General features: G+C 38.0%; 1 pseudogene; it reads left to right on the top strand.

The window, feature by feature from the left end:
- Positions 1 to 134084: 134084 nt before the first annotated feature.
- On the top strand, positions 134085 to 134629 carry LOC100764172 (annotated as a pseudogene).
- The last annotated feature ends 9550 nt before the right edge of the window (positions 134630 to 144179 follow it).

Below are 144179 nucleotides of genomic sequence, written 5' to 3'. Positions count from 1 at the left end.
TGGCCTTACAGAAGCTTCTCAGCCTCCGGAAGTCCCATTTATTAATTGTTGATCTCAGTCTCTGTGCTGCTGGTGTTATGTTCAGGAAGCAGTCTCCTGTACCAATTCCTTGAAGGGTACCTTCCTCTTTCTCTTCTGAGAGGTTCAGTGTGCTTGGAATTATATTGATATCTTTGATGCAGTCTGACATAAGTTTGTGAATGGTGATAGATAAAAATCTATCTGCATTTATTGTATGAATTATCAATAATGACCATCCATCATATTAAATATTCCATTTAAGAAATTATCCCATTATTTTTTTAATTCCGCTGTAGTAAATTTCCAGGGCATAGGCAAAATAAGAAAGATTTTAGAGCCAAAGTATCACACAAATGACCTCTTGCTTAGTTTTTTATTCAGTCTATTTCTGACTGAAATCCGATTACCTCAATCTCTACATTTTTCTATTATTCGTATAATTCCCATCTTAGTACTGCTTTCCTCTTAGTAGTGCTTTCAAAGTGTCCCACAAGTTTGTGTATGTTGTTTCTTCATTGCCATTGAATTCTAGGAAGTCTTTAATTTCATTTTTTATTTTTTCCTTGATCCAGGAAGGGTGCAATTGTGCATTGTTCAATTTAGTGAGTTTGTGGGTTTTCTGCAATTTTTGTTGTTTTTGAATTATAACTTTAAACCATGGTGATCTGATAGGATACAGGGGGTTGTTCCATTTTTTTTTAATCTGTTGGGGTTTTCTATGTTTCTGAGTATGTAGTCGATTTTAGAGAAGGTTCTTCATGATGCTGAGAAGAAGCTATATTCATTCTTTTGTGTTTGCATGGAATGTTCTATAGGTGTCTGTAAATCCCAATTGGGTCATAACTTCCGTTAGTGCCTTTGTTTCTTTGTTTAGTTTCTGTCTGGTGGTCCTGTATAGTGGTGAGAGTGTGCGGTTTTTGTCTCTCACTATTAGTGTGTGGTGTTTGATGTATGATTTGTATTTTAGTAATATTTCCTTTACGAATGTGAGTGCCTTTGTATTTGGTGCATAGAAGTTCCTAATTGAGACTTCATCTTAATGGATATTTCCTGTGATGACTATAAAATGCACTTCTTCTTCAACTCTTGTTATTGATGTTAGTTTGAAGTTTAATTTGTTAGATATTAAGATAGGTATACCAGCTTTCTTCTTAGTGCCATTTGATTAGAAAATCTTTTCCCAATCCTTGACTCTGAGGTAAGGTCTGTCTTTGAAAGTGAGGTGTGCTTCTTGTATGCAGCAGAAGGAAAGATTCAATCTTTATAGCCATTCTATTAGCCTGTGTCATTTTATAAGTGTGTTAAGACCATAAATATTGAGGGATATTAATGATCATTAATTATTATTTCCTGTTAGTTTTGGATTTGTTTTTGGTGGTGGTATTGTGTGTGAGTATTTCCTCTATGTCTGGCTTTTGGTAAAGTGAGATTATCTATTACCTATGCTTTTCTGAATGTAGTTGACTTCTTTGGGCTGGAGTTTTCCTTCCAGAACTTTCTGTATTGATGGATTTTTGGATATGTATAATGTAAATCTGGTTTTGTCATGGAATATCTTATGTTCTATATCTATTGTGATTGAGAGTTTTGCTTGGTAGTCTGGACTGGATCTGTGGTCTCCTAATGTTTTAGAGCATCTATCCAGGACCTCCTGGCTTTCAGAGTTTCCTTGGAAAAGTTGTGTGTAATTCTAATAGGTCTGTTTATATGTTACTTGGCCTTTTCCCTTTCCTGCTCTTAATATTCTTTCTTTATTCTGTATGTTTGTTGTTTTGATTATTAAGTGGTAAGGGGACTTTTTTTTGGTCCAGTCTATTTGGTGTTCAGTAAACTTCTTGCACTTTCATAGATAACTCCTTCTTCAGGTTAGGAAAGTTTTCTTCTATGATTTTGTTGAGTATGTTTTCTGTATGTTTGAGCTGGGCTTCCTAGCTTTCTTCTATACCTATTATTCTTAGGTTTGGTCCTTTCATGGTGTCCCACATTTTCTGGATATTTTGGGTTATGGATTTGTTGGATTTAAGATTTTCTTTAGTTGATCGATCTATTTCCTCTAGTTTATCTTCAATACCTGAGATTTCTGTTTTCTACTTCTTGTATTCTGCTGGTTATGCTTGCATCTGTAGTCCTGATCACTTACCCAGCTTTTATATTTCCAGCTTTCCCTCATTTTGTGTTTTCTTTATTGTCTCTATTTCAGTTTCCAAGTCTTGAATTGTTTCCTTCATCTATTTAACTGTTTTTTTCTTGGCTTTCCTTGCTTTCTTTAAGAAATTTCTTGCATTTTGGGGAGTTGTTTTCCCTTCCATTTCTTTAAGGGATTTTCTCATATCCTCTTTGATGGCCTCTATCATTTTCATGAAGCTGCTTTTATGCCCATTCTCTTCTTTTTCATCTGCATTGGGATGGTCAGTTCTTGATGATATAGAGTCCCTAGACTCTGGTGGTGTCACATAAGTCTTTCTGTTGTTTGATGTGTTCTTATAGTGTCATCTTCCCATCTCTTCCTCCAGTGCATATATATGGGGTCTCTCCCCCTTCTGGTGGGTATGGATTTAAAGGTCTATTCTCTATTGTCAATCCTTCTCTCTACTAGAGGGTGGAGGGGGAAGGCAGTGATGGCAGCTTATGTTAGCTGCTTTGGACTGCCTCCAGGTGCCACTGTGGGATATGGTGGCAGAAAGGGTCTGGTGGCCTCTGCAGGTCAGTAGACTCACAGAGGGAGAGGTTGGGTGGAGGAGTCCCTGGCTCTCACTACTCTACCAGAGTGTGGAGGGGGGAGGCAGTGATGGAAGCTGGTGCTGACTGCTTTGGACTGCCTCAAGGTCCCTCTCCAGGAATGATATTTTTAGTTTAAATTTTCTTTATCATTCTGTTTTATAACTCTGTGGGTATTTGAGTAAGAATGATCCCACATGCTCATTTATTTGAATGGTTTCTCACTAGGGAGGGGCACTACTTATTAGGGATTAAGAATAGTGGCCTTGTCAGACTGGATATATCCTTGTTAGAAGAAGGATGTCACTGGGTACGGGTTCTGGGTTTTCCAGAGCCCAAGCTAGCCTGAATGTCTCACTCTGCCTGATACCTGCAGATTCAGGGGCAGGAATCTATGCTTCTTCTCCAACAACATGTATGCCTGCATGCTGCCATGTTTCTTGCCACCATGATAATGGACTAAGTCTCTCAAACTGTAAGAAGACCTCAATTAATTTTTTTTATTTTAAAATAAGTGTTCCATAGTTATAGTGCCCCTTCAGAGCAATACATCACTGACAAAAAAAACCACAATTTTGAGAAGTTTTTCATTTGTTTTTTATACAGTTCTGTCTCTCACTGTTGCATATGTTCTTCAATATTCATTTGTATTACTTTACAGAGACTAAAGTCATAATTACACCAGTTAGTTTACTAATACATTTACAAAATTGGTCATTTCATTACTTGTGATCCACCAAAGCTTTAATCTTGGTAATTCTTCTTAAATTAGAATATTTAAATATCTAGTGTTCACTAAAGCATGTGTCTTCTTATTGCATTACATACAGGCAGAAGAGATAATGGACGAAAAGAAAAAGTTGCTTCCATAATGAATCATTCACAGCAAATTACACATGCATTTTAAGGTAGAATAATTTAAAGGTTATTTCAACAATTTCAATTGTATTTTAAATGCACAATGACCCATTAAATGGACTTTCCTCTTTAATGTTCTCACATATTAATGTAACTATAATTATCAGTTTATAGAAGTCAATATATTTATATATATATATATATATATATATATATATCCATCCTTTATTTTGAAATTATGACTTCCACAAATATCCAAATATCTTCCTCAAATTTACATTTAAAAGAAGTCTCAAATTTTGTTTAGGCAGAACAATATTCTAAAAAAATATATACATATCCATATGAAAGAACAATAATTATTCCTCAATGTCATGCTAGCCAATTGTGTTGATATTGAGGACATGTTCAATAGCAATTATCTTTAATTTTAATGGGAAAGAACATAAAACTTAAAAACAGACTGAACTTCAATGACCCCTAGATTTCTCACTAATCACTCTTCTCTCATTCTTTGTGAATCAAAAAGAGACTGTGCAAGGAGACCACTACATAAAAGCACAGCCAAATGCAGTGCAGTGTTGTGGGCCCCAATCTTAACTGATATACCTACAAACAACACTTAAGGCTCAGAGAACATAATGGAAGAGGGATTGAGAAAGATTGTCAAAAGCCAGAGGATCTGGGAGTTTGCTATGAGATTATATCGCCTAGTAATATCAGAAACATACCCAGAAAGTTTCAGCAATGTGCATCCACAATTATCTGTGCAAATATCATAACAAGAATGCAGAATGGATAGGGAAAAGACTATGAAGCCTCAATTCAACATAAAAAAATCTACAGACAACAGAGGAATCCGGGAACTGGACTGGTAGCTTTACCCACAGAGGAGCCCAGCAATTGGGTATCCAGTGTCAAATAGTCAATACTGAAAATAAAATAGCATTTCATGTACCAAACACGGTATATTTAGGAATATAAACTTATATACATATCTATATATGCACACAATAGCAGTTTGTGAAAAAGGAGGGCATGAATTTGAAGACGAGTAGGAAAGGATATATGAGAGACTTGGAAGGAAGGAAAAGGAAGGGGGAATGTTATAACTATATTATATATCTCAATGATAAAATAAAAATAAAACATCTGGAAGGCAGATGTATGTCTATCTTATTGTGCACAAGTTCTGGTGTTAAATATCTAGGATACACACACATGCACAATCAAAAATCCCTCATTTACAAAATACATAATTTAAAGAATAAAACTTAGAGGTGAATCTTTATAACATTATTTGACTACTGATTTTAGAAATTAAGTCTTGACTATTACACAAAACATGGGCATAAAATTAATAATAGATAAAAAGTAATATATTGCTTCCTTCCCCCTCCACTTCCCTTACCTCTCCTGAGCCCTAGTCCTCCCCAAGTTTCCCATCAGCCCAGGATCTCTCTGGGCCTACAGCTGCAAAGAGTGGTCCTGCCTGCATAGAATGTACCTGCCCAGACAGGATGGAACCCTGAGTCTGAAAACACCTCACACTTCCTTCCCCCTCTGCCTCCTTGACCTCTCCTGAGCCCTACTCCTCCCCAAGGTCCCCATCATCCCATGACCTCTCTGGGCCTGTTGCTGCAGAGAGTCATCCAGCCTGCATAGAGTGCACCCACCTAGACAGGAAGGACCTCCGTGAGTCAGGAAATACCTCACTCTTCCTTCGCCCCTCTGCCACCCCAAACTCTCCTTAGTGAGGAGACTACCAGGAGAGACAAGAACATCCATATCTGCAGACATTGAAGTCTTGGCCCACACAAACCACTGGGTGACAAGAGGAGATAGATAGACCCCACCTGCACCCACGGGAAGAAGAGATGGGAAGAAGGCAGAATAAGAACACACTCAACAGAAAGACCAATGTGATACCACTAGAATCTAGGGACTCCATACCAGCAAGATCTGAAAAGCACAACACAGAGGAAGAAGAGACAGACCTAAAAATCTACTTCATGAAGATGTTCAAGACCCTTAAAGAGGAAACAAAAACATCTCTTAAATAAATGGAAGAAAAAACAAACAAAAATTCAAGAAATAAGTAATTTTCTTAAAGAATATAAACAAAAACCAACCAAACAAGTGAAGGAAGCACTGGAAACAGTTCAAGGCATGAAAGCTGAAATAGAAACAATAAAGAAAACACAGAATGAGGAGATGCTGGAAATACAAAGACTGGATAAATGATCAGGATATAAGGATGTGAGTATAACTAATAGAATATAAGAGATGGAAGAGAGAATCTCAGTTGTTGAAGACTTTCTAAAGGATATACAGTCACCAACCAAGGAAAATCTCAAGTACAAAAAAATCTCTAATAAAATACCCAGGAAATGTGGGTCACCGTGAAAAGGCCAAATCTAAGAATAATAGGTATAGAAGAAGGTGAAGAAATGCAGGTCAAAGGTATCAAAAACAATTCAACAGAAGTGTAGAAGAAAACTTCCCCAACCTACAGAAGGATATGTCTACAAAAGTACAAGAAGCTTGCAGAACACCAAATAGACTGGACCACAAAAAGAACTCCCCTTGCCACATAATAATCAAAACACAAAATGTACAAAATAAAGAGAAAATATTAAGAGTAGCAAAGGAAAAATGTCAAGTAACAAATTAAAGAAGACCTATCAGATTCACAACTGACTTCTCAATGGAAACTTCGAAAGCCAGAATGTCCTGGAAAGATGTCCTACAAACACTAAGGGAAAATGGGTGACAACAGAAAACTCTACCCTGCAAAGGTTTCAATCACTATAGATGGAGAAAACAAGATATTCCATGACAAAACCAGATTTAAACATATCCACAAATCCAGCACTACAGAAAGTTCTAGAAGGAAACCTCCAACCCAACAAAGATAACTACACTCACAAAAATACAGGCAATAGATAATCCAGTTCTACCAAACACAAAAAGAAACAGGAGGGCAAAATCTACACACAATTACACCACCAACAATAAATCCAAAACAAACAAGAACAAACAATCAATGGACATTAATGTCCCTCAATGTCAATGGTCTTAATCTGCCTATATAAAGACACAGGTTAACAGAATGGACATGAAGACAGAATCCAACCTTCTACTCTATAAAAGAAACACACCTAAACTTCAGAGACAGGTATTACCTCAGAGTAAAGGGTTGGGAAAAGATTTTCCAATCAAATGGACCCAAGAAACAAGCTTGTGTAGCAATCCTAATATCTAAAAAATTATACTTTAAACTAAAATCAATCAAAAGAGATGAAGAAGGGCATTTCATATTCATCACAGGAAAAGTCCATCAAGATGAAGGCTCAATCCTAATCATCTATACTCCAAATACTCAGGCACCCACATTTGTAAAAGAAACTTTATTAAAGCTCAAACCACACATAAAAACACACACAATTATTGCAATTGGGTTACCTCACTCAAATGGTTTCTTCTAGATCCATCCATTTTCCTGCAAATTTTAAGATTTCATTGTTTTTTCTGCTGAGTAGTACTCCATTGTGTAAATGTACCACATTTTCTCTATCCAGGGATCGGTTGAGGGGCATCTAGGCTACTTCCAGTTTCTGGCTATTACAAATAGAGCTGCTATGAACAACGTTGAACAATGTGCTTCTTTTGGGTATATGCCTAAGAGTCGAAAGACAAACACGGTATGTACTCACTCATATTTTAGACATAGAGTAAGGATTCCCAGCCTACAATCCACACTGCCAAAGAAGCTAATAAACAAGGAGGTCCCTATGAGAGACATACATGGTCCCCTGGAGAAGGGGAAAGGTTCAAGATATGCCAAGCAAATTGGGAGCATGGGAAGAGGGGTGGAGGGAGCTAGGAGAATGAGAAGGGAAAAAGAGGAGGATTGCAGTGGACATGAGGGAGCAGAAAGTTTGAGTCAGGGGAAGAATACATGATAACAAGAATGGAGATATCATAATAGAGGGAACATTTTTGGTTTACAGAGAAATCAGGCACTAGGGACATGTCTGGAGATCTACAAAGACAACACCAGCTAACTATCTCAGCAAAGGAGGAGAGGCTACCTTAAATGCCCTCCCCTGATTATGAGATTGATGACTAACTCATATGCCTTCAATCAGCAGCTGGTAGAAGTAGAAGCAGACACCCATAACTAATCACCGATCTGAACTGGAACTCAGATGTAGAGAAAGACCAGTGAAGAGCACAGGGTCCAGACAAGGCTGGTGAAACCCACAGAAACAGGTGACCTGAACATCGGGGAATTCTTGCTCCCCATTCTGATAGCGGGAATACCAGCATGGGACTGATCCAGACCCCAGGAACATGGGTTTCTGTGAGGAAACCTCAGAAATCTATGGGACCTCCTGTAGAAGACCAGTATTTATTCCTAGCATAGGTGTAGAGTTTGGGAGCCCATTCCATAAAGAGGAATACACCCTGAGCCAAGAAACACGGGGGTGGCCCTAGGCACTATCCCAAAGAATACAAAAGATTCTGATGGCACCCTATGGAAGGCCTCACCATCCAGGGGGAGCAGAAAAGATATGTGACAAATAGGTTTTAGTTGGGGGTACTAGGGGAGGATGGGTGGGAGAAGGGAACTGGGATTGTCATGTAAAACAATCCTGTTTCTAGTTCAAATAAAAAAAAGTTGGAAAAAACCACACCCACTTATAGTAGAAGACTTCAACACCCCTCTTTTATCACAAGACAGGAGCACCAGACAGAGACTTAACAAAGAAATTAGGATCTGACAGAATTTATGACACAATTGGAATTAACAGACATCAATAGAACATTCCATCCAAAAACAAAAGAATATACCTTCTTCTCAGTGCCACATGGCACGTTCTCTAAAATTGACCACATAGTTGGCAACAAAGCAAACCTCCACAGATACAAAAGAATTGAAATACCCCCTGTGTCTTATCAGATCACCATGATTTAAAGCTTTAATTCAACAGCAATACAAATTGCAGAAAACCTACAAACTCATCGAAATTGAATAACACACAATTGCACCATTCCTGGGTTGAGGAAGAAATAAAACTGGAGAAAAGTCACACTAGAGAATTCACAGAATGACTGAAAGATTTAGAGCAAAAAGAAGCAAACTCACCACTGACGAGTAGACGACAAGAAATAATCATAGTGAGGGCTGAAATCAATGAAGTAGAAACTAGGAAAACATTACAAAGAATCAATGAAACAAAGAGTTGGTTCTTTGAGAAGAACAACAAGATTGATAAACCTCTATCCAAAATAACCAAAAGGCAGAGAGAGAGCATGCTAATTAACAAAATCAGAAAGGAAAAAGGGGATATAATCACAGACACTGAGGAAATCCAGAGAATCATCAGGTCATACTTTGAAAATCTGTACTCCACAAAATTCAAAATCTATAGGAAATGGACAATTTTCTGTATAGATATCACTTACCAAAATTAAACCAAGAAAAGATAAGCAGTTTAAATAGACCTATAACCCCTAATTAAATAGAAGCAGTCACCAAAAGCATCCCAACAACAACATAAAAAAGCCTAGGGCCAGATGGCTTCACTGCAGAATTCTACCAGAAATTAAATAAGAGATAATACCAGTACTCCTCAAATTGTTCCACACAATAGAAGCAGAAAGGATATTGCCAAACTCTTTACGAGGCCACAATCACTTTGATACCCACTCCACACAAAGATACAAATAAAAAAGAGAACTACAGACCAATATCCCTCATGAACATCGATGCAAAGATAATCAACAATATATTGGCAAATCGAATCCAAGAACACCTCTGAAAACTCTTCCACTATGATCAGGTAGGCATCATCCAAGGGATGCAAGGATGGTTCAACATATGAAAATCCATCTATATAATCCACCATATAAACAAACTGAAAAAAAACCCACATGATCATCTCACTAGAGCCTGAAAATGCCTTTGACAAAGTCCAACATCCCTTCATTATAAAGATCTTGGAGAGAACAGGAATAACAGGAACATATCTAAACATGATAAAAGCAATGTACAGCAAGCCAATAGCCAACATCAAACTAAATGGAGAGAAACTCAAAGAGATTCCTCTAAAATCAGGAACAAGATAAGGCTGTCTACTCTCTCCCTGTCTCTTCAATATTGTACTTGAAGTTCTAGCTAGAGCAATAAGACAAGAAAAGGAGATCAAAGGGATACAAATTGGGAAGGAAGTCAAATATTCACTATATGGAGATGACATGATTGTCTACATAAGTGACCCAAAAAAATCTACCAGGGAACTCCTACAACTGATGAACACCTTCAGCAAAGCAGTAGGATATAAAATTAACTCCAAAAAAATCAGTATCCCTACTATATACAGATGATAAATGCAATGAGAAAGAATTCAGAGAAACATCACCCTTCACAATATCCACAAGCAACATAAAATATCTTGGGGTAACACTAACCAAAAAAGTGAAAGACCTGTACAGTAAGAACTTTGCGTCTTTAAAGAAAAAAATTAAAGATGTCAGAAAATGCAAAGATCTCCCATGCTCTTCGATAGGTAGTATCAACATAGTAAAAATGGCAATCTCGCCAAAAGTAATCTACAGATTCAACTCAATCCCCCTCAAAATACCAACACAGCTCTTCACAGACCTTTAAAGAACAATAATCAACTTTATATGGAAAAACAAAAAATCCAGGATAGATAAAACAATTCTGTACAATAAAGGATCTTCTGGTGGCATCACCACCCCTGACTTCAAGCTCTATTATAGAGCCATAGTTTGGAAAAGAGCTTGGTATTGGCCAAAAAATAGACAGATAGACCAATGGAATTGAATCAAAAACCCACACATCTACAAACATTGTATTTTTGACAAAGATGCTAAATCTATACAATGGAAAAAAGATAGCATCTTCAACAAATGGTACTGGCAAAACTGGATTCGGACATGCAGAAGATTGCAGATAGATCCATATCTATCGCCGTTCACAAAACTTAAGTCCAAATGGACCAAAGACCTCAACATAAACCCAGCCACACTGAATCTTCCAGAAGAGAAAATGGGAGATACCTTCAACGAATTGGCACAGATTTCTTACTGAACATTTCACCAGTAGCACAGACATTGAGATCTGCAATTAATAAATGGGAACTCCTGTAACTGAGAAGCTTCTGTAAGGCAAAGACACAGTAAGTACAACAAAACAGCATCCCACAGAATGGGAAAAGATCTTCAACAACCCCAGATCTGACAGAGGGTTGATTTCCAAAATATAAAAGGAACTCAAGAAGCCAGGCACCAAAACACCAAATTAAATTAAAATTAAATGAAATTAAAAAGTGAGGTGCAGAACTAAATAGAGAATTCTCAACAGAGGAATCCCAAAATGGCTGAAAGACACTTAAGAAGTTTTCAAACTCCTTGGCCGTCAGAGAAATGCAACTCAAAACAACTCTGAGATACCATCTTACACTGGCCAGAATGGTTAAAATAAAAAACACCAATGACAATCTATGCTGGAGAGGTTGTGGAGAAAAGGAACACTCCTCCATTGCTAGTGGGAATGCAAACTTGTAAGACCACTTTGGAAATCAGTAGGGCAGTTGCTCAGAAAAATGGGAACCAGTCTACTTCAAGATCCAGCAATTCCTCTCTTAGGCATATACCCAAATAATGCACGTTCGTACAACAAGGACATATGTTCAACCATGTTCATAGCAGCATTGTTCATAATAGCCAGAACCTAGAATCAACCTAGATGCCCTTCAACTGAAGAAATGATAGAGAAAATGTGGTACATTTATACAATGGCATACTATTCAGCAGAAAAAGAAAAACAGAATCCTGAGATTCTCAGGCAAATGGATGGAACTAGAAGAAAACATCCTGAGTGAGGTAACCCTGTCACAAAAAGACAAACATGGTATGTATTCACTCATACATGAATTTTAGACGTAGGGCAAAGGATTACCTGCAATCCTCTTCACCAAAGAAACTAGGAAACAAGAAAACTCTAAGAGAAAAATGCATAAACCCCCGAGAATGGGAAGGGACAGGATCTCATGAGCTAATTGGGAGCATGAGGGTAGGGGACAGGGAGCTGCCAGAATGAGAGGAGGACAAGAGGAGGTGAAAGGAGGAAATGGAGGACCAGAAATTATGAGTTGGGGGAAGAATAAAGTAGATCAGGATGAGAGATAACATATCAGAGGGAACCATTATAGGTCCGAGGAGAGATCTGGCACTAGGGAGATTTCCAGAGACCTACAAGGATGACACGAACTGACAATCTAGGCAATGGTGGAGAGGATAATCTAAATTCCCTTCCCCCATAATGAGACTGATGACTATTTTTTATGCCATTCATAGCCCTCATCCAGTGGCTGATGGAAGCAGAGGCAAACTTCCACAGATATACACTGAACTGAACTCTGGAGCCTAGTTGCAGAGAGGGAGGAATGAAGGTCAAGAGGTTAGTACCAGGCTGGTGAAACCCACAGAATCAGCTGGCCTGAACAAGGGGGAGCACATGGACCCCAGACTGCTGTCTGGGAGGCCAGTACAGGACTGATCCAGACCCTTGAACATGGATGCCAATGAGGAGGCCTCTACACTCTAGGAGCCCCTGGTATTGCAATAGTATTTTTCCCTGATATAAGAAGGGATGTTGAGAGCCCATCCCATGTGAAGGGATGCACTCTTGGCCTGGACACATGGGGGAGGACCTAGACGCGGCCCAGGATGATGTGGTGGACTTTGGGGAGCCCTACCCTGCTTGGGGAGTTGAGTGTGGATTGGGGGGGGTAGGTGAGGGGGTGGGGGAGGGGAGGGAGAGGGAATTGACGTATGATGCAAGCTTGTTCCGAATTTGAACCAATAAAAAATGTTTTTTTAATTTTTAAAAAAGTAATATATCTAATTTTTTCAGTAATAGATGCAAATCTTAATGTGAGAAGACTCTAATTTTTATAGAAATATATGTATTAAATATTTATGAGTATATATATATATACATATATGTATATATATATATACACATATATATGTGTTAACATTTACAGTTCAACAACAATACTCAAACAATACACTTTGATATTTGGCAGAATTTTGAATAGGTATTTTTGTAAACATAATCGGAACTACCTACAAATTTTATACAATCAATATGAAAGCATGAATTCAAATGAAGGAGATATTATCTTTATTATGGACTAGGATGGTGACTACAAAACAAAACAAATATATATGACAAAATGTAGATACAAAACTTGGAATATTTTAACTCTCATTCACAGCTAGTTATAGTATGATAAATGGTCCAACCACTATAGGAAACACATAATAAATAGTCCAAAATTCCTACCAAACATTGCAACAAAACTATATCTCTGCACAGACCAAAAAATGAAAACCAGTATTACCAATACACTGTTAAAACCACATCAGCATGAGTACCTAAAAGTAGAAAAAATTCTTTATCTGTGGTAAGTTGGAAAACACTGGCCCCTACAAGGTCATATATTTGAATGCTTCTTCAGCAGGAACTAAGTAGTACTACTTGAGGGATTAAGATTTGTGTCATTTTTGGAGTAGGAGTGGCTTTGTTGGAGGAATTGATTCACTGGGAGTAGGCTTTCGTGTTTCAAATGGCCAAACCAGTCCAATGTGTCTCTCTGCCTGCTGCCAGAAATCCAAGTGAAGAATTCTCAGCTTCTTCTCCAGCACCATATCTGTCTACATGCTTCCATGCTTCTTGCAATGCTGATAGTGGACAAAATCTCTGAAATTGTTAGCAAATTTCATTTAAATGCTATCACTTGTATTTTGTTATAGCTGTAGTGTCTCAACACAGTAAAAGAATACTGACTAAGGCATAAGTTGTTAGCAGCAACTGAAATATTGCTGTGACACCCCTGGTAGAATATGGACTTTGAAACTTCTGATTTGGAAAGCAGTTAAATGCCTTAAGTGAGGCTTAATGTGACATTCCAGTAGGAATATGGAAGTCAGTGAGGCAAAGAAAAATGTATTTTATGTTGGACTGGCTCCAGGTATCTTAGAGGAGAAGAATATTAATAAGTAGCTTAAATATCTTTCTTGTGAAATTTTGGCAAAAAAAAAAAATCTGGCTGCTTTTTTGCCCTTTCCCAAAAAATCTGCCTGAGGTTAAATTGAAGAGTTTTCAATTAATGACATTGGCAGAGTACAGGGAATTTCAAAGCAGCCTTTTATTGACTGTGTCATATGGCAGTCTTATGTAGATCTATAGTGAAAAGCAAGTTGAGTTACAATAAATACAAACTATCCAAGTTGAAAGAGAAAGGAGGCACAAGGAAGGGTGCTCAAAGAAATCAAAAGTCTAAAAAAAGCCTGATACAATATCAAATAATGGGAACGGGACCTCAGAGCAAGATACTACCCAGGTAAGCTCCCAATTTGTGACAAGAAACGCTTAAGCAGTAAAGAAAACCATCAATAACAGAAAGTTGGTGAAAATGTATTTGAATGAGGAGCACATTTTCCAGGCCCAGCAAGAGACAGAACTTGGCAGCTTCATCCACATGGTTCTGACCTTAGAGTCAAGTATATAAAAAATGGGTTATGGAACCTACCTCTGCAACTAAGAAAAGCTGCTGAGGACAAAATTGATTCAGGAGTGTTGCTGCATGGAGTCTCAGAATCCACTACATGAAGCTGTAATGTCCAGATTGTCTTGGTGACTCCAAGATGTTGGAGATGTATGGGTTGTGGGATATGTCCAGTAAAAGCTGCACACTTGGTGTGGAACCAACCCAAAGAGAAAGAAGAGTGCTACAGTCAACAAAGATGGGAGGAATTGAAGATATGAAGAGTGTTTTGACATCAGACATGGAAATGCAGATTTTGGAGTTTGCACAGCTAGATTTTGGACTTGCTTTGGTCCAGTATTTCCTCACTATGCTCCCTTCCTCTCTTTTGGAAGGGTAATATAAATTCTGTGCCATTGTTTCTTTGAAGTATGTAAGCTACTATTTAATATTGGTTTTACAGGGCATTAGTTAAGATATTGTCATGAAGATCAGAGTTTTTGGATTTTTGGATGTTTAAGCAGTGTTTAGACTGTTATCCACTATGGGACTTTTAAAGTTAGACTGAATGCATTTTCAAGGTACAATATGGCTACAAGCCTATGAATGTGGTAGTTTGAATAAGAATAGTCTCATATTTGAATGCTTGGTTATCAAGAAGTAATACTACTTGAGGGATTAACAGTTGTGTCCTTCTCGGAGTAGATGTGTCCTTATGGGAGGAAATGTGTAACTAGAATGGGTTTTGGGCTTTCAACAGCCAAAGTTAAGCCAGTCCCAGCACCCCCCTCTCTCTCTCTCTCTCTTTCTCTCTCTCTCTCTCTCTCTCTCTCTCTCTCTCTCTCTCTCTCTCTCACACACACACACACACACACACACACACACACACACTGCCTACTTCCTGCAGATCTGGATATAGAACTCTTGACTTCTCAGCACCATACCCGCTTATGTGCCACCATGATTCATACTGCAAGCAGCCATGTCAAAAGAACAGCAGGAGGCAATAGACTTCAGAAGTTTGGTCCACCAGAAAGCAAGGTACTGATGGGTGAAACTTGGATGGGAAAGGCACTGAGAGCTTTACTCTGGACTGTCTCTTGCTACTGCTGTGCCTTTATAAGTTTGCTACTGTCATTTTTCTCTGATATCTGGCGTGGTGTGAATGGGTATAGAGGGATGCCCATCACCTTTAATGCAACATGATTATTTATGGAAATACCTATTCTACTGGGCATTTTTACCTGTGGATTATTATGAAGATGATTTCCTCTTAAGGCATAATGTTTAACTGAGCAATTACTTTATACAATAATAGTGTTAGTTTAATTAGAATTTTGATGGTTATAAATTTTTAACAAATATAATAATGGATTATTATAGATGAGAGTTTATTGGGATAATTAATATAGGTAAAGGTAGGTGCTGTAGAGGATAGAAAATTAGAATAAGAAAATGTCACACAGCTAGGACTTAAGGCTTTCTTTTGAGGAGCCACATAGACTGTGATTTATGCTAATGCTTAAGGAAAACAATTGAGTCCCAGAAGCTAGGCTACCTCAAGTTCTTTTAATCTTAATGTTGGGAGATTGGTTCACAGGTTTCTGTATGCATCATGGCAAAAAATAAAAAGCTTTAAATAATGACTTAAGGTTAGGTTAAGATGTTTCTGTTAATGGATTTGAGGTAGAAAATCTTGGGGTACAATTTCAAGTTTAGAAAGACACACTTTTAATACTTGAGGGAGGGACACATTGAGGTCAGAGCACAAAAGCAATGGCAGACTGGCTATTGACTGCTGACATACATTTCTTGTACCCATTTCTGCACTCATCTTCCTGTTATAAAAAAACTATGATGAAATGGTATATACCCTAAAGATTTAAAATAAAACTAAATGATTGTTTTTCATATATGAAAGTTTAGATTTGTGAAAGATCTGGCTGAGAAAAATACCTCGCTAGCTTATACTCTTGAATCTATAACAAGTTGCTTGAACATGAGTGTATGTACATTCTTGGGGATGATTTGATTTTAATCTGTAATACATAAAATGTTTAATCTTTTAAGGGATATGGAAAACATGCTGTGTTTTACTTGTATTCATTGTAATCATTCAATTGAAAAATGGAATTTAACCACATTGTAATTTTTATATTGCTTGAAAGTCAATGCTGGAGTATATATAGAGTATATATGATGAAAGAGAACAAAATAAAGAAGGGAGAAGGAAGTCATCATGAAGTAGAGAGAAGAAAGTAACCAGAAAAAAAAAGAAGGGAAACATTAGGGTAGAAGAACAAAACAGAAAAAGAATACCTCTAGCTCTCTCTACCCCTCTCTCTCTCTCTCTTTCTCTCTCTTCATATCAGCCTGCTATATGCTCCCATTCCCTCTACCCTTTCTCCCTTCCCTTCCTCCACTCTCCCCCTTCCTCCAATAAAATTTCCCAAGGAAAAAAGAACAGATTAGAAAAAGCAACAGAAAGAATAATAAAATGAAGAACTAAGCTTTGGTCCTCCGAAAAGTCCTTGTGTGTCTGTTTGTCTGTTCAGTAGTTTGCCTACTCTGCATCTCGTCTTCAGTTTCTCTGACCTGCTGAAGGCTTGCCACCCATAAGCATCCATCCAAGGTGAGATCCTGATATGTTGGGTCTGTGTGTGTGTGTGTGTGTGTGTGTGTGTGTGTGTGTGTGTGTTTGTGTGTGTGTGTGTTTGTGTGTGTGTGTGTGTGTGTATGTGTGTGTGTATGTGTATCTTTTCCGTTTTTTTCACTGACTCCTAAAGAATTATGTTTTGTCCTGATTACCAGCTTTTCAGCATTTAGAGAATTAAGTTTTATTCTCTCAGATATATAAATCAATTGGGGAATTAACCTGCAGACTCCATGGCTCCTTTTCAATTCCTGAATAGCCAAGGGCTGGTCCTTACAACAGAATCATACCATCGTGATAATGGACTAAACCTCTGAAACTGTAAGCAAGTTCCATTTCTTTTATAAGAGTTGCTGTGGCCATAGTGTCTCCTCATGGTAATAGAACACTAGCTAAAACAATAGCTTTCCTGAAATAATTAACAAAATATTCATGGAGTTATTTCATATTTTGTTCCAATTCTCCCATAAATACTCATATTTTTTAACTCAAGTCCTTTTTTATAATTAATTTTATTATTTGCTATATTGTCCTGACAAAAGCAACTTAAAAACATTGTCCTGGCTAACTTTATGGTAGGGAAACCACCCAGAATAAGGATTTTGAGACATTTAGACACAGTACATCCACAGCCACCCAGCAAGTAGTAAATGAGCTCTTGTGTTCAGCTTGATTTTTCTTCATATTTACTCTTGAACCAGAGTCAAAATTTCAAAGATGTCTTCTCAATTCCACTCATCTCATCTACATCATGCTTTCTAGATTATTCCAGAAGTTTATCTTAGCATTTTTCTAGATCCTGTAACTTTGACAATATTATCCACTATGCATATATAATCTCAAATACTGCAAATCATATTAAAGTTTCTTATACTAACTAACACAAAGCAAGTGCTAGGTAATTTGAGGTTGCATTATATTGGGGAATAATGATAAGACTAGATGCGAGTTTTAAAGAGTATTTTTTTTAACATTTTAAAGGACTTTTTAAAGTATTTTCTGTTAAAGCTTCCATAGTGAATTCATGCATAGTCAATAGAGAATTGTGCAGTGAGTGCAGAACTTCAATTTTGTGAAATGAAATTTTTCTGGAAGTCTGTCATTCAGCAATTAATGCAAATGTACTTAACACTAAAAAACTGTAAACTTAAAGTGTTTAAGTTTATTTTATAGTTTGTATTAAAACTACAATACTAATGTAGTTTTAAAAATAAAAAACCTGCACTACAGTGTTTTTGTTAGAAATATTTGTTCTCTGTATTCCCATTTTTTTTTTAAACCTTCCCATAGCATTTACCTACTGGCTATACTAAGAACCAGATAGCCTTTCTTCATCATGCTCCATTATAACCTTTATAATTTATTTTCCTATTGGACATTATCATTACTTGAATTTTTGTGTTACAATATCTTCTGGATGTATCTCTAACAATAAAATGAATTTGTATTTTTATATGTTGCGAGATCACCATTACATAGAACTTTGTTTGAATGATACAATGATCTCAGTGAATATTTGTAAATACAGAAATAGAATACTTTACGGATATTTGTACAATGCATTGATTGCAAAAAAAATCTAAAAAGAAAATGGTATATACCTACTTGAGCAAGATATATAAGCTTAGCCTGTTACTGAATTGGTTTTATAAACAAATGGATTAAATCTTTGAATAATGTGGTCAAAGAAGAGTAAAACATAGTAAGTAGAAAGAGAAAAATAAATAAAGCATTCAATATACACACATAAATGATCCAGTAAAATGAAAAAACAACACACTAGACAATTAGTTGAGATAGCTTGAAATTACATTTAAATTGACTAATTTGTCATGACTGTGAAAAGCAACAGGGAACAAAGCAAAATAGGTGAGAACTGGAACAGATATTGAGAGTAAAGGATAGAATACAGAATCAAGACTTAATGGAATTAAGTCTCAAATATGGAACTGACAAACAAGAAGAAGCATGCTTTTGTTGCATGTGCACCTGAACTACAGTGATCAAAGGGATCCAGCTTTGACTTCCTTCAACTATGTGAAATACCCAAACCTTATACCCATTGGGTAATGAGAAGGAAATGTAAGTAATTTTTAATCGTATTTCCATTTCTAAAGCGGCCTGAGAAGTTCCAGTACTCATCATACAAGCATAAAGACAAAACAATGAATCTCCAGATTTTCACTCAAACTAAAATGAGAAAAAGAAAAAAAATACTACTATATAAGCTAGTGTGTGTGTGTGTGTGTGTGTAGAGGGAGAGAGAGTTTCAATGGAGTTACCCTACATGGGTAGAAAGCTTCAATACTGAATGCCATAATGATGAAATGAAAATATTAATGCTAGATGTGAGATACATCATATAAGCTGTTGGGCAGCCAGGCTGAAAATGCCCCTCAACCTCTTGAGCAATTATGACAGATCTTGATGGCTTTCCATGAGTATTAGATGATAAGACCCTACAAATGTTTGAGAGGACAACAATCCATGTATACTTGACCACACAAACTCTACATATCCATATATTTCATCTGGAGAGGTTTCTCAGCAGTTAAGACAACTTGATGCTATAGCAGGGGACTCAAATTTCATTACCCCTGGACACAGCTCTAGGGTTCAAATGCCAGGGCCTCTGCAGAGACTAGCAAACACAAGATGCCAACCCTGAGTCCAGTACTGATCATGGTATCTCTCTTGAGACCTCTCTCTGCATCCTCTCACCAGAATTATTCTCATCTCATATCCTTGCCTATCCCACCTGACTGGCTACTATTCATCAACCAATAAGTTTTGACTACTACAGCTGACTATCTATAAACTGTTTTTAATTATACATCACATTTTAAAAAGACCTGTATAAACACAATATCTAAACAAGAGTAGAAATATTCATATAACAAAATGACGTAAGATTTCTATCAATGAACCAAAATCCATACCAATGCATAGTAAATTTTTTATATCATACCCCCCCTTATTTTTTGCTTTAGAAAGAGATTGGCAGTGATCTCCAGCCATTTATAACCAAACACATTTAAATGAAAACAAACATTTATAAACAATTTGGGAATATGGGCATAGTTCTATCCAATCTGCTTCCTGCTGTTTGGGGGTGTTGTCAATCCCATTGGGATCCTGAGAAAACCCAGAAATTTGGGCAAATCCTCACTATAGTAGTCTGAAACTGCATTGTGTCAACTGTTTTGGATGTTGGATCACCTGGACTGTTGCTTCAGGGGGTCTTTCTTGGTCAAACCACATTAGTCTGGAAAAAATCCACAGATTTTCATTTTCTGTGAAAACAAAAACAGAACTTCTTTTACAAAGTAACATGTTCATGGATATAAATTTTAAAGTCAAGGCATTTTCAAAATATATATAAATATATATTGCATTAATCTAGCAGCATTTATGATCAAATGTATTTTAGCAGTTGTTGCTGCATGCTCAGCAGTCAATGAATTTAAAGACAATCTACACACAGTATCCAGATTCTCTTTATATTGTCCATCTTTATGTGGCATTTTTATTACTTTATTTCTTTTACTTTTATTTCTTTTTTGTTATTGTTTTTTGACACAGGATTTCTCTGTGTGTTTTTGCCTGTCCTGGAATTCACTCTGTAAAACAGGCTGGCCCTGAAGTCACAGAGATCTGCATCTGCCTCTGGAATGCTGAGGATAAAAGCCTGTGCTACCACATCCAGCTACTCTATTTTTTAATTTGAATTAGAAACAAGATTGTTTTACATGACAATACCAGTTCCCTCAACCTCCCCTCATCCCCTGCTAACAACTAATACTCTACCTATCACATACCCTTTCTGCTCCCCAGGAAGGGTGAGGCCTTCCATGATGGGCAGGTGTTCTTCAGAGTCTGTCATATCCTTTGGGATAGGGCCTAGGCCCTCTCCCATGTGTCTAAGCTGAAAGAGTATCCCTCTATGTCGAATGGGCTCCCAAAGTCCATTCCTATGCTAGGGATAAGTACTGATCTACTGCAAGAGGCCCCATAGATTTCCATGCCCTCCTCACTGACACCCATGTTCATAGGTCTGAATCAGTCCCATGTTGGTTTCCAGCTATCAGTCTGGGATCCATAAGCTCTCCCTTGTTCACATCAGCTGTTTGTGTGGGCTTCACCAGCCTGGTCTGGACCACTTTGCACATCACTCCTCCCTCTCTGAAACTGGATTCCAGTTCAGTTCAGTTTTTAGCTGTGGGTATCTTCTTCCACTTTCACCAGGTGCTGGTGAAGTCTATAGGATGACAAATAAGTTAGTCATCAATCTCATCATCAGGGGAGGGCATTTAAGGTAGCCTCTCCACTGTTGCTTAGATTGTTAGTTTGTGTCATCCTTGTAGAAGGCTGGACATCTCCCTAGTGCCTGATTTCTCTTTAAACCTATAATGGCTCCCTCTATTATGGTATCTCTTATCTTGCTGTCCTCTATTTTTCCCCAAATCAACCTCCCTGCTCCCTCATATCCTCCTCACTCCTCCTCTTCTTCCCTTCTCATTCTCTTGCTCCCTCTCCCCTCCTCCCGTACTCCCAATTTATTTCAGGAGATCTTGTCCCTTTCCCCTTCTCCAGGAAACCATTTACATCTCTCTTAGGATCTTCCTTGTTTCCAAAGGGAAAGAGCTGTATAGCAAAACTCAATTTTGAGTCTTTAAAGAAAGAAATTAAAGAAGATATCAGAAAATGGAAAGATCACCCTTGCTCTTGGATACGTAGAATCAACATAGTAAAAATGCCAAGCTTGATAAAAGTAATCTACAGATTCAATGCAATCCCCATCAAAATACTGGCACAAGTCTTCACCGACCTTGCAAGAACAATATTCAACTTTATGTGGAGAAAATAAAGACCCAGGATAGCCAAAACAACACTGTACAAGAAAATAACATCCTGAGACATCACCATCCCTGACTTCAAGCTCTATTATAGAGCTATAGTCCTGAAAACAGGATCGCATTGGCACAAGAATAGGAAGGTCAACCAAGGGAGTCAAATTGAAAACCTTGACATTAGCCCACATAACTATGAACACCTGACTTTGACAAAGAAGCTAAAATTATACAATAGGAAAAAAGAAAGCATCTTCAACAAGTGGTGCTAACATAACTTGATGCTGGCATGGGGAAGACTGGAGATAGATGCATGTCTATTTCCATGCACAAAACTTAGGTCCAAATGGATCAAAGACCTCAACATAAATAAAGACATACTGAAACTCTCAGAAGAGAAAGTGGGAATTACCCTTGAAGGAATTGGTACAGGAGACTTCTTCCTTAACATAACACCAGTAGCGCAGGCACTGAGATCAACAATTAATAAATGGAACCTCCTGAAACTGAGAAGCTTCTGTAAGGCAAAGGACATAGTCAACAAGACAAAATGGCAGTCCACAGAATGGGAAAATATTCATCAACACCACTTCACACAGAGAGCTGATCTCTATGATTTACAAAGAACTCAAGAAGCTGATTTCCAAAACACCAAATAATCCAATAAAAAGTGGGGTAAAGAACTAAATAGAGAATTCTCAATAGAGTATTCTAAAATGGCTGAAAGACACATAAGAAAGTGTTCAACATCCTTAAGCCATCAGGGAATTGCAAATATTCTTTTCCTAATAGATTTTTCCTTACTAATCTTGATGGTACTGATGGATAAAAGTCAATTAAGCTTTCTCCTTAAGCAGCTGGCAGGCGATGTATTGGAGTGAAATTACTATAAACACTGCTTCACATTAGTTCTTAAAACCAAGAAAAATTCCTTCTTATTTGAAATTTTTATAGCCAAAGAAGGAAAAAATTTTTTGATGAAAACAGATATAGCAGAATAAACTTATGGTAATCAAAACCTATCCACTGTCTTTCCAATTACACTTCTCATAGTGCAAAGCAAGTATTAGTTGCTATTTTCTTGGTATTTTTAAGTGACTTTGTCACCTTCAAATTCATAAGCTGAAATCCAAATACCCAGGAAGTAGCAGCTTCGGAAGATAATTAGAATCCCAGTATGAAAAAAGAATCATTAGTAGGAATTAGAACCATCTGAACCAGACACAGGAAACATAACTACAGTGCTCACTCTGTGAGTGTGCACTCCATAGGTATTAGAACTATGATCTCATATCAGAGTCAGGCATTCTTCTAAACAAACATCTCTTTAAACTATAAATTGTGATGGTTTTAGTACACAAAGCTTATGACATTTGGTTATCCTGATGCTAACAATTTGAAAACACTAATGTATTCGATTTATGCTTACACATTGAATGCAAGAATGATAAAAGAACATCTGAATACAGGAACACAAAGGAAAATATTTGAACTACTTGAAAGGTTCAGGCATTAAGCTGGTCTGCCCCTGTTACCTGGTTGAACAGGCAGTACCCTGGTCAGCCCAAGGTTCCATGGGAACTAAGTCTGCACGAAAGTGCAGAGGACCTCTTTAAAAGATAGGCCCCTGTCCATTTACGCTCTCTGTCCCATTCTCTGTTCCCCTTTCTCTGTTTCCCCACTCTGTCTCTCTATGGCGACCGGCCGTGGTGGTCGGCCATTTACCCTGTTCCTCTTAGTCTCCCCATTCTGCCGGGCCTTATAATAAACTTATAGTCTCATGTCTCAGCATTCCTCTTTTCTTCTTTTTAAACAAAAGAATAACATTTTAGCGCCCAACTTGGTTTAGGCTCTCTCTGTAGACCCTCTCCCAAAGCTAGCTGGTGGGATAGTCTTTCTTTGTAACTTTTCCTGCCAGGAGCACAGGAAATCTCAGAGGTCCTAAAATCTGAACTCATAGCCCACTTCCATCTTCGCTTTTCCTGGTACTCCTTCCTGCCTGCAGCAGCCTGAGATGCTGGAATTCAACTTGCCGCTTTTCCAACTAAGTATTTCTGGAACTCACTGATCTGCCTATTCGCTACAATCTGGTAAGAATACCCAGAACCATTCTCATGGGACAGACCTAGCACTGTTCACTCTGGGTCCATTTTTCGGTTTCAAGCCGGGTGCTCTCAGACAGGGCAATTTGTGCCATTTTTGGCCTTGCCCACGGGAAATACATTTTTACGGGATCTTTCGGTTACTGGCAGCGAGTAGGTAAATGAGCAGAGTTCTGCCTCCCAGTGGGAAATCTCTTTCACCTGGGAATGTCCCTCATTGTTCTGTTTGCTCTATCTCTGACTGTGCTTCTTCTTGGTTGGCAATGTCTGCTTGAGACGCTCTAAGAGTTTTCTGTTTGTTTGCTGGTTTTCATTTTTCCACATGAATGAGGTTTGAAACTTTTCTGGCAATTGAGAATGTGCTTACAGGGGTCGCCATCTCAACCACGTGTGCTAACCTGGGGGCCGCCATCTTGGTCATAACCAGGTGACCTAACTTAGGCCTGCCCACTCACTTCAATAACTTACACAGGCAAGCACTGCCACCTGACATCTTGCTTTTTATTTCTTCTTTCACTTGTTGGGTGCATTTCCTGAAGGTCAGGCGTGGGATCCCGCTCCAGGAGCAGTGCTTTTTGGCTTTTTCAGTTCGGACCGCTGGGTCCTTTTTCGGTTTTGGGACAGCTGTGTACCCTTCGGGGCCAGGCCCCTGGCAACTCCCATGGGCAGACGTGCATCTGGAGAGGAGCTTTTTGCCGGTTTTCTACTTGCCTCACCCATGGGAAATGCATAGAGGAACCTTTCTGGTTTCATCCAACAAGCAGGTAAACAGACAAAAGTGGCTTACGGTTGCCGCCGTTTTGGTCATGTGACCTAACTGTAGGCACGCACAGCTCCAGTGGCCTATGCCAGCAAACCTGTCTGCTGGATTTTTTATTTCTGCCAGATCTCTTTGCTTTTTATTTTATTTTTTTGTCTGCGATTTCTTCTTTCACTGGCTCTGTTGTTCATGGCTTGTTTACTAAATACTGTGCCTTTCCAGGGCCCTCTGTTTAAATCTACTCTCTCCCTTTAAATCTCCTGTCCATTTGCTACAATGTACGGATCAGAGATTACATTCTGGTTCCCCCTTTACTGTTATCCAGTCCTACTTGTCTCTGTACCTGTAATTTAACTTTATATTTATCTAGCTCCATATGCAACTTAAATTAGACTGTTAAGTCTCATATTTCTAAATTGCTATATATATTTAAATGATGGTAAACATTTAAAGTCATAAAGGTCTAATTTAACTATACTTAAAATATAAGCTAAGTCTATACAACTTAAATTTAACTTATGTATCTTTAAATGATAATGAAAATTTAAAATCATAAAGATCTATTTCAAATTAACAAAATATTTATACCATTCAGTCTATCCTATAGGCCATTTACAAAGGTACAGCTTTTATTACAAAAAGGGATTTTTCTCTTAACTAAAGGCAAACTTTTAACTGCTGAGATACTAAACAGAAGACAGCCCTCAAATGCTCAGAGATCTAGAGAATATGGCATTTAAAATGTTTTGTTAAAAAGCTTTTTATAACAGAGAGATAGGCCAGCTGCTGGCCCCACCCCATTTCCTCCGAGAAGACTGATGGGCACTGAAGAAACTTCATCTCGAGTCAGTGACAACGCTGGTCACTGAGCAACCCTGTCCTTCACCTCAATTACTACAAAGTATTCCAGACCTTGGACAAGAGGACAATGGAATCGACTTTCCCGGTGTTGCTTGGGCCAATGGTAGGCAAGTCTTCCCAAAGTCTGTAATCCACAGGTCACAAGTTATCAGCAAGAAGGCAGGTGTCCTGCAGCCCACTACTATGGATGGAGGACCTTGGGGGTGGCTGTCCATGCAGCATGCTGGCAAGTCTCTGTTATTCTTTAATCATTGATTCAGGTAAAATCTTATCCTTCTCAAGAACTCTGATGCTTTTGATGACTGGTAGTCTTGCCAGCTTAAAGCAAAACAGATTCCAGTAACAGGTATTTTAGGGTTTATCTATGTGAAGATAGGAAAGTTTAAGATGTATAAAAGTCTGAGAATATAGTTATGAAGGCCTGAGAATAAAAAGGCTTAAATGATGATAAAATGAGTTGAGACATTAAAAAGAATGAAATATGTTCCTGATTTCTCTATTTCTCATGCTACTGTTTATAATAAAGTTTACCAATACCACTATAGGATCATAATTACAAAGTCAAGATTAAGATGCTTTTCATTGTCCTAAAAAAAAAATCTATTTTTAAATGGTAATACTTTCAGCCAAGTTGCTTCTAACATGAATATGCTTCTAACATATCTGATACTTATGTTTCCACAAACTCTAAGGATTCTTGTAAGTTCCAGGGAGCCGAATCAGATCCAAACAGGTCAGGTTCACTCCAGGTAATATACAACCTTTCCCCGGTCCCAAATTCCCTTCCCTCATGTTAGGACTCCTCGGGAACCCCTCCCTCATCTTACAATCTTCCCCTCAAGTGACAGGACCTAGGAAAATTTTTTTTTCTAAACTTAACCTTGTCCTCTGCTCTGTCAACATCTTGCCAGGTCTAAAAGGCGCCAGGGAGTTCCATACAGCCTGGACTGCAATGAGACAACCAGCTACCCCAGGACGTGGCAGCACCCCAACCTTCTCAGGTCCCCAAAGATGGTCAATGACCCCCACGTCAGCAGGAAGCAGTCTTGAGAATTCGAGGCCCTAATTCCTTAACCTGCCATGTCTAAACGCCCCACCTTTTTTTTAATAATAAGTAGAGGTGGGAATGAAAGGTTCAGGCATTATGCTGGCCTGCCCCTGTTACCTGGTTGAACAGGCAGTACCCTGGTCAGCCCAAGGTTCCATGGGAACTAAGTATGTATGCAGGTGCAGAGGACCACTTTAAAAGATAGGCCCCTGCCCATTTACGCTCTCTGTCCCGCTCTCTGTTTCCCTCTCTCTGTTTCCCCACTCTGTCTCTCTATGGTGACCGGCCGTGGCGGTCAGCCATTTACCCTGTTCCTCTTCTTAATCTCCCCATTCTTCCGGGCCTTATAATAAACTTATAGTCTTATGTCTGTCTCAGCATTTCTCTTTTCTTCTTTTTAAACAAAATAATAACACTACTTCCTTTATCCAGTTTTCAGTGTATAATTAGATAAACTTTGAATGAGAAATCACTGCTCATTTCATTTGCCATATTAGGAGATCTTGATGTCTATTCTGTTTTCAAAGTGCTAGACTTGGAGGATTTCCTTTACATGTGCATGCAGAACCAAGAATTTATGGAACGCTAATTTTATTTTGGATCCATATTTAACTTATTTTTGAATTTGAAAGCACAACAAATTTGAAAGCAGTTTGATCTTATAGAACATATACAATATTCAAATTAGTATGTAGTGCCAATTTTACTGGAAGAATGTTTTGATATCTTAATATAGTTTCATGATATTTTGCATAGGTATCATGCCATCTGCTTGTAGGTTAACCCCTAAATTAATGACTCTTATTACTCCCAAATCTTATAAATTTGGAAATCACAATTTGAAAGTTACCAAAGATTGGTAAGAGGTGCCTTAGATTTGAAACCCATTTTCAGAATGTATTGTAATTCATGTTATAGTCAATTACATACTATATCTGTTTGTTTCTCTAATATGTGGGGTATTGTCACTTTTACTTTTATAATTAAATTTATTATTTTGTTTATTTAAAACAATAGCAAAGGGAGATTCCAACATAGTAAACATTTAGATGATTCAAAGCACTCAACTTCAGGAAAAGGGTATTCCCTAGGGTAGGTAAAGATAAGCCTTTAAATATGGATTATGTTTTCTATTAAGGGTCCCTGGAGAATGATTCTTATAAAAAGTGATGGATATCCAAGTGTCTAATTACACAGGACACAATAAAAATTAAAATGACTCAGCAGACATGAATACTTATTTTCCCACCATTGCCTGATTAAGAGCATTTTTTATTTCTTAATATATTCAATTGTTAAAGCAATACTTCAAACACGTTATGGTAAATTTTCTCTTAGTTTAAGTTGTCTGCTCTACAAGGATAAAACAAAACACTGTTAACTGCTTCTTGGTGGTGGCATGGACCTAGAAACTCTGCATTGTTGGGCCAAAAAATCATGGCTCCCAGCAGTACTCCACTATGAATCTAGACAACCAGAAAGCTAAGGAATATAACAGGGACAACTGCAGCTTTAATTTTAGCATGCTGTTTAGCAGATAAGACTCGGTTGGTCAAAAAAGATTGAGATATACAGCAAAGACTGATTCAGATGAAGAAAAACCTCTGAAGGGTTTACAGTGTGTTTAAAAATACACATAGGCTTGGTAGAGAAAAGAAAGGGGATAAAATCCTTTAAAAAATATAGAGTATCCTAGCCTCTCTGGCAGTATGGATTGTAGGCTGGTAATACAAATACTTTGCTCTATATCTAAAATCCATATGTGAGTGAGTACATACAACATTTGTCTTTTTTGTGACTGGGTTACCTCTCTCAGAATGGTTTCTTCTAGCTCCATCCATTTGCTCCATCAAATTTCAAGATTCCATTGGTTTTTGTTTTTTGTTTTTTCCTGTTGGGGACTATAGAAAAGTTCCATTATGTAATGTCTTATGTTTGAGTCTCTGGCTTCAGTAAACAGGAGCTCTGTTTACTGAGAGAGAACTGAGAGAACTGAAAGCTCTGGCCCACTATTGTATTGCTAATGCTAGCAGGTCTACTATTGTTTACCATGGCCTAAGGGTAGAATGCCTCCTAGTTTGCATCTCTATGGGACTAAGCATCTGAATAGGCCTGCACCTGGGCAGAGGAGCTAGGAGTATAAATAATGTGAGGACAGAGAGTTAGGAGCCATCTAGCAGAGAGGAGTCAACAGAAGGACAGAAATGGCCTCTTCATGCAATGGAAGCATGATTATGGAACAGCCAAGAAGATGCTGAAAGACCGCTCCGTCCCAAGGTCAGCCATCTGGACCGGCAAAAGATAAAGGCCATTTCGCCTGACTATTACGGTGCCTTTTTCCCCTATAAAAGGACTCCCCTTCCGGGGGCTCGGGGCTTAGCCTAACAAAAAGCTAAGTCCCCGGGTGCCCGGCGCCATCAATAAATCCTCTTGTTCTTGCATCCAGAGTTCGTGGTTTCGATGATTCCTGGGTGTGGGTCTTCTTCTTCTACGAAAGTATCTCTTCTGAGGTCTTTCAATGCTAAATAAACAAGAGACTCGAGTTTTACTGCATGGAACTGAGAGCTCTCTAAAGATGACAAGATGCCTGTGTTTGGTCTTTATGGTCGTTGTGTTGCTAGGATTTTCCAAGCCCATGCTCCCCCATTCAGGCTGAAGCTCATGGCTGTTGTGTCTTGGAGCCGAGACTGGCTGGGCTCTGACATTTTCCATTGAGTAGTACTCCATTGTGTAAATGTACCACATTTTCTGTATCCATTATTCAGTTGAGGGGCATCTAGGTTGCTTCCTGGTTCTGGCTATTACAAATAATGCTTCTATGAACATCGATGAACAGATGTCCTTGTTGTATGAATGTGCATCCTTTTGAAGGACTTAAAAAATTCATAAAGAAATAAAATATGGAGGCTTAGAAAAACTTGCCACACTAAAAGCAGGGTGGCCTGACTTAGAAATCTAACCTGAAAGAACCTGGAACCTCAGGACCCCAGGATCTTTTCCCAGGACCACTGCCACCCCAATCACCTTTGTAGGGAGTCACCCTAGTCCCGCACAATAGTCCTGGGGCAGGTACCAGGTGGACCTGGGTGAAAGGCCCGCTGCCTCTCTGTCTTCCCCCCGCCTATGCTGATGTTGGATGTTCTCTCTGGAGCAGCCGGGAGGCTGGAGAGTGCAGCGCGGGCGAGCTGCCGCAGAGCCGCCCTGCCCCCGCAGAGCCGCCCTGCCCCCGCCGGCCTCCACTTCCCCCGGCTGCCGTTTTCCCTCCCAAGCCGGTTCACCCAGGCGGGGCTGCCCTGGCACCGCGCCGGGGCTGGGGCCGAGCACCCCTCGCCCCCACGCCCCCCCCCGTTGAGAAACACTCCGTCCCAAGGTCTCCGCCCCCAAGGTCAGCCACCTGGGCGCGGAGGGAGGAATCAAGTCTGTTGTACCAGACACCAGACCTTGAGAATATGCTGATCTGGAATGGCTCTGTGCCTCATTTGAACCATCAAATAGAATCCCTGCTCCTAGCTTGCGCCTTTTTCCCTATATAAGGACGCCTTTCCCTTGGGGCGGGCGCGCTTAGCCACACAGAAGCTAAGTCGCCCCAGGTACCTGCGTCTCCAATAAAGCCTCTTGTTTTTTACATCCAGTTCGTGGCCTCGCTGGTTCCTGGGTGTGTGGGTCTCCCTCTACGAAAGTATCCCTTCGGGGTCTTTCATTTGGGGGCTCGTTCCGGGATCGAGACCCGCCCAGGGACCACCGACCCACGTCTGGGAGGTAAGTGTTGTGCGGATCCGCTGTTTTGTCTTGTCTGGTCTGAGTCTGTCTTGTGAATTGCGCTTGCGTTTGTAGTATACAGCTGTGTACATTTGTAGGCGGATCCGAGGAGGGACTGACGGGTCCGAACTCCCGACCGCGGCTCCAGGAGACGTCCTGGTAGCGTTTGAAGCCCTCTGTGTGAGGCATTTGTATTTTGAACTTGGGAAGCCCTCAATATGAGGGATTTGTACTTTGAAAACTGCGCTGCGAAAACCTGTTCTGTGTTCTGTGTTGTTTGGCCTTTGTTTTATAATTGATGTGCATAAACGCAAATGAATTACTCTTTGTTCCTCAGCTTGAGCGTATAAACTTATCTGGCCTGATCCGGACATCTAAACGGCCTTAAAGTTATTAAGAACTGTAAAAAGGACTTTGATAAAATTTTGATGTTAACTGAGAAATAAAAAAATATATAGGAGACTTAAATAATAAAGAGGGAAAGAAAAAAAAAAAAGGAAACTTGTCTAAGAATGTCTAAGAGAGTCAGAGAAATAAACTAAAAGGTTATAGAAAATTAAAGCAAGCAAGTTGTTGAAGGTCACAGAAAGTTACAGAGGGTTAAAGCAAGTTGTTGGAGGTCACAGAAAGTTATGGAGGGTCAAAGCAAGTTGTAAAAGGTCAGAGGAAAATTGTTAAAAATCAGAAAAAAGGTTATTATAAGTCAGAGAAAAATATAAACTGTGCTATGGTTTCTCATGTCTAAAATTTTAACCATATTAAGCTAATTCTGTTTTATATATACTTGTTTTAAAATGTTCATATGACTTGACTGGTCGCCATTTTGCTAAAATTAAAAAAAAGAATACTTAAACCGCCATCTTGACTAAAGATGACCGCATGGAAATTAGAGGTACCATCTTAGAAACAAGTTTTTCAATTGAGATTTACAATGTTAATGCTTCTATATATTACAGAAAGACCTTAAGGGAATTTAAATTTCTTTTTAAAACCAGTTTTTTTTATGTTTGTTTTTATTAATGTTTGTACTTAAAGAGCTTCAATTTAAAATTATTTTTGAGCAAAGCCTGACAATGTAAAGTTTTTGTTTTATGAAAGATGCTGATCTATTATAAGGTATTACAGTTTATATTTTAGAAATAAATTTAGGATGTTGATAACACACACCTTTAAGCTCAGGATGTTGGTAGCACACGCCTTAAGTTTAGAACATTGGGGATACACGCCTTTAATCCCACCACTCGGGAGTAAGAGGCAGATGGATCTTTATGAGTTCAAGGCCTGTCTGGTCCGGCAGATCGAATTCCAGGACAGGCTCCAAAGTCACAGAAAAACCCTGCCTAAGAAAGAAGTTAAGCTACTGTTTAAGGAATATAAGGTAGCTCTATGCAGTTTTAAGTTCAGCTGTGCTGTTTCAAACATCTTACTAAGTTAAAACCAGTTACAGTCAGACTAAAAATTATTTACAGAAATAAGACCTTACCTAGCCACCTGTATACTTAATGTGTGCTTAAGGCAAGTAATTAAAACAGACAAACAGACCTCTAATGCTTCAGAGATCTTCAGAATATGGCATTTAAATTGTTATCTTTAAAGTTTATAATGTCAGACAGACTGCCAGATCCTGACAATGACCCGAAGATTACAGGCACCTCAGTTCCTGCACCTGGACCAATGAGCAGATGCTCAGATATGAAACCTGCCGCCTGCCAGAACCTGGCCGAGACTGTGGACAAAGCTGCTGGACGCTGGAAAATTGATTGTACCCCTTTGCCTAGACAAAACAAGGTCAGTCTTTTCCATGTCCCTCTTCCACAGAGAGAAAATAAAACCTCTCACAGATAGGCCTGGCGAAGATTGTTGTTCTTTGAGACAGCTGCCTCCAACGGTAATGGAGAAACTTGGGTTTGGCTAACTGTATATGGACCTACTTCTAACTGGCTTCTGTCACTTTTTAGTAGATTCAGATAAAATATACCCTTCTCAGATCTCTGAAATATTACTGGTTGTCAGCTTGACAGCATCAGACAGTTAGATCCACTATAGACTAGTCAGTATGTTAGCTGATAAAATAATGACTATCTACTGTTCAGGCACAAGCTCAAGGTTTTTAAGTTTATTTTGGTTGTCATCTAAGTACAAACTTAAAGGGCTTTTCATCAGGCCAAAGGCACCCCTGTCCAATCCATACCTAGCTCTCTGGACAGAAGAAAAATGTACATGCTTATAGCCCAAATCTGTAGTTTTTGCTAGGACTCAAAGTTATAAATGTGTTCTTGCTGTTTGAACAGATATCCAGATATCTGCTTTTTCTGCACTGTGGGCTTCTATAAATAAGTTTTAACCTCTGTTCCTAGTTTAAATATGTCTTAAACAGGTTTCTGCTTCTGACAGACATCTGAGTACCAGTTGCTGACTTCAGACTGTTCTAAGTAGACTGCGAACCCTAGACTTGCTATGGATGTGAACTAGTCTGCTGATATGGACACCCCCTATCTCTGCAACAGTGTCTGCTAACCAGAAGCCCCTGATGGATTCCCCGTTGCCTAAATTCCTTTTTGCTTTTGACTAGCATTTCAACCTTCTGGGGTCCCTAACTTCGTCCCAAAGTCAGCAGGAAGCAGTTTGGAAAAGAATTTCGCCGTCCATTCTCCCTGGTTGAAATGCTAAGTCAAAGGGAACTTCCTTGCGAGGGGATGCCAGTACCTATCACTCCCTGATGGGGACACTAGAGACTGGGTCCTCCTACTCCCCCTAGCATACCCCTAGGCCATATGGGCTCACACCTTTAAAAAAAAAAAAAAAACTTATAAAGACCAGAGGGACCATCCTACCATTCCCCATTCCTACCAGATCGGGGACACTGTCTGGGTCCGGCGTCACCAGACCTCAGCGCCTACCAGTTGTAAAACTGCCATGCAGCACAAGCTCACATTGTCTGAGGTCTCAGGAAAGGGGCTATGCATAGGCAGTACTGGTTTGACCCCCTGCGTCTCTACCACTGTTCTCAACACCACCATTGACTTTCGTATATTGACAGAACTTTGGCCCAGAGTCACGTATCACCAACCTGAATGTGTTTATAGGGTACTAGAGAAGTCAACCCGACATCAGAGGGAGCCAATGTCCTTAACCGTGGCCCTATTATTCGGGGGAATAACTATGGGAGGTATAGCAGCTGGCATAGGAACTGGTACGGTTGCCTTACAGGAAACTAGTCATTTCAAACTTCTACAGCAAGCCATGCATACCGATATCCAGGCCCTAGAAGAGTCAATAAGCGCACTTGAGAAATCCTTAACATCACTCTCTGAGGTAGTCCTGCAGAACAGACGAGGGTTAGATTTATTATTTTTAATAGTTAGAGACAGCATGGCCAAGCTTAGAGAAAGACCTAACCAGAGACCTTTGAATGAAAGATTTCATTCAGTCACAAGAGAAATGGGGGAATGAAAGGCCCGCTGCCTCTCTGTCTTCCCCCCGCCTATGCTGATGCTGGATGTTCTCTCTGGAGCAGCCGGGAGGGGCTGGAGAGTGCAGCGCGGGCGAGCTGCCGCAGAGCCGCCCTGCCCTGCCCCCGCCGGCCTCCACTTCCCCCGGCTGCCGTTTTCCCTCCCAAGCCGGTTCACCCAGGCGGGGCTGCCCTGGCACCGCGCCGGGGCTGGGGCCGAGCACCCCTCGCCCCCACGCCCCCCCCCGTTGAGAAACACTCCGTCCCAAGGTCTCCGCCCCCAAGGTCAGCCACCTGGGCGCGGAGGGAGGAATCAAGTCTGTTGTACCAGACACCAGACCTTGAGAATATGCTGATCTGGAATGGCTCTGTGCCTCATTTGAACCATCAAATAGAATCCCTGCTCCTAGCTTGCGCCTTTTTCCCTATATAAGGACGCCTTTCCCTTGGGGCGGGCGCGCTTAGCCACACAGAAGCTAAGTCGCCCCAGGTACCTGCGTCTCCAATAAAGCCTCTTGTTTTTTACATCCAGTTCGTGGCCTCGCTGGTTCCTGGGTGTGTGGGTCTCCCTCTACGAAAGTATCCCTTCGGGGTCTTTCATGGGGACTCGCCCAGAGGGGCGTGGTGAAGGAAAGCCGGGGTGACATAAGGGAGCTTCTTAAGGGGCTGCACGTGGGGACGCGGGCCCCTTTTTTTGTTCTGGCCGCGCTGGCTGGGTTCTTAACCTAGCTCTGGCCTGTGTTTCACCCTGCTGTCCTCTGAAATAAAGAGACCTTAATCCAATATCTGGCGCCCAACGGTAAATGAACCTGAAGAGCCAACGAGCACCCAGATAATCCAGTGAGTTTCACCCGTGCGTGGGCGTATTCCCCCCCCCCCGCCCTCTCTTCCCCGGGCCCGGTGCAGCACTCGCGGCTCACGCCGCTGGGACTCCTGACTCCCGCCGCGGGGTCCGCGGATTCCTCCTCTTCCCGCGGGCACTGTTGCAGGCCGCGGCTCAGCTGGGAACAGAAGCGCCCGCGCATAACCACCGCTGCCGGGACTTCTGACTCCCGCGGCGGTATTTCCAGCGCCCCATCCACCTGCCGGATTCCTCCGCTTCCCGAGGAGTGCCGGTGCATGCCGCAGCTCAGCGGTGAACAATAAGGCTCTTGCCTAATCGCGCCACTGGGACTTCTGACCCGCCGCCAATACACCATGCAGAGGCAGAAACTTGATGCAAACAGCAAGAGGCTTTAATGAAAAGTAAATGTTAGTGCAAACGGGCCTCCTCAGCCCGAAGACTAGGGAGCAGCCCTGTCCCCCAGGCACAGGCATTTTTTAAAGGCAAAAACCACAGCTTAGGGAGGGGCCACGACTCTCTGTCCATTGAGTACTGACCAGAGTCATGGGTTCCGAGGAGGCCCTTTGTCTTGGGGGAGGGCTGGGAATCAGATGGCCTCCTGACCCACCAGTTGTAAAACTGCAGACCTTAGGATGTGCTAACTAATCTTGCCTGAGCAAATAGTAGCTATCTCTTTGCTTCATAGGGACACTTAATTGTTAATTGTTGACACATTGGCCAGTGGAGCAATCTGTTTCCTTCATGAGTACCTCGGGGGAGGGTGGCTATCTGGGAATTCTTGGTACCCAGTGCCCAGTTATCTTATGGCTGGGCTATATTTCTTTGCTAATTTTTAAGTCTTTCAACCAAGGCCACAATGACTAGAGTCCCTGGAATTTCCTACCTGGCTGCAATAACTCCCTTACAAGGCCACAAGATAGCCTAACTAAATACCAAGAATTTCCAGAGGGCCACCCTGCCCTGGGGTCATGAAGATAAGAACAGGCTATCCCACTGTTTAATGTAGCAACAGTTGACAAAAGAAACTTTTTGGTTTCCTTGAGAAACCAAAGAGATAGCTGCAATTACTGGTTGCTCAGGCAAGAACCATCAGCACATTCTATGGGCTATTGACCCAACTGCTGAGTCAGGAAACGATCTGGCCCCAAAGATAAGAGACCTCCAAAGGACCTGTGACTCTGGTCACATACCTGAACCCCATCCCCTCCCTAAAAGCTTGTGGTTTCTTCCTATGAAAGAGGCCTGCTTTTGAAGAACAGGGCTTCTTTTGTCCTGTGGACTGGGAGGACCATTTGTGCAACTGTCCTGCAATAAACTTACCTCTTATCTTTACATCAACTGGACTGGACATTGAGTTTTTTGGGGGGGAACCATCTGATTTGTGGAGGCTCCTCTCTCTGAGGGTCTTTCACTTTGGGTATATGCCTAAGAGTTGAATTGCTGGATCATGTGGTAGACTGATGACCATTTTCCTGAGGAATAGTCATACTGATTTCCAAAGTAGTTGTACATGTTGGCACTCCCACCAGCAGTGGAGGAGTGTTCCCCTTTCTTCACACCCTCTCCAGCATAAACTGTCATTGGTGTTTTTGATTTTAGCCATTCTGACAGGAGTAAGATGGTATCTAAGAGTTGTTTTTGATTGTATTTCCCTGATGGCTAAGGATGTTGAACACTTTCTTATGTGTCTTTCAGCCATTTTAGAATACTCTATTGAGAATTCTCTATTTAGTTCTGTACCCCACTTTCTATTGGATTATTTGGTGTTTTGGCCACAACATAGAATTTAACATGTTTTAAGAAAAATCTGTCAAGGGGAGTGAGAGGGAACATGTGTAACAATCTTGTTTCTAATTTAAATGAAAAAATGGAAAAAAAATTTCATGTAGCAAAAAGAAAGGAAAAGGAAAAATCTATCCTACTCAAATTCTTTCTTTTTTTAATACTTTATTTTTTTATTTGAATTAGAAACAAGATTGTTTTACATGTCAATCCCAGTTCCCACTCCCTCCCCTCCTCCCCTACCACCCCACCTTCAACTAATACCCTACTTTCATATATCCTTTCTGATCCTCAGGGAGGGTGAGGCCCTTCATAGGGGGTCATCAGAGTATATCATATTCTTTGAGATAGAGCCCAGGCCCATTCCTGTGTGTCTTGGCTCAGGGAGTATCCCTCTATGTAGAATGCTCTCCCGAAGTCCACACCTATGTTAGGGATAACTACTGAACTACTACAGAAGGTCCCATAGGTTTTTGAGGTTTCCTCACTGAAACCCACATTCCTGGGATCTGGATCAGTCCCATACTCCCTGTTGTTCAGGTCAGCTCTTTCTGTGGGTTTCACCAGCCTGGTCTGGAACCCTGTTCACATCACTCATCCTTCTCTGCAACAGGATATCAGGTGAGTAAAGTTATTACTTGTGGGTGCCTGCTTCTACTTCCACCAGCTGCTGGATGAAGGCTATAGGATGGCATATATATTAGTCATCAATCTCATTATCAGGGGAGGGTACTTAAGGTAGCCTCTCCTTTGTTGCTTGGATTGTTAGCTGCTATCATATTTGTGGATTTCCCTGACACTTCCCTGCTGCTTGATTTCTCTGTAAACCTAAAATGTCTCCCTCTATTATGGTATCTCCTTTCTTGTTTTCTTCTATTCTTCCCCTGACTCAACTTTCTGCTCCTTCATGTCCTCCTCACCCCATCTCTTCTCCCATTCTCATTCTCCTAGCTCCCCCCTCTGTCCTCCCATGCTTCCAAATTGCACAGGAGATCTTGTCCCTTTCCCCTTCTCCTGGGGACCATGTATGTCTCTCTTAGGTTCCTCCTTGATTACTAGTTTCTCTGGCAGTGTGGATTATAGGCTGGTAATGATTTACTCTATGTCTAAAATCCATGTATGAGTGAGTACATACCATGTTTGTCTTTTTGTGATTGGGTTACCTCACTCACAATGGTTTCTTCTAGTTCCATCCATTTACCTACAAACTTCAAGATTCCATTGTTTTTTTTTTTTTTTTTTTCTGCTGAGAATGTACCAAATTGTCTCTATCCATGCTTCATTTGAGGGACATCTAGTTTGCTTTCAGGTGCTGCTATGAACAACATTGAATAGATGTCCTTGTATGAATGTGCAAATTTGGGGTATATGCCTTGGAGTAGAATTGCTGGATCTTGTGGTAGACTGGCTCCTATTTTCCTGAGGAATCACCATACTGATTTCCAAAGTGGCTGTAGGAGTTGGCACTCCCACCAGCAGTGGAGGAGTTCCCCTGTCTCCACATCCTCTCCAGCATAAGGTATCATTTTTTTTTTTTAATTTTAGCCATTCTAACAGGAGTAAAATGGTATCTCAGAGTAGTTTTAATTTGCATTTCCCTGATGGCTAAGGACATGGAACACTTTCTTATGTGCCTCTCAGCGATTTTAGATTCCTTTACTGAGAATTGTCTATTTAGTTCTGTTCCCCACTTTTTAATTGGATTGTTTGGTGTTTTGGAGCTTTACTTCTTGAGTTATTTGTATATTTTGCCTATCAGCCCTCTGTCAGATGTGGGGTTGGTGAATATCTTTTCCCAGTCTTTTCTTACTGAGTGTGTCCTTAGCCTTACAGAAGATTCTTAGTTTCTAGAGGTCCCATTTATCAATTGTTTATCTCAGTGTCTGTGCTACTGGTGTAAAGTTCAGGAAGTGGTCTCCTGTACCAATTAAGTCAAGGGTATTTACCACTTTGTCTTCTAATAGGTTCAGTGTGGCTGTATTTATGTTAAAATCTTTGATCCATTTTGACTTATGTCTTGTGCATGGAAATAGACATGGATCTATGTGAAAACTTCTACATTCCAGCATCCAGTTATGCCAGCACCATTTGTTGAAGATGCTTTCTTTGATCTATCATATAAATTTAGCTTCTTTGTCAAAAATCAAGTGTTCGTAGGTGTGTGGATTAACATCAGTGTTTTCAACTCTACTGCATTAGTCTATCTGCCTATTTTTGTGCCAATACCAAGCTGTTTTCAGGATTATAGCGCTATAATAGAGCTTGAAGTCAGCGATGGTGATTCTTCTGGAAGTACCCCTATTGTTCAGGGTTATTTTAGCTATCCTGGGTCTTTTGCTTCTCCATATAAAGTTGAGAATTTTTCTTTCAAGGTCTGTGAAGAATTGTGCTAGGATTTTGATGGTGATAACATTGAATCTGTAGATTGCTTTTGGCAAGATTGCCATCTTTACTATGTTGATCCTACCTATCCAAGAACATGGGAGATCCTTCCATATTCTAGTATCTTCTTTATTTTCTTTCCTTAGAGACTTAAAATTCTTATGGTATAGGTCTTTCATTTTTTTGCTTAGTGTTACCCCAAGGTATTTTATGTTGTTTATGGCAATTGTAAAGTGTGATGTTTCTCCAATTTCTTTCTCCACGAATGTATCATCTATATATAGTAAGGCTATCGATTTTTTTGAGTTAATCTTATATCCTGCCACTTTGCTGAAGGTGTTTATCGGCTGTGGGAGTTCCCTGGTAGAGTTTTTTGGTTCACTTATGTAGACCATTATATCATCTGCAAATAGTGAAATTTTTACTTCTTCCTTTCTGATTTGTATCCCCTGATCTCCTTTCATTTTCTTATTTCTCTAGCTAGAACTTCAAGGACAATATTGAAGAGTTATGGAGAGTGTGGACAGCCTTGTCTTGTCCCTGATTTTAGAGGAATTTCTCGAGGCTGGTCCTGACCATTTTGCTCATGACTTCTCCCTCTCTACAACTGGATTCCAGAGTTCAGCTCATTGTTTAGCTGTAGGTATCTGCCTCTGCTTCCATCAGCTACTAGATGAAGGCTCTAGGATGGCATCTAAGGTACTCATTAATTTCATTATAAAGGAAGGGCATTTAAGGTGGCCTTTCAACCACTACTTAGATTGTTAGTTGGGGTCAAACTCGTAGCTCTCTGGACATTTCCCTAGTGCCAAAGTTGTCTTTAAACCTATAATGGCTCCCCCTACTGTTGTATCTCTTTTCTTGCTGTCCTCAATTCTTCCCCTGACTAAATCTTCCTGATCTCTCATGTACTCCTCTCTCCTTCTCTTCTCCCTCTCCCATTCTTCTATCTCCCTGTCCCCTCCCACATGCTCCCAATTAGCTCAGGTATCTTGCCCCTTTCCCTTTCCCTTTCTCCAGGGGACCATGCATGTCCCTCTTGGGGTCCTCCTTGTTTCCTAGTTTCTCTAGTGTTATGGATTTTTAGCTGGTACTATTTGCTCTATGTCTAAAATCCATGTATGAGAGAATACATACCATTTTTATCTTTTTTGTGACTGGGTTACCTCACTCAAAATGGTTTCTTCTAGTTTCATCAATTTGCTTGTAAATTTCAAGAATCCATTGTTGTTTCCCCTGAGTCATACACCATTGTGTAAATGCCCATATTTTCTCTATCCATTCTTCAGTTGAGGGGCATCTAGATTGCTTCCAGGTTCTGGCTATTACAAATAATGCTGCTATGAACATGGTTGAACATAAAACATGTCCTTGTTTTATGAATGTGCACCATTTGGATATATTCCTCAGAGTTGAATTGCTGGATCTTCTGGTAGATTGATTCCAATTTTCCTGAGGAATCATCATACTGATTTTAAAGGGGCTGTAGGAGTTGGCACTCCCACCAGCCCTGGCCTGTGGGGCTCCAGTAATTCATGATTGCGAGGTGGATCATGCCTGCAAATAATGGGCGAGAAAGAAAGAGCGGGACCAAGCAGATTCCATTGTCAAGGCCCACTTTATTGAAACCAAGGGGATTTTAAAGAGAAGGGAGGAAGCAGAGAAAAAGGAGGTGGGGGGAGGGATGAGTTAATTGTTCTCAGGCAGTTATGTGGAATCTCCTGTGTTTATCTCAAACACTAACTAAGGAAATGGGGGAAGGGATAGGTGTTAGTTGCTTCTCAGGCAGGTATCCAGAATCTCCTGTGATAAGGGAGTGGGGGACTAGACTGGTTAGCAGCTAGCTAAGCATGGGGGGTCGCCAAGGCTGGCTTCTGACATTGTGGGATGCCAGACTATCTGGCAACTAGCTAGGCATGGGGGGTCGCCAAGTCTGGCCTCTGACACCCACCAGCAGTGGAGGAGTGTTCCCCTTTCTCCACATACTCTCCAGCATAAGCTATCAGTGGTGTTTTTTATTTTATCCATTCTGACAGGAGTAAGATGGTATTTCACAGTTGTTTGATTTACATTTCCCTGATGGCTAAGGATGTTGAACACGTTCTTATGTGTCTTTCAGCCATTTTAGATTCCTCTATTGATAATTCTCTATTTAATTCTGTACCCCACTTTTAGATTGGATTAGTAGGTGTTTGGTTGACTAGTTTCTTTATTAGTAGTAGTAGTGTTTGGACAGCATGTATTGCATCAGATAATCTCATACTGTGTGTCATAATCTCTTTGTGCCAAAGGACCTTTTCACAGGGGTCAATTAAGACCATTGGGAAACAAAGATATTTTCATTATGATTCATAACAGTATCAAAATTACAGTTATGATGAGGCAACAGAAATAATTTTATGGTTGGACATCATCAAAACATGAGGAATGGTATTAAAGGGAACAAAACATGATGAACAGTATTTCTGAAGAAGCTGTCCTTACTTCCTAGTCTTCACATGTCATAGGCTGGGAGGGCTTTTTGAATTTGTGCAACTTGGGGATATTGGACTGTTGGGAAATTTCTTATGAATCATGTATGCCTTCTCCCAGGAGTACTGATTCCATCCTTCTCCATGTAAGTCCTGAGCTACTCTCTCCCCTTTTAGGGAGATATGCCTATCTGCTTGAAGATCTTCCTTACAACTTGGAGGTTGTGATACATGTGAAAAAGCCACAGGCATTTCTTTTTATTACACTCGGAAATACTATTATCTGGCCATGTACTTACTCAGGAACAAGATAATCAGAACAAAGTGAACATGAAAAAAGTCAGCATTTGATTCAGTGAGCTAGAGGACTTGGACACAGATCAGATTACAAGCCTCATCCTACTATATACTCAGGTGATTATTGGCATATACAGCAACAAAGATAGATTGGCTGGAGTTACATCTGCCCTACATAGAAATTTATATTGATGGGCTAAAAATAATGTAGAAAAATTACAAAAATATGAGGTATCAGGACCTCTATTTCTTAGAAAAATTAGCTTGTATAAGGGCATTGTGGTGTCATATGACCACGGAACAAAGTATGCCAGCATTAGACATACAAATGAATTCTATAAAGATAGAAAATATAAACATTGCATTATTCAAGAAATAGAATAATAACTGCAGCAGTTTTGGCCTAAGGATTTTTCTTGGGCTCTCTGATTGTAAAAATTAATTATACACTGCTAGGGACATGGGTAACTGCCTGGGCTGTGTTGAAGATTTTCTGTCTAGTGTCCTTAAAACTGAAAGGGCAGCCTGAAAAGTTGGACTATGGGGTTGAGAAGTAAAAATGATTATAAAAAGTAACTCCATTTAGTCACGGTTTTTCAGTGATTATTAACTGGTGCAGTAGGAAGTGAAACAGGTATCCACTAAAATAACATGATCAATGCCTGCTTCCTGAATTCTGTAAAAATAAAAAAAGCAGGCTGACTGCTAATCAGTCAGTTTGTGATACTTTCTCAATCACTATGACCTGGCTCAATCCTTCCCTCACCAAATCCTTATGCTCTCTCTGGAACCTGGCAATCACTGGGGCTTGCCCTAGATAATCTCATGTATAAGCACATAGAAATTGAGAAGAAATAGTGATTGCCAGGGAAATGGTAGGGGAGACGTTAGTCAAATATTACTAACAAAACTAGATCATAGGAATGAATTCAAATGAGCAATTATCCAAGATAGTGACTATGCTTAATAAAACATTATAGTATTTAAAATCATTAACAGACTAGGTTTTAAGTGTGTTCAGCATAGAATCTGAAACAAAGTTTGAATAATGCCTGTGATGATAATTGGGTCATGCTAGACAATGATTGCACATTTCAGAATTTGAGATGTATGATGTAGTTATGCAATTTGTCAAAGAAAAACAAAATTCAATTCATATTATCTCCTTTTACATATTAATATTATCATATTAAATTGTAACATCATTAACCTAAATAGGTAAAATTCTCCTTTTGAGTGTAAAGTATATGTTTTCTGATGTCTTATCAAATATAATGTTATTGTTTTAAGTAAATAAATTTAAGGGTGTCTAGTTATCATAAGTATAAAAACATCCTGACTTTTATGTCACAAAGAAATTAACAACTGAAATCATTTATATATATGATGACCTTATTTATACAAAAGTCATTTAGCATTTATTTTCATTTTCAATTTCAACTGTCTTTTTGTTGCATGAAATATGTGAATTTTTCTGATACTTACCTGTAGTAAATACATAAACCCTGTGTTCTATTAGTCAAAATAGGTAATTCCTAAACCAAGCTACAGTCTCTCAGTCACTTTAACTACTGAACATTGCAGCTGAGTTTAAATGTGTTTTGGGAGATACATGTTATAATAATTAATCAAGAAGATCATCACTCAAGTTATTGTGTGGCAGTTTTATACATTTCTAAAGCATTGGAAAGCATTAATTCTTTTCTATTTTTAATGTCATGAACTCTCCCTTTTAAAGAATATACGTTTTCCTCAAATCCTTGCAGTCAACCAAAGGGAAAACACATTAAACAAATCACTGCTTTCACAGTGGGGTAGGAATTGTCCCCATGTCTCATTAACCACAGTTAAGTGAATTATGGCAATACATATGGTGGGGTCAAAAACTTAAATTTTTCCAAGCAATTTATTCTCTGTTCTTTCACATTTGTAGTCAACAGGATGATAAGTTACCATGAATCTGAACTTCATGATATTTTTCTTCCTGTATTTGTTATATACATTTTACAATCTGTTTCATTCTATATACTACAAAACTAAAGTGAAAAATTCAAACTCCAGAAGTTGATTTGTGCATATTCCCCTTCATTCACAATCCTTTAATTTTCTTAAAAAGTATACAGACTCAATAGATGGTCAAAAAAAAAATTGGATACTCTGTGAGTTTCCCACATATTTTATTCTATGCTAAAAGCAACAAGAATCAAATTTACCGTATTGTTTAAGGCCAGTGTGTGTGTGTGTGTGTGTGTGTGTGTGTGTGTGTGTGTGTGTGTGTGTGTGTGTAAATTTATTACCAGTATCCAGAAGAGGACTTTTCTTTTTCCCAAGGGCTGTGAAATGAGTTTTAGTTTTAGGGATGACCTTTTTTAATCAAGATAACATTTTTTTTGTGTGTGGAATCCCTGGAATATGGCATAGTGTAACAGTATGAAATGTCAAAATATTGGTTCTTGAAGTTTCTTTTATGCTTGTAAGTAATTGGAGCCTAAAGCTCTGTAATGTAGTCAGATACATCTCCATGACTGAGTTTCAAAAAATTGTCAGACACCAAGATACCAAACAGTTACCAAATACTACCATACCTCATAGTCAGAAATGTGAGCCCTGTTCTCAACACTGGTGGAAGGTAGAAATCAGGAGAAGAATATCTGAGAAATAATGTTTCCCATGCATTTTTTATTTTGTTGAATTTAACCTGTCTTTTAACTGTAATATGCAGGATATGCATGTGCAATCATTCCCAAGGAGTGTTAGCAGTCATCTGTGAATTAAGAAGTGAATATGTTCATGGAACCCTTACACATGTATTTGCTATCAAAACTGAATGAACTCTCATATAACAGTACAATAGGGCTAATGGTATGTACCTGCCATTCAATAATGTAATTAGTTATTTCTCCAAGAAGAATCATACACTGTTTTTCAGTTCATACCTTTTCTTTTTCTTTTTTCTTTAAATTAGAAACAAGCTTCTTTTACATGTCAATTTCAGTTCCCACTTGCTCCCCTCCTCCCCTGTCCCTACACTGACCCCCTATGGCAACCTCTACTACCCAGAGAGAGTGAGGCCTTCCGTGGGGGACTTTCAAAGTCTGTCATATCATTTGAAGCAGGGCCTAGACCCTCCCAAATGTGACTAGGCTGTGAGACTATCCCTCTATGTGTAGAGGTCTCCCAAGCACATTTGTCTACTAGGGGTAAATACTGATCCACTACCAATGACCCCATAGATTGTTGAGACATCCAAAATGACATCCTCATTCAGGGCATCTGGGAACAGTCCTATGCTGGTTTCCCAACTATTAGTCTAGGATCCATGAGCAACCCCTTGTTCAGGTCAGCTGTTTCTGTGGGTTTCTCTAGCCTGGTCTTGACCCATTTGCTCATCACTCCTCCCTCACTGAAACTGAATTCCAGAGTTCAGCTCAGTGTTTAGCAGTGGGGGCCTGCTTCTGCTACTATCAGCTACTGGATAAAATCATTAGGATGGCATATTAGGTAATCATCAATCTCATTATCAGTGAAAGGCATTTATGGTAGCTTCTTGATATTGCTCAGGTTGTTAGTAGGGGTCAATCTTGTAGATCTATGGACATTTCCCTACTGCCAGAATTATCTTTAAACCAATAATTGCTCCATCTATGATGGTATCTCTTTTCTTGCACTCCTCTATTCTTCCCCTGACTAGATCTTCCTGTTCTCTAATGTGCTCCTCTCCACTCCTCTTCTCTCCCTCTCTTTCTTCTAACTCCTTCTCTCCTCACCCCATGCTCCCCACTAGCTTAGGAGACCTTGTTCCTTTCCCCTTCTCCAGGGAACCATGTATGTCTCTCTTAGGGTCCTTCTTGTTTCCTAGCTTCTCTGGCATTGTGTAGGGTAGGATGCTACTAATTTGTTCTAGATCTAAAATCCATATATGAGGGAGTATATACCATTTTTTGTTTTCAGAACTGGGTTGGGTCACTCAGGATGGTTTCTTCTAGTTTCATCCATTTGCTTGTAAATTTCAAGAATCCATTGATGTTTCCCCTGAGTCATACACCATTGTGTAAATGTCCATATTTTCTCTATCCATTCTTCAGTAGAGGGCATCTAGATTGCTTCCAGGTTCCGGCTATTACAGATAATTCTGCTATGAACATGGTTGAACATAAAACATGTCCTTGTTTAATGAATGTGCATCATTTGGATATATTCCTCAGAGTTGAATTGCTCAATCTTCTGGTAGATTGATTCCAATTTTCCTGAGGAATCATCATACTGATTTTAAAGTGGCTGTAGGAGTGGCACCCCCAAAAGCAGTGGAGGAGTGATCCCCCTTCTTCACATCCTCTCCAGCATAAACTATCATTGGTACTTTTGATTTTGATCATTCTGACAGGAGTAAGATGGTACTTCAGAGTTGTTTTGATTTGCATTTCCATGATGGCTAAGGATGTTGAACACTTTCTGATGTGTCTTTCAACCATTTTAGAATACTCTATTGAGAATTCTCTATTTAGTTCTGTACCCCACTTTTTATTGGATGATTTGGTGTTTTGGAAACAGTTTCTTGTCTACTTTTGTGCTAATACCAAACTGTTTTGAGGACTATAGCTCTATAATAGAGCTTGAAATCAGGGATTGTGATGCCTCCTTCAGTTCCGTTTTTGTATGTTTTTTTTGTTGTTGTTGTTGTTTTTATCCTGGGTCTTTTGCTTTTTCATATAAAGTTGAGAATTGTGTCTTTCAATGTCTGTGAAGTATTCTGCTGGGATTTTGATGGGGATTACATTGAATCTGTAAATTGCTTTTGGCAAGATTGCTATTTTTACTGTGTTGATCCTACCTATCCAAGAACATGGGAAATCTTTCCATTTTCTGGTATCTTCTTTAATTTCTTTCTTTAAAGACTCAAAATTCTTACGGTACAGGTCTTTAACTTTTTTGCTTAGCATTACCCAAAGGTATTTTATGTTGTTTGTGGCAACTATAAAGGGTGACGTTTGTCTGATTTCTTTCTCTTTCTCTGCACATTTATCATCTGTATATGATATGGATACTGTTTTTTTTCTTTTCTTTTCTTTTTCTTTGTTAATCTTGTATCCTGCCACTTTGCTGAAGGTGTTTATCAGCTGTATGAGTTCTCTGGTAGAGTTTTTTGGGTCACTTATATAGACTATAATATTATCTGCAAATAGTGAAAGTTCTACTTCTTCCTTTCCAAATTGTATCCCATTGATCTCCTTTGTTGTCTTATTTCTCTAGATATAACTTCAAGGGAAATATTGAAGAGTTATGGGGAGAGTGGACAGCCTTTTCTTGTCCCTGATTTTAGAGTAATCATGTTGACTTTCTCTCCATTTAGTTTGATGTTGGCTGTTGGCTTGCTCTATATTGTTTTTAATATGTCAGGTATGTTGCTGTTATCCCTGATCTCTCCAAGAGCTTTATCCTGAAGGGGTGTTGGACCTTGTTATCTAGTGAGAAGATCATGTTTTTTTTCTCAGTATGTTTATATGATGATTTACATTGATGGATTGTTATATGTTGAAAAATTCTTGCATCCCTTGTATGAAAACTCCTTGGTCATGGTGGATGATTTCTCTGATCTGTTCTTGGATTCGATTTGCCAGTGTTTTATTGAGTATTTTACATCAATGTTCATGAGGGATATTGGTCTGTAGTTCTCTTTCTTAGTTGTGTCTTTGTGTGGCTTGGGTATCAAGGCTATTGAAGCCAGATAAAAAGAGTTTAGAAATTAACCTTCTGCTTCTATTGTGAGGAATACTTTCAGGAGAATTGGTATTAGCTGTTCTTTGACTTTCTGGTAGATCTGCACTAAATCCATTTGGCCCTAGGCTTTTTTTGGTTGGGAGAATTTTTATATTTGCTTCTACTTCTTTAGGGGTTATAGGTCTATTTAAATTGCTTATATCTTCTTGATTTAATTTTGGTAATTGAAACCTATCCAGAAAATTGTCCACTTTCTTTATGTTTTCAAATATTGAGGAATAGTTTCTCATAGTGACCTGATGATTCTCTGGATTTCCTCAGTGTCTGTTGTTCTGTCCTCTTTTTGCTTTCTAATTTTATTAATTTGCATGTTCACTCTTGGCTGTTTGGTAAGTTTGGATAAGGTTTGTCTATCTTGTTGGTTTTCTCAAAGAACCAACTCTTCCTCACATTGATTCTTTGTATTTGTTTTCTTATTTTCTACTTTATTAATTTCAGCCCTCAATTTGATTATTTCCTGCTATCTACTCCTCAGGGGTGTGTTGGCTTCTTTGTATTCTAGAGCTTTCAGTTGTGCTGTTAATTCTCTAGTTTGACTATTCTCCTGTTTCTTCATTTGGTCTCTTAGCGCTCTGAACTTTCCTCTTAGCACTGCCTTCAAAGTGTCCCATAGGCTTGGGTATGTTGGGTCCACATTCTCAGTGAATTGTAGTAAATCTTTTATTTCTTTTTTATTTCTTTCTTGATCCAGGAATGGTACAATTGGGCACATTTCAATTTCCATGAGTTTCTTGGTTTTTCTGCAATTTGTGTTGTTGTTGAATTCTAACTGTGAAGCATGGTGGTTTGATAAGATTCAGGGGGCTATTTTAATTTTTTGTACCTGTTGAGGCTTGCTATGTTGCAAAGTATGTGGAAGATTTTAGAGAAGGTCCCATGTGGTGCTGAGAAATTATATTCTTTTGTGTTCTGATGGAATGTTCTATAGATGTATGTTAAATCGAACTGAGCCATAACTTCTATTAGTTCCTTTGTATCTTTGTTAAGCTTCAGTCTGATGTACCTGTTTAGTGGTAAGAGTGGGGTGGTGCCATCTCCCACTATATCTGTGAGGTTTTATGTGTGATTTGAGTTTTAGTTATGTTTCTTTTACAAACTAGGATGCCTTTGTATTTGGGGCATAGATGTTCAGAATTGAAACTTAATCCTGATGGATTTTTCCTGTGATTAGTAGGAAATGACCTCCTTCATCTCTTTTGATTGATTTTGGATTAAAGTCTAATTTTAGATATTATGATTATTACCCCCACTTGCTTATTGGGTCTATTTGATTGGAAAATCTTTTCCCAACTCTTAACTCTGAGGTGCCATCTATCTTTGAATTCGAGGTGTGTTTCTTGTATGCAGCAGAAGGATGGATTCTGTCTTCTTATCCATTCTACTAGCCTGTGTCTTTTTATAGGTGAGTTAGGACCATTAATATTGAGGGATATTTATGACCATTAATTGCTCATTCTTATTTGTTTTGGATTTGTTTTTGGTTGTGGAATTATGTGTGGATTTCTACCCCATGTTTCTTTTGGCTGTTCTTAATGTGGGATTATCTATTGCATATGTTTTTCTGGTTGTAGTTAACTTCCTTGGGTTGGCGTTTTCCATCCAGAACGTTCTGTAGGTCTGGAATGGTGAATATGTATTGCTTAAATATGGTTTTGTCATGGAATAGCTTGTTTTCTCCATCTATACTGTTTGAGAGCTTTGTTTGGTATAATATTATGTGCTGGCATCTGTGCTCTCTTAGTGTTGGTAGAATATCTATCCAGGATTTCTGGCTTTCAGAGTTTCCATGGAAAAGTCTGGTGTAATTTTGATAGGTTTGCCTTTATATGTAACTTGGCCTTTTTCCTTTGCTGCTCTTAATATTCTTTCTTTTTTCTGTATGTTTGGGATTTTGATTATTATTTGGTGAGGAGACTTTTTGTTGTCCATTCTATTTGGTGTTCTGTAGGCTTCTTGTATTTTCATTGGCATGTGTTTCTTTAGGTTGGGAAATTTGTTTCTATGATTTGTTTGAATATGATTTCTGTACCTTTGAGTTGGGTTTCTTCATCTTCTTCTACACCTATTATTCTTAGGTTTGGTCTTTTAACAGTGTCCCCTATTTCCCGGATATTTTGTTTTAGGGATTTGTTGGACTTAAGATTTTCTTTGGTTGATGAGTTTATTTCTCCTAGTGTATCTTCAATTCCTGAGATTTTCTCTTTCATTTCTTGTATTCTGTTGGTTATGCTTGTGTCTGTAGTTCCTGATCATCTACCCAGCTTTCCTATTTCCAGCATTCCCTAAGATTGTGCTTTCTTTTTTGCCTCTATTTTAGTTTTTAGGTATTGAACTGTTTCCTTGATTTAAAGAAGAGAATTTCATGTTAAGAATCATGCTAACTTGGGACATTCACTTGTAAATTGAATATTTCCTCATTTGTTGAAAATGTAGAAAAGAGGATGATGGAAGAAAGAGACTCAAAAATGGAAAGACATACTAGAAAGGATAAAGGGAGAGAAACTTAAAGAAAGGAGGGGTAATAATAATATTTTCATTATAAATTTTGTAGTTTATTTCTTAGTTTGATATGTATCAATATATGAATTATTGAAAAATTATGAATTATGAATTATTTCAATATGAATTATTGAAAAAAATCACATTTAATTTTCTAACATGCATTGAAGTTATTTATGGTTATAAGAAAATTTTTGTTTAAAGTTTTGGGTATGAAAGTAACATTGTGTCGACATAAAAAATCTTCTCTGGCTGAGAATTTTTCATAACTCACTTCCCCAATTTTTACATAAAGACTGTGGAATCAGCTGTTGGGATAATAATCAGTAGCCACTTAGAAAATCAGGTAGCTTCCACATAGAAATCTTGAGTCCTGCACACTTTATGTAGCCACAAAAATTAAAGAATTGTCCATAATAATGTGTAGATCCATTGTGAGGGTCTAGACTGACATCCTAGTAATGTCATGTAAAGAACTAGTCATTCATACATGACTAAACATTACTTTACTTACTATCTCCTTTATTCTTATTTATATATTCATCTCCCTATATTCCTAAATCAATTAATAACATTCAATAAAAGCATATGCAGTAATATTAGTGTTAAAGTAATGTAATTTGGTCTTCATCATTGCTAAAGTACACTACTAAAATTTAATGTTAATAGTGGAAATTTTGAGACTACATCATTTAGTATCATACATAAATCATAGTAGGTCATTTTTAACAAAGTATGTTTCTTAATGCATAGATATACAAATCTTCATTTATCTCCTCAATGAATTTTAATTATACTGTTATTCTGTAGAAATAATTTTACTGAAATCATATTACTTCTATGAGTTTGTAGGCTTCAGATTTCTGAAAGACATGGCAAGTTGTTGCATGCAAAGCAGGTCTTAGTATTATTTATGTCCACTTCAGTCAACTTCTGCTTAGGGGCAATGAAGTATGTTTTCTTACCAGATCTTGATATTTCCCAACTTATAACACTTGTGGTCTTGAATGTGGACTACTAAGTGGACACCGAAATCAAATTCATTTCAGTGCAACTTGGCAGGTCAGGATTTATACTAGCCCTGAGTATATTAAAACTATGGAAGATTTGATTGCTGTTCATTGAAGGTAAAGTTTGGATCAAAACCTGATAGCAATAGTTCAAACGGAAACCTGTATCCCCAAATGTTCTCTGAAGGTACAGATAAAACATTACTGTTCCATTCAGTGACCTAATATATCTAAGGACCATTAGACACCACCACTTGATAACTGTGAGAGAGGATAAATTTGGTTCAAGCACACTTGCAAATTTAAAGAGATTTGGTTTTGACTTAGATTCCATTATTTTCTAAGTTGTATTTGATGTATTGTCTCACTGTGAAAGCTAAGTACAACATAAATAATCTGTAATTATTTTTAATTCAATACGTGCATATCCTAATTTCTTTAATATAAACTATGTTTATACCATTATAGTTGTTTGCATCTCTTTAAAGAACTATTTAAATTTAAAACATACACAAAATGTGACAATATTATTTAATAACTGAAATTAAACTAAACTTTTCAGTGAATTAAAAACATCTATTTTCACTTTCTATTTTCTTAGCTCATAGTCTTAGGTCCTATAGTAGTTGCAATTGTTACATAACATGGCTATAATTTATGAAATTACAGATGTGCATCTTTTTATTTCCTTTAAAATAACAATTGCTGTTTATTGTCTAGGTAACAACAGACTTCCTTGTGAAATTGTGAGCTTCATAATGACAACTGCCTATGAGGTGATCATTTACACAGTGTAATCTAGAGCTGAAGCCCAAAGTTTTCTGTTTTAATACTAAAGAAATGCTATTGAAATTTATATTTTATAGGAAAGACAGTATACAGAGCTTTTTCATAATTGGATAATGAATGGTTTTCTTGTGATGCTAAATCAGTGAGAAAAACCTCTATGTATTTTATAGAAGTGCTCACTTTGTCTGTCCTCCTTTTTGTATATACGACCTCAAAGTGAAAATAAGCATTTAATTTGGTTTAAAGTCACAAACTACATTGCACGCAAATTGGATGAAAACTCTCCAGTGAAGTATTTCAATACTTCAGAATAGAATTATTAAAAAATACATCTAGTAACACTGCAGTCTTCTTGTGTCTATGGTAACTGCTTTTGATATTTGATTTTTTTGTTTTCCTATACTATAAAAGAAAACTTACAAAATATGCATTTTAATTTTGGTAACAATATTTAGTTGAACTTAGAAGATTACTATTACTGGTTAAGAAAGATTTTAAAGTATCCCAATAAAAATGGATCATTATTTGGTACTTTCAAAGCAATATCATGATTTAAGCTGTCAATCTGTTTCAGTATGTACATCATTTCCAGTTCATTCTGCATTTAAAATTCTCACAAATTAGTAGCTTGGCATCACTATTCCAGGTATATAGTTTATGTTATTCAAGAAGGACAATTACAGTCTGAAGTAAGTTAGGAGTCCTACCTTAAAAAGTGATGCCCACAACTCATCATCTTGATATATTTTGTTCTTGGAACATGTATATTTGGTAATGTGTAGGTTTTTCCCTGTATAATTTGATAGATATTTTTATCTTCTCTAAGAAGTACACTTTTTCTATTACAATTACATCCTTTATAGTTTTAGAAGACAGTCTGAAATTCTGAGTATACTTTGTTTATATTCTACTTCATTTTAGCATTCTAAACCAAACTTAAATATTTATTAAAGGAAAATAGTTGTTTACCTAGGATAATATTCAAGTAATGTATTGCATCCACTAAAAGGAAAAAAGTTTTAAAGAGCACAAAACTCTCAGGGATTATAAAAGCCCTGTATGAATTTTTCTTCTTTCTTAATTTTTGTATTTAGTGTCACCAAGAACTATTTAATTGCAAGAGAATACTACTAAAGCTTGTGTACTTGTTATAGTTTCTTTTTGCTAATATCTTAGTAATGCTTGTATATTTATTCAGGAAATGTAAAACAAAAGATACTCAGTCAATCGTCTCTTTTGTTTAGAGAAAGTAGATATATTACAAATCACTTTATTTATAAATAACTGCTTTCATAATTAAAAGAACATTAGTAACCTTATAGCACTGAGCTTATTTTTGGGATGAAAATAACTATAATCATTGGTAAGTTATGGTAGACTGATAGCTTACTATTTCCAAAATCCATAGTATTGTGAACATAAATGTTTATAGAAATACATAAAGAGGAATAAGATATATGAGATTCTTATTGAATCATTCAGACTCAAAGAAAACTATAAAACTAAATAAAAGATGCAGTTCCCCAAACACTCATTGCTTCTAAAAGTAAGTTGGTGGTACAAGAAATGAGGTACTTCAAAAAACTTTATTTCTAAAATTGTAATGTAAATACATTATTTCCCCATTGCTTCCAACCCTTGCATTCTCTCTCTCTCTCTCTCTCTCTCTCTCTCTCTCTCTCTCTCTCTTATTCTTAAATATATGACCCATTTTCTTTAATTGTTGATATATATTGTTACCTATATGTATATCAGAGCTGAACATTTGGCATTAGGGAACAAATTAAGAGACCTCTTTCCTGGTGAAGAGAAATTTTCCTACTCTCAGCATTCTCCAGTTGTCCATAGTTTTTGTCTAGGCTTTAGGCCCCACTATCCTCATTCTATGCTGCATTATCCATTGGTGTAGCTGTTGTTCAGGACATCTTTAGGCAGACATGTTGATGAGATTTCATGGTTGCAGCCTCTCTTACATTTATAGGTCACCAACATCACTGCAAAGTTCCTGATTCTCTTGCCCCTACAATCTTCTATCCCTCTTATTCACAATGTTTCCTGAGCTTGAAGTGCTGTAATTGGGTTGTAGATGCATCATCTGGAACTATGCACCCACAGGTTCTCTGTATTTTAATTTGTTGCAGTTTTATATAATTGTCTCTTTTGAAAGGATGAGCTTCTTTGGAGGGAATATACACTTATGTGTGGCTGTAAGGACAAATATAATTCAGTTAGGAATTAGGTTGGTTTTGTAAAGTGCAAGCTGTAACATCTCCTCCAAGATCCATTATTCAATAACCCCAGGAGGACGCTTGCAGGTTTTATGTAGCTCAAATACTTGGGACCCATTTTAAAGGTGTCAGGTGTTTTCAGCAACGGGAACTTACCTCTAGCACTAGGGGAAACAAAGCCAATTTCAATAGTCCATATTCTTTGGTGAGTCTCTGAAAAGTCTGACCAGCAACTTAAAAGAGAATTTTTATGCCTGGGACCCTTATTAGGTATTCTATTGTTCTTGAGGGGGTGGCTAATTTCAGGACAAATAGGATTTGTTCATTTGAAATATACATATATATACCATGTTTGGGTTGGGTTGTCACACAATATGGTCTTTTCTATATCCATCCATTTACCTGAAAAGTTTACAATTTCAATTTTCTTTTTTGTTTTTGTTCTTGTGTTATTGAGAAAGGGTTTCACTATGGCTTTGGAGGCTGTCCTGGAACTAGCTCTCATAGACCAGGCTGATCTTGAACTCACAGAGATTCACTTGCCTCTGCCTCCCAAGTGCTGGGACCAAAGGCATGTGCCACCACTGCCAGGCAAATTTAATTTTTTTTAAAGCTGAGTAATATTATACGGTGTATATGTGCTAAAATTTCATTATCTACTTACCAATTAAAGGACACTTACGTTGTTTCCATTCCTTAGCTACTATGAAGAGGGTGGCAATAAAATGACTGATGAAGTATCTGTGGATGTCAAGACCTTTGGACATGTGCCAAGAATTGGTAAAGCTTGGTCATACGTACGTTCATTTTTAGCATTTGGCTTGTTCACATTGACTTCAGAAGTTGTTGAAACAGTTCACATTACCACCAACACTAAAGGGCTCCTTTTACTCATATATTCTCCAGCATACTTTACCTGTTGTTTTGCTGATCTTTGTCATTCTTACAGTATTAAAATAAAATCTCAAAGTCGTTTGGCTTTTATTTTTCTAGTTGCTAGGGACAATGAACATTTGTTTAGAAATTTCTTAGTTCTGTATTAAGAACTCTTTTTTTCAGATCTCAAGTCTCCTTTTTGAATTGGTTATGTTTTGTTTGCTGCTGGTTTAAGGATTTGATTTTGAGTTTTGTAATATATTCTAGATAGTAATCATCTGTCAAATATATAGTGGGCAAAGATTGTCTCCTACTCTATGGACTTCACTTGCTGGGTGATTTATTCATCTCTGAAGAATCTCTTTAGTTTTATGAGGTCTAAATTGTTACTTGTTAACCTCAATTCCTGGACAAATGTGCTTCAATCACAATGTCCTTTCCTACACCTACAACATAAGGGATACTGCCTTTGTTTTCCTCTAACATATTCAGTGGTTCAGGTCCTTTGACCCCTTTCTAGTTAGTATTTGGACAAGGTGACAGATAGAGTTTACAAGCTTTCATGAGAGATTTGTGGTAGAATCAAAAAGAATATGTGCATATGCAAAGTGAATTAAGACTTCTAAAATGAGGTAGAGCAGTTTATGTAAACTGATAAGTTGCACACAAGCAATTATCATCAATTCTAATGATAACAAAACATACTAATTTGAGAATAGTTTGTATTCTCAAACACTAAAGGACATAATTGGAACAAAACCCTTAACTTCTTGAAGATGTTCATATTTCATTTTCAGAAATTGAAAAGAATTGTCTCTTGAAAATCAAATACTGCAGTTTGTAGGTGCTTCATCTTTCTTCCACATAATAACCAACTTTCTTTGCAAAGTACTCATGACCTGACCTTCTGTGGATAGATATGTAAGAGGACAGGAGAAAAGGGCACTTAAATCAGCATTAATAACACACAGGATCATTTTGTGATAGACTGGTGCTCTTGTAATGCAAAATGCAATGGACCTTGTCTTGGGAAACTGAAGATGTAATATTTCCACTAATGGTCTTCTAAGAACTATTTCACTAGTATCCACTATCTCTTTAGTTTGAATGACATGAGACAAAATTTTGGAAAAGAAATTTATTCTCAAGGACTTATTTGAAATTCTTGACCTGAATGTACATTAATCTGTTTTTTACAGTTTTATTGTGGAGATAGAGTATCATAATAAGCAAGTTATAGAGAAACAGTAAACAAAAGACTCTGCTTTCTGTATTTAATTTAATTTTATTAAATAAATATGGTCAATTTAAAGTATTATCAAACTCAAATTTTATGCTGATTTTTTGTAAAACAATTTATAAATCTTTAGCTATGAATTTAAAAAAAAACAAGCATTGACCTGCTTTTTGATAAGAAAATAAATTCAATTTTCACTGCTTGTTGAGTAGACTTTACTTTTTAGAACAAGATTATGTTCACAAAAAATGAAAAGAAATATGAGCTTCCTGTATAATGTGTATCTCCACATATTTGCTAAGTATGGCCTTATTGTTAATCTTATGATGACAGAAATATTTTTTCAAGTGGGTAAGCTATCCTGATGCATCCTTATTGCCCATAGCCTGTAATCTATACTGGTTAGCTCTGGCTTCTCTACATTGTGTGAGTTTAGACAAAACAGTGAATAACTTGGTGCTACTATTTCAGTAGCACAGGGCAGTTACCTTTTCTCAGGAATATTCCATATGTGTTACTGAGAAGATTCAGCAGGTAAAAACCCTGACTTCAAGCTTTACAATTTGAGTTCAATCCCCAAGACACACAAAGTAAAAGGAAAGAACCCATAACTTCCACTCATGTGCCCATAGCCCAGTTAATATCAGTGCAATATTTAGTTGTTTAAATATTCAAGCTTAAGGACATTTAGATTGCTTCCAAATTGGAAATGATGAATAAAGTTTTTGTGCACATGTGCAGGTTCCTGTGTGGATGGGAAGTTTGCTTACTTTTGTTTTTATACCACTAGTAGCTATCATAAAGTTTGACTCCTGCAATGTACAGTGAAAATATATTTAGTTTTCTAAGAATTGTTCTAGATCCTCTAAAATGAATGTACCATTTTGCATTTCCACCATGGAAATGAGATTTGTTATTGCTTTGAAATATTGTGAGGACTATTGTCATTAGTGTTAGAACTTAAGCCATTATTATTAGTATGTATGTTTACCTTATTATTATTTCAATTTCATGACTCTTCAGGGCAATATGATGGCAATTCTTGGCTCTCAATTTAACTATATTTGGAAATAACTAAAAATGAAATGGAGGGGCACATGACAGTGATTTTTTTCTTATGTAGCTCAAAGTCAGGAGACTTGCTTCTACATTGTGTCACTTGAGGCGGGAAGATGTGCCTTTAGTCTGTGCCTCACCTTTTTCTGATGACAGACTATATAAAAAACATGGAAGAAGAAAGCTTGATTTCACTGTTTCCTTGCTGTAGCTCTTACTAGAAAGTCCATTCCGAAACTGCTGTTTAGAGCATATTTCTTTGGAATTATATACATATACTAAAGAATGGCTGAAATATACAGAACTTTCAACTGAACTACTGGATTTTTAGATCTTTAGTTGGTAGAGAGCCATTGTTGGAGTAACTGGACCACAGGCTAAAACCAGTCTAATAAATATCATTTAATATATATATATATATATATATATATATATATATATATATATATATAATATTTTCATTCTTTAAGTTATATTCTTCTAGAAAACCTTGACTAATACAGGAAAATTCTCATATACATAAAATATATGCAAATTAAATCTCAAACAAAAGCTTATGAAATCATTTGAGATTGTGTAGCAATTATTAAAATTTATTTTTCTTTTATACATGAATATAAAATGATTAACATAAAACTAGTCATAGCACTGTTAAAACTATTCTAGAATTCTTAGAAAGTTTATTTCCCTAAAGAGGCTAAATTTTGAAAACAAGAAGAAAATATGTCTTCAAGATGCTATCTAACACATTCATTTAAATATAAAATGCATTTTAGTGATTGAAAAATGGAAAAGCACTTTATTCTTTCAAAATATATTTTCTCAGTGAATGCAAAATAAAAATATTTCTTTAAAAGACTTTATGTGGCCTCTGACTGGTGGCGGATGCCCTAGCCAGAGGTGAGACTGGGCACTGCTTTGCCTGGCCCCCAACCTCCTCCATGAACACCTGCTCACTTCTGCCTGACCCCATCCAGAAAAGAGTGGACGTTCCCAGTCCAGGAAGGTCCACTCTGAGTCTGGACTCACCTCACCCCGTCTATATCCTGCCTTCTGTCCTGCAGCGGTGCCCTAGCCTAAGGTGAGTCTGGGCACTGCTGTTTTCCAACCTCTCCCAACAACCCCTGCTCACTTCTGCCTGAAACCCACCCCTGGACAAGAGTGGACCAGCCCAGAAGGCCCACCCTGAGTCTGGACACACTTCACCCCTCTCTACACCCTGCTCTCTGTCCTGCAGCTGGTGCCCTAGCCTCAGGTGAGTCTGGGCACTGCTGTTTTCCAACCTCTCCCATCAACCCCTCCTCACTTCTGACTGAAACCCACCCCCTGACAAGAGTGGACCAGCCCAGAAGCCCCACCCTGAGTCTGGACACACCTCACCCCTCTTACACCCTGCCCTCTATCCTGCAGCCAGTGCACTAGCCACAGGTGAGTCTGAGCACTGTTCTGCCTGACCCCAATCTCCTCCACCTGCTTGCCTCTGCATGACCCCACCAGGAAAACAGTGGACCTCCCCAGTCCGTGAAGGTCCACCCTGAGTCTGGACACACCTCACCCCTCTCTACACCCTGCCCTCTGTCCTACAGCAGTGCCTTAACATCAGCAGGTGCACACGCCTCAGAAAGGTCCACCCTGAGTCTGGACACACCCCACCCTTGTCCACCCACAACCTTTTGTGATCCCTCTGCCACCAGAAGTTGAGCCACCTGCACTCACTGGAAGAAGGGATGGGAAGAAGACAGAGTAAGAACACACTCAACAACAGAAAAACCAATTATGACACCACCAGAATCTAGGAACTCCACACCAGCAAAATCTGTAAAGCCCAACACAGAGCATGAAGAATAGATGGACCTCAAAAATTATCTTAGGAAGATGATAGAGTCCTTTAAAGAGGAAACAAGAAAATCACTTAAAGAAATAGAAGAAAAAACAAGCAAAAATTACATGAGATGGAGGAAAAGACAAACCAAAGAATTCAAAAAGTTAACAAATCTCTCAAAGAAACTAAAGAAAGCCAAGAAAAAGCAACCAAACAAGTGAAGGAAGCACTCGAAACAGTTCAAGGTATGAAAGCTGAAATAGAAACAATAAAAAAAAAACACAGAATGAGGTGATGCTAGAAATAGAAAGACTGATAAATGATCCTGAACTAAAGATATGAGTATAACCAATAGAATACAAAAGATGGAAGAGAGAATCTCAGTTGTTGAAGACTCACTAGAGGATAAAAAGTCATCGATGAAAGAAAATCACAAGTGCAATAAATCCTTAACACAAAATATCCATGAAATATGGGACACCGTGAAAAGGCCAAACTTAAGAATAATAGGTAGAGAAGAAGGTGAAGAAATACAGCTCAAAGGTATAGAAAACATATTCAACAAAATCATAGAAGAAAACTTCCCCAACCTACAGAAGGATATGCCTATGAAAGTACAAGAAGCTTACAGAACACCAAACAGACTGGACCATAAAAACAACTCCCCTTGACACATGATAATCAAACACCAATCCTTCAGAATAAAGAGAAAATATTAAGAGCAGCAAAAGAAAAAAGGCCAAGTAACATATAAAGGCAGACTTATCAGAATCACACCCGACTACTCAATGGAAACTTTGAAAGCCAGAAGGTCCTGGATAGATATCCTACAAATACTAAGGGAGCATGGATGCCAACCCAGACTACTGTACCCAGCAAAATTTTCAATGACTATAGATGGAGAAAACAAGATATTCCTTGACAAAACCAGACTTAAACAATACTTATTCACAAAACCAGCACTACAGAAAGTTCTAGAACGAAAACTCCAACCCAATGAAGATAACTACACTCACAAAAATATAGGCAAGAGATAATCCAATTCTATCAAACATGAAAAGAAACAGGAGGGTGAATTACACATACAATGACACCACCAACAATAAATCCAAAACAAACAAGCACAAGCAATCAATGGACATTAACATCGCTCAATGTCAACAGCCAAAAGAATGGGAAAAGATCTTCACCAAGCCCACATTGGACAGAGGGTTGATTTCCAAAATATATAAGGAGCTCAAGAAGCTAGCCACCAAAACACCAAACAATGAAATTAAAAAGTTGGGTGCAGAACTAAATAGAGAATTCTCAACAGAGGAATCCCGAAATGGCTGAAAGACACTTAAGAAAGTGCTCAAAATCCTTCACCATCAGAGAAATGCAACTCAAAACAACTCTGAGATACCACCTCACACCTGTCAGAATGGCTAAAATCAAAAATACCAATGACAATCTATGCTGGAGATTATGTGGAGAAAAAGGAACACTCCTCCATTGCTGGTGGGAGTGCAAACTTATAAGACCACTCTGGAAATCAGTATGGCGGTTGATCAGAAAAATGGGAATCAGTCTACCTCAAGATCCAGCAATTCCTCTCTTGGGTATACACCCAAAAAGTGCATGTTCATACAACAAGGACATATGTTCAACCATGTTCATAGCAGCATTGTTTGTAATAGCCGGAACCTGGAACCAACCTAGATGCCCCTCAACTGAAGAATGGACAGAGAAAATGTGGTACATTTAAACAATTGAGTACTACTCAGCAGAAAAAAGCAATGAATCTCGAAATTCGCAGGCAAATGGATGGAACTAGAAGAAACCTTCCTGAGTGAGGCAACCTAGACCCAAAAAAATACAAACATGGTATTTACTCCCTCATATATGAATTTTAGACATAGAGCAAAGGATTATCAGCCTACAGTCCTCTTCACCAACGAAAATAGGAAACATGAAATACTGTAGGGGATAAATGCATGGACCACAGGAATGGGAAGGGGCAGGGAACTCCTGAGCTAATTGGGAGCATGAGGGTAGGTGACAGGAGCTTCCAGAATGAGAGCAGGAGAAGATGAGAGAGAGGAGCAAATGGAGGAGCAGAAATAATGAGTTGGGGGAAGAATAGAGGAGAGCAGGATGAGAGATATCATATTAGAGAGAGCCATTATGGGTCCAAGTAGACATTTGGCACTAGGGAGACTTCCAGAGATCTAAAAGGATGACACGAACTGACAATCCAGGCAATGGTGAAGAGGATAACTTAAACGCCCTTCCCCTAAAATGAGATTGATAACTACTTTTTATGCCATCCTAGAGCCCTCATCCAGTGGCTGATGGAAGCAGAGCAGATATCCAGATACACACTGAACTGAACTCTGGAACTTAGTTACAGAGAGGGAGGAATGAAGATCGAAGGTGTCTGTATCAGCTTGGAGAAACCCACAGAAACAGTTGGCCTGAACAAGGGGGAGCACATCGACCCCAGGTGCTGTCTGGCAGGCCAGTACAGGACTGATCCAGACCCCTGAACATGGATGTCAATGAGGAGGCCTCCGCACTCTAGGAGGCCACTGGTAGTGTATTAGTATTTTTCCCTGGTGTAAGAAGAGACTTTGAGAGCCCATCCCACGTGAAGGGATGCACTCTTGCTCTGGACACATGGGGAAGGGCCTAGGCGCAGCCCAGGATGGACTTTGTGGAACCCCCGTTGAGGGCCCTACCATGCCTGGGGAATGGAGGGTGGATGGGGTGGGGAGGTAGGTCAGAGTGGGGTAGGAGGGGTGAGGGTGAGGTGAGGGAGAGGGAGAAGGGATTGACATGTGAAACAAGCTTGTTCCTAATTTGAACTAATAAATAAATAAATAAATAAAAATTTCTAGTTGGCCCTTACAACTATATTTGCTGTAGAATTGCAAATTCTATAATCATTTTGTCAAGATTTAGCTGTCATCTGTTAATATGCAAAGGATATTAATGGCACCTTTGCAATGTCATTGTATCAATTAAATATCACCCTTCAGTAGGATTGGCTTTGTCAATCTTAGGGCATTTCAAGCTGGTGTGATCATGACCTACACACACACACACACACTAGACTATATGGGGATATATATATATATATATATAATATATATTATATATATATATATATTATTCATATACCCTACAGGAATGAGCAGTTTTGTCAATATTCTGAGTGAGCATATGGAATTATTTTTGGAACATAGTTTATTGAAATTTATGTATTTATTGTTTCTTAACTTCAAAATGAAATAAAGATTTCTTCCAAAACTAAATCAAGTTCATTATTTTCTAAAAAAGTTGAGGAGACACATGCATGCATATAGAATAAAAATAGAAAAGTGTAAAAACAACACTGACTACAATCTTCTACTTCCAACAACAACATCAAAAATCTATAACACACAAATAGCTATGAAATGACTTATATTGTTATTGGTCACATAGTTCTTAAGCCATAAATTTTATAAATCAATTACCTTTATAAATATGTTTGAGACCTGTGGATCACATTGTGTTGTAGAAAAACAATCAATTCTGAATCAGATCTCTATGTAGTGCTGTTTTTTTTTTTAACCAGATTTCCCATATCCTGAATGCCCCCAATTGCATTTTCTTTATTGCTTTTATTTCCATTTCTAAATCTTAAACAGCTAGCATCACCAGTCTGTTTTTTTTTTTCTCGCCTTTCTTGTGATTTTTTAAGGGATTTATTCATTTCCTCTAATTTTTTCTTTCCCTCAATTTCTTTAATGGCTTTACTACATTTCCTCTTTAAGAGATTCTATCATCTTCATAAAGATGGTATAAATGTCATTTTCTTGTGTTCAGCTGCACTGGAATGTTCAGACTTAAGCTCAAATACTCTGAAGCTGCTAGATGATACAATAGAGAATATGCTTTAACTTCTAGGTACTGGAAGAACTTAAAATAAGGCTTCAATAGTACAGGAAATAAAGCCAATAATCTCCAAATCATATCTCATAAAATTAATGTCTGCTATGCAATAAGAAACTGTGATATGAGTGAGCAGATAATCTACACATGAAAAAAATAATCTTTGTCATCTCCCCACTCCGCAGAGCTTTACTGCCTAGAATATGCAAGGAAAGGCAACACAAACATGAAAATAATCAATAAAAACCACCTCCCCCAAAAATTCCAACACATATTAAAAAAGTAAACAAACAAACTTAAATATACTGTAGAACTGAAAAACTGGAAAAAAATCCTCAAGAAAAGAAATACAAATGACCAGTGGTAAATATTTTAGAAATTTTTCAGCAATTAGGCAGTAGGAAATGCAGATTCAAATTGCTTTTCACCCAGTCATAATGATCATCATCAGAACTAAAAAGAACTGAAAATCTTGGAACAGATTTGGTGAACGGGTTACATTCTCTTGGTGGGAATGTGACCATTGCAGTTAATATAGACCAGCTAGTTCAACACCAGCACCAGGAGTCAAAGGGGCAGGATCAGATGAGAAGATGAATAAGATAGAAAAACTGGGATCAGGAAATCTGGTACAAGCTATGTACTTTGTCAAGCAAGTTTATAAGAAAGCACAACAGCTTGTATAGAGTTTTCAGGGTTACAAATGGGAAAAAGTAAGAAAAAACTATCATAAATTGGAATAAGTTCAGTAAGAAGCTACTCAAGCAGTGCTGCACAAGGGATCTCATGTGCACACAGTCAGGGCATACACAAGCCTTGGGACATATAACCAAGGTCCTTTAGGAGAGAAAATGTGCATTTAGAGGACCCAAAGACATATGAAAATTTCTCAATGGAATCTACCATATAAACAAACTGAAAAATATGATCATCTTACTAGATGCTAAAAAGCTTTTAACAAAATCTAGCACCACTTCATGATAAATGTCTTGGAAAGATGAGTGATGCTGGGGACACTCCTAAGCATTATAAAGGCAATGTACAGCAAGCATAAAACAACATGATATATTTCCATTCAATATAGTACTTGATTTTTTTTTACCTAAAGCCATAGGACAACTTAAAATGATGAATGGAATAAAAATTGGAAAGGAAGAATTCAAATTTCAGCTATTTGCAGATGGTATGTTAGTATACATACATGAACACAAAAACTTACCCCAAGAACTTCTTCAGCTGCATAAACAACTCTAGCAAAGTTGTTGGGTAGAAAATAAACTCTAAAATATCATTAGCCCTTCTGTATACAAATGACAAATGGATTGATAAAGACATCAGGGAAACAACACCCTTCATAAGGGCCACAAATAATATAAAATATCTTCGTGTAACTCTAACCAAGCAAGTGAAACACCTGTATGGCAAGAAGTTCAAATCTTTCAAGAAAGAAATTGGAGAAGATATCATGATATAGGAAGATCTCCCATGCTCATAGATTGATAAGACTTACATAGTAAAACTGGCTGTTTTACCAAAAGAAATTACAGATTCAATGCAATCCCTATCAAAATTTCAACACAATTCTTAACAGACCTTGAAAAAACAATACTCAACATGCATGAAAAAAAGAAACAAAAAACAAGGATAGCTAAAAATAATCCTGCACAATAAAAGAACTTCTGGATATATCACCATCTCTGATGTCAAACTGTATTGGCATAAAAATATAGCAGTGAGTGTTATTCTTTTGTTGAAAAAGAAGAAAAGAGAAATGCTGAGACCTGAGACATAAGATTATAAGTTTATTATGAGGCCCGGCAGAATGGGGAGACTAAGAAGAGGAACAGGGGTAAATGGCTGACCGCCATGGCCAGTCACCATAGAGAGACAGAGAGAGCATAGGTGGGAGACAGAGTAGAGAGAAAACAGAGACAAAGCAGAGCAGGGAAACAGAGAGAGGGAACAGAGAGTGGGAACAGAGAACGGGTACAGAGAGAGGGAACAGAGGAAACAGAGAGCGTAAAGGGGCAGGGACTTGTCTTTTAAAGGGGTCCTCTGCACCTGCATGCAGACTTAGTTCCCATGGAACCTTGGGCTGACCAGGGTACTGCCTGTTCCACCAGGTAATAGGGGCAGGCCAGCATAATGCCTGAATCTTTCAGTGAGAATGGGGAATTTTTCTGACTTTATTGCATGAATTTGGATCTCAGTTCTTCCACTGGACTGCATCATCCAACCTTTCTGGAGGAGGCATGTGTGGTCTTATTTCAGCTTGATATCATGAATATCATGGTTGGCTGATATTCATTTGGTGCCCACCTGCATGTCATGGAAAGCAGCAAAGGAAAGAGTAGATGATATTGGGGACAGGGGATGTTGGAGATGGCTACTGGGAAGAGGGTAGGGAGAAGAAGCTTTGGGTAAAATTTAAAAACAAGAAAGTAAAAAAAATGTTGCAAATAGAAAACATTATATACCAAAATTAAAGACCAAAAAACTCTGTTAATCTCAAAGAACATCAGTACATTATACATAATAGTCATTCTCTAGCTGTGGAGCTTCAGTTTGAATTTCATGTTTCATTACCAAATATATTTTTATCTAACCACTACAACTGCAGACATGAAAAAGTAGAACTAGAAAATCAATTGACTTTAGATTTTTCATAACTCATATTATATATGTTCATTCTTTCCTCATCTCCTAATAATTAGATTTTCTTGTTCTCTTTTCTACATATCACATTGTATACATATGTAAATTTGTTTATATACACAGGTATATTTTCAGCTATGGAAAATGCAAGTTTTTTTGTCTTTCTGAAATAGTGTGATTGACTTCATTTATGTAATTATATATATGAAGTACATTCAATTTTTGCAAATTTTGTGATTAAAATTTTCTTTAGAGCTGAAGAATTATACTTTTTAAGTAAATACAAGAATCGTTTTACCTACCTGTTGATGGACAGCTAGGTTCATTACAATTTTTTGCTATAGTAAGTAAATCAGGAAAAACAGACAGGCAAATATCTTTATGGTGGGATACAGGATTCTCTGAATGTATGAGCATGAGTAGAATAGCTGGGTCATATGGTGGTTATAGCTTTAAGTTTTTGAGAAATTCCCAAATGGGTTTGTTCAATGGCTCCATTAATTCACCAACAGTGAATATGTGTTTCTTTCTCTCTACAGCCTCCCTAACATTTGTTCTCAGATATGTTCCAGGCATAATAATAGGATATTAGACAAAATAACTCTAGCTAAAAAAAAATGGCTCTTTATATGAAAGATCCTATTGATTCTATTAGAAAATCTTGCACCTATGAACAGTAAAGTTTCTGGATGCAATTTCATTTCCAAAGAAGTGACTTTCATTTATATCAATATTGTTTTCTCAAAGAAAACACAGAAAAATATTACAGTGAAAGGGACTCAAAAACAATTAGTATTTAGCAATATATCTAACCAACAAAGTGAAGGACCTCTGCAATAAGAAAAAAGACATTGAAGAATAAAACTCTTCTCTTTCACCTTGTATTAAAATCAATTAAATTGGATGAATGACCATAATACAAAACATGAAACAATAAATAGTCTAAAAGAAAAAAATGGGGGTGCCCTTCCAAATATTGGGATAGGCAAGAATGTTTTGTTTTATTTTTTAGGATTTTCTTTTATATTTAGAAACAATTTATTTCATATATCAATCCCAATTCCCTCCCTTCCCATCCTCCCATGCCCCCAACTGACACCCCATCCTACATCGAATCTACTCCCCAGGGAGGGTAAGGCCTTCCATGGGGGATCATCAAAGCCTGTCATATCATATCTAGACTGAAAGAGAATCCCTCCATGTGGAATGGGCTCCCAAAATCCATTTGTGCACAAGGGATAAATACAGGTTCCACTGTCAGAGGTCCCATAGACTGCCCAGGCCTCCTAACTGACACCCGCATTCAGAAGCCTTGGTTCAGTCCAATGCTGGTTCCCCAGTTTTATGACTAGGGCCTGTGTGTTCCCACTTGCTCAGGTCATGTGTCTGTGTGTTTCTCCAGCATGGTCTTGAACTCTTTGCTCATCTCTCCTGCCTCTCTACAACTGATTCCAGGAGTTCTGTCCAGTGCTTAGCTGTAAGTGTCTGCTTCTGCTTCCATCAGCTACTGGATGAAGACTCTAGGATGGCATTTAAGGTAGTCATCAATCTCATTATGGGGTGAAGGGCATTTAAGATAGCCTCTCCCCTATTGCTTAGATTGTTAGTTGGGATCATTCTTGTGGATCTCTGGAGATTTCCCTAGTTTCAGATTTCTCTTTAAACCTTTAATGGCTCCCTCTATTAGTGTGCTTCTCTTCTTACTCTCATCTATTCTCCCCCCATTCAGTCTTCCTAATCCCTCTATTTCTCCTCCCCCTCCTCTTTTTCCCTTCTCCCTATCCTACCTCCCTTCCCCGCTCTCCATCTTCCCAATTTGCCCAGGAGCTCTTGTCACTTTCCCCTTCTAAGGGGAACATGTGTGTCTCACTTAGGGTGTTCTTTATTTCCTAGCCTCTCTGGGAGTGTGGATTTCAGGCTGGTAATCCTTTGCTTGATGTCTAATATCCATGTATGAGTGAGTACAAACCATACTTGCATTTCTGTGACTGGGTTACCTCACTCAGAATGATTTCAATAGAACAGTATACCAGGAAGTAACTTCAAGGAACATACACAAATGGTGAAAATGAAGTTTCTATACAGCAAAGAACAGAATCAGAAAAGCACTCATTTTCTGATTCAGCATAATTTCATTATGTCATCTCTGCATCTGCATCCAATTTTCATGTTATGCTAAACTTTCACCTTTCCACTTTGTGTATAATATTGCTTATATAATTTTAATTCTTATTTTCTTGATAATTCATTGTATTCACTATTCCATGAACACTATTTTCATGAAGAGTACTCAAATATTTTGCATTTTTCCTTCTTAGATGATAAAGACCTCATCAAATATATATTTTGTAGTTAAAATAAATAGGAATAAGAAGAGCAATCAGAGAATTCACAGACTGGGAAAAATTTTACTACCTATGCTTCAGATGTGGAATGAATATTGGGAACTTAAAAATCAAATAAATTAAGTAAGGATAAATAAAACTGCCGATCAAATAGTGAGTGGATACTTGAAGTTGATAATTTAAAAATCACAACAACTGATTGCTGATTCCTGTTTTTGAAAGGTGTTTAATATCTCCAGTCTTCAAACAATTGAATTTTAAAACTTCTTGGGGATGCCATACTCCCCTGTTCAGGATGGTATCTACAAAATCCATTCTTCACTCCCTTGGAAAATTCTTTAATGATGCCACTCCTCAAGAATCTATCTGAGTCAAACATGATGGCTCATGACTGCAATTTTAACATTCAGGAGGCTAAGGCAGTGTTATTAGGGGAAGAAAGGGTTTACTTCACCTTATAATGCCATCAGAACAGGAATTGTGGTAGAAACCTCGACTAATGAAATGAAGCAGAGGCTTGAGAGTATTTCTGCTTATTGGATTGCTTCTTCTGGCCTTTCTCAGCTGCTCGTCTTATGCAGTCTTAACATATCTACCCAGTTATGACACCATCTACAGTTGCCTGGGCCCTCTATGGTCAATTATCAATTTAAGTTTCCCTCAGACATGACTACAATACAATCTGTGGGGGTAAGATTCACTTTTCCCACATATAACCAGTTTGTGTCTAATTGACAAATACTAGCTAGCAGGCATGTTAAGGCACCACAGAAACATGTATCTATATTCATTCATCCTTAAGGACCTTGCTTTCTGCATATCATCCCAGGAATTACCTAACACACCATTGTGATCTCAAGGCTGTCATCTATGGCCCATTTGACATTAGCTACCATCCCACCCCAGGCAGTATTTTTCTACACTGCACTAAATGAGTATATAACATGCATACCACCTCAAGGTAAGGGTGCCACACTCAACAGCCTTTGATGCTTTCATATTTGTACTTTCCCTAATTATTTAACTCTACCTCTGCAATGATTACTCTCTCCTCACATTCTGTTCTTGACTTCTTGGGTAGAGTCTCTTACCACCTCTGTGACCACTCCTCACAAACAGAAGACTTATTCCATTATATCTCCCCTAAAGGTTCTATTACTCATCTCCACTTCTACCCAAGGCTCTGTGACCTGAGGACTACCTCCATACCCCAGGGAAAATTGCACAGATTATTGAGGATCTAGATGGAGAAGCTTCTAATTTGACTTAACTGCATATAGGTTTAGCTTAACTGGGGCACTTCTGGTACACCATTCCCATATTAATGCTCTAGAGTCCCAAGGCATGTTTCAGTTGGTTCATAATATGAAAAATCTTTAGATCATTCACAGGAAATTATGTGAAAAATATAAAACTTAATGTGCAGGAAGACTGGCACACTATTAAAAAGCTGAAAAGACTGCTCATGAATATAGAAGGAAAAAAAAACTAGGACAAAGGAACAGAAAATTCTTTCTGCACTGAAGGCATCTGGCCCTGAGCAATTTTTATTTTATTTTTCTTACTCAATTTTTTTGATTGTGAGAATTTAGTGGTGGCTCCTATTTTGCCAGATTTTATAGGCCTGTTTAAATCACTTATCTGATCATGGTTTAACTTTATAAGTAGTGTGTATAGAGAAAATTATCCGTATTCTTTATTTTCCAATTTATTGGAGTATAGGTTTTTAAATCTTGCCTTTATGATTCACCATATTTTCTCACTGTGTGTTTTCATGTCCCTCTTTTTATTTCTAACTTTACTAATTTTAATGTTCTTTCTCTGCCTTTTATCTAATTTGGATAAAGGTTTGTAAGACATACTGATTTTTCTCAAAGATCCAACTTTTATTTAATTGATTCTTTGTATTATTTATCTTGTTTCTACTTTATGTATGTCAACACTGTTTATTCTTGCCATCTACTCCTTTTGAGTGTGATTTCCTCTCTTTGTTTTAGAGCTTTCATGTATGCTGTTGAGCTGGTAACATGAGATCTTTCTAGTTTTTTTCTTGTTTTACGTGGTTTATTTGTGTTTTTTTCTCATGTAGATAATAAGACATATGAACATGCCTTTTAGAACTGCTTTCATAAAGTCCTATAAGTTTGGGTATGCTGTGTAGTCATTTTCCTTGAATGCTACAAAAGTCTTAATTTGTTTCTGTCTTGACCCATTTTTCATTTAGTAGAGTGTTGTTTAGCTTCTATGTGCATGTATGTTTTCTGTGGCTTCTTTTATTGATATCCAGGTTTAATTCATGAAGATAGTTATTTGAATTTTCATATATCTGTGGAGGCATATTTTGTGTCCTAGTATGTGATCAATTTTAGAGAAAATTCCATGAGGTTCATGGTGCAGCCACCCTTTCCCACGTACATGGCATCACCCCTATCTGGGTCACCCCTTGAGGTCCCACAGTCCTCCAAGCCCTGTACTGTCACTACATTACTCTCTATGTGGCCCAGGCACAAGTACAGGTGTCAAAGTGGCAGATCCCCCATTGCAGGCTAGAGATGAGAACCAGTGGCTCCTCCGGAGTGTGGACACCCAGGTGGGCCAGGGGTATCTGTTGCTCTGTTCTTAATAGCCATAAATTGGAAACAACCCAGAAACAACTAAGCTATACTCCTTAGAATCACACAGTGTAGGTATACAGTGAGGGACTAGAGGGAGCAAATAGATATTGTTAAGAGAAGAAAATAGAATATATTTCTATGCATGGAAGGGGCAACTGGAATGAAAGGAACAAGGAGGGAGGAGAGAGGAGTTGTGGGAGGGAATACAGATAGAGAGAGCTAAAATTAAGAGTCATTTGAGAGTTAATATGGGATCCTAATACAATAGGAACTTCCTAAACTATAAACATACATGTATAGATCTAAATGGAATCACAAAATAATGGGTAGACAAAATCGCCAGATAGATATCTCTTGTCAATAAATGAAGCTTCCCGTCTTGGGACTGGCTTACATGTAATTGAGTTGTTGGTCAAGGAATCACCAAACAACCCAAGCTATTGCCAAGACTCTGTTGTTCTCCATTAACTGACAGCAAATTCCCACTGTTGTAGACAACACCTACACAACTCATTAATTATAGAGAAGAAAACTCAGTGCCTATATAGAGTCTTCACACCTATGTCCCAGTATCTTTGATACATGAAGATAGCCTGCAAGCTCTCTAAAGAAAAAACATAACCAACAATCCAACCACAAACCCTTTATCTACAATGATGTGCTGCTTCAAGATAATTGCAACTCAAGTAGATAAACTTGCTTTTTAATGACTTGTGATAGTAATTCATCCATGAATGCATGACTTTGTAATATTCCCATTTTATTAGGTTCCATAACCCAATACTCTGAAGTTAAGGATTAAGTTTCCAATATAGAATGATTTTAAGAATACAAAATATAGCAACTGGTGTTTCAAGTCAATTATATCTAACTCTAGATGTGTCCTAGTTTAGTTAGGACATTGCTCAATATGAAACAATATCTAAGACAAGTAGTAGATTCATAAACTTCTCATCCTGGGACTAAGGTACACCCAGGTCTACTGTCATCTATAGTCACCAGTTTATAGTCCTTCACTGGATGAATCTGCAGAAACATAATGGATAGGCTAGCTCCATCTATCTTAGTCCTGTGACCAAATACAATATCAGAGTATGTCAAAATCTGAGATCATGTTATGCACAGAAGAAATATAATGCTGCTATCTGGTGCTTATCATCATAGTGGGCTCATTGTCCAATATTACAGGTGATATATGCTTAAATATGAACAAAAAAGACTGGGTTAATGTTTTTCCCTCTGATCCCAGGAATGTTCAAGTTATTTCATCTATAGCTTGCCTAGGGAAGTAGGTTTTAAGATAGTCCTAATACCAAATTTCACTATCCTGGCAAAGAGTTATATATCAAAATCCAATGTTGTTTACTTTTTCTTGCACAGGACTAGTTCTTGTCCCATCATATAATACTTGGGTTTGGAGTTGTATTTGTGAAATCAGTCTTGTAGATTTTTGACAATCTATATCTGAAAGTAATACCATAAATGATTGCCATGCTTATATACTCACAATGAGTCCCAATATGAATTCCACAGTGAAGCAAAGCTGAAATACGAATCCATGTCATTGGGGTTCAGGACCCTGTCTGGTGAAAGGGCACCTATCAGGTTTTTCCTGTTAGTACTGCCCAATGATAGCTATTCTATATGAAACTTGAAAGGACATAAGAAACTCAATCCCTTGGACATTTACGTTAGATTATAAGGTGGATAACAACTAAGTCTCACAACTTCATGGACTTACATTGTCTCAAGAGAATGTAGATATGTACCCAAAGATGATGATATTTATTGTGATATTTCTGAGTAGCTATATGAACAAGTATGGTAATATCCTTGGCTGACATTGGAGAATGAACTGGGTGAGTGACCATGTATGGCAATATGCATGTTGGCATCTTAATGTAGCATGAATGTGTAGCCAAGATGACAATCTCATTCTGTATTACTAAATAACAGCGGATGCTGGGGATGGTATAGAGCAATAGTTCTCAACTTTCTTAATTCTCTGACCATTTAATACAGTTCCTCATGTTGCAGAAACCTCTAGCCATAAAATTATTTTCACTGCTACTTCATAACAGTAATTTTGCTACTGTTATTACTGATAATGTGAATACTTTTGGAGATAGAGGTTTGTCAAAGCATTTGCGACCTGAAGGTTGAGAACCACTGGGATAGAAGCTCTGTATTCTATATGCTGTTCAGAGTGCCATTGTATATTTTGCATTGAGCTTCAACAAGCTTTTCTACTCTGTGCCCTAGAATTTGGTGTGTGTTCTAATGCATAAGTATGAAGAAGGAGTGAAGAAGTCAGTCCCTTGGCCACATAGTTAACAGATTTAAAATGTCTTAATGCATGCAAATTTACCATATAGTAAACATGACAGCTCTTCTGGGCAGAGGACTTCATGGAGACAAGTCTGCTGTTATAATTCAAGTCCAAGGCACAGACTGAATTTTTTCTCCTTTCTCTGAGTAGGAGGCATCTTTCCCTCTATTCTGTTTTACTTAGAATAGGGGATAAATGTGGTATTCTTGGAAATTTCTTCAGTATGTATTTTTGAAATTATAAACTACCTCTACTCCCTTATCTTATTTCCTTTGCTCTGAATCTATATTTTTACCAAGTCTCTCCTAGTCCAAAATGTTTTATTTTCTAAACATTCTTAGGTGTCTGCCTTGCATGGAAAAGCATCTTAAAATTTCCCTTTTCTACATCAAACTGAAAACATTTCACATATTAATTTATCTCCCATACCATAACGCCATCCAAGTTGCTGTATCAGTTTATAGGCAGCATTTATTGGTCCAGTGTCTAATTAATCACTGCATTTCAACATGATAGCCTCAGTAGCTTATCTATAGACCATTTCATTAAAATCTTAACTAAGTAAATTGTACCAGTTAATACCCACACATATCACTTAACCAATAGATGTAGAATTTTTCAATGTTTTAGATGACATAGAAAACATCATTTTTTCAATTGGATTATTTAGCTAGTTGGTATTTTTTCAATTCTTTATATATTTTGGAAAACAATCCACTGTTGGATGTGGAGTTGGTTAAGATTTTGTAGTCCACTATTTTGTCCTATTGATGTTGTCATTTGCCTTACATAAACATGGTGCATACTCACTCATAAGTGGATACTAGCAGTAAAATAAAGGATAATCCTACAATACACAGACCCAGAAAGACTAGGTAACAAGCAGGACTTATGAGGGGACACCCAGCTCTCCCTGAGAAGGGGAAATAGAAGAGATTTTCCCAGGCAACTAAGGGCAGGGAAGGAAACTTGAGTGTTTGTGTTGTGGGTACACAGAGGGGACAGTGCTGAGGGGGACTGCTAAGGGTACATTTAGGTTTGGGTGGAAGCCTGGCATGGGGGAATCTCCCAGGAGCCAACATGAAGTACCCCTAGCCTAGACTCCTAGTATTAGCAGATAAATAGCATGAACTGGCCATCTCTTGTAACAAGATAGGTGCCTGGCCCAAATGTCAATAGAGAGTTGCCATCCAGCAACTAATGGAGGCAGATATCACAACTCAAACCAAACATGAGGTAGAGTTCCAGAATCCTGCAAAGGAGGAGAAAGTATTGTAGGAGCCAGAGGGGTCAAGGATACCACTGGCAGGCTCACACAACCAACTAAGCTGGACTCATATGGACTCAAGGAGATTGAACTGACAACCAGAGAGTCTGAATTGAAATGACCTAGGCACTCTGCATATGTATCACAGTTGTGTAGCTTGGTCCTCTTGTAGGAATCTTAGCAGCAGGAACAGGTACTGTCTCTGACTCTTTTACTGGCTTTTGGAAACATTCTTCTCATACTGAGTCAACTTGCCCAGCCTTAATATAAGAGCAGGTGCCCAGTCTTAAAAAATATTAAAATATAAATAATGGATATATAGAGATGGCTCCTTCAGAAAGTGCTTCCTGTAAAAGCATGAACTCAGGTCAACTTAAGCATTTTCTAAAGGATGAACAAGCAAAAACAAAACCCTGAGTATAGCTACTCTTTCTTGGAACCAAGCTCTGGAAAAGCTGAGTCACACAGAATCTTAGAGCTTTCTGGTGATCAAGATCACACAACCTGTGACCTCAAAGTTCAGTAAGAGACCACAACACAAAAAAGAAAGGATAGTGACTGAGAAAGATACTTGATGTCAAGATCTGACCACCACACACATGTGCACACATATGTATACTCACCTGCATATATATAAATTTATATGCATATACACTACAGACACACACAGACACAGACACATGCACACATGCACAGAATATCAAAATAATGCTTTTTGAAGGGATCTAGCCTTTACTGTAAGGATTTTGTTTTATGGATTATTAGTAAAGCTATAGCATCATAATCTGAAAGGAAAGATAATATTTTTAAAGTTATATCTTTTAGCTAGCCTGGATAAACTTTTATTTCTGCAAGAAGTGGAATCCTCATCTTCAGACTCATTGCAGACTCTCCTGCCATTCTTACAACAACTCCTATAAAGACAGAAAATTCTTACCTAACATAGGTAAGCATGTGCTATTTTACAGTAGTTGGCACTACAAAGCAAACATGATAATATTAAAAGCAGGAGTGAATACACTTAAACTACAAATAAGATTTCTATTTCAAAAGTTAATGAAAAAATATACAGATGAATTACATAAGCATATCCAAGAAAAAGTAATCAGTTTAATGGGCTAGGTGGCTGTTGGATATGAATTAAGGAAATAAGTAAAATGTCAAAAGAGAACTCTCAATTCACTTTAAGCAATTCTGAGTTTAATTTCAGCCTAGACATCTTGCTAGTAACTTGACTTTGTGAGCACTCCTCCTACACAAAGGAGTAAATTTTAGAAGTGAGCTTTGGCTTCTATTGCTAAACTGATGCATCGTTTGCTGCTTTCTGGTGATTTAAAGAGGAGGAAGAAAAGATTATACTCATTTATCTTCCTAATGATATCTGCGTCCCAGACCATACCCTGCATCTCTAAGTTGATTTTTTCAAATAACAAACAATTCAATATGGAAGTGACCTTTCTAAAGGAATATTCCTACAGGTAGATAAATCGTGAGATATTAATTTCTGATATTTCACTATACCTTTATGATTTCTTTTCTAGCAGTCTCTACCCTGCTTATCGAGTGAAAGATTTGTGGTTTGTCTCAAGACCTGTTGTTTTAAACAAAATTTACTGATATTGTTTGAGGAGCACATATTTTTGAATGGATGAAAAGCCATTAAGAATAAGAAATGTAGAAATAATGATGTATGGGAATTTTTTTATCATCATAATAAGCATCAATATAGATGGTAAACATACTTCAAGCCTTAAACAATAGATAAAATGGAACTATTTGGATCATATGCAAAGTCCAGGCATGAGCTGGGCACTATATGTTGATGGAATAATAGTATAAAATACGTTATCAAACTACTCCAGGAATTTAATCTCTCCAATACTTGAATTCATACACGAGATAAAATATAACTTGAACATCTAAAGCTCACTCCTCAGACAAACTTTACCAAGTCATAAATAATATATCACCACATGAGGTCCTATCTTCTAATTAATTCTTTTTATCTCTCAATAGTATTGTGCTTTCAATGTACATATAGAGCCATTTAGTGAAACAGTTTATAAGTCTGCATATTAATAAAAAACTGTGGAAAGGCAAAAATTAATCACACATTCATGGCAGTCTAGAAATTTTCTCATTGAGCTAGAATTTGGGCTGAGCATTTAAGTTGAAGTGCTTTGCTATGAGAAACTCAATAGGAAAGAATCCATATCTGGTACAGTGAATCTAGCCAACTCTCTGTGGATGTTGAAGTGATGGTATTTAGAGGAAAACCCTCAACTGATGCTTTATTAAACTATTACATTTTAATGGCACTTTAGATGCTTATAACCACAGTTAAGTTCAGCTCTTGCTCTGTATAAAACCTTCTTTATTCTGTAAACAAAGGCCATTGCAAAAGTGGACAGCTAGTCAAAATATAATGTACAACTTAGCCATTGAGTGTGCAGCCTCAGTTGATATATCTACAACATAAACAAAATACCTGAGGCTCAGAGAACATTGTAGAAGAAGGGAGGAATAACTATTCAATCCCAGTGGCCATCCCTGGACCCATACATATAGAAACAACACTAAGAAGGCTCAGCAAATTATAGTTATACGCAAATATGTGTCTATATATTAACAACAATTAAAGAACAAGTCATTATGTGTTTTGCTGTAGGTGATACATTAATATAACTATATATAGCATATTTCATACAATTTACCTATTTATTTATTTATTTTGGTTTGTTTTCAATAAATCCAGACCACAGTTTCCCCTCCCCCAGATCCACTCCTATCAGTTAGCAAAATGGTTTAATCTGATTTGTAGATGAACTATATACCAGACATCATAAAGGTATGTCTTCCTTGTCATTTATTACATTTAATGTCTTGGTGATTGTCTAAATAGCAATTTACCTTAGTGTGCATGTTGCTGTGAATCATTTTTCAGATACTAAAATTTTAAAAAGAGGAATTTAGTTATAGTAAATCACTCTCCATAACCTAATTGAACCTCATTCTATAAGGTAAATACTTACTCCATTTATTCATATTGCTTAGATTTGATTAATACCAAAGTAGGCTAGATGGGTCTATAGATAGATAGATAGATAGATAGATAGATAGATAGATAGATAGATAGATAGACAGATGTAGATAAGTGTGAAGGCAGACAAACTGACAGACAGACAGACACACACACACACACACACACACACACACACACACACACACACACACACACACACACACACACACACACAAACAAACGTTTATGTGCAACTGAGAACCCAAAGGGAAAACTCAAAATTCTTAGAAGCATTATTTCTGGTAATTCAGGTTGAATACATTCCAGTAACTGATGATATGGAGTTACTGTACTATACTGTTTGCTAACAGAGAAATAAAGATTAGGACTATTATTTCAACAGAGTAGAAATGATAGCACTAATTGACAATGTAGTTTTCAGTGTAAAGAGAGTCTGTATTTGTAATTCCATCCTTTTCAATGGACCTTACTTTTTTCACTATTTTCCTTATAGAATGAGTACAACTTAAGTTATACAGAATAATTTAATGAATTCAAATTCCTCTTATTTAAATGTCAATAACTGATAAATGCTTTGCAGAAACATACACACTGATGTATACTGGTAATTAGCCAAGCATTTGAGCACCATATGTCAGCCTAGCTGAAAAATAAATTAAACCTCAAAGTGCTAACAACTCCTGATGTAAAGCAAGTTAATTTGTTTATTATAGATCCTATTTTTCAACTGCTATCAGACTGTCTTAATTAGGGTTTCTGTTGCTGTGAAGAGACATCATGATCATGGCAACTCTCATAAAGGAATAACATTTGATTGAGGTGGCAGCTTACAGTTTCAGAGGTTAAGTACATTACCCTCATAAAAAAGAACATGGTGGCAGAGAGCAAAGTTGCATGCAGGAAGACATGGTGCTGGCTACATCTTAATCAGAAGGCAATAGGAAGTGTACTATATCATTGGGTGGTATCTTGAGCTAAGGAAACCTCAAATCCTATTCCCACAGTGGCATGCTTTCCCCCAACAAGGCCATACTTACTGTAACAAAGCCACACTTTTGAAAGTGCCAACTCATTTAAGCTTATGGGGGCCAATTGCATTCAAATTACCACAGAGATTATTTTACCATCCTGAGTATTAATATTTTCTGTTTCCAGTCATTTATTTTGCCTTCAGTAGCATCTGCCTTTCATTTTATATGATACTAATGCATTTTACTAATTAAATTTCATGATTCAGGAATGGTGGTTAATGCCTGAATTACATGAGAAGTTCTGCCTGGGATACAGTATTAGTCTCTGTCTACAAAAGTTACTTATAATAACTTCAATGTATATTAAGTACGGTGGCAAGTCATTCATTACCTTCTTAATATTCTTTTGGATTTCTACATCAAGGCCAAAAAAATTCTTTAAATATTATCAAGGTAGGTTTTGTTAGATGAAAAGGTCCTACAAATCTTTGATTAAACAACTATAAAGACATATATTTTTTGGTCAGAATCCATTGGCATTTAGTCACAGCATTATTCCTTAATAATTCCATCCCCAACTCAGGTATTTTATGAGGCACAGCAGTTCTTGAAAAAGAAGGAAAAAGAGATCATGAATAAATACTGAATCCTTCTACCTCTGTCACTGGATAAGGCAATTATCATCTGATTGAGCCCTTGTTACCTTCAATAAGCTTTGTTTTCTGTTGAATTATAAGGCCCCATAGCCTGAGATCTATCCTCAATAGGATTAAATCTTGAAGAATCCAGTCTTTTCTCATAGTGTGTTAGTTTTGGGATTCATTGGTCCTCAAGTTAATGACTGGCTATGTAGAGATTTTGAAAAATATGCCTTTGTTGTATTATATTCCTTCTGCAGGTAACAGCTAAAGAAACATGCTCTAGAAATGACTGTGTCATTCAGTCGTGACCTGTTATGCTCAAGTTTCCAAGCTTCCATAATGACCAGCAAGATTTGTGTATCTTATCCCTGTGAAATTCAAATAGTGGAAGCCTCTGGCAATCGTCCCTGGATAATGACATTGGTGGCTGATGTATATGCCAACTGATAACACTCATCCAGCAGCTGGTGGAAGTAGAAGCAGACACACACAACTAATCACCAAACTGAACTGGAACTCAGATGCAGAGAGGGAAGAGTGAAGAGCAAAGGGGTCCAGACAAAGCTGGTGAAACCCACAGTAACAGCTGGCCTGAATATCAGGGAACACTTGGTCCCCAGACTGATAGCTCGAATACCAGCATGGGACTGATCCAGACCCAGGAACATGGGTTTCAGTGAGGAAACCTCGGAAATCTACAGGACCTCCTGTAGTAGTTCAATACTTATCCCGAGCATAGGTGTGGACTTTGGGAGCCCATTACACATAGAGGAATACTCCGTGAGCCAAGACACATGGGGGTGGGCCTAGGCCCTATCCCAAAGGATACGATAGACTCTGATGACACCCTATGGAAGGCCTCACCATCCAAGGGGAGCAAAAAAGATATGTGATAGGCAGGATTTTAGTTGGGGGAGGGGGTGGTAGGGGAGGACTGGACGGAGAAGGGAACTGTGATTGTCATGTAAAACAATCCTGTTTCTAATTTAAATAAAAAAATCTGAAGACAAAAAACTTCAGTAGTCCTAATATACACAGAAAATAAATGGGTAGAGAAAGAAATCAGAGAAACATCACCCTATACAATAGCCACAAACAATATAAAATATCTTGGGGTAACACTAACCAAACAATTGAAAGACCTGTATAGCAAGAACTTTGAGTCTTTAAAGAAAGAAATTAAAGAAGACACCAGAAAATGGAAAGATCTCCCATGCTCTTGGATAGGTAGGATCAACATAGTAAAAAATGGCAATCTTGCCAAAAGCAATCTACAAATTCAATGCAATCCCCATCAAAATACAGCACAATTCTTCACAGAAGTTGAAAGAACAATACTCAACTTCACATGAAGAAACAAAAGAGTCAGGATAGCCAAAAGAACCCTGTATAATGAAGGAACTTCTGGAGGCATCACCATCCCTGACTTCAAGCTCTATTATAGAGCTATAGTCCTGAAAACAGCTTGGTATTGGCACAAAAATAGACAGATAGGCCAACTTAATAAAATTGAAAGCCCTGATATTAACCCACATACCTACAAACACCCAATTTTTGAAAAAGTAGCTAAAGTTATACAATGGAATAAAGAAAGCATCTTCAACAAATGGTGCTGGCATAACTGGATGCTGGCATGTAGAAGACTGGAGATAGATCCATGCCTATCCCCATCCACAAAACTTAAGTCCAAATGGATCAAAGACCTCAACATAAATCCAGCCACACTGAACCTATTAGAAGAGAAAGGGGGAAGTACCCTTGAACAAATTGGTACAGGAGACTGCTTCTAAACATAACACCAGTAGCACAGACACTGAGATCAACAATTAATAAATGGGACCTCCTGAAACTGAGAAACTTCTGTGAGGCAAAGGACACAATCAGTAAGACATTACTGACATTTTTAAAGAAAACACAAAAGAGAAAACATACAGGTCACCAAGCTTTAGTGACATATTTTTATTCTTATTTTCATTGTCTGATTCCCCTCTTGGGAATGAATGTTGATAATCTGCAAAGAATATCATGTGAATGATTTCAACATGGGAAATGTTCCTCCTCTACATTCATTTTTATGGATATGACATTGTTCACACATAGTTATAACTTTTCATTGTTTTTATTTTGTAGCATAATTTGATGTCTACTTTGCCTTCTAAAACTGTCACCCTTTAATATATTTTAAGACCAAAACAAATATATTTGGAATTTCAATTATTTAATATTGTTGAATTATATGCAGTACATAGGTTGCTATTCTAAGACTAAAACTAGAATTCATACCTCTAAAGGTACATTTGAATGTTTACTTTTGTGCATTATGATTTGTGCAATGTTGTGATATTGATTTATATTAAAGTTTTATATCTGACATTGTAAAAGATTGGCTATGAAAATAAGAAATGAAAAATCATTACATTTGCATACTTTCTACAGATAAAATAAAACCTCTGGTGATATTGCTAGTGTTTGTTTTATTTGCTCAGTGTTTGAGTTATTAGCATAATGTGTCCTGAGAATATGTAGACTTGCCAACAATCAAATAATATTTTTGTGTAATGCATGTCCTAACTTGAATATTTATGTCAATCAAATATTTTTTCTAAAAATTAAAACTTCCCAAATAAGAAAGGAAACTGTTTAGTGAATGTCTCTATGTAAACAAAAGCAATCAAAACATTCCTGAAGGCTTTGAAATAATGCCAAATGAGTAGTTAAATAATTTAGGTGCATTTTTCTTTTCTTTTGTTTTACTATTGAAACAATATTTATAATTATTACTTTTCTTATGGATTGCACACTACTGTGTGCCATTTAAAATTCATTTCAATTCATAAGATAGGTACTGTTTCTGTATGAGGATGAACAAACTGGGATTCTCAGAAACTGAGCTCCAATGTCACACAGAATGTGTCAGTACTTGAATATCTATGAGTTTTTCTGATTCTCAGATTTAAAAGTTGTGCAATCCACTAGTAATTTACTTCACAAACACTAAGAGTCACTAAATACTAAGAATTAAGAACAGCTTCACAGATTTTAAATGAACAAGGTAAGCCTTCATTTTGTTGCTTCATTTGCATACAAAGTATAAAATTAAAACATATATTTAGCTCTTATAAATATTCTCAACAATTTATTAGTAAATACATAATTCTTTTCTAAATACTTCATTTGTATATTAACTGTTACCATGGTGAAAAAAAATGACAAACATTATTAGACACAAATAAAAATAGAAGAGCCTCTTATCTGCAGGACAGTGGTTCCCATCTAGAACAAGGAAGAGAGCACCTACATATCTCCAAAGTGATTTTTCTGGTTTGTCTCCCTACCTTCCTCAGAGGTCAAAGGCTGCAGAGTGCTTTACTTGAGTCAAATCCTCTGTGATGCTGATCTGAGGTGGTGCTCTAAAGGTATACTTCTTGTACATATTTCAGGCTACCCAGAGAATAACAGCTATGATGTGTGAGAACCATAAAGAATGCATGGATCCATATAAACAAACTGAAAAAGAAAAACCACATGATCATCTCACTAGACGCTGAAAAAGCCTTTGACAAAATCCAACATCTCTTCATGATAAAGATCTTGGAGAGAACAGGAATAACAGGAACATATCTAAACATGATAAACACAATATACACCAATCCAATAGCCAACATCAAACTAAATGGAGAGAAGCTCAAAGAGTTTCCTCTAAAATCAGGAACAAGACAAGGCTGTCCACTCTCTCCATACCTCTTCAATATGGTACTTGAAGTTCTATCTAAAGCAATAAGAAAAGAAAAGGGGATCAAAGGGATACAAATTCAAAGGAAGAAGTCAAACTTTCACTATTTGCAGATGATATGATAGTCTATATTAGTTACCCGAAAAACTCTACCAGGGAATTCCTACAGCTGATAAACACCTTCAGCAAGGTAGCAGGATACAAAATTAACTCAAAAAAAATCAGTAGCCCTACTATATACAGATGATAAATCCAATGAGAAAGAAATCAGGGAAACATCACTTTTCACAATATCTACAAGCAGCATAAAATATCTGGGGGCAACACTAACCAAAAAAGTAAAAGACCTGTACAATATGAACTTTGAGACTTTAAAGAAAGAAATTAAAGAAGATACCAGAAAATGGAAAGATCTCCCATGCTCTTGGATAGGTAGAATTAACATAGTAAAAATGGCAATCCTGCCAAAAGCAATCTACAGATTCAATGCAATCCCCATCAAAATCCCAACAGTTTTTCACAGACATTGAAAGAACAATACTCAACTTTATATGAAAAAATAAAAAAACTCAGGATATCCAAAACAACTCTTTCTTTACAATAAAGGATCTTCTGGAGGCATCACCATCCCTGACTTCAAGCTCTACTATAGAGCCATATTTCTGAAAACAGCTTGGTATTGGCACAAAAATAGACAGATATACCAATGGAATCAAATTGAAAACCCTGATATTAACCCACGCACCTATGAACACCTTATTTTTGACAAAGGTGCTAAATCTATACAATGGAAAAAAGATAGCATCTTCAACAAATGGTGCTGGCACAATTGGATTCAGACATGCAGAAGATTGCAGATAGATCCATACCTGTCGTCATGCACAAAACTTAAGTCCAAATGGTTCAAAGATCTCACCATAAATCCAGCCACACTGAATCTTGTAGAAGAGAAAGTGGGAATTATCCTTGAACAAATGGGCACAGGATACTGCTTCCTGAATATTACGCCAGTAGCATAGACATTGAGGTATGCAATTAATAAATGGGACCACCTGAAACTTAGAAGCTTCTGCAAGGCAAAGGACACAGTCAGTAAGACAAAATGACCGCCCACAGAATGGGAAAAGATCTTCACTGACCCCACATCTGACAGAGGGTTGATTTCCAAAATATACAAGGAGCTCAAGAAGCTAGACACCAAAACACCAAACAATGAAATTAAAAAGTGGGGTGCAGAACTAAATAAGGAATTCTCAACAGAGGAATCTGAAATGGCTGAAAGACACTTGAAAAAGTGCTCAAAATCCTTGGCCATCAGAGAAAAGCAACTCAAAGCCTGTCAGAATGGCTAAAATCAAAAATGGCATTTAAATTTTTAAATAATTTAAAACCCTGATTATTTGACGCGTGATTGCTACTGGCAGCACTGAGCTGTTCCCAAGAGAATATTGAGCAACAGAGACACTCCATAGGGAGCTTATTTTCTTCTTGGGAAATTGGCATATTGGGCAAAGAACTGCTCTCATCATGACTGCTGACTGTAAGCCCCCTGTCCAATCTGGATAATGAAGATACAAGGAAAAACAACTGCTGAAACTTGCCAAGATAGGGTAGGAATTCTTTCAAAATTTCCTGCTTCTGGAAATGGTCTCCCAGATACTCTAAGCCTATAACCAAAGTTGGTTGCCCCATATTGCAGGGCATATTGCCCCTTATTGCCAATTCGTACAGCCACTTTGGAAATCAGTATTCCTCAGGAAAATGGAAATCAGCCTACCACAAGATCTAGAAATTACACTCTTAGAGAATTAGGGTGACTGCTCACATAGGCAGTTGTTTCTGTCATTTCTTACATCTTTTGGAAGTCACTTGCTTACACTTCCTGGTTCCTCTGGTAATATATTACTTTCCTTCCCAGGTGTTTGATTGAGTAAAAGGCTAGATAGTCACAGTCACTATCCACTTATATATTAATTAAGGAACCTTAGATACAAGATTTAGAGTTTTCAGGATAGGACAGGCATTGGAATGATCTCTGCTGTTTGTGAAATACTTATAGCCTGGACATTTAGTATGTGTTTCTTGCTTGGTGTTGTTAATTTTGTGCCTATTATTACCCTTTCTTCTGGACAATACTAAATAATTATTCTTATTGCATATAGTTTTGTATTATGTTTAGAACCTTCTTATTTAGAGAAAAGTGGGAAGTATTGTGGGAATTCTTCCCACCAATAGCTATGGGGTAAAGGCATTAGAGCATGTCCTGAAGCTATATGAGAACTAAAAAAGGTACAGGAAAAAGCATGTTCTCTCTTGGCCTAGCTCTCAGTTGCTCTGGCTCATGCTTGGCATAATGGAATACTCAAGTGGTGAAGAGTAGTGTGGGATCAGAAGCAGCTGCAGCCTCACTCTGTGTCTGTGAGTCTGTCCTTTTTCATTGCACCCATTAATAAATCAGTTTTCATTACCTCTTTAAGTTCACACATCCCTCCTGGATAGAATTCTTGGAGATGATTTCAGTAGAGGAATCAGAAACACTCCTCCACTGCTGGTGGGAGTGCCAATTTGTACAGCCACTTTGGAAATCAGTATGGGGATTCCTCAGGAAAATGGAAATCAGCCTACCACAAGATCCAGAAATTACACTCTTTGGCATATACCTAAAAGAAATATATTCATACAACAAGCAACTCTGTTCAACTATGTTCATAGCAGAATTATTTGTAATAGCCAGAACCAGGAAGAAACCTAGATGCCCCTAAACTGAAGAATGGATACAGAAAATGTGGTACATTTACACAGTGGAGTACTACTCAGTGGAAAAAACAATGTAATCTTGAAATTGATAAGCAAATGGATGGAACCACAAGAAACCATTCTGAGTGAGGTAACCCAGTCACAAAAAGACAAACATAGTATGTACTCACTCATATATGGATTTTAGACATAGAGCAAAGGATTACCATCCTATAATCCACACCACCAGAGAAGCTAGCAAACAAGGAAGACTCTAAGAGAGACATACATATTCCCCCAGAGAAGGGGAAATGAACAAGATCTCCTGAGAAAATTGGGAGCATGGAGGGAGGGGAGAGGGAGATAGGAAAATGAGAAGGGAAGAAGCGGAAGGGTGAGGAGGACATGAGAGCCAGGGAGGTTGAGTCATGGGAAGAATTGAGGAGAGCAAGATAAGAGATACCATAACAGAGGTAGCCAATATAGGTTTAAAGAAAAAGCAGGCACTAGGGAAATGTCCAGAGATCTACAAGGATGATATCAACTTACAATATAAGCCACAGAGTAGAGGCTACGTTAAATGCCCTCCCCTGATAATGAGATTGATAACTAACTTGTATGTCATCCTAGAGCATTCATCCAGAAGCTGTTGGAAGTAGAAGCAGACATCCAAACCTAAACACTGAACTGAACTGGAATCCAGTTGCAGAGAAGGAGTGATGAGTAAAGTGATCAAGACCAGGTTGGTGAAATCCACAGAAACAGCTGACCCGAACAAGTGGGAGCTCATAGTCCCCAGACTGATAGCTGGGAAACCAGCATGGAACTGATCCAGACCCCATGAATGTGGGTGTCAGTGAGGACACCCATTCCACATAGAGGGATACTCTCTCAGCCTAAACACATGGTGGAAGGCCTAGGCCCTATTTCAGAGGCTAGAACAGATTCTGAAAATCCCCATGGAGGGACTCAACATCCATGGGAGCAGAAAGGGTATGAGATAGGTAAGGTGTTAGTGGGGGGCAGGGGAGGAGGGGAGGTAGAGGGAATTGGGATTGTCATTTAAAACAATCTGGTTTCTAATTTAAATAAAGAAATGGAAACAATGTCAGTATTTTTTCTTATTTTGTGAATTTTATTTGTATTTTTAAGATTATTATTGCATTCCTCTCTTCCTTTCCTCCCTCTTAAACCCTGTCCTATATCCTCCTTTACCACTGTCTTTCAAATTTATGGCCTCTTTTTTTAATTTTATTACATACATAACATCTGTATATTTGAAGGCAGGGTTTAAATGAATCCAGCAGACCCAAGATAAATGATAAATAGATATGTATTAGGTGAGCAATAAGCACTTACACAAATAATAGTAAATAACCACCGAGGTCTCCCTGCTCCAGAAGAGGCAGCCTCTGCCCTTCTGATGCTCTGACTACAACCCAAGATTGCCAGCTAGCCCATCCTCTTCCTTATAAGGGATCACATATGCTCACCTGAAGACATACCCATAGGATGTGGCCACCACCACAAGGTCACTTACAAAGCAAGATGTCACTACATATATTTATATATGCTAAATATAATCTGCTCAGTCTTTATAATGTTACTTCACGTGATGTTTCACTGCTGACCATTTCCCACTTGAAACTAATTTGGGGTGTTCTTCTTTGTGGGAGACCACCTCTTGCTTTCCCAGATTTCCTCTGTTGCCAGTAATCTTTGTGTAGGTTTGAGAACTCACGGGCTTTTCCCCATCCATGTTCAGTGTTGTCATCCTTGTTCAATGCACATTTGGGCAATCATATTGTTGAGACTTTATGGGTGTAATTTCTAACATTGTTAGGAAATACAATCTCACAGCAACTCCCTGATCCTCTGGTTTTTACAATCTTTTCACCTCCTCTTTCACAATGTTCCCTGAGCCTTAGTTGCAGGAAGTGTTTTGTAGATGTATACATTTGTAGATGTATACTCCCCAGCTCTGTATTTTGATTGATAGTGTTTTCTGTAATTGTCTTTGTTGAAAAGAGAAAATTCTTTGATGATGACAAAGACTACCCATATTTGTGGCAATATTTCTTGTCATTGCCTCATTTTCTTTATATTATATATATATATATATATAATATATATATATATATATATCACAGTGCATGTATTTTCATTTTTATATATGCTTTCAAGGCTGAGCATTTGGTATTAGAAAACCAATTGTTGTGATCTTCCATGGGGAAGACTATTTCTCCTCTTCTCAGAATTCCATAGTTACCTGTGACTCTTTGTCTAAGGTTGAGGCCTCCCAATCCATAATTTTAACAAAGAATGTGAATAACTTTTAAATAATATTTTTATGTATGCCCTAAAAATTATATGTTTGAAACATATTTTGATCATACCCACTGCTATTTATACTTTCTAACTTCTCCCTGAACAAATTCTCTGATATATTCTTTTTCCATTTTGAGATCTTCTTTTTAATTTTCTTTTATAATTGATTGGGTCTATTTGGTTATGTCTTCATTTACATAGTTACAACATACACTAGAACATGACCAACCTACTGAAGCAGTTGTGAACAGCCCAGGACAGTGATTATAAACATCAGTATTTAAAAGGCACTTTGATGATGTGAAAATTTAGCAAAATGTTAATACATAGGATCTCTATTTTCCTCAGACAATAGAGATTTCCTTTTGACCAAGCACTGATCTCAGAGAATCAATCCTCAAATCCAAACCGAACTAAATGATTAGCCCACTTTTGCTTAGTGCTTGTATTTGTCTCTAAGGCCATACCCCTTTTTTAAATAATTACTCTTATTTCCTGTGACTGGAATCCTATTCTGAAAATGTTTCTTCTATAGGTTCCTCCTTTTTCTAAAGGCAGTTTCAGGTTACAAGTTTTGAAGTTCGAAATATTTGATCCCCCTGGATTTGAGGTTTGCACAAGATAGGGATCACAGTTTAACTTTATTGTTAGGTGCTGACAACAATAATTCTCAGGAATATTTGTTGAAGAAATTTTCTTTTCTCTACTGTATATTTGCCATAGTTAAGGTTTCTATTGGTGTGATAAAATACCATGAGCAAGGCCAAGATAATTATAAAAGAAGGTATTTATTTGGGGCTTACAGTTTAAATTTATAAGAACTACAATATTCATCATGGGAATCATTGCAGCAGGCAGTCAGATATGCTGCTGGAGTAGTACCTGAGAATTCACATTTGATTTACAAATAGGAGTTAAAGAGAGTTAGCAGGGACTGGTATGGGCTGTTGATACAACAAAGGTCTCTCCCAGTGACACACCTTCTTCTGCAAGGCAAGAAGACTTGATCACTTTCAAAATGTTCCACACACTGTTGACCAAGAATTCAAATATATGAGCCTATGGGAGTCTTTGGGACTCTTTACTATCTCTATCATCTATCTATCTATCTATCTATCTATCTATCTATCTATCTATTTGTCTGTCTGAGGTAACCCAGTCACAGAAAGACAACCATGGTATGTACTCACTCATATATGGATATTAGACAATTAGCAAATGAATGTCAGCCTACAATCCATACTTGCAGAGAAGCTAGGAAACAAGGAGTACCCAAAGAGAGACATACATTGTCCCTCTGGAGAAGGGGAAAAGGACAAGATCTTGTGAGCAAATTGGGAGCACTGGGGGAGGGAGAGGCGGGTACGAAAAAGAGAAAAGGAGAAGAGGAGGGGAGGTGAAAATGAGGGATCAGGAAGACTGAGTTGGTCGAAGAATAGAGGAGATCGAGAAAAGAGATTCCATAATAAAGGGAATGATTCTTACATTTTTTACCCTTCTAAAATTCTTCTCACATGTATTACATTTGGCTTCAGCTTCCTCTCCCACATCTCCCCAGTCTCTACCTCCCCACCTCCCCTCTTCACTAGATCCATCCTACTCCATATCCCCTCAGAAAAGAGCAGGCCTCCCAGAGACATCAATCAAGCATGACATAATATTCTATAATAAGAACAGGCCCATACCATCACATTAATGCTAAATGAGGCAACTAGTATGATGAAAGGTGTTCCTTTACCTGGCAAAAGAGTCAGAGACAGCCCCTTTCTCCAACTGTTAGGAGTCCCACATGAATACCAAGATATTCAGCCATAACATCTATGTAGAGGATCTAGGTCAGTCCCCTAAGGGATCCCAGATCTCTTCAAGCCCTCCTGAGTCCCACCCAGTATGTTGCTTCCATGGGCCATGATGTAGCTGTCCCTCTGGTTCCTCCAATCCTTACTTGCTCTCTTCTATATGACTCCCTGAGCAGTTCTGCCTAATATTTGGTCATGGAACTCTGCATCTTCCCCCCATCAGTTGATAAATAATTGGAATTGGGAACTTTTGGATATCAAGATAGAAAACTAGTGCAATGGATACTCCATGGAATCTAGAGAGTAAACCTAGCAATGACTTCTAATTAAGGGTATCACAGAGCCTGAATTGGCCATCTTCTGTAACCAGGCAAAGCCTCAAATATTTTGAAGAACTAACTACATGAAGAGGAACCTCATGCAATTACAAGATAATCTAAATTACAGTATACATGATTTGTGCTACTTGAAATGTTTTGCATAGTATGTAATATAGTATTCTATGACCTGTCCTTACTATGAGTTTACTATCTCAGTTACTTTTCAATTTCTGTGAAGATAAAGCATGAATAAGGCAACTTTTACTAGAAAGAATTTAATTGGAAGCTTGATTAAAGCTTCAAAGAGTGAGTCCCTGGTCATCATAGCAGGGATCATGGAGGCAGGCAGGCAGGTAGACTTGGTGCTAGAGAAATAGCCAAAAATCTTACATCTTATTCACAAGCAGCAGACACACATACATCCATACATTCTACCACACACACACACACACAAACTCACACAGAGACAGAGACAGACAAAGAGAGAGAGACACACACACACACACACACATACACACACACACACAGAGAGAGAGAGAGAGAGAGAGATACAGAAAGAGAAAGTTACAGAATTGGCATGGGTCTAGGCCAGGAATTAGCTTTTAAATGCTCAATATTCACCTTCAGTAACGTATGTCTTCCAACAACACCAAGGATCCTAATCCTTCACAAAACTGTTCAACCAACTAGGATCAAACATTTAAATATATGAGACTATGGGGATAATTTCATTAAACTACCTCACTAATTTTGTTGTATGACAATGCTTAAGATTCTTGCTTTATCTTTACTTCACAACTCTATATTAAATTTTATTATTTCCATTTTCCAGATGAGTAAAAAAGAGAGCAGTGAGATTAATACTTTTATACATCTATAAATTAGTAAGTGAAAGAAAGTACATTTTCTCATATATCTATTTTCAAAGCTTATGCTTTTTTCACTACATCATTATATTTATTACAACTTTATAACATCCAATAATGCTTCTACAAAAATAATAGTTAATCTATCTTCATTTTATATAAGTACTGAAATATGTCAAAATTTAGGCCATCCAGTAATCTATCACTGTGATGAAATATCAGGGGAAATCAAATTAAAGGAGGAAAGATTTCATCTATTTAAATTTAAATTTTTGTTTTATAGTGGAGTATTGTTCTTTCAAGGTCTGTAAAGAATTGTGTTGGAATTTTGATGGGGATTGTGTTGAATGTGAAGATTACTTTTAATAAGAGCCATTTTTACTATGTTAATCCTACTGATCCCTGAGCATGGGCAATCTTTCCATCTTCTGATACCTTGTTCTTCAAAGACTTGAAGTTCTAGTCATACACATCTTTCATTTGATTGGTTAGAGTTCCCTCAAGACATTTTATATTGTTTGTAGTTACTCTGAAGGGTGATGTTTCTCTAATTTCTTTTTCAGCACTTTTATTGTTTGTATATAATAGGGGTAATGGTTTTTTAACTTAATCTTTGAAACATAGAAAAACAATTTAAGAATTAGGGATTTAACCCAGCTCAGATTGCAGAATAGAGTCTATCATAATGGGAATGTCATGATAAGAACTTGAGGTATCTTGTTGCCTATGTCCACAAGCAGGAAGTAGGCAGTGATGAGTGCTGATGCCCAGGATGTTTGTCCTTTTTATTCAGTCCAGGATTTCATCCCACGAAAGTGTTCTATCCACATTTAGGGTGGATGATCCCACTTTGGTAACCCAAATATAGAAAATACCCCCTAGCCATGTTAAAAGGTTTGTTTTCCTGGTGATTCTAAATTGCATCAAGCTGACATTCAAGATGAACTGTCACAGAAATACACAGTCATAATCACCGTGTTTAGAAGAAATGAGTTACAAAGACCACAGAGTTGTGTGAGCTTGCATAATATAAGGAGATTGACTCAAAGCAAAATCAAAACCAAGTCAAAATAAACAAAATGGAAGTGTTTCTTCTACTCTCTTGTTATTTTTTCTCCTACTTTCTTCAGAGTGTCAAAAGTAATGGTGTGAAACGCTATTGACACTGCTCAGTTGAAATAGATTTTTTTTTTATTTTATGATCAGTGGTTAATTTTGTATGTATATGTTCAACTTACTTCTTTGAACTCTTAAATATTTTCATATTGTACTTCAGTGAAAGTTAGTAAAATTCTAATCCCATACATGATTTCATTCTTCTATTTAATATTATTTTGATGAGTGCCAAAATGTTTAAGAACTTCTTTTAGTACTTGAACTGCATAGATAAACAAGCCATTCAATTGATTTGTGTTTACCTTTTTCTTTTTAGAATTCCCTTCATTCCCACATTAGAATTAAAGGGAAATACTTTTCAAGTTAATGCATATTTTGTTTCAAGTCTTAGTCTTCTTTGAATTTTTTCAACACTTACAAACAAGAATTTGAATTGCTTAGGAATTAGAACTTGTCAGGAACATTCATACATTAACTTATTTATTTCAGTATAAGTATAAAAATTGATTTAGAACCTGCCACATACATATACAAAACTAATTTTGTGGTGATTTGCATTTATTTTCTTACCTGAATTACCTCTACTAATTAAAGGATTTTTCACTTCCCTATTACTTTTTAAAATTGACTTATACTTCTCCCCTCCTCTTGGGAGATGAATAGAGGAGAGCAAGAAAAGAGACACATTAATAGAGGGAGCCACTAAGGTTTAAAGACAAATCTGACACTAGGGAATTATACAGAGACCGATAAGGAATCTAAGCACTAGAGGACAGGCTACCTTAAATGCCCTTCCCTTATAATGAGAATGATGACTACCTTAAATTCCATACTAGAGCTTTCATCTGGTATCTGATGGAAGTAGAAGCAGAAATCCACAGCTAAACACTGAGCCGAACTCCTGGAATCCAGTTGTAAAGAGGGAGGAATGACAAACAAAGGGGTCAAAACCATGTTGGGAAAACCCACAGAAACAGCTGACCTGAGCAAGTGGGAACCTAGTCTGACAGCTTGGGAGTCAACATAGGACCAAACCAGGCCCCCTGAATGTAAGTGTGAGCTAGGAGGACTGGGCAGTCTATGGGACCTCTGGCAGTTGAAACAGGATTTATCCCTCATGCATGAATGGAATTTGTGAGCCCATTTCCAATGAAGGGATACTTTTTTAGACTAGATATATGTGGGAGGGCCTAGGCACTGCCACAAATGACTTGACAGATTTTGATGATCCCTCCTGGAAAGCCTCTCTCTCCCTAGGGAGTGGATGTGGAATGGGATGGGGTAAGTGTGGGAGGGCATGGGAGGATGGGAGAGAGATAGACCTGGGATTGATATGTAAAATAAGATTGAAATAAAAATTTTAAAAATAGAATAAATTGGCTTATAGTCTTAAAAATATTTTTGTGTGTATAGTATTTTGCTACATGGTACACACAAAGAATAGGATGCTGAATCACCTTGAACTAGAGTTACAAAATGTTGTGATCTGTCATATGGATGCTGAAATTGGAGCTGGGTCCATTGGAGGAGCAGCAAGTACTCTTAAATGTAGAGCCATCTCTCCATTCCAAGTGTCCTGCTTTTTTTTCTTCATTTTCAAAGTTACCCTGTGGAAATGGAATTGCAAATAGATGTTCCATGGGTCTGTTCTTGGACCACACCTCCATAGCTATCCAGGGTTTATCTTATATAGACATACTGTTCCTTATATACTGAAGAACCTTACATCTCAAATAGGACCTTTGGAATACATAATATTTGTAATGTCCATGCATCTTGGTCTTGCAAACCTGATTGGAAACACAGGAAATTCAAGAGTACAGACAAAAGTAATATAACTGTAGGTTCAGGTGGGTCATGTTTTCAGATACCAACAGCCTCAAAATTCAACACTGAGGAAGGGAGTTAGTTAATCTTTGTAGGGGAGTGGTCATAAGGAATTGTGACCAAGTAGTTATCCAGGACAAGGAATTTGTGATTGGTAAGCGTAGTAATACTTTATTTAGCCAAAAGCCAATCAATCATTAAAAGTCATACTCAGAGAAGGGGAAAGACTTGCTATTTTGCTGAGTGTGATTCAGTGAAGCCCTTTCTATTCTCATGAATCTGGGAAGTTGGCATTGTGTACATGGCCATGTTTATGCCAACAGTATACAATCACTCAGAACTTCAGCCACTCTCTACAAATGTTGTCAATGATTACATTTTTTCGGGATTCAGAAATCCACAATCCCTATTGAATCCTAACTCTGCCCACCTTATTGTCACAGCACAAAACACACACTAATACTTTCTCTTTAACCAAAATATCTTAATTCCACGGACATTTTTGTGCTCCTATTAATACACAAATTTGCAAAAATATGTGATTGCAAAGAATATCTTTTCTAAGTTCTCATTATATTTTCTCAAGAAGAGTTTGATATCCACCTTCCATACTCCAAAAATCTAGCTTAATATTTGCTAAATTGCTAAACTCAAAACATCAGTACCTCAGCATTAGTCAGTGTTTTCTCATTAATCATTCTCTTGTCTTATGAGACATATTGCCCAGCTTTTTCTCCTGGCTATATGTTTCCTTCACTAAGATTGAATGATTATGAAAATATCTCAAATAAATTATTCAACTTAGTTACAGTAACCTGTTTCTATTGAAATTTCTTATCTAGTGTGGAATGCTGGAGTAATTCATTATTTAAAGCATACTAAAGATGTTGTAAGGTGAAAAATCAGCCACAATCACACCCTATTTATTGTAAGAAGGTGTATGGTACTGATTTTACACACATACATACACACACACACACACACACACACACACACACACACACACCAAAGAGCCATGACAGTCTACTGTTATTGAAGGTATAATCATTTTCATAAGTTTTTACTTTTTTTTGATTAACACTTTGCTTCTCAAATATCATCTTTTCCTGGATGGAAAAAATGGAAAATGTAAGAGAATAGAAAGAGAAACAGAAAGATGGCTTACTGCATGAAGTGGTATGCTACAAAAACTTGACTGAGCTTGGACCTCACATGGTGAAGACAGAGAGAACCTATTACAAAAATTTAAGCTTTAGCCTCTAAACGCATGTCCTAAAGTTCAGAAATGCATAATCCATTGAAAATTATGTGCTGGACCATAGTTTCCTAAACACTTGGATTTATTTTGCTATGATAACTTTGCTTTTGACATGGTTACAACACTCAAGGTTTTTCCCTCTTGTGAATTACATATCCACAATAAAATAAAAACAGGACAAAATTATAGACTAAAATTTTAAGATTTAAAGAAATAAACTGGTCATTTCCTCATGTCACCCTACCTATAAATGAAGAGATTCAAATATGAATATTGTTATAGTAAGGTTCATAGACATAGTCTCTGTGTCAGTGATTTATTAGTGAACTGTGATACTAATAAATGTATAAAGAAGAACTTACAGGTCTTGAAGGGCACAAATCCAAGCAAAGATACAGTCACTTTAAGGATGGCTTGCCTTCAATATACACTTATAGGACACTCAATAACAATAATTATTTCACAAATGTCATTCTGCCTACAGGTAAGGAAGGTAGACTCTGATTCTTCTCCTGCAGTTAGTTTTTGGATACTTGACATTGAGGAGACTTCACTTATGATTAACTCTGTCTCTCTGTATAGGTAAAACATATCAAATGTTAAAGTGTTTTCCTCTCAGCAGATATGAGTATCAAGAAGGTAGCTGGGAGAGATGTGCATTGAACCAGTTCATACATTCACAGATTGAAAGCAAATGGATGTAAGTTATATAGAGAAAATGTAGCACAAGAAAACCTTTTGTCAATGAGCATATGAAAAAGAACAGTAGTCTGTAGCTGAAATGTTTACTCCCCAGTTTGTTTTTGACAAAGGAAATGAATTCAAATAAAATGGAAGCAAAGGAACCATATTAAGAGAAGGTAATCACATATTAGTCTAAATGTCTAGATTCATAGAAAGATCCGATTTATTAAAGTAGAAAAAGGGAATGAAGAATATTCAGGTAGTATATATAATATATATTATAAATAATACCATCTTGAAGAATTGCTAGTGACATACAATAATCTAGGAAACAACTATGACCAATTCTACACAGATTCTATCAGAAGATATAGAAATGGTTAACTCTTATTAAAATTATCCTATCTAGCCAATAAGTAACTTCAAAGATAAATGACAATAAGATATAATTGATAATTTCCCAGATAAATGATAATTGCAAGATTGACTGATATATACAATCTTATGGACATATATACAAATATTAGAAATAAATAATTTTCAAAATGAATCCAATGCCTGTGACTTCAGTAGCATTGGGAATCAGCAACAAGCATGATATACTTACTCTTAAGTAGTACTTAACTCCAATAACATAGCTGATGGTCACTAAGGACATGTAAATGCTTCTTACTGCACCTTTACAGATATTTTTGACTTAGTGGTCATTGAGATAATACATTGGTGTTGAAGCTAGATGGATACTTTAATTACTTCTCTTTTATCAGCTTGCTAAGTTACCTCTGTTACTATGGAGGCTAGAGTACAAGAAATAGGCTTTCATGTCAGATGCAGCTTGAATCATCTGAGCTTACTATCCTAAATGTTCAGCATTTTCAGCAAGAAAGACCCACCCAGAACTCTAAGAGTCAAACAAGGGCTACCTACATCAATAGTCTATATTGTTTTGGGAATCGCTTGAGATACCGGATACTATTCAAAATAAGGTTTCTCATACAAGTTGCTTGATATCTGGCAGTCACAGAAACATCTACATCATAGCTACTTTATCTATGGCTCATGGAACATCACAAAGGATAGACCAGAAAGATTATAAGATCCATAATACCATGGATCCATAATACTATAATGCAGTCTCTTCTGGAAATGGCTGCATAATACAACAGCACTATCAACAGGTATGCTATAAAAGAAGGTGAAATTTTCATGGGACCCAACTCCAGCACAAAGAAATATATACTACGAAGGACTTCTGAGAGTTAGTCTTTATCAGGAATGAGTTCCCCTGTTGTTTGTCTAGTGCAGAGTGATCAGTCCTGAGACCATATACACATAAAAAACAAAACTGATTCAGTGGATTTTATTTATATAATTGTGCATACATATACATATGTGTGTATATGTGCAACAATAGTAATCAAGAGGATATCACTTGAGAGTGGAGGAATGAAAGGGGTTGGAGGCAGAAAAGCAGGAAGGAGTGATGTAACTCAATTTCATTTTAAAATATTTTAAGAAATGAATACAAGAATATTTCAAATGATATTAATGTGACATTTAGATTATTTAAAAAACATAAGGCTATTTATCTCTTTTTAAGGCTATTTATCTCCTTAGATTAAAATATATAAATTGAGCCAGGTGGTGATGATTTATGCCTTTAATCCCAACACTTGGGAGGCAGGAGCAGCAGGTCCTCATAATGGGTGGCAAGCACTTGACTCACTGACTCATCTTCCTAGTCTTTAACCATCAATTTTAGAAGTTTCATTAGAAACCTTTCCAGGAATTTCTGCCTTCTAGCTTCAAGTAAGCTTCTTTGGTTTATAATTGAATGTTTAGTATTATCTAAATTAGTTAATTAAGAATTAGCACTCATATGGTATACAGAAAAAAAATCTCTGAAAAGGAGTATATGTATTTCAGGGGTTTTGTTCCTAGAGACTATAATATGTACAAGGAAAACAACGGATGATGATGGGCTTCTATGTTCTTCTCTTAGAGCATTGTATGACATTTTTAAAAACATGTTCAAGGACAGCTTGATAAGATATCACACAAAGTAACTTTTGACATGGTAATCAACTTTTCTAAATTCATTCTTAATAAGACTTTTACCAAGATGGACCATATGTTAAGGTGGTCAGCATAAGTACAAGATTTATTCTTCCAAAGATCTGCAGAAAAAAATTATTAAGAATTTTAAATCCCTTTGCAACTATTTACATTTATCTAATAAATTCTTGGTATTTTAAATACTACAGATTATTTTAAATATTTTATAATATAAATATCTTATCATATAAAGATATCTATATTTATTTATTTTCTATATCTTAACATAAAAGCTTTTATACCAGGTGGTGGTGGCACATGCCTTTAATCCCAGCACTAGGAAGGCAGAGGCAGTCAGATCTCTGTGAGTTTGAGCCTAGCCTGGTCTACAAGACCTAGTTCCAGGACAGCTTCCAAAGCCACAGAGAAACCTTGTCTCAAAAAATCAAATTCAATAAGCATAGAATAAAGTGTGCATTATAGTCTACTCAATGGCCCAAATAAAGCTGCATTAACGGCTGAAGAGAAGACCATGTATGTATTTCAATTTTAGCAATTTTAATATTGTAAGCTCTATATGACTAGTTTTGCAGTTTTCAAAAATAAAGTTTTAAGATGAGAAGGTGTTTTTTTATTACTGTTTTCATGTGCTTTCACATACTCAAATGCTCACGTAGAGCCAAGATGCAAACTTTAGATTATTTTTTTCTTTCTTCATCAGAGGTTAGTACATTTCATAAAGGAATTTCTGAACTTGGTTTTTAAAGGCCTTCTTGTTCATTGATCACTAAGTCATCATTCTACCCTCTGCTCACAATGTAGGAAACTCAGTTTCTATGCTGATTAATGTAACTTTTGACAATTTAATGAAGAAACTTCTCAAGAGTCAGAGGGCCTCATATCAGAAGGCCCTGCTGAAATCATAAGTATGTGGTTTTATTTGGGTTCTTAGTATTGTACCCTGACCTGCCTGCCATTACTTTTAAATTGGTAAGCATCTAAGAGAATACTCTATACAATAACTACTTTTTTCATTTTCTCATGATTTGCTACTTCTATTAAATAGAAGAAGGAAGCACTCACAGCTAGATTGAAGCAGTCAATGCTTTCTAACATCCAGCACTGCATTTCCCAATCCTTACATCTAGCTGTTAAGGAAATTCGTTATCTACAAGGGACTTAAAAAGAATTTCAAGCTGCATTCTAATATGCTAAGAAAACATGCATCAGACACATGACCTTGGATAAACAAGGGTGGTAATCCAGTTTGCTCCCTGCTTCCTTTGTGATTCTATTTAAAAATAGCTTAAAGAATCTATTTTTAATGGTAGGAAAATATACTCTACAATATAACCCAGCTGGGTTCAATTGCTTAAGCAAATCCTGATGTATTGAAAAAGAAAAATCTCGAGACTCAGAACAATGTTCCTAGTGGCCTTCAGGCACAGGTAATCACAGTAACAATAACTACAGCTAAGGATGTCTCTGAAAACAATATATGAAAAAATGGCATAGTTCCCCAAAATCCAGATTGTTGCTATAGAGAAAATAAGTTGAATACAGCCAAACTTCTCCTGCCTAAACAGAGGTGACATCCATCAAGGGACCTAACCAAATGACAGTTTGGAATAATAATCCTGGGATGGAGTCCCATGCCTTTTCCAGGGCAGTGCTTCTTTTTGTTGAGGGCAAAGTGTTGCATCAGTTCAGAGTGACTTTAGGACATTTTAAATTCAGATATATTGTAGAAATCTGTGAGCACACATTTCTCTTAATTCTGTTGAGCTTTGTTTCTTTCTGACAAAACATATCCACTCTGAAAGCATTCTGTGAGAGAAATGCAAAGAAAGATTCCATATGGTAAGCTGCACTGCAAATATGTGAAGCCACCTGAAAGAATAGAATTATCTGTTTTCTAGATTCATGGATAAATGGTAGATTACCAATCTAAGAATGTACACCATCACAGCATTTATATCATCCTCAGTAACTAAGAAATGCATAATGATTACTTACATTCACCTTGGTCTAGATATTGGTATCAGTCCTGTGTGTTAAGTTCTAAAACAGCAATGTCAAATACTCATGTGAAAGAGGATGATTCTAGATGTGAGTTTAAGTTTGTGTTTTCTCATGGTGTTTTCTTCATGATCACGTTTGAAAACCAACTGTCAACAGACATTGCCAAAAGATATTGAAGTCTAGAAATTCACATTAATTTCTTTTATTGAAAATATTTTTCATAAATATAAATATTATTATTATTTTTATTTAAATTCTTCAATTACTATTCATAGTTACATATCTATCCCACCATTCCCTCATCCTCCGATCCTCCTATGTTCCCCAGCAACCCCCTAAACCCATCCCCCAACTCCTCCCCAGGGATAGTGAGGCCCTCCTTCAAAGTCCCTCATATCATTTGGGGGAGGGTCTAGGCCCTCCTTTCTGTATCTGAGATGCAATAGTATCCTTCCATAGGGAACGGGCTCCCAAACATTTTTCCCAACTCCTCCAAACTCCTCTTCACCTTCTATCCTATCCTAATCCATACCTTCCTTTTCTGTCTCCCCTTGGAAAACAAAGAAGCATCTAAAGAATAACAATGAATTGAAAAAAGTAAAATAAAAGCAAACACACCAAAATATAACAGAACAAAGAAACACAAGGAAAGGAGACAAATATAAAGCATGAAAAACACACAGAGACATGAGACACACACTTTCATAAATATGTGAGTTCTATAAAAAATAAAAATAAACAGGAATCATACTATGTATGCAATGGACTTATAACATTAAAAAAATTTAAATAACAACAAAAAAAGATTCCCAGAAAAAACATGAATCAAAGAAACTCTAAAATTGCTGGTGAGTTCTCAGAAAGCTAGCCTCCAAAACACCAAACAGTCCAATTAAAGTGGGGTACAGAACTAAATAGACAATTCTCAATAGAGGAATCTAAAATGGCTAAAAGACACATAAGAAAGTCTTCAACATCCTTAGCTGTCAGGAAAATGCAAATCAAAACAACTCTGAGATACCATCTGACTCCTGTCAGAATGGCCAAAGTCAAAAACACCAATGAGAGTTTATGCTGGAGAGGATGTGGAGAAAGGGGAACACTTCTGCACTGCTGGTGGAAGTGCCAACTTGTACAGCCACTTTGGAAATCAGTATGGTGACTCCTCAAGAAAATGGGAATCAGTCTACCACAAAATCCAGCAATTCCACTCTTGGGCATATGATGGGGAATGTACTTCTTTGTATGTTTATCTTGTTGATTATTGAATAAAGTATTGGTTGGCCAATGAGACAGCAATTTAGATGGGACTAGGAGTCAAAGAGGATTCTGGGAAATGTAGTAGAGAAGTGGTGATCCAGGCAGGAAGTGACATAGCAAGGAGAATCATATTTAAGCGAAGGAGAAACAGGAAGGGTCCCTTTTCCCCTTCCCTCCTGCTCCAGAAGCACAATGTGATCCACCAGCTAGGAGGGATGCCAATAAAGCGTCCGATGAGATAAGTTTATAAAATATATAGTTTTATGATAATACTGAGCTAACAGATGAGGAATCCTAGTCATTGGCCAAGCAGCTTTGAACCTAATGCAAGTTTCTGTGTATTCATTTGGGCTCTAACTCAAGTGGGCAGCTGGCATAAAGCTCACACATGCTGGTGGGGCTCAGGTGGTTTTTGGCGGAAAGATTTATTGTAACAGGCATATACCCAAAAGAAGCACATTCATACAGCAAGGACATCCGTTCAACGATGTTCATAGCAGCACTATTTGTAATAGCCAGAACCAGAAAGCAGTCTAGATGTCCCTCAACTGAAGAAAGGATAGAGAAAAATGTGGTACATTTACACAATGGAGTGTCCCGCGCGCTCTCTGTATTTCTCGCCAGCAAGAAATCATACACGGGACACTCGGATCCTTCTGCAGGAAAGCTTTAATGCGTCTTGAGAGGAGAGCATAAGCTTACCAGAGCGGAGACACTGAGCCAAGAATCCCGTCCCCTAATAAAGGCTGGCAGCCGCCGCCTGGGACGTGTCACCCTATGATTGGCTGTAGCTCATCCGGCCATATGACGCCACGGAATAGGCAGAGATCAAGGAATGGAAATTTACCCAGCGCCTGCGCAATAATCTTGTTTACATTCGGTGCCTGCCGGATGCAGGCGCCATCTTGTAATGGAGAATGCAGGGACGGCTCCCTACAGATCCCCCTTTTTTTATTAATTAATGATAAGGCTTTATATTTTTACAAGCAAATAGGTCACCCATATGTTGAGGGATAGAGGCAGAGGTTGAACCTTCCCAAAATCAAACATTAAGACTGTGTACGGGAGTCGCAACTAGGCTGTTAGCTTGACCCGAAGCACTCTCGACCTGTCCTCTGCCGTTTTTCTGGGAAAGGGAGACTAGGGCAGGCAACCCTTATGCAGGACAACATGCCTCCCAGAGAAGCCTGCATACTGGGCAACTCTCTGTGCGATGCCTTGCTCGACATCCCTCATGGGCTGCTCAAGCCAGGCACTCTACCCTGTGCAATGAGCCTAGGCTCCGGGTGTGCAAGAGCTGTCTGGCCAGCGGCCTATTGCTTCCTTGTTCCAAAGCTACAAGCGCTTGGGCGATAACCACCTTGTCTCTCTTAGTTTGAGCCCTGAGCTTACAGACCAGCCAGAGAAGCAACATCAATCCGCAGCAAACGGCTGCACCAAACAATCCCACCTCCACCCATTTCCTTAAAATAGGAGACAGCTGAAGCTATCCATGATGACAATCCCTCCGTCAAGGACAGGAGTTAATCTGGATAATAGCGGCTCTCAACTCCCGGGGAGAGGGTGGAGTTCCGACTTTTGAGGGTCCAAAGGGGCTCTTCGGGTGAGTCTTTCCGGGATCCACAGGGGATTCTCTTCATCCTGTGGAAAAACACATATCGCTCCCCTGGATCTTATGAGAATAGGATCCGGGCCTCTCCAAAGACCAGTTAAGACATCTTTCCATTTTACCATCTCCTTAGACCTTTTAGGTTCTGAGATGTGGCACTTGGCCGCAGTATGGCCCTGAGCATCAATATTTAGAAAATTAAGGGTAAAGAGTGCCATGGATATTGCAACTCTTGGCACAGAGGGTAAGGATGCTCCCATTCCCTCCTTTTGTTTGATTAAATAAGGCTTAAGTGTGCGATGGGCATGTTCCACAATGCCTTGTATAAGGTAGGCCAGTTAGATGGGTAATTTCCATCTGTCTGTAGAAGTGCTGGAACTTTTGAGAGGTATAAGCCGGCCCATTATCTGTTTTTAAGAAGCACACAGGTGGCTAGGTAAAGTCTTATTTTTGTAATACAGTTGAACTTTCTTAAACAGTAGCTTAACTTCTTTCTGAGGCAGGGTTGTTTTTGTGACTTTGGAGCCTGTCTTTGAATTTGATCTGCCAGACCAGGCAGGCCTTGAATTTATAAAGATTTATTTGTTTTTTATTCCCGAGTGTTGGGATTAAAGGCGTATGCCGCCAACGCCCAAAATTTAAAGGCGTGTGTCACCAACACCCTGAGCTTAAAGGTGTGTGCTACCAACATAATAGATTAGCATCTTTTATAAAACAAGAACTTTACATTGTCAGGCTTTGCTTAAGAATAATTCTAAATTGAAGCTCTTTAAGTACAAACATTAATAAAATCAAACATTTGAAAAACTGGTTTTAAAAAGAAATTTAAATTCCCTTAAGGTCTTTCTGTAATATATAGAAGCATTAACATTTTAAATCTTAACTGAAAAACTTGTTTCTAAGATGGTACCTCTGATTTCCATGCGGTAACCTTTAGTTAAGATGGCGGTCTAAGTATCCTTTTTTTAACTTTAGCAAAATGGCTACCGTCAGTCATGTGACCAGCTACAAAATGGCCGTACCAGGAAATAGAACATTTTAAAACAAGCATACATAAATTACTTGAGCAACTTTAGGATATGAGGCTTTTTCCAGGCATCCCAGGCCTCCAAGCAGTGTTGAATAACATGCACGGCCTTTTCCCCTATCAAAGACTGGGAAAGCCATCTGTAATTTTTTCCGCTCCTTTGATGGTAAAAAGGAGTCGGTACCAAATAGTGGGGGTGCTGATGGAAGCACACCCGCTGGCATTTTTGGCAGCCGATATCTATCGGGGTGGTATCGTGCTGCTTCTTTCTCTAGCTCTGCTTCCTTGCTAGAGTCTAAAATCTCAGAGTCTGAGCTGTTCAGCTCCAAGGCTTCCAGTTTCGTTGCAGGGCAGAGGCTAGGTTTTAAGTCTTTATTTCTCTTAAATTTACCGGGGTGTGACCGGTTATCTCCTATTTTCTCTCCCTCCATTTTTGTTTCTTTTTCACCTAGCTGAGCTGTTTCCTCTAAAACTTTATCTCTTGAGCTTTTAGAGTCATTAGAGCTATCAAGATTTAAAGCTTTAATCTCATTTACAGAATCATCTAACAAATTATTCACTCCCTTGTCAGTAGACATTCCAGGAGGTCCTTTTTTCTTATTTATTGCTGTTTCTCTTAACAAATTATTCACTCCCTTGTCACTAGACATCCCGGGAGGTCCTTTTTTCTTATATTTTATTGTTAGGCGCGCCCCATCTCTCACCACATTCGGTTTCTGATATGTAATTCTGGACTTCTTTAAGATTGTTGTAACAGTGAGAAAAGTCAAAATAGCTCCTAGTAAAAGCATAGAAGCCTCTATATTAACCTCCCACAATAGCAACATTCCCAAGCCAAAGTCCAGAAAAAAAAACATACCTCTCCGAATTTACCACCCTGCAGTTCTGAATCCGCCTCGTTAGAGGGGTCTCCGAGGTGCTGGAAATGTTCACATGTTCCCGGGTTTCGGCACCATATGTCCCGCGCGCTCTCTGTATTTCTCGCCAGCAAGAAATCATACACGGGACACTCGGATCCTTCTGCAGGAAAGCTTTAATGCGTCTTGAGAGGAGAGCATAAGCTTACCAGAGCGGAGACACTGAGCCAAGAATCCCGTCCCCTAATAAAGGCTGGCAGCCGCCGCCTGGGACGTGTCACCCTATGATTGGCTGTAGCTCATCCGGCCATATGACGCCACGGAATAGGCAGAGATCAAGGAATGGAAATTTACCCAGCGCCTGCGCAATAATCTTGTTTACATTCGGTGCCTGCCGGATGCAGGCGCCATCTTGTAATGGAGAATGCAGGGACGGCTCCCTACAATGGAGTACTACTCAGTGGGCTCCCTCTCATGGCTTGAGTCTCAAGTTAGATCACTCACTGGTTGACAAATCCCATAAGCCCTGAGTCACTTTTGCCCCACCACATATTTCAGGCAGGATAGATTGTGATGTTGTAGGATTGTGACTGGCTTAGTGTCCCAGTCCCAACACTGGAAGTCTTCCCTACCTACAGAAGATGGTCAGTTTGGGTTCCATATAACCCATTACTTGTAATCTTCTCTAGGGTTACCCTCATTGATTTTGGAGCATTTCAGCTATAATAGGTTTCTACATTGCACACCTAATAACACAAATTCCAGATGTCTCTCCTAGTACTCTCTCCCTCCACCCTCTACCTAATCCCACCTGATCCCATCCCTAGATCAATAATTAATAAATGGAATGTCATTAAACTGAAAACCTTCTGTAATGCAAATGATACCATCAATAGGACAAAATGGTTGCCTAACCAGTGGGAGAAGATTTTCACCAACTCCACATCTGACACAGGGCTAATATCAAAAATATATAAAGAACTCAAGAAACTAGGCACCCACAAACCAAATGATACCATGAAAAACTTGGGTACAGATCTAAACAGAATTATCAAAAGAGGAATTTCCAGTGGCTGAGAAACACTTAAAGAAATGTTCACTATCCTTAGCCATAAAACAAATCAAAATAACTATGAGATTCCATCTTGCATGAGTGAAAAGGGCTAAAATAAATAACAAAAGTAACAGCTCATGCTTGAAAGGATGTGGAACAAGGGGGAACTTTCTTCCCATGCTGGCGGGAGTGCAGATTTGTACAGCCACTATGGAAATCAGTACGGTGGTTTCTCAAAATACTGGAAGCAATCTATTTCACAAACCAGCCTTATACCATTGGGCACTTTTTGAGTTATGGTTTCTATTGCTATGAGGAGACACCTTGACCATGGGAATTCTTATAAAGGAAAACATTTAATTGAGGTTGTGGTATATATTATCAGTGGTTTCATATATTATCAACATGATGGGGTACATGGTGATGTTAAGGCAAACATGGGAGTGGAGAAGGAACTGCTACACTGTGACACTGGGAGTAGATTGATCACAGTTGATCTCAAAGCCTATGCCTACAGTGACAGAGTTCCCCCAACATGGCCACATCTGCTACAACAAAGCCACTCCTTCTAAAAGTGCCACTCTCTTTGGGGGCCACTTTCTCTCAAACCACCACAGGCAGATACCCAAAGGATGTTCCATCATACAACAAGGATACCTGCTCGAACATGTTCATTGAAACTTTATTCATAATAGCCAGAAAAATGGAAACAAACTAGCCAGTTCCCAATCAAAGAATGGATGAACAAAATGTGGTACATTTACACATGAATATAATTCATGTGTTTAAACACAATGACTTCATGAAACTGTAAGACAAAAAAAAAAAAGAAAAGAAAAGAAAAGAAAAGAAAAGAAAAACTGAATGTGGTAATACAGACCAAGAAAAACAAACATACTCAACAAGTGCCACTGGCCTAATTGGATGTCTGTTTAGAGAAGAATGCAAATACATCCGTATTTATCACTACACACACACTCAAGTCCAACTGGATCAAAGACCTAAACATCAAACCAAATATACTGAGACTTTTAGAAGACAAAGTGTGTAATTGCATTGAACAAATTAGTAAGAGACAACTTTCTAAATAGAACACCAATAGGATCAATAATTAATAAATGGGACTTCATGAAACTGAAAATCTTCTCAAACACAATGGACACCATTAGTTGGGTAAAATAGCAACCTAGAGAATGGAAAAAGATTTTTACCAACTCCACATCCAAAAGAAGACTAACATATATAACTAACAAAATATAGATAGAATTAAAAAACAGATATCAAAAAACCAAATAATCCAATTAAAAATGAGGAACAGACATAAACAGAGAACCCTCAATAAGGAATCTTAAATGGAAACACACACACACACACACACACACACACACAGAGACACAAACACTTAAACAGTTTTCTTTAAGGTTGATTTATAGTTTTGTTCTTTTGGTTTTTTTTTTTTTTTTTTTTTTTTTTTTTTTTTTTTTTTTTTTTTTTTTTTTTGAGACAGGGTTTCTCTGTGTAGTCTTGGCTGCTCTGTAGACCAGGCTGGCCTTGAACTCACAGAGACATGCCTTCCTCTGACTCCCAAGTACTTGGAATAAAGTCATGTGCCACCATCACCCAGCTTTATAGTTTATGGTTTGCTTTGATTTTCATTTTTCAGAGATAGAAAAGAATATGAAATTCAGTGGTTAGGGATCTGGGGGATCTGGGAGGATTTTTATTCATGCTTAATGTGCATTGACAAAGGAAGAAAGTGAATAGACATACTTGGATATGTATTAAATAGAGAATTTCTTGATCTTCCTCATTTAATTTTTATATAATTTAATTTGATCATGTTCTTTCCAGTTCAACTGCCCTCACCTCCCCAATTTCATGTTCTTTTTCAGTTTTTTGAAAAAATTAAACAAACCAAAAATGAAAGAGCAAAATCAATAGGACAAAAGATAGCAAAACAACACAAAAAGCAAACTACAAATCATTTAGTTAATTTTTTGTTAGTTACTCATAGAAATGAGGCTTGCCATAAAGGGTGGTTCATATATCCAATATGGAAAACTGATTTTTCACTTTTGCAACAGTTATCACCTGAAAAATTCTTCCTTGGTAGGGGTGGGATTTTCTGTCCATGACCACTTCTCTGTTCTAGGATTTTGGATTATTTGAACCTATAAAGGCCGTATGACTCCTGTCACAGTTTGTGTGAGTTCATATGTGTATCAGTCCTGCTGAGTTGGAATAACATGTTTCCTTGACATTGTACACCACCTAGGACTCTTACAATCTTTCTATTTCCTCTTCTGTATACATTGATGTGGCTTGAGAGGTTAAGTGTGATAAAGACACACCATTTATGGTTAAGTAGGTCACAAACTTCTCTCTGTCTTCACAATATCCAATTTTGGTTTCTGCCATCTACTACAAGAAAGTTATGTGATGAAGACTGAGGAATAGACTTATCTGCAGATATAGCAATATGTCATTAGGAATCAATTTATTTCTATGCTCCATTAACAGAATAGGAGTAGTATGTTTTCGCCTAGGCCCATGACCTATAGAGTTTCATGTTCTTTGTTACTGTACTAATATCAGATATGGGTTCCATTTCATTGAGTGGGTCTTAAATGCAAAGAAAAAAAAAACATTGTTAATTGACCACAATATATTTGTGCCTTGATTGCACCTGTATATCTCCTAGACAGTTCTCAGTTGTAGGTATCTGGGTTTGTAACTGGGTGATATTGATGGTTTATTCTCTCCTCAGGTAGTATGTAAAGCATCCTACAGTATAATGAGCACTATTATGTAAACATAAAGTTTCTACTTGGGCACCACCTTCACTTCTTCATGCTTGATGACAAGCTGTCTCTTTAGATGCCCCAGCCCGAGGGGCTCCAGTAATTCCTGGGTCCAAGGTGGACTAAGCCTGAAAATAATGGGTGGGAAAGAAAATCGAGACCAAGCAGTTTTTCCTTGTTAAGGTCTGTTTATTGATTATAAACAGGGGGGTTTTAAAGAGAAAGGAGGAAGCAGAGAAACAGGAAGTGGGGGAGGAATGGGTGTTAATTGCTCTCAAGCCAGAGATACGATATTGTCATTTATATGACAGTGAGAGGTAGAGCCTCTGTCTTAGGCTGTGAGGTGCATCTGCCCCCAGAACTCAGGGGACCTTTCATAAGGCTAGCAGCTCGAGAGTGCTTTGGAGTGGGCCACTGGGGTCAGCTTCACACTATTCCTATCATGGAGGGCACTACAGTCAGTGAGATGGGTCGGCATCTGGTCTGAGGCATCAGCATAGTACCGTCATTGATGTCTCCAAGGCCAAGGAAATTGAGAGGTTCGATGTTCAAGGCCCGAAAAATCCAGTCCTTTGGGAGGACTGTCGGGGTTGCAGCTGAACTGAACCACAATAGTCTCTCTTAGACAAGAAGGTAGAGGTGACAATATAAGTAGTCAATCCAGTAGAACAGGCAAGGTAGGAATTAAGTGCCTGCAATTCCCTCATAAAAGGGAGGGGTGGAAGAATAGCAGACCAAACAGTCCTCTGTGACGGAGGGGTTGGCTTGATGAAGGGTCTGAATAGTAGAGTTAAAATAATGAGAGAATAAGGTCAGTGGAGGAGGGAGGTCCTGGGGGGAATAGGAGGGCTGAGGTCCAATGTATGTAGAGGCATTGGCAACATCACCGGCTTGGTTGATGATCATCCAGGTGTAGTTGTAGATCTGATAAGGGCTTGCAGTGGTAACGGCAATCGAAGGTGAGAAACATGCAAGTAGCCAGAAAGACAGCATCTTTTATCTAAAATTAAACAGAATTAGAAGACTTCTCAGGGGCTTCCCTTCGTGGATTATATAGTTTTAAAAGGCTTTCAGGCAACCATCTAGCATCATTGGCCTGATTATCGAAAATACATGCATGTCCTTTTCCCCAAATGAGGACCGGATTTGGACCATGCCATTTGTGAGTTAGGGGATCTTTCCCATAAGGCCTGAGCATAGTTTTGAGCCGTTGATGGATGCCAGAGGCAATCAGAGGCTGATTTTCCTGTAGCATCATATGTGAGAAAATTTAGCACAAACAATGCATGATTGAGTAGGTTCTTATTATTGCCTTTAGTGGGGTATGAAATTCTCCCTCCTGAATATAGTTTAAATAGCATGTTTTTAAGTGTTTAGTGAGCTCTTTCAACAATCCCCTGGCCTGGGGGTTGTAGGGAATACCAGTAATGTGGCTGATATTTAAATGAGAACAAAATTGTTTGAAGATCGTTATCTGTTTTAATAGTCTTGGGTTGGGGTAAGGCAGTTAGGCAGGAAAGAACATGATTTATGACATTTTTGGTGGCCTTGCCCACCTGGAGCGTGGCATAAATGAAACCACTGTAAGTGTCAATAGTCACATGTATGTATTTTAATTTCCCAAACTGGGAGAATTGGGTGACATCCATTTGCCAAAGTTGTCCAGGGAGCAGACCTCAGGGGTTAACCCCAAGGTGGGGCTCTGGCAGGAGAGTAAAACAGCCTTTGCAACAGCAGACTATCTCTCTAGCTTGTTCTCTGGAAATGCCAAATTGAAAGCATAGGGTATGGGCATTGAGATGATGGGTGGCATGGGCTTGTCGGGCTAAGGGTATGGGTCAGAAAGAGGGGGGTCCGTTTGAGCCAAGGTAATTATTTGGGTGGCTTGATCAATGGCATCATTTGCCCAAGAAAGGGGCCCAGGCAACCCGGAATATGTGCGAATGTGACCAATAGAGAAAGGGGAGATTTGGGTTAAAATCAGGCACTGAAGAGTGGAAAAGAATGGAGCTGCACCTATAGATGGGTGGATTTAGGGAGCGGTCTAGGCTTTAATTATAGCCGAGTTCTACTATCTGGGCAGAGGAGGCTGAGGGGTAGGGCGGAGACCTGTAGGGTCTGGTAAGCTCGTGAAGGGAGGCCTGTCAGTGTTGTGATAAGCAGCCTCTGCTTCTAGGTCCTCCTCATCTGAGGGACTTAGGTGATTGGTTTCTGGTTTGGGCTTTGAACTGAAGACAGGGTAATTTTTAAGGTTTTTAGGGGAATGAGGCTCAAGGCCCTATAACTAAAAGTCTGTAATGGAACTGCCTCAGGTCCCTTTTCTATGAGCAATCTATTAATGTCCTCTCTGACCTTTATCCAAGTTAGGGAATGAATGTCTGGGCCTTCTAAAATGACCCATGGGCATGTTCTTGACAAAAAGACAAAAAACTGAATCAAGTCCTTACATTTTACTCGAACTCCTCTTTCCTGAAAGGAAGTCTTTGACCTCCTTAGGCAACTTTTGGCCCATTATTATGGAACGGAATGAAGGGGGACTTACCAGGGAATCAGTCACTCATAAGCGGTGAGGATGTTCCCAGACCAACGTCCATTGCAATTTGGCGAGCAAGACTTCCTTGACGGCATGCACTGCCATGGTTTCCTTTGGGGGACCTCCGTTCGGCGAAGAGTCCATACCTCGAGCCCCACATTGGGTGCCACCTGCCCCAGCCCGAGGGGCTCTGGTAATTTGTGGGTCCAAGATGGACTAAACCTGAAAATAATGGGCAGGAAAGAAAATCGAAACCAAGCAGTTTTTCCTTGTTAAGGTCTGTTTATTGATTATAAACAGGGGGGTTTAAAGAGAAAGGAGGAAGCAGAGAAAGAGGAAGTGGGGGAGGAATGGGTGTTAATTGCTCTTATGCCAGAGCAGGTGTCTGGAACCTCCTGTGGTTATCTCAAACACTAACCTAAGGGGTGGGGTGCTTGACTAATTGGCAATTAGCTGAGCATGGAGGTCTCCAGGCCTCTTGCAAAGGAGGACTTTTTTATATCTAACCAGAGCTGGCTCCTGACATTCAGAAATATGGACTTAAGCTTATAGAGAGTAACCAGTATAATTGGTAGTAGACATTGATATTGTGGGGGCAGGGGACATATCTTGGCCAATGTATCAACAAAAAATAAGACGTTTCTGGCACTGGAGCCTTTACATGGTGCTATGTACTATTGGACCATGAGAAAGAAGAGATAGAATGTGTTTTCCAGTTGATTTACTGATATTAACTTTTGAGATTTGAAAGTGAATTATACTAGATAAATGAAGAAAAGACAAACATTTAAAATAGTGAAAAAGTAAATTTGTTTACCATGGAGCTAGTGCTATTTATCATGAGGAGATACTCTCATTAGTCTGTATTTCATTAGTTTATTGTGGTAGTTTTTTAATATGCTTCCTCTTTAGGTGAGATACATAGATAAGTAAATGTTTAATGTCTTTATATTAGATGTCCTTTTGCTCAGTCTATGACTATGGCTGACATACGGAATCCACTACTTACGTTAGCCTTCAAGTTTTTCATTTCTCTTATACATTCCCTAAATCATTTTATACTGGTCTATGCTCAAGAAGCTCATGATAAATATTGACTTGCTGTATGGATCAGTGCTCTCTACCTATGTGAGCACAGGGAGTTATTCCTTTAAATATTTTCTATTAAATCATCACTCAATTTTGTAGAAGATTTCTTGTCTACCTCGTGGGAAACTCACCCTTGTCATGTCAGAGGCAGCCTCTCAGTGCTAAGAGCAGCAAGACATACTGTGCACAGAAACTGTGCCCTGAACAGATGAAGACATAATGAGAGCAGGGTAATGAGCAGAATAACAGTGTGCCAACACAAGACAAATTTTCTTCCCTTGGAAGCAAGGCCTACAGAGAATTCCAATGAGGCAACACAATACTTCAAACTGCTTGGCTGGGATATATATTCTTATCAAGCAATACATTTCTTATCATGATGGAAAAGAAAATGGATCCCAGGCTAATGCCTATAAGTTAAGAGAGATAATGTGATACAGTAAACATTAATATATCATCCTCTGCTAAGTCACAAATAGAAATAAGATAACAAAGAAGTAAAGTGTAAAAGAAAACTGTATGCCCTTCAAATGAAAGAGACCAAATAGAACTGATGGTAATTGCACAGCAATTCAAAGAAAGAAATTCAAAATCAACTTCCCTGATTTTGAAACAAAGGATGAAAATTTTTTCTTCCTTAAATCAACATGCTAAATATTTATTAAAGCTAATAAACAACAATGTAACCATGCAAAGAAGGAAAAGGTGTCTGATAACTGAAAACTGAAGTGGAAATTTTTATTGTCATATGAACTTTTTCATGATATAATTATAAAAATAATGATGTTCAGAGATAATATTAATGGTTGCATTAAAATTTTCTGTTGTGGAGAGTTTTGAGATATTTTCGGTGGTGTTACCTAGAAAAAATGAGCATGTCAGTATTAATTGAACCTGCATAGGGATATCACCACCTGAGTCAAGAAAGCTACGCCAGGCATTAGATACCAATTCTAAAGAGGCCATTAGCCAAATACTGCTACCTCATTTCAGCTCTTTCTCATATGAAAAAGTTCATATCCAGATTCTATTATTCATCTTTTCTTTTTGTTTACAGAAAACAGATTCTTTTCAGTGGTGTCACACAACTTTAATTCCAGAAATCATGAGGCAGAGTCAGGCAGCTGCCTGTGTCTGAGCCCAGCCTCATCTATAGACTGAATTTCAGGACAGCATGGGCTGCACTTAAAAACCATGTCTAGAAAAAAACAAAAACAAAAACAAAATTTTCTCATACAGAATATCTTGATTACAGTTTTCCCTCCCCCTACTAGTCCCAGTCGACTTGGGGCTGGAAACAGGAAATGCTGACCATAACCAGTTGGGGCTGATACAGGTGCCAAGTGATGTAGCAAGGGTTTAAATATCAGAGAGGCATACTCGAGGCCCTCTTTTCTCTCTCCCAACTGGCAGAGCAGATGAGCAGGCATCCAGTGTAAACCTGGTCACTGGCTCCATCCATGAATGCTTTAATAAACTATCTGTTGTCAATCTAGTTCTGAGTACACATTGCATTGGGCTTTACAGTCCCTTCCCACATCCCATCCCTTACAGATCCACTTCTCTCTATCATTAGAGAAGAGCAGGCTTCTAGGAGAGAACAACCAAACATGACAAAAATAGCAAGATAAAACAAAGACCATTTCTGTGAGGCTGAACTGGGCAACCCTACTGAAAGAAAAGTATGATATATTCAGTTTCCTCAGCAACCTTCAGATGCAACTGGAGAAGTCAGTCTACATGGCTAGTAGAAAGACAGTGAATGACGGCTCTTTCTTCAGAAGCCCACAAGTATGATCTCAGGTGAAAGTTGGTCTTTCCCTATCTCTCTCTCTTCCTATTAACCCCTATTCCTAAAACCCACATGAAAATATATTTCAATAAATTCCAACTCTGATTTACACTGGATTTTCCAGAAAATTTTTTTTTTTTTTTTTTTTTTTTTTTTTTTTTTGTGGAGGAATCATGAGTGTGACTTTATCTCAGTGGATGTCCCCAGAAGACAAAAGAACTCTTGAGGCTGCTGGCCTCAGTCTGAAACTAGGCAAACACTCGCAGAGGTGACATTATAGAAAACCTTGTTTTACCAGAATTTTACTTATTTTGTCATCCTTTCCAGCAATATGCCAATTTTTATATATTATTCAGTATTTTTGACATTTTATATATCTTTCATTTATACTCCTTTGGATTTGATTATTGAAGAGTTAATTAATTCAATGACCTCATTGCAAGTCTCTAGTGCATTCAGTTTAACTACTTTAAAATATAATATTTAAATTACAAAATTCATTAAAAATCATACCCTATGCTAATTTAGACATGTTTATTCAATTATTAATTGCTTTTAACTGTTTTATTCATATACATCTTTCATTTTTGAAATTGATATTAAATGTATATTTATTTAGCTTTGTACTTGTTTCATTTGTCTTGCATAAGTAATGCTATGCTTAGTCCTGTAAATCAGTGGAATGACATTCTGGAAAATTATTTAAATTCTACTCCAAAAGAAACTCATAATTATGAGAAAAGAATATTTAGTTAATATTTATTTAAATATAATGGATAATTTAAATATAAATCAACATAATTTAGATTAATAATGACAAATAGTGAAGCCAGCAAGATGGCTCAATAGGTAAAGGTGCTTGCTGCAAAAGCCTGAAGATGCAAGTGTGCAAAAAAAGACCTGATTTTCCAATTACCAAGCCACATTAATACTGAAGGAAAAAATAATACCCATACATTGTCCTTTAATGACCTCATGTGCTGCACTGTCTTTCCCACACACACAGACACACAACCTGCAAATGCATACACACACAAAATAGTAAATATTGAAATGAAGATATAATACAAGATAAAACACTTTACAAATGTCATCTTTGCTTCAAGTGTGTGTGTGTGTGTGTGTCTGTGTATGTGTGTCTGTATGTACATGCAACTTTCATTATTTAAATAAATGCAAACACTGTTAGGAAGGTTGAGAAAAAGGAAAACCAGGGAAACATGTACAATATACACCTGTATGAACCTTTTTTTTAAAAAAGTAAAAATTAAGAAACACTAGCATAAAAGTACTGAATTAAATAAACATTAAAAAATCAAGTCCATTACTAGCTTCTCAATTCATAGCAAAGACAGATTAAAATACATGTTTTTCATGTAGTCATTGACTGGGTTGTCAACAGAAAATCAAGATGAGAGCCTAATGTCTGTCGGTTTTTGGCTCATCTACAACATAACTCCTAAGCAGGCCCATCTCCACAGCTGCCTTTATTCATCTAAATGCATCACACATCATCTAACACAACTTCCCTGCTTCTCATTCTTCTTAGAAACTTTTAGAGAAAAATATGTTGACTGAAGTAAATTTATTAGAATGCTTGTGTGTAGGAAGCCGGTTCCTGCATTATAATGTTGCCTGAAGACACCAAGGTGTGAATTACTTCACAGGCGCTGGGTAATCTCCATTCCTTTGATCTCTGCCTATCCCGTGGCTCATTTTTGCCTGAGGAGCTGAAGCCATTCATTAGGGTAACACGTCCCAGGCGGCTGGTCAGCCTTTATATAGGGATGGTTTTCTTGGTTCAATGTCTCCACTCTGGTAAAATGCATTAAAGCTTGTCTGCAGAAGGATCCGAGTGTCCTGCGTGTATTTCTTGCTGGCGAGGAATACAGAGCGGGCGCGGGACACTTGTGTACTAATTAGTAGCAATGCATTATTATACCTGTGTCTTTGATCTTCTGTTTTAAACTTCTGAGTTCTTAGCATCCTTACCTCATGCTAATCCTTGGGCAATTTTGAAACTGAAGGTCCATGCCACTGAATCTCATCAAGAAACCGTGAAGTTGCACCCAGATCCACAAGTAGAAGCTGCTTTTCCTCTGATTCATTTTTGCTTACTTGACATACTTTGCTTGCTGCTTCATTGCCCCATGAATAATCTGCCGTGAGGTCTAAGAGATGTTTGGATATAGGTTTCTTTGTCCTGAGTCTGTGTAAATCCTTCACATAATATTTTTACTTAAAACATAATATATTAAAAAAACATAATAAACATAATATATTCAAATCAAAATTGTGGTATGATTAAGTCTTACTGAAGTTTATTCTAGACTAAGCTCACTCATGAACAACAAAGTTAAAGTCTTATTAGAAATAATGAAAACATTTATTCCAAGAAGCTGCTTGGCCCAGTACTGAGGACTACATTTTAAGTAACAGAACAAACAGAATTGGTGACTTTCTTTTGGGAACCACTTCCATTGTGACTTCTAACATGTGGAATGTGCCAGCTATCTTCTTTTTAGCACTATAGCCACTGATTGTATAAAACATTTCATTTTCATTCAGACAAGGTAAAAATATTAGTATTCTACACACTGTAACCTTCCCCCACCACTGTTATCTATTTAATTTCATTCCTATGCTATAGAAACAGAAAGTAATTTAAGTTTTCTCTTTTGCAATCATGATTAATAATCATACATTTGAGCCAATATGTTTTAAGGATAATAACACCCTTGTGTTCATTTTATCAAAACAGATGCCCCCTAGAAAAGATATTTCACTTTTGAAACTTTAAAGCTATTACCCACATGGTTCTGGATGTATTTAAAATTTATGAATCACTATCTGTTTGAAAGCTACAGAAACCTCAAACTTACAATTTTAGAATAAACTGTTAATATTTATAAGGTGCAATTATGCCTTTTACTTAGATTGATATACTTTGAAAACCCATTCCTTTCTGACTGAGAGACTACTTATAAAGGACTGAGAACTAACAGTGGTAATGCCACAATAATGAAAGAGTACCCTGATCCCTTTGTATGTTCCATAAGAATAAACATCTGTTAATACTGAGCATGGCAAATACTGGAATTACTTGCACTGAAATGAAATAAAACTTTAAAAAGAGATGAACATTTGGTTCTGTTTATTTTTAATCACTGAGTAATTAAATCTTAGTGTCTAAACAGGCTTTAATACAGTTTTGCTTTGTGTTTAAGTTGTTGGATAAGAAGGTATGACAATCTTGAAAGTTTAACCACACATACACACTCTCGAACATGTGTCGGGCCCAAATGTCAGTTATGATATTTTGGATGCAAGCATCAGCTCGATTCCAGGAGCTCAAATCTCTCATTGTCTTTCAGATGCTGCCTGATTACTTCAGGATGCCAGGTCTTGATGGAGAATGGTTCCTAGTTTGTGTAACAATAGACCTAGGCCTAGTCTAGGTCTGTTGGGGGCTGGTTGAACATGCCTGGAAACTAGTGAATGACTAAGGAGACATGCCCTTGTAGAATGTCTGGGGGCTTGTGTACATGTGCTCTGGGACTATCCCTAGGATTGAAGGAAATATTTCATATCAGTTCTATACATGATAATAGATGTTATACCAGTAACCCCACTTTTGGAAAGCTATTAAAGAGGACTCCAGCATGGACTGAGAGCCCTCCTGAGATGACAACATTTCTCTGTCTGATCCTTAATGCCACTGGGTAGCTATTATTTTCTTGATCCACACTCCCCGACTCAGTGTTGGACCCGGGCTGTTAGGCTGGTTCCAATTGCAGCCCCAAAGACATCAGTCTGGAATAGATGGTCTCTGTAGCTTGGGACTGATACAGGCCCAACCCTGACAAAAGTTTGGACTTTTTCACTTAGAATCTTACACATTTTCTATGTAAAGTTATATATTAAGTACCATTCTACTTCTTCTTCAAATGTTTACTTATATTTTCTTCTTCCAAAAGAGTTAATCTGGAAATAAGTTAATTTGCTGAGTGAAAAATTCACAATTCTAATGAAATATAAATTAAGAATAAGAACATCCAAATCTACCAGTAGATCCAGTCCTTGACTCTATCAGCTTCTATATCATTTCTCACTCAGAGTTTATTAATCTAAGAAATCAAGTTACATTCTCTGACAGGCAGTTTATTTAAAGAATATGTATATGTTTACATTTTTTATGTAATATGTGGGGAATAGTAATAGTTAATATTGTAAGCATATACCATTTTTAAGTAGGATATTCCTCTGCTTTGTTTCTTTTTTTTTTTTGAGATGGTAGCATCAAACTTACTATGTACCCGTGAATTACTTTTAATTGTAGATTCTTTTGCTTCTATAATATTGTAGACATACAGGTAACAGTTGTGCCCCACTGTGCCTGATTTATACACATGAGGCCAACTGAGTACCAAGTCCAGTCCATTAGGTACCTTTTTCTCATTGTATGATCACTCTATTTAGAAAAAATTTTGTGTGGAGCCAATAAGCAACAAGAAATTCTAGCAAGAAATTCAAAGACTGAAATATTTAATATCATATTGAATAAATCCAAATAAAGTGTTTGTTTAGCTAAAATGCAATAGAAAGCAAACTTCATAGTGAAAGGTCAGGTTTCTCTGTAATTTGGGGCTTAACTAATGATTCATTATTGTGATAAATAATAAAAACTAAAAATACAAAATAAATGAAGTATATCAGTGACTATCTCTCACGCGTCCCAGGTGTGAAACCAAATTGAATTAATATTGTCATCTATTGAATACTAAATACTGCTTTGAAAATCTAAAATTTGAGGACATTATTACCTAGGCCACATGGAAAAATGATAGAGTACAAGTTTTTGTTGTAGAAAAGAATATAGGTGTGAAGTCATCAAGTCAGAAAATAAAGGTCAACTAATTTGTCCTGAAACAGAAATAATAAATCCAATGCTAAAAAAATTTAACACTATACATATCCACAAAAAGCTAAATGTGATGATAAATACAACATAGGTAAGTAATAATACACAGTGAACACATATGCCAGCTATCATAATAAAACTTTGTAAAAAGGAAATCATTAGTCTTCAGAAGGGTACTTCTGAGATGGCTCAGGGGTTAAACATGCTTGCCCTGCAAGCCTAACGACCTAAGGTGAAGCCCCAGAAACAATGGTGAAAGAAAAATATTGACCCCCCAGAAATTTTCAGCTAACCTCCACACAAAAGCCATGGCATGCAATGCAATACTCCTAGATGAAGTGACCAGCTCCCCATTTCGGCAGTCATGACAGTAACGTGCTCTATGACCTTGTCTTAGTCACTAGAGGTTTGGTGCCTGCCTCGTGACAAAGAACCAATCAGAAGTTAGCTGGTGGTGCTATGCTTTATGACTCTGGGTGTGCTTTACGGACAAGCAATGATGCAGAGAGCATAGCAACCACCCTGGGAGGGCCTATGGGCCATAACAACCAGTTGACCAATCAACACAGGGCAAACCCTCCAAGCCTGGAGGCACACCAATCCTGAACCTGTGCATACCTCTAGACACTCCCATTACGCTGCCCTATAAAGATTTGTATGCAGCAGCTTCGAACTGTCTTTGCTAGCCATCTGACATGATGGGTGGATCAAAGACCTGGGCTAACGTGGGGTTAGCTTGTTAAACTACAATAAAGCCTCATGCAATTTACATCAAGCTTTTGCCTCCATTCTGTGATTGGGGTGGCGGAGGTCTTGAGCTAAGATCCTGGAAGCCTGAGCTTTTCGAGGGTCTTACACTAGACATACATAACAGAGAGAGAGAGGGGGAGTAGACCGAGAGTAAATAAAAACAAACAAGTAAATAATGAATACTCAGATGCAATTATTAGCACATGAACTGCAAAAAGAAACTGATAAACACAAATGGTAAATTTATGTCTTCATTATACCAGGGTTTTTCTTTTAGAACAACAACCAGCTCCCAAAGCATGACATGGAGACTTGTTAGTTATGAATGCTCATCCTAACTTAGGCTCCATTCTGGCTAGCTTTTTAAACTTAAATTAACCTGTTTCTTTTTACCCAGCTTTTGCCTTGGGGCATTTTACTTTTCTTGCCTTTTGTTTATCTTACTTTCACTGCTTCTCTACATCTGGCTGGTGGCTGCCTGGCTTCTTGCCCTGGGCATGTGCCTCTCTTCTTGTTCTCCTTCAACTTCTTTCATTCTTTTTGACCCTACGTTTTTCCTCCTATTTATTCTCTCTCACTGCCAGTCCTGCCAGGTAAGAATCTCTTCTGCCTACCTATTTTCTAAATCAAAACCACAAATAGTAATTAAAACTCTCTACTTTGAATATTAGCTTAATTTTATTTTTCAGGTGTCAATGAATCATAAACTGCATTAAAATTAAAGAAGTCGTAGAAGGAAAAGAATTCAGAAGACTACATATCCTACTTTTAAAACAATAATCAAAGACACATTTCCCACTGCCTTTATGGATAAAACTACTCCATCACTGCTCCCATCAAACCAAGCAGTAATAGGCAATGCTTCAACATTTAGCTTTTCAAAAAAAATGCTAAGTGATGTGAAATAAATTAAGTTATTTATCCAATTTATTAATATATAACGATAATTGAGCACCTGCCATGGCAAAAGAAAAAAATCTGCAGATACAACTGCTAAGGAAATGAAAAAAAGCCGTTGAATATCGATCCACTTATGCTTTCCATCCTTTCAGAGTGAGGAAGCTGTTTTCTCTGTGTCTTATGAACTTTTCATTAATTTGAGGGAGATGAAGACAAATTGCTCTATTTTCTTATAGTATGAGTGTCTTGTTGTCTATAAGTAGAGAAGGTAGAGTTTGACTTAGTTACTGCCAAACTTTTTTCTCTATGGAAAAGCATTATAGTCAAAAGGATTCATGTGAAATGCAGCTTGGATTATTAAAAAAGGAAAAAGCTGAAAGGTGATAAATTTTAAATAAAAATTACTTTTAAACCTCCAATAAAAATATATTACTGTAGTTATTATTTCTTTTTTGCAAATCTTCATTAAATATGAAATGTCTTAATGTATTTCATAGTAGAAACATTTTTGGTGATACTGAATGGACATTCTTCAATGTTTAAATGTGGGAAAATATTTTAACTTTAAAATTTAAAAGCATATTCATTGCTAGCATTTTCACAAAAAGTTGAAATGCTAGCTTTCTTTCTTACTTACTTACTTTCTCTTTTTTATTTGTTTGTTGAGACAGGATCTTATATTCCATGCTGGCCTCAAATGTACTCTGTAATAATCATTGGCCTTAAGTTCATACCCTCCTGCCTCTACTCCTGAGTGCTGCTGCAATTATAGGTGTATTGCACAATGCCTAACTTATGCAGGTTAGCAACTGAACAGAGGACTGTAAGCTGCCACATCTCATATATATCCTTAGCCCCAAAAGGTTGATTTTCAAAGTTTATGTGAACCAAGAGTTTTCATTTGGCTACAGCCACTAAGCTCCATTCCTAAAACTTCCTTCTCAGTTATAAGATGAGATACAGAAATGAGAATATTAATTCATTGCAGATCATTTCTTAGGGCTTTATTTTCTCTATATCTATCAGTTTCTGAAAGTCTAAAAGATACCACTTACTTGTAGTTCCAAAATGACACAATTGCTAATGAGCAAATCTCATGCAGATGTGTCTTCTTCATGTGATAGCCATTTTACTGTGAACTCACTCCAGCTGTGCTTCACAAGATCTACATGAGATTTGACCATCAAGTTTTCACCATTAATGGGGAAAAGAGCCCATGAAGGAATTTTTAGCAGTTAATGGTCATTGGAAGAGAGGCTGATATTTTCTTCAGTAGTATAGCCACTAGTAAGTTGAAGCAGTAGCTGATAAATTGGCCATGCTCTGGTTAATAACTCCCTACCTGTGCAAGTATAAAAAATTCTCATTTAACCTAACAGATCATATACAAAACCTTTAATGTAAGGTTCTTATAGGAGATGTAATTGAGAAAGGAGATGAGAGGATAAATAAATATATCTGTCAAACAACAACAAAATTAATCCATTAGTATTAACATCATTAGTACTACAAAATAATAAAAACGTACAAAGGAACTTCTTTTGTTTTGCATGCTAAGTGCAATCTGCATTATGAATATCTTTATAGAGTAAAACAAATCTTGCATGCCTTTTAGTTACTCCAGTTCAATGAGTACCCCATGTTCCCTATGATATAAGTCTTCTAAAGAAGAACCATAGACTAGGGTGTTAATATTTCTCACAGCCCACAGGGTCATCTACTGTGATGCTTTCTCCTATTTGAGAAGAAAATGTCAAAACATATCCTCTCCTAAAAACATGAAGTCTTCTCCAAAGTGAAGGTTTATCAAATTTGGCGAATCATTTGGTATTGGATAACCAATTGCTGAGCTCTTCCCAAGTATAGACTATTTCTCCTGCTCGTAGCACTCCTTCATTGCCTGTGAATTTAATCCACAATATATGTGGATTGTTAAAGAGTCAGAGCAAGTTTGATGAACAGATGTTTCAATAGGAAAGTACTCACTCGACGGAATCAGTCCTGTACAACCAAGCAAACCATGGAAAAGAGACAGCTGCCTGCGTGCCACCCTCATATTTAAGGTCTTGCTACAACACTCTGACCACACCCTACTGTGCATGGTCTGCATTACCTTTGCCAGCCCCCAAGAGGGCATGGCTAACATTTCCCCTACAATTCCCCTTTTGGTCTAAAAGAAGATTAAAACTTAACAGTGTAAATTATCTATCTATCATTAACAATATTAAGGGTGAATTACATGAAGTTATAATAATCTACTAATGTCACATCTTAACTATATTCCAACTAAACCTTAAAGTCATCCAAAAGAGATGTCCAAGCTTGAACCCCCCCCTTCCAAACCCAACCTTAAACAATAGGAAACTTGCCCTAACTAGGTGTCAACAGTGGGGGAAGAGGACATAGTATTCTCCATGCTACTTCCTGCTGAACTGGGATGGCAACAGCCTCCTGGGGTCCTGTGGGAAGAAATGTTAGTGTAATGAAAGTCCTGAATGAATTATATCCAGTCCTTGTCTGGTGGGAGATGATTGAAGGTCTAGATTGAAGTCCTTATCTTGATTGAAGTTCTTGTGTTGATTGAAGTCAGTACCTGAAGTTCTGGCTGGAGTGTCAGTGGAAACAAAGCAAGTTGGATCTAGTGTACTCAAGGAGGTATGCCTCTCCTCCCCCAAGCACCCCCCCCCCCCCCCGCAAGCATCCAGGGATTTCTGTCAGGCAGGTCTTCATTGGCTGTGTGGGACTCAAACATAAATGTTAGCAGAGAAATGTTTGCTTGTGTATATATGCTTACTGGAAAGGCAACCATGGGAAAATAAGAATTACATGGCAGCAGGCAGAAGTTGGCTTGGTGGAAAGCGCACACACGGCAGCAGGGCTTGGGTGGCTTCAGTGGAAAGACTTACCATTACAGAATGCTCTCAGTGAGTGGGATCACCCCATACCCCAAGGTTCCCAGAGGAAGCAAAGCTGTTGGGCTGCTGCCTGGCATGGGAGCAGCTCAGCATTCCCGAGACACCCTGCAGCCCTTGAGAGTTCTAGGGTTAGGATTCTGAGCTCTCACCACTGTGACTAGTTAAGCGGAGGCAGAACCCAGGGAAGCTAGCAGTAGTGTTACGAACTTCCATGTAAACTTCACAAAAGTGTAAAAAGGGATTTTTAGAAGGAAAGGAACAGAGACAAGCACGACTTCCTGTTAGCAGCATTTTCTTGGATGGTCTCTGTTTTGCTAGAGACAAGCAGAGACTTGAGCGGTTCCCTTAAGGGAGGTTTCCTGACTCAGCATAAACAGAAAAACCACATGGCTCATTTTAAGAGCCCTGGCTAGCTCATTGGTAGAGCATGAGACTCTTAATCTCAGGGTCATGGGTTCATGCCCCATGCAGCTGGCAGTGGCAGTGACATCTCCAAGCCAGCAACTGCTCCTTGGTGGCAGCATAGACCAAAGCAGTGAGCATAGCTCTCAGAGATGATGGTAATTGTACCTCCACACTCTGGGAATGACAGCAGCTAAGAAAGATGCTGTTTTAATTTTGGCGGTGTTGTTTAGCAGTTGAAAGGCTGCGTGGCCAGAAAAGGGTAAAAATTTACAATAAAGACAGATTCAGATGAAGAAAAACATTTAAAGGTTTATGTTGTGTTTAAAAGAAAGAAGGAAATAGAGTAGCTAACTGTGGTGGCACATGCCTTTAATCCCAGCACTCCAGAAGCAGAGGCAGGCAGATTTCCACAGAAATGTTTAAAAATATATTTGCATTTCAAAACATTAAAGATAAGTGATCATCTCCATCATTTAAAACTTTGTAATTTACTTCCGTTGGGACTTACCTGTTGAGTCTCTGTGTACATGGTGGTCTAAAATTAAAATTAGAAATTTTAACAATCCCCATGGTTCTCAAATACCTGGGATCTTGACAGCATGTGGATAAAACACTTGGCCAATAATCTTCCATGTGTTATTTGTACTCAGATAATTTCTGTACAGTAATAAAATTGGTTTGAGTGTCCTCCCCATTGTGCAGCAATTTTCATAACAAAGCACAATCATGAAAATGAGCATCTTTCTAGGAGCCTAGGAAATATGCCTGAGTCATGAATACTTATTGGTATATTTTGTAAGGTCTCTGCGTATAAACACACACACACACACACACACACACACACACACACACACACACACACACACTCATGCACATGTATACAAAAATATGTGCACACACACTCATGTATGTTCACCCTGGTACACTTGGGCAAACACACACACACACACACACACACACACACACACACACACACACACACACACTTGGGTAAACACATGCAATCATATTCTAAACAGATTTCTTTAAAATAACTTTCTTGTAAAAAAAAGTCTTGTAGTTAGTGTGGTCTTTTTTATATGAAAAGAAATTGTTACTTTGTATAAAAAGTTTTAATGCTGTATCAGTTTACACTGGTTTTAAATTTTATGTCTTGTCTTTATGTAGTTATTTACTTTTAGGGCATTTCTGTAAAGGTTGTCAACTTTATTCATGAAAGGATTTCTCACTGAATAGGAAACTTACCTTTCTGGTTATGCTGGCCAGCCAGTGAGTTCTATGAAAATGCCTGTATCAACCACCATTGCTATGGTTATAGCCTAGTGATCAGCTGTGCTTGCTTTTTTATGTGGATGCAGGGAATTTGCACTCAGGTCCTCAGGATCCCATAGCAATCACTCTTACTCACTAAGCCATCTGTTTAGCCCCTATCACAAGCAATTTGGGTTGTAAAACATTTTTTTCTTAAACAAACTTTTATGGAATCTCATTCTGCAAAATCTATGATTTCCATAAAAGTACAATAAGTGGCACTCATATGTCGGTGGTAACCAACAGTCAATTTGGACTGAAGTCCCACTGAGCCAGAAAGAAATTATGTCTGGTACTAGAAAATGAGGCAATTTCCTAGAGCTAGTGAGATCAGGGACCTTGAAAAGAAACTATTGCCACTTTGCTAGACCATAGTTTCTTACTACATTCTAAATCTTATCTTTATACCCACCCATAAATATAGCTAACACCCCTCATCAAAGAAGCCTCTCTTTACAGCAAATACAGAACCTTATAGAAAACCACAACTAGACACAATACAGAAAACAATGATCATAGGGAATTCCTCTACATCACAGTTTCTGCATATATGACCTAGCAAATGGTAGGAGGCAGAACATCCTGAAGTTGGATGTGAAACAGTATCCCCTAGACACTGCAGTACAAAAATGGCCAAGTCAATGGTAATATTAATGGGCATGTTTGAACCAGGCTATCTCTTTGGGGACACCAACCAGCTCCCATATCATGACACAGAGACTTCTTATTTTTATAAATGCTACCTCTTTTAACTTAATTAATCTGTTTCTCTTTATCTGTGTTTTGCCTCGGGCCTTTTTACTTTTCTTTCCTTCTGTGTATCTTACTTTAACTGCTTTTCTGGTCTGCCTGGTAGCTGCCTAGTTTCTGGTCCCAAATGTGTCCCTTTCCTTTTCCTCCTTTCTGTCCTATCCTTCTTCTCTCCCTGTGTGCCAGCCCACCTATCCTTCTTCTGCCTAGCTTATGACTGTTCAGCTATTTATTAGACAAAACAGGTGCCTTATACAGGCAAGGTGAAACAAATGCAACACATATTCCCATAATTAAAGAAACAAATGCAGCATAAACAAATGCAATATAGCTTTAAATAGTTAAAATAATAGTCCCCAACATATGTTAGCATGGAAGGAAGAAAAATTTGTGGGACCCACCCCTATATGCAGAACTACAGGTAATCAATGAGTACTGGAAGGAGAATTAGTCTCTCACTGAGATGAGTCCCCTTACTTATTGATTGCCAATGTAGAATAGTCATCCCTGAAACCGTATACACACAAACAGTAAAAGTGAACCCAGAAGATTATAATTATCTATTTGTGTGAATGTGTGTGTTTGTGTGTGTTTGTTTGTGTGTGTGTGTGTGTGTGTGTGTGTGTGTGTGTGTGTGTGTGTGTGTAAAACAATAATAATCAAAGAAAAAGAAGCTATCACCTTGAGAGATGGAAAATTGTGCTGGAAGGAGGGTACCTGGTAGCGGTAGAGGAAAGAAAGGAAAATTAAAGAAATATATAGTTGCATTTGAATTAAAAATGATTTATAATCCCGATAAAATTGTTATGAATGGGTCCTATAAAGCACATTTCTGATGGCAGTTATGTAATAAAGTTTTTACATCTGTCCTTATACCTTGCTTTTTCCATCTTTCATTTCTTCATTATTAATTCAAAACTTACTGATTAGTAGTAGCTCTGTGGGAACCACTGAACAGTTTACTATAAATCTGACTTACCTCTCAAAATGCTATTACTCATGAAACAAAAAGATGAAGTTAATTTTAATAATATGAGATTTGTAAATATACATATATGTAAATATAGTCATAGCACACAGAAAAAAATGATTAATCATTTATGTTGAAAAGAGATGAAGCTTGAACAAAAACATGTTGAGACCTGGGGACAAGGCATAGGGACCTGGTGCATGGATAAAATGGAAATTTTCACTTTGGTAGACAATTTTTTTCAGTCACAGAGACTTGTGAATAAAAGTGGTGACATTGAATAAGCTTTTGTTGGGCAAAATTCAGGATGATAATGACTGTAGTGCACACAGAGATTGAAGTAGTACATTTCTCCATTATTGATACATAATGACCCTTGACCAATGAATGGGTCAACAGTCCTGACAATCTGAATGAGAGCCTGAAACCATCGGTCAGGAGATAACTGATTTTACGATGCTGTTTTCTGCCCTCCACATATATACCGTGGCACACAAACATACACACATATCATGTATGATTCGCCACATGTACAAGGATAATCAACAAAAGGGTTTCTAAACAATAAAAATTACGTACATCATTCCTTTGCTATCAGATGAGCCTGAATTTAATGTCTAGTACTTTTTTAAATAAATATAGTGTGATTGGTTGAATAATTATGCTATGAAGAGACACCATGAACATGGCAATTCTTATAAAGGAAAACATTTAAGTAGGGCTGCATTACAGCTTTGGATGTTAAGTCATGTGGGACAGGGCAGCATTCAGGCAGACATGGTGCTGGAGAAGAAGCTATGAGCTCTACATCTTGATGTACAGGGAGCAGAAGGAAACTGTATCACACTGGGCATATCTTGAGCATATATAATACCTTAAAGCCTGCCCTCACAGTGAAACACTTCTTCCAACAAGGCAATACATAGGACAAAAGGCCATACCTAATAGTTCCATTCACTAAGGGTGGAGCATTCAAATGTGTGAGTCTATAGGGGCCTATTCAAGCTGCCATATTAAACTTCCTGGCACCTATAGGCTTATAGCTATAACAATGCAAAATGCATTTAGTTCAACTTCAAATGTTCCTATATTATATCACTATCTCAACAATGTTTATAGTCCAAAGTTCAAAATCTCTTCTGAGATTCATACAATGCTTTGACTGCAATCACCTATAAAATAAAAATAAAAAAAACAGGTCACATAATTCCAGCATATAATGGCACAGGATATACATTACCATTCCAAAATGAAGGAAGAGGGGCACTGAGGAAATACTGTACCAAAGGAAGACTGAAAATAAGATTGACAAACTCCAAACTCTGCATCTTCATGTTGGATGTCAAAACTCTCTTCAGATCTCTAAATCCTCTTAGCTTTGTTAACTGCAACACACGTGTCTCTCTTGGGTTGGTTCCATTACCTGTTAACAGCTTTCTTTTACAGGTGTTCCACAGCTTTGGCAAGTTTAACATCTTGGAGTCTCCAAAGCTATGCAGGCTTTAACTTCAGAGATTCACATGATGGCATCTCTGGGTCTCCATGCAGGGACACCCTTGCCACATGCATGGCCTCAGTAGCTTTCATTAGTCACAGAGGGAGATTACACAATCCCTTTCTTCTATCCTTGACTCTAAAGCCAGAACTACATGTCCAAACATTTCAAGTTCTGCTGCTAGTTGGTGGTGTAACATAACCCTGTCATCCAATTACATCTTCATCAGCTTTCTGATTTCCATGTTTTCCTTCACTGGCTAAGGTTGGCTGTCCTGGAATTCATTCTGTAGACCAGGGTGTTCTGGATTTAGAGATCCACCTGCCTCTCTTTTCTGAGTATTGGGATTAAAAGTGTGCACCAGCACTCCTGGACCTAAGCAGTGCTTTAATTGCTTTTCAAAAATTGGAAATTTAGCTGGGTCAGTGTGGTCTTTCCCTGAGGTCACTACTCCCTTTATTCCATTTAACATTTGGCTCTTCTTTATTATGTTTCTCTTTGAATATAGGACTTAGCTCCATTATACTTCCTGGTGCCACATCATTTGCCAAAATATAACAAGAACAGTCTCTATGCCACATACTAGCATTATTTGCAGAAACAACTTGATCCAGGCCCCCAGAGTTCAGATCATCTTCAGCACCACTGTTTTTCATGCTCTTACTAGTATAGCCCATTAAGCATCACTTAAAGCCTTCCACTGCTTTCCTAACACAAAGTCCCAAAGTCCAAATTCCTCCAAACAAAAACATTGTCACACCTATAGCAATACCCCAGTCCCTGGTTCCAGCTTCTGTCTTAGTGTCTCTATTGCTGTAAAGAGACACCATGACTATGGAAACACTTAAAAAGAAAATATTTACATGGGAAGGCATAGACCTTCAGAAGTTTAGTCCATTGTCATCATAGCAAGACATGGCAGCATGTAGGTAGATATAGTAATGGAGAAGGAACTACAAATTCTACATCTTGATCCACAGACAACTGAAGACACTAGATTCGACAAGGGGCATATCTTGAGCATATATGACACTTCAAGTCCCACCCACACAGAAACATACTTACTCTAACAAATCTCCATCTACTCCAAAGTTAATACCTTCCTTTTACTTCAGCAGAAAAGAGGAAATGTTGGGGCATGTCCTTCTGCAGGCTGGGAATATGTGTTGCGTTTATTGGTTGATGAATACAGCTGTTTTGACATATGGCAGTGTATGTATAGCTAAGAAGGAAATCTATCTCTGTAACTAAACAGAGATACAGAGTAAAAAAAGGCAGAGTCATGGAGATGGCATGATGTGAGGTAATAATTCATGGGCCTCATGGCAATACTCAAATTAACAGTAATGGGTTAATTTAAATTGTAAGATCTAGTTAGTAAAAGCCTGAGCCATCTGCTAAATATTTATAATTAACATAAAGTTCTGAGTGGTTACTGGAGAACTGGTGGCCAGGAAAGAAACATCCAGTTACACCAGCCCCACAGAGCCCTGAGTCTGCAGAGGATACAGATAGTACCCTCCCAGGCTTTTTGGTCTGGGGAATTATAATCAACAAGGAGCCATCATAGTAAGTGCTGGCCGAGGTCTCTGGGCCCGGGTACAGGAGAGAAGAAAGGCTACATCTCCATGCCATTCTTGTGGCTGCGGCAGGCTGGATTCAATCAAGCACCACCTGTGATTCAAACAAGAGCCCTGGCGCTGATCTGTCGAACACTTTTGTGATGACAGAGTGCAAGACGGAGAGGTGAAAGAAAGGGAGAGGCAGAATGGTCATGGGCTGGGGCAAGAGGCAGATCTGGAAAGTTGATAGCAATGAGAAATGAGGTTAACAGTCACCCAAGTCTAGGGTAATGACTGGGATCTAGCTATAACCAAGGGCCTGATCTTAGTCCCGTGTCCTGCAGCAGCCAATGGGGCCTGAGTTGATGTTTGTGGTTCCTGTCATAGATGGGGACTTGCAGGAGCCTATGGTGTGGGCCACCACCTGGAGTCATGGTAGGTTTCCAAGAGCCAGTCACACTGTTACAAGGATCAGGTCAATCTGGCCATGCTGCACAGCCACCTGGAGACATGGTGATGACTTGGCCTGAGCTGCTGCCAAGTACCATGTCTGAGTCTGTGGTCTTGCCACATCCAGGGTGTATGTTAATATGCCTGGCCCATTTTGTCATCAAGGGATATATGGATGACTAAGGTCTTGGCTGCAACTTGTGACCATGATGTTGTCTGAGGGCTATGCCACTGCCAGGTCCAGTTCAATTTTCTGTGGCCAGAGCTGTCAACTGGGGATCTGGTATCATATGTATTAGGGCTGCAGTCAAGGGCTATATCTAGATCCATGGCAATGCTGATGCCAGGGTCTGTGTTGATGTCTTTGACTACTGGGACCATCAAAGACTGTAACCAATGCCAGGGAACTGGGCTCATGCTGGTGTCTGAGGGCTATGCAATTACCAGGGTCTGGTTGGCTGTGCAAGTGTCTTAAGACTGTGTCATGCATGGAGCCATGGTGATCTGGGCAGCCTGTGCTGCTACTGGGACTGTGGTGGCACGAGGGCAAGGTCCACTGTCTAGTGCCATGTCTGGTTCTATGGCCCTGCTGGGGACTGTGGTGATGTGCATGGTCCATATTAGCACAGGGATCATTGGAACCATACTATACTGAGCCAACCCCAACCTCCACTGGCCCTGGGATGGCTGGTCCTGTCCCTTGCTGATTACTGTAGCAATCAAGCTGGTCCTACCCCTCAGGTGAGAGCTCACTTCTACACTCTGGAAAGATGGCCCGACCATTCACACTAGGCTTTCACATCACCTGGGCAGCACGCTAGATGTGACCCTGTAGTCAGGAACACAGGTGAGTCCATCCTGAGGGTGTGAGAGCAGAAGAGCTGACCCCACAGTACCTTGTCTGCCACATGGTGGCTTGTGTGAGGGAAAGATGACCCCACCCATTACCACCGGTAGGAGGTGAGAGAGCTGTTCCTGGGGTCATAAGAATGAGAAAGCTAGCTCTGAACCTCAATGAATGTAGTGCATCAGAAAGTGGGTTCTGCCTCCCATCAGGAGGCACACTATAGCTTACCCAGTGGTCAGGTACACTGATAAGCCAACTCTCAGGGCAGAAGAAAAACAGAGCTGGTCCTACATCCCCTCATCTACCATGCATTGGCATGAGTGAGGTAAGATACCCTCCACCTTTTGCTCCTAGTGGCAGTGAGATAGCTGACCCCAGGGTCAGGAAAGTGAGAAAAGTAGCCCTACCCCACACCAGATGCATCACACAGGGTAGTAGGCCCTGAAACCTGGATGGGCAGCACACTAAAGCCTACCCTATTGCCCAGTGTGCAAGTGAGTCAGCCCTGACATCAAGAGAGCAGGAGAGCTAACCTTGTCTCTCCCTTGGGTTCCCCTACAAAATTCAAGAAAGTTAGCCCTGCACCTTGCCTGAGCAAAACAGTAGACCTGTCTCTGGTGATATAAGTGAAGGGGACCTGGATCTGAGGTGCTGACAGAAGGAGAACCAGCTCTGTTTCTTGCTGTAGGCTGCATTGGGTGAATTAGCCAAAGCAGTGCTGGAGATCTATACCAGGTAGTGACAATGATGGAAAGCTAGCAAGCTGATCAACCCAGCTACCACCCAGGCCCAGAAACAGGACTAGGTGTTGACCCACAATCAGAAAACAAAAAATACTTATATTACAATTTATAATAGTAGAAACCTACAGTTTTGAAACAGTAACAAAAATAACTTTATGGTTGAGGATCACAACATGAGGAATGATATTGAAAGGTTACAGCAATAGGAATGTTAAGAACCACTGTTAGTCCTAGTAGATATATATCATTAGGAGAGGGAAATATTATAGATATGTATAGATGGATGAAGGAGTATGCAGTAGGATGATCAAGTAGGGATGGCAAAAGAAGAGAGGGTAGTGCAGAGGAATATGGGGAGTAACAGCTAAAATTGAGGGGAATTTGAGGTGTAGTATGGAAACCTAATATATTATATAAAGAAGATCTAAATAAAATCATCAAATAATGCATAAGACAGAGACCCAAGGGGCCTCCTCTTCCTACCAAACAAAAATTTACAGTACTGGGTTTGTGTTGCATCAAATTGTTAGTTAGAAGGTCCCCATAGGAATCTCCAAGCAACCAGGGTATTTCCATGGCTATGGGTTGCTCTCGACAAACTGACAGTGAGGACCCATTGTTAAGGACAACACCTACACAACACACTGAATATGGAGATGTAAAGCTGGTGCCTACAGAGAGCCTTCACACTCTGTTTCAGCAATTTTCATACAGGAAAATACTTTATGTTCTCTCCAGAGAGAAAAGTAAAACGCCAAGCCAGCCACAAATCTTTTATCTACAGTGGTATACTACCTGCATGATATGTTAGGGAAAAGGTGACACAAAATTTGTGGCAGTAACCTACCAATAACTGGTGTGATTTTAGGCATACCCCATGAGATGCAAACCATACTCAATATTGCTTGGGTGAAAAAGAACATTAGATTAGATATCCCATGAACCTAGGTAAAACTAAATAATACTGAACATTAGATTAGATATCCCATGAACCTAGGTAAAACTAAATAATACTGAGCTAAATAAAAGCAAAAAAGTAATAAAATGACACCTAATGATATTCTGCTGTACTCATAGATCAGTGCCTTTTTCAAGCACCAACAGAGAAGCTACCTCCTTTTTCTTTTAAGATTTTATTTATTTATTTATTTATTTATTTATTTATTTATTTATTTATTTACTATGTATACAGTCTTCTGCCTGCATGCCAGCAGAGGGCACCAGTTCACATTCAAGGTGTTTGTGAGCCACCATGTGGTTGCAGGGAATTGGACTCGGGACCTCTGTGCTCTTAACACTGAACCATCTCTCCAAGATAGGAACAATTACAGAGAGTCACTGACAAAATTTATACAGAGTGAGAGTACACTTAGTCCTTAATGATATATCTTCTTCCAATTCCTATCCTTGGAGCTCAGGGAACTGATGGGGGATGTCCTTATGTATGCTGTGAATATGTGTTTCTCTTATTTGTTGATGAATAAAGATGTTTTGGCCAATGGACAGACAGTTTGTAGCCAGGCAGGAAGTATAGGCAGGTTGAGTAGACTGGGAGAATGCTAGGAGGAGGAACAAAAAGTGTGAGTTGAGAAACAGAGATGTCATATAGCTGCTGAGGAAGCAAGGGACCAGGGCATCACCAGAAAGCCAAGACTACATGGAGATCCATAGCTTAATAGAAATAGGTTAAGAATTAAGAGAGAGATAGGCAATAAGGAGCCTGAGCAATCAGTCAAACATTTTATGATGAAGATAAGCCTCTGTGTTTATTTGGGACTAAACAATTGCAGGACCAGGCTTTCAGGGAATCCTTCAGAAGAGGCAGAGAGAAGGTAAGAACCAGAGGGGATGGAGAACAATAAGAATAAAAGGTACTCTATATTAACATACAAAATGCTCATATTTATTCACAGAGGCTGAAGCAGCATTCAAAGGAGGGCCTGCACTGGTCTATACCAGGTTCTCTGTGCTTACATTACAGCTTTTGGTTTAGTGTTTTGATGGGACTCCTGAACATACAAACCAGTGGGTCTCTGATTCTTATGCCTTCTGCTGGGCTCTTTACCTTTTGTTGGCCTGTCTTCTCCAACTTCAATGTGATTGGTTTTGTTTTATGTCATATTTTATTTTATTATGTGTTTAAAAAGGAATGAAACAATAAATGTAAGCCTAGCCCCTAGAATAAAGTTTATCAACAGAACTGTCATTTATACCTGCTGCGAGAAGTAAAATCAGTTTTCTCTAATGGAGTGACACCAGGTTTATGATGCTTAATGGTTGGCTAACATGAAATGAAGGCCACGAGTCATTTTGGGGGGGCTGGGGTTCTTGTTGTTTGTATGTCTATGTGTTCTTATTTATTTATTTATTTATTTATTTATTTATAATTTAGCTTTTTTGTTTTGTTTGGTTAGTTTGTTTCTTTCTCTTTGTGTGATATATTTTGTTTTCTAGAATTTGTGCAATTTGTTATAGTAATGGGTTTTTGTTTGTTGTTTGTTCTAAGAATTCAAACTATACTGAGTAGGAAGGAAGAGAGAAACTGGACACACTGAAGAAGGAAGAAAATATGGTTAAATATATTTAGATGTTAAAATTATTTTAAATAATAAAAATTTAAAGATTAAAGGGACACAATATTTTAAATTTTAAAAATTAAAAATATCAGGATGTGGCTGAGCTGAGACATGCAGCCAGGAGATTCTGCATGATCTGAGGCCCAGAGCATCTGAGCGGTGAACTCCTCAAGTCTTCAATTTAAAAAAAAAATAGCCTCAAATACAACTACATTGCAAAAAATGGTAAAGAAACAGAATGGAAAGTGTAAAAAAGTTCAAGAGGCAGAGCCTGAAAAACTTGTGGTAGAAAAAGTACTGGGCCGGCGTGTAGTGAATGGGAAGGTGGAGTATTTCCTCAAGTGGAAGGGGTTCACAGATGCTGATAATACTTGGGAACCAGAAGAAAATTTAGATTGTCCAGAATTAATGGAAGCATTTCTTAATTCTCAAAAAGCTGGGAAAGAAAAAGATGGTACAAAAAGGAAATCTTTATCTGACAGTGGATCTGATTAGATAGCAAATTGAAGAAGAGAGATGCTACTGACAAACCAAGGGGTTTTGCCAGAGGTCTTGATCCTGAACGAATAATCGGTGCCTCAGACAGCAGTGGAGAATTAATGTTTCTCATGAAATGGAAGGACTCAGATGAGGCAGACTTGGTGCTGGCAAAGGAGGCAAATATGAAGTGTCCTCAGATTGTCATTGCCTTTTTTGAGGAGAGTCTGACTTGGCATTCTTGTCCAGAAGATGAAGCCCAATAATTTTTTGCATATATTATATATATATATTTATATATATATAAAATCTGGATATTGGGTTTTGAATTACTAGTGTAGAAAAATAGCATTCTAATGAAAATCGAGTTTGATATGCTGGTTTTGAAAGTATTGATAGTAGTTGGGATATTTGGGGGGTTTATTCTGCATCAAACGCACTGACTGATTTCTGTGGGCAAATAAAAGCTTTCTGTAGTTTGATACCATGTTGTATTTCCTCGGCTTTGAAGAACAGCTTTTCTTAAATGCTGAGGAGATCTTATAGTCATTAGTCAACCAAAACTTATTTTTAACTGAGACACAGAAGAACCATTCTGGGCTTTTTGTTTGTATTCGTATGTTGCATAAGACACATAACTTTTTCATTTTGTCTTGTTTTCTAATACTCAAAAACCGTAGATGAAAATGTGTTGATGACATTCCATCACTGTGAACATTTTCCTGAAACCATAACCTTATAAGTAGTTGATTCTGTAATTTATTGGATAGTTTTGTAGCAAGCATATCAGAATTTATGTATTATCACATACAGTAGTTTATTTACAGAATTTTTGTCATTACAAACACCCCCTTCAGAAAATGGAATTAGTTTTAATAACAGTACTTAAGCTGGGTGTGGTTTTCATGCCTTTAATCCCAGCACTCTGAAGGCAGAGGGATCTCTGACTAGGTCAACTTGGACTACACAGAGAAATCCCTGTCTCTAAAATCCAAACCGAAGACTTAAGTGGGCATATAAATGTTCCTATAGTGAACCATTCCTTTGTAGAAAGTTGAAATCTACTAAAAGGTTATGATTTGTGGAATATCTGTTTGCTGTGGAAATGGAATACAGTTAGAGAAATGTTGGCAATTTCAGACACACTGACATAAATGAACAAAATTTGGTAATATAAATGGATGACTTGCATGTTTTTTCTTTACCCTGACTCAGACCTTACTAGTAGGATCCATCTTTTCAGTTTTTGGGTTCTGGTTCAATGAGCCAGAAAAGTAAATTTGTAGTATCAGAATGCCATCCAACTGTATATTTACTTTATTGTAAGTAATGGTGAACAGTGGTCAATAAATAGTTTTATATTCCTTTTTAAAAATTAAAAATATCTATGATTATTTGTGTCTGTAATATAAATTTCATAAGATAAAGGGACTTCTACAGTCAAAGTTAAAAAGGAAGAAATACTCCTGTGTAATGAAACTATGAATATTTATAGCAAGTGAGGAGTTTTCAGGACTAAAGTCACCAAAATATTAATACTTTCAAAGAAATCATAGTGATACCTGGTACATAATAAGTCTGATGAAATATATTACAAATTAAAGTAGCATAAAATACTTTTCTACTGAATACATAGAATCCTGGCTGGCCTCAAATGTCAATGGTACATGATTGCATGTGCTGTGAGCTACATCTCTGTTTCCCTCTTATTCTACAAGACTGGTTTAGGAGAGTCAACTGAGATAAGAACCCTGATAATGACTTCCATTCCTATGTGCTTGTGGCTTGTCCTAATCTCTAGCCTTCTACCTCCTACTGAAGGAAATTCTCCAATGATTTCTTCCTTTTATTAGAAAAGCATACAACATTTGTACATTTATCAAGAAACCTAACACCAGAAACAAGAGTATGATGCTAAGGGTATTGCATACACACTGATATCCCCATTTTTTTTTAATTTAAGCATGTTATTGTAAACTACAACTTTAATCAAATGATAAGCCTATGGAAATGTATCTTCTTGGTTATCTGCACTGAGAAAACACATTTCCATTTTCTGTCTGCCTCTCCTACCCCAATGTAGAGATCATGATTAATTGAAGCTCTTTCCCAAGCATCTAATGAATGAAAGCAAAAAAGTAACTCATAGCTTTGTTAGATACAAATTCATACTGCCTGTTTACTCAGGATTTTACCTTATTAATGTCTGGTGAAGCTTCCTTACTGAAAACACAATCAGAGGACAGGGATCAATTGTGAATAGCTTCTTGTTTGGGAGAGGGATTTGGTGTCCAATTGCCCCTCTCAGCAATGGGATTCTTTCTAGTTTGAAACTGCAGATCTTATACATGCTGCCACAGTCTTTGTGTTCATATATGTATCAGTCCTATTGTGTCTCATTAATAAAATAATTTCAGAAAGTCTAAGTAGCTTCCATTTCTTTATGTATTTTAGTCACCAGATATATTGTCAATAATGTAAGGCAAGTTGACCAAAGTGTTCAATATTCCATTCCATTCTTGTGCAGTATTAAAAATGGACCTGAAAACACTGCCACGCACAAAGAAAATAAAGTCTTATATAGCATTTCTCATTCAGCAGGTACTTTTCCAGTGCCCTTTCAGTAACTAAACAACTTATTACTCAGATGAGACAATTTACACACTGAAATTAAGATAGCAAGACCATCCAGGAAGTAAATTCAGAGCTGGATCTGAATTTGCCCTTTCTGCACCGAGCACACTTCTGCCCAAACACATGAAAATGCTATTAAATATAGTTTACACACACACACACACACACACACACACACACACCAACAATTGATTTTCATAGCCTTGCTTATGAGTTCTAGCATTTGTATCATTTCCTTTTCTAATTTTGGAAAGTCTGAAATTTTTCATACATTTTACCTATATTCCTTAGTTAATATCTCTACAATAAGATATAAAAGAGAAATAAATCTTACATAAACAAGACAGGTGAAAGTAAATTAGAATTGGTGTGTCTAGCTAATTACTTAATCAATATTTAATGGCCAAATGATGAGGCTTTTTGAGAAGTAATCTTTGAGATATTTTAACGGTTTTGAGTACCAATGGATAATGTGTTTGTAACAATTTCTCAGACTCCCAGTTAATAGAAATTATTTATGAAATAATTAAGTGTTATCAGAGAAACAGTCATTTTTCTACATTTAAAAAGGCACCTTCCTGTTGTAAATGCAACTGAATATTTACAATCTGTATACTGGTCTTTGATACTACATGAACAAATTTCAAATTGGTGCACTAAAAACAAAACTGGCAATATTTTTGCCAAATAAAACAGAGAGGTAATAATATCAAATTCTTACTAATTTCAAAGTCAAGAGGAATTAAATGGTCTATAAAATTTTGTTCTTTCTGCCATGTCCAAAGATCACAGAGAAATAAAATGGATTCTAAATAATATTGTCAATTTTATTTTGGGATATAAAGGGCATTCCAGAGCAGAGTAGTGTTAGAAATACCTTTTATCATTTCCTATCATTGTCTATTCTAGTCATTTACATTTTCTTTATAGGATAGGAAGTGCTAAATATATCAGAAAACACCATACTTGTAGCTAAACCTGGAGAAATGACACACAACCTAGTCTGCAGCAACCACTCAGTATCTTGTTCTTTCTAGCATTTATCTTCTTATTAGGAAAGTTTGTGAGGAAATGAACTGAAGCTGGAGAAGACAGGTAGCACAGCAATTTTCTATGGTCGCTATTTCTAAACTGTTGAATGTTACACAGAAATTTACAAAAGGTCTTTTGTTCAGGTTGCAGCTGTGAAGGAGATGTAAGTAGGAGTGGCTATTAGTAAAGCAGAAGAAGAGAGCTACAGGGGAAATTTGCAAAGTGCTTTATTACTTGAGTGTCTTTGCCAAAGACAATTCTTTAAAAGTACACCTATCTTTTCCTTTATTTATTTAAAAATTCAGGTGTTTATTAATTTCTCTGCAACTGTGACTATTGAAGGAATTTCTCTCATAAAGACCAAAGGATGATAGTTTAATTGCAAAGGCAGTTAACCCAAACCTGTATTTCTAGTTCTCATTGGACTGGATAAGAATCCCTCCTTTAGTTCCCCAAACAAGGAAATGATATGCACACACTCTTAGGATATACACTTATTGTCACAGTTGTGACTGTGAGAAGAGGCAATAAAAATTCTAATTTTGGTTATGTGATAAAGGAGATTATGAAAAAGAAGGCTCATTATTAAAGTAAATGGTTGCACATGTTCTGTAAAATGACAAGGAAATTAGTCATTAAAATTGGAGACAGAGAGAGGAATGAGAGAGAAGAAGTTTATGTTTACATAAAACACAAGTAAAATGAGCATGGGTATTGTAGACTATGTTATAGAAAAACCTTTCTTTGACATAAGCATGACACACAAGAATAAAGATTAGTAGGTTATTAGACATGTGTGTGCTGTGAACATACTGTCACCATACCTGAAGTATTATCTTATTTTTCTGAGATCATGCCTGGCATCTGAGACTAAGATGATATTGAAGTTCCATACAGTTGTGGTAACCAGCATATTCACCAACCATTTGGTCTTTGAGCAGAATTTGTTTGGAAAGTACTCAAGATCGAGCAGTAGAAGAAAGTACACCACAAGTTTGAATTTAAATGACTGAGTTCTTGGCTATATTCATGTAGTGGAAGCTTCCTGCCTCTCTCCTTAGCAAAAATCACCAGTCACCAACTTTAGTATAGTCACTCATCCTTTGGACAAAAGACTTAAAGAAAAAGAAGACAAAACAAACAAACAAACAAAAAACAAAATACAGCAGGAGGACCTCATATAGGTAGGGCTGGCTTCAGACTTGCTATGAAGTTGAGAATAGTCTGGAACTTATGAGCCTCCTGCTTTTGCATTGAAAGGGTAGGTCTGTAAGTGTGTGCCACCATTTTCTTGCATCACATTTCCTTTGTTTTGTTTTTTAACATGACCACTTTTAGTTACTATCTAATCAATAACAGACACTATGTAGGTCCCAACACAAAAATAATAGCCAATAGTCAATGAGAGCTTCCTAGTCAACTCTCTTCATGAAGTTGGGTGGGCAGGAAAGTGGGAGGAATCTAGGAGGAGTGAGAGAGGGGAAGAATATGATCAAAATATGCTACATATTTTAATTATTTCCTTTTAATTACAAATACATTCTTGCTTTTTCCTTCCTTTCCTCTAAACAATTCCATATACCTATGCTTGTCATTTTTCAAATTCATGGCATCTTTTTTCTTAATTCTTGTTGCATACATATATACACATACACACATATACATATATGCTTACAAACACATACTTGCATGCATACATATATACATATGCACATTTGTGTACGCACACACACACACACACACACACACACACACACACACACACACACACCACATACACACATGTTCCTAAGTACTTAAATACAACCTGCATAGTCTGTATATTATTACTTGTGTGTATGTTTCCAGGGTGACCATTTGGTTTTGGATAACCTGTCACCCCTAGGAAAGACTGTTTCTCTCACTCAACATTTCTTAGTTTCTTGTAGTTCTGTGAGTAGGACAAAACCTAATGCATTTTTACTGTCCATTTTAACGTGTCTATTATTGTCCTTGTTACACTAATGTATTTCTTAAATAAAAAATTAAAAATATTCTAAAGTATCAAGATGACAATTATACAAAAATATGTAAGATCTTACAAAATGGCTGAAAATATACTTCACTTACAGTACATCTATGACACATGGATCCAAACAGATCACCATCCAATACTGCTTTTTGAGACAAAAAGAGTCAAATAGCATGAAAGTATACAAGTGCAGAAATGGAAGATCACACTCACTATGTTGCATCATTTCTTTATTTAATTTTACATTCCAACCATAGTTCTCCCTCCCACTCTTGCCTCCATCCCCCCACTTCCCACCAAGCCACCACACATCCACTCCTCCTAAAGAGTAAGGGCTCCCATAGGGAGTTACAAAGCCTGGCACATTAAATTGAGACAAGACCAAGGCCCTCACCCCAGCATTAAGGCTGAGCAATGCATTCCACCATAAGGAATGGGCTCCAAGAGGCTATCTCATGCACTGGGATTGATCCTGGTTCTACTGCAAGAGGCCTGTCAGATAAACCAAGCTTCACAACTGTCTCCCACATGCAAAGCACATAGTTTGGTCTCATGGAGTCTCCATAGCTTTTGGTTTAAAGTTCATGAGTTCCCATAAATTCTCCTTCATGACCTTGACCTCCCTTGCTCAAATATTCCCTCCTCCCTCCCTTTGACTGGACTCTCATATCTTGGCCTGGTGTTCAGTTATGCATCTCTGTATCTAGTTCCATCAATTGCTGATGAAGGCTCTATGATGACAGCTGGGGTATTCACCAACCCGATTACAAAGGAAGAACAATTAGGCAATATTTCTCTTGTTGCTAGAAATCTTAGATGGAGTCATCCTTGTGGATCCCTGGGAATTTCCCTAATATCATCTTTCTCCATAATACCATAATGGTTCTCTCTATCAAGATACTACTTTCATTGCTCTCCCACTGTGTCCCTCCCCCAACTTGACTACCCCATTCCCTCTTGATCTCAAACCCCACCCCCTCCCCTTTATCAACACCACTCATCCCCAGTTTACCCAGGAAATTGCATCCAATTCCCCTTCCAAAGGTGATCCACGCATCTCTCTTAGGGTGCTCCTTGTTACCTAGCTTCTGTGGAGCTGTTGATTGTCAGTCTGGTTATCCACTTAAAGGTGAGAGTACATACCAAGTTTGTCTTTCTGAGTCTGGGTTACCTCACTCAGGATGTTTTTTTCCTAGTTCAATCAATTTGCCTGCAAATTGCATGATATCCTTGTTTTTTTGTTTGTTTTTTTGTTTTTTTTTCTACCTGAGTAATACTCCATCATGTAAATGTATGGCATTTTTTTTTATTCATTCTTCAGCTGAGGGACATCCAGGTTGTTTCCAGGTTCTGGCTATTATGAATAATACTGCTATGAACATTGTTAAGCAATTGAGCATCCTTTGGGTATATGCCCAATTGTGGTATCACACTGGGTCTTGAGGTAGATTGATGATTGCCAATTCTCTGAGTAAGCACCATATTGGTTTCTAAAGTGACTGTACAAGTTTACATTCCTACCAGCAGTGGAGAAGTGTTCACTTTACTCCATATCCCCTGCAACAAACCTTTACTCAGTACTTTTTTTTTATATTAGCTATTCCTGCATATATAAGATGGTACCTTGGACTTCTGCTTGCCACTCTGGGATCTCCTGGCCTGAAGACTATAGCCAGAGCAAATTGCCCCAAGCAGACCAAGCAACTGCCAACCTGCTATCATCTTTGGGCTACTCCTGTCCCAACTCAGGGGAGAGATGAGGTTGTGTGCCTGTCTCAGGCCCAACTTCTGCTTGCTTATTTTGGGATCTCCTGGCCTGGAGACTGCAGGCAGGTTGACTCACCCACAGCGGACCAAGCAAACATGAGTCTGTAGACATTGCTGTGTTAGTACCACTCCCACCCACAATGAGAGGGAATACCTCCAATACTCCTGCAAGAACCATGAGACCCATCAGAATATTGGATCTGCTTGCACCCACCAGAAGAGAACCTTGGATTCATACCCACCAGGAGAGGAAGATACCCACCTGAACCCATTGGAAAAGGGGATGGAAAGATGACAATATAAGAACATATTCAACAACAGAAAAACTAATATGATGCCACCAGAGTCTAGGGATTCTACACCAGAAAGACTTGAACATGTCAAGACAGATGAAGCAAAAGAGAACAACCTTAAAAACAACTTCATGGACTCTTCTGAGATTGCTGGGCTATTCCTGCCCCAAAAGAGTGCAGAGTGCAGAGGCGAGCTGTTTTGGCCCCTGCCTTGGGAACAACTTCCACCTGCCCACCCTGGGAAATCCCACCCCAGAGTCTGCAGGCAGACTGAATTGGTCCCTGAGAACCCTGGGACACTAACTCTGCTGAGACACCTGGGCTATTCAGGCCCCCACAGAGTACAGAGAGTTGAGCTGCTTCAGCACCTTCCTTGGGCCCAACTTCTACCTGTCCACTCTGGGAACTCCTGCCCAAGGGTCTACAGACAGGATGATTCGAGCCCTGAGGACCAAGCAACCCAGAGTCTGCTGACATCTCTACAACAGTCCTGCTCTCACCCACCTGGAGAACGAATGCCTCAGACCTACCTACACACAACTTGAGAGCCATCTTATTGGAGCCAATTGCACCCAGCTGAAGAGAACACCAGTCCCATACATACCAGGAAAGGAAGTGACACTACCTGTACCCACTGGAAGAAGAGATGGGAAGATGACAATATAAGAACACATCCAAAAGCAGGAAAACTTAATGTGACAACACCAGAGTCTAGGGACTCTACACCAGCAAGACGTGAACATCCCAACACAGAAGAAACAGAAGAGAGCAACCTTAAAAACAACTTCATGCAGATGGTAGAAAACCTAAGAGAGGAAATCAGAAAATCCTTCAGAGAAATGGAAGAAAAGACGAAACAAAAGATGCAAGAAATAAAGGAAAGCCAAAAAAAGGAAAGAAACTACAATTAAACAGCTGAATGAAACAGTTTAGGACATGAAAATTGAATTAGAGACAATAAAGAAAACACAAACTGAGGGAATGCTGGAAGAGGAAAAACTGAGTAAACAATCAGGAACCACAGATGCAAGCATAACCAATGGAATACAAGAGTTGGAAGACAGAATCTCAGATGCTGAAGATTACCCAGAGGAAATAAACTCATCAAACAAAGAAAATCTGAAGTCCAACAAATCCATAACACAAAATATTCAGGAAATATGGGACACCATGAAAAGACCAAACCTAAGGATAATAGGTATAGAAGAAGGTGAAGAAACCCAACTCAAAGGTGCAGAAAACATATTCAACAAAATCATACAAGAAAACTTTCCCAACCTAAAGAAAGACACAACAATGAAAGTACAATAAGCCTACAGAATGCCAAGTACAGTGGACCACAAAAGAAAGTCCCTTCGTCACTTAATAATTAAAACACCAAACATACAGAATAAAGAAAAAATTATTAGTGGCAGCAAGGAAAAAAAAGCCAAGTATCATATAAAAGCAAACCTATCAGAATTACACCAGACTTCTCCATGGAAAATCTGAAAGCCAGAAGGACCTGGATAGATATTCTACCAACTCTGAGCGAACAAGGATGCCAGCCCAGACTACTATACCCAGCAAAGCTATCAATCACTATAAATGGAGAAAACAAGATATTCCACGACAAAACAAGATTTAAATAATATGTAACCACTAATCCAGCCCTACAGAAAGTACTGGAAGGAAAATTCAAACCTAAGGAAACTAACTACACTCACATAAACATAGGCAATAGATAATCCCACTCTACAAAAACACAAAATAAAAGGCAGGGTAAATCCACATACAATACAAGTACCAACAACAAATTAAAAACAAACAAGAATAAAACTCAATGTACTCAGCAACTTAGCAAACCTCAACAGGTGCAAAAAAAATGGAATAGTCCCCTGTGTCTTATCAGACCACAATGCTTTAAAGTTAGAAATCAAAAACAAAACAAAGTGCAGAAAACGTACCAACTCATGGAAAGTGAAAAATATGCAATTTCACCATTCCTGGGTCAAGGAAGAAATAAAGAAAGAAATTAAAGACTTCCTAGAATTCAATGAAAATGTAGACACAACATACCCAAACTTATGGGACACTTTG

Source organism: Cricetulus griseus, chromosome 2, assembly GCF_003668045.3.
Source record: "Cricetulus griseus strain 17A/GY chromosome 2, alternate assembly CriGri-PICRH-1.0, whole genome shotgun sequence".
NCBI classification, from domain to species: domain Eukaryota; kingdom Metazoa; phylum Chordata; class Mammalia; order Rodentia; family Cricetidae; genus Cricetulus; species Cricetulus griseus.
This window is presented reverse-complemented; position numbering and strand designations above follow the sequence as displayed.